The 144,179-nt window shown below is 34.8% G+C and overlaps 2 protein-coding genes across 5 annotated transcripts; both read right to left on the minus strand.

Annotated features, from left to right (window-relative positions):
• Positions 1-9,017: 9,017 nt before the first annotated feature.
• LOC128867732 (syndecan) lies at positions 9,018-61,731 on the minus strand. Of its 4 annotated transcripts, none has more exons than XM_054109191.1 (4): positions 61,451-61,731; positions 60,362-60,937; positions 10,251-10,424; positions 9,018-9,973 (listed from the first exon to the last, which is right to left on the minus strand). In XM_054109191.1, exons 3-4 carry the CDS (start codon positions 10,309-10,311, stop codon positions 9,801-9,803), a joined length of 234 nt encoding a protein of 77 aa, XP_053965166.1. In that variant the 5' UTR covers positions 10,312-10,424; positions 60,362-60,937; positions 61,451-61,731; the 3' UTR covers positions 9,018-9,800. The 4 variants fall into 4 exon arrangements, with proteins under 4 accessions (XP_053965166.1, XP_053965164.1, XP_053965165.1 ...); XM_054109189.1 differs by having other exon boundaries at positions 60,362-61,099; XM_054109190.1 differs by lacking the exon at positions 61,451-61,731 and having other exon boundaries at positions 10,251-10,328; positions 10,407-10,424; positions 60,362-61,124.
• Positions 60,128-96,106, minus strand: LOC128867073 (syndecan-like). The gene is made up of 4 exons (XM_054108167.1): positions 95,990-96,106; positions 61,451-61,736; positions 60,362-61,147; positions 60,128-60,153 (listed from the first exon to the last, which is right to left on the minus strand). Exons 1-4 carry the CDS (start codon positions 96,104-96,106, stop codon positions 60,128-60,130), a joined length of 1,215 nt encoding a protein of 404 aa, XP_053964142.1.
• Positions 96,107-144,179: the final 48,073 nt, after the last annotated feature.

The raw sequence follows: 144,179 nt of genomic DNA on the forward strand, positions 1-144,179 counted from the left end.
CGCTTGCTTAACACAAACAATTTACGCATATATAAGTTTTTTTTACAGTGTATGCAGTGGTTATAAATGTTGGGTTTGTTGGCGTATTTGTGTTGTGGTTATAGTTCAGTTTCGAGTGCGCAGTCGAGTTGTTTGCTTGCTATGGCATTTCGATTTCAATTTCGAGTCTTTCTTTTGCTGTGTAGAAAAAATGTAGATGTTGCTTAATCTTGCTTTTGCTTTTTAATTATATTTTTTTATTTTTGCTTCAGTACAGAAATTATTGCTTGCTTTATATGTATGCGTTAGTGTATGCTTGTATATGTTCAATGTGGCGTACCGATATGTATTTATGTATGTATGTATATATGTATGCATGCATGCATTTTTTTGAACAGTTATTTATGTATAACGCTTTAATAGGACCTTTGCAGTGTTTTGTTCGCGTAAATGATTGATCTTGCTTTTGAAAATGCAGTTTCCTTATATAATAATTAATTTTTTTTTCGGCGTTCATAGTTGCGCAAAAGTATACAATTTAGCGGCAGTCATTTTTAAGTTCAGTTTTAGATTTTTTTCTATTCAATCTACTTTCAATTACTGTGTTTTTATGCTTTAAGTGAATTAAGGAGAGCAGCGACTTAATATTAATTAGCTAATTTTTCATGAATAAGACAATATTTTGATTTTTTGCTAGTTAAACTAAGAAAACTAGGCGGATGTGTGTATTGCAAAGCAAAGGCAACTTTTATGTAGAAAAAAATTAAATAAAAATTAACACGTTAAAGCTGTATGCAATATTTGGAAACTCGCAATGGATCTTTTGGAAGAAGTTAGAAAAATTTGGAAGTAAAAAGAGAAGTAAATTTTTTTGGTCGTCAGTTTTGTTAGAAAAAACGCGAAAGGGTATGCCTTTTGATAAAAAAAAACCGTATTGCAATTAATAGGCAATTTTTCAAGAAAGTACTGCCCTGCACAATTAAGCGCATGATGACAGTGGCATACTGTCATGGCAACACGACAACTTAAAGCATATGGTACTCGTATATCTGCCATAAAAACTTGTAACTGCCATGATGCCAGCTCATTCGCTTTTAATTGTGAACTGCCCCTATCTATTTTTATTTTTGTAGATGCAGTTTTTTTGAAAAGATGAATATGCAAAAAGTGTATTACTTTAATATTTTATATGTAAAAGTCACGTTAACAATTAAAAAAATAAAATTTAAAAGGGAAAAAGTTAAAGAAAGTGTACTAATGGCTTAACATATAATTAGAAAACATACATTTTTTTTAAATATATGTAACAGTTAAAAATATTCAACATTTTTATGTCCATTTGTATGTGTATTAAAGAAAAATATTTTAAGCACATGTTAATTTCCGTTTCCCGGTTTCCGTTGCATATTTAATGTTGAAAAAATATTAAATAGTTTTAGTTATAAAAAAACTAGTTTTAAACAGTTCTAATTTTCCATTTCCTATTGCATTTCTGATATAAAGAATGCAGGTAAGCCATTTAAAACTATTTTCAAATTAAAAAAAATCAAAGACAAAAAAATTGGTGTAACATTTTAAGATTTTAGGTATATAAGTATATTTATTTAAGGGGTTACATGGGTTTCGTGGGTTCAAAAAATCTATTTTTTTGGGTTGTTAATTTCTACAACATCTCAGGAATATTATCCTAAATTTTCAGGTCGATTCGAATAATAGTTTCGGAGTTACAGCCTTTGAAAAGTGTGCGCGCTCCAAGCCACTTTTATTGTTACTCAAAACTTTAAACGAGTTTTACTCGGAACCGTGTTTTCAAAGTCGGTTGTCAAATGTTCTCGAAAACTATTCAATTGATCTTGATGAAATTTTACACAGGTGTTTGAGATACAATTTACTCGTGCTTGGATCAAGGATTTTTTTTCAATTACAACTATTTAAAAAAAAACAAAATGTCAAGGAAATTTGACCGACATTTTAATTTTTTTGGAAAAATGTCTGCCAAAATTCGAATTTTTACTTTTTTTTCTTCCCTTCATTCAAGCACGAGTTTATGGTCTTCACTAAAACACTTATTTTTCTTTTTTCATTTTTGATGATCCTGTCAGGAGTTATGCTGACAACGCGGACGCACCTTTTTTTCGAGGGGTCACCGGAAATGACGTCACAATGGAGGAGTTTTATTTTTTTTTTTTAATTTCAGAAATTATTCTTTAAATATGAATCAATAAGACAGAAAAAAGTTTGAATTAAATAAATAATTTTCTACATAGAAAAAAATATTGAAAATAGGCCTTTTTTACCCGATGAAACCCATGTAACCCCTTAAATCAAATAAGGCGAAATATGTATAAAATTTTAGTCAGGTTTTTATTGCATTAAAATTGCATTTTTGATTGTAATAAAAACAGAAAAATATATCAGGAAACATAAAAAATAAAACAAACAAAATAAAAACGAAAAAAAAATTACAAAGCAAACAATTCTAAACAGTTTGTAATCTAATTAAAGCAATAGTTATTGCATTTTGGTTAAATTTTTTTAGCATAAAAGCATCTATTGTATTGCAATTTTAATTGTAACCAAAATCCACTTCAAGGTTACTTTTGTTTACAAAACAAAAACACAAAAAAAAAAAAAATATATATTTAAGAAAAAAAAAAGATTTTTTTTGTGTAAACAGTTTGTAAATTAATTAAAAACGAAATATGTATTGAATTTTAGTATTAAATTTTAAGTTCAATTTAAAAAAAAACGATTGAATGGCAATTTTATTTGTAATAAAACCGAAAACAACTTCAAGACTTTCTTTGTTGCAAAAAACAAAACAAAAAAAAACATAAAAATAAACAAAAAATAAAAGAAAGATACATAAAATAAAAAGAAAAAAAATACAATAATAATTTTAAATTGTTTGTAATCTAATTAAAGGAATATGTATTTTGATTTCCAATTACATTTTCCTGGCATTTAGAAAAAATCGATTGAATTGAAATTTTAATTGTAATAAAAAGCGAAAGCTTGAGTTTACTTAAAAAAAAAAATAAAAATAAAAATGACAAAATGAGAAAATGATCACGCATTGTGCAAACACACATTACTACCGTTATCATTACATCTCATCAAACAAGAACAAACCGAGCGTTGCTGGCAAGTTTATTAACATGTAAACGTTGGGGCCGAATGGGTTAAGCGTGTCAGAAAACATCGCGAGGGCAAGAGTAGTACTCAAATATCAATAGTAAATGTTCAAGAAATATACGAGTATTACTGTTGATTTCAATAATAGTCGGAGAATTTCTAAAGCCGTAGATTTAATATTCTTATACACTTTTTTTTTTACTTTTGTAGGTAGTAAAGCAACTGATAATGCAAACAATTCCAGGCAAATATTCCCATTTCGCGTTCTGAAAGTATAAAAGTAGTTTTAGGAAACTAGAAAAAAAAATTACTGACAAATAGAGCATTCAGGAAACCCCCAGCGCTCAAGTAACTAGAAGTTTTTATGATCTGTAATTTTTATTATATACATACTTATTTCGAAAAACAATTCAATAAGTACACACTCTCTATACCTTTCTGAGGCGTAACAACAAATGGGCAGTTGCGTGAAGAGGAACAGCTTTAAAAATATGTGCTGTTGAATATTGAATACTACACTTTATGTGAGTTTAGACTCACACATTAATTTCATCAACTCAAACGTGTACCACAAATCGTTATTGAGCATTCTGCAGTGGGATTTCGCAATTTGCTTTTTGCTCTTCCAAAAATTGTGTAAGCCTGGAAATATGAAACATCTAAAACGTGCCATGTGCCTATTGTGCTTATTTGAAAAATACTGAGTTTCAACTGGCAGTTCGTAGGCGCACGTTTTAATAATTTCAAAAATTTTTGAAGTTGGAATTTTATTGCAAAGAATTTCGAGATCTAGCTGCCAGCGTCGGAAATAGAAAAAATAGAAAGAAGAAGAAAAATATAAGAAAAATAGAAGAATAGACAATTACAAAAAACAAAAAAAAAAAACGCAGAGAAATATAAAAAAGTGATAAAGAAAAAGAAATACTATTTGCAATATTCGGGCACTATGGTTTAATTAAATAGTTATAAACGAATAAAAATATGTGTGTAGGTATGTATTTATTGCATTTTTTGTTAATTTGATTTGGAGACAGTCATAAGTTTATTTACTTAAAAAGGCATTGGTGTACATGACTGTGAAGCACTTGCAAAAAACTATTTTTAAATACCAAATACAAATATTTGATTTACAATCGACATCTTATATATTAACAAACTATTTGTTTTTTAACTGATAGAAGCATTTTATAAAAATTCAATATTTTGTTTACCGTTAGCAAACAGCACTTGTTATGATTTCTGCGGTAGCCATACGGACAAAAACAAATTCAATTCAAATAAAATGCTATTATTTTCTAATTAAATGCGATAGTGAAAGCTCTATCCCATAACTCAACTCTACACAAACAAACAAATTTATTTAATGGAATAATGTTAAATATAAAATTTTGTTATTTAAAATGCACAAAAACATTAAGTTTAATTACAAAATCCAGTTTTAATGACAAAGTGCTGTTTGCTCTAAAAATATAAATTGGTACTTTTAACTAAAGTTTTCTATGGTGCATGTTTTTCTCTAATATAAAAAAGTAGTGAATTCAACGCTCATGGCCACACTGTGCGAAAATGTAAATGCTCTTAGGGCGTTTGTATTTTTTCAAGCATGGCTACTTTGTCTTGATATTCTTCATTTTTTTTGTTTTTGGCAAACGAAATTCTCGCTTAACTTCCTTTCAAGCTGTACTATTTTCTAAATTCTTTCAGACATTTCTCTGCTTTATCCTAGCCGCTTTTTCTGATCTCTGCTCTACTTTTGCTTTCATTTAACCTGCACTTAATTTAAATTTATTTCGTTAAAAAAAATATATAATATAAAGCGATAAAAATAAAATGAAATAGAGCACAGATGTTTATAAAAATTATAAAGTCGTATAAAAGTCAATAGAAAAAAACTTACACATCGAAATATTTTGTTTGATAATCATAACTATTGTTAAAATACATAATAATCATGAAAATAAGAGTAAATAGTAATAGAAAAGTGTTCGTTCATTATTCATTTATTACAATAATAATTTCACTTATGTATGCACGTTATAATTATTTGTTATTAGTATCAATTCTAGTATATAATAGTAGACGACATCAGTGTTATTAATAGTACATTTTAAATGTTATTTTTTTGATTTTTGTTAATATTAGCTTTTGCATAACTTTTTTAATGACTATTTAAAATTTTTATTATTTAATATTTTTCAGTATTATTTTTTCATTTACTTTGAATTATTTATACCCTAACACTTACTTTTCATTTGTTTATTTTTCTAATTTTTTTATTTTTCATTTGAAAATAAAAAATAATAATTTGTTTTGAATTTGCATTGTTGTCAATCCATTTAAATGATTTGCTTTAGTTTATTAAAAATTAGTTTTTATTTTTTCTCTGCGTCATATCCAGTTTTTATTGACTACGAGGCACTGTGCGATAAGTCAACAAGTTTCGTGACCCAAAAGAGATGAGCCAGCAGGTATAATCTCAAAATAAGATCTGCCAGATAATCCGCCTTACCGTTTATACAGCTTTAAAGCTTTTGAAACTTTTTTCTCCGTGAGCATAATAAAACATTTCATATATTGCTCATTTTTCAATGGCAAGTACAGAAATTAAGCATCGGGTATTTTTTTGAAATATTTTAGGAAACTGTTGTCAGTCTTGTCTTACTCTTATTTCGTGAAAATTTATATTTTTAACCCACTAATGATGTTTGCAAAATTTTATTATCGTTTATCGAACATCAAAAAATGTAAACTATCGCAAAATGTATTGTGAAAACATTCTGTGTTTTTTTTTGAACAACTGAAAGGAGAACCCTTTCAAATTAGAGTGAAATCTTTCAAATTTAAAGCAAGATGGACTGTGTATATCAAGCTTGTTAGAAAGGAATTTCTGGAAAGGTATTTATTTGTGCTTTCTCATCAAGGGGAACTATTTAAGCTTCAAATTTACTATTGGTGAAAGAAGTTTGCACAAATTTGCTAGACATTTTTTTAAATTTTATAACGCATTCTTATTCATAACTTGCACGACCAACACTGTTTTTTTTTTAATAAATCACAAATCACAAAACTTTGGATATATATATCATCGCGTGACAGCTAAGAAAGAGTTAGAAGTATAATTTTCAAGGCCGGAATTGCAAGTATTTCACTAAATATAGGAAAATGAAGTTAGAAATTCTTTCTCCTCCATAAATACGCTTTTTATTCCAAACTGCTGGCTTTAGTTATTATTTTAAATTTTTTGCTGCTAAGTATTAAAAAACTTCAAAGATTACTTCAGAAGTGAACAAAGCTTTGAATTTGTGCTCAAAGTGCATCTCATCATATTGCATTTCATAAGTTTTTGTATTGAACTGCATCCTATGAACTTGAGACCTTTTTGTTAATGTCGCACAGTGTCATATATTTTATTAGTCAATTATTAATTTGATATCCTGTAAGCTATTCTAGTAGTTTTAACAATTTTGTATTTATTATATATTACATATTATTTATTATTTATTTGTTATTTATTTATTATTTTATTTTATTTATTTATTTTTATTTTTATTTTTATTTTTTATTATTTATTAATTATTACTTATTATTTATTATTCATTATTTATTATTTATTATTTATTATTTATTATTTATTATTTATTATTTATTAATTATTACTTATTATTTATTATTTATTATATATTTGTTGTTTATTTTTTATTTTATTTTTTTATTATTTATTATTTATTAATTATTACTTATAACTTATTATTTATTATTTATTATTTATTATTTATTATTTATTATTTATTATTTATTATTTATTATTTATTATTTATTATTTATTATTTATTATTTATTATTTATTATTTATTATTTATTATTTATTATTTATTATTTATTATTTATTATTTATTATTTATTATTTATTATTTATTATTTATTATTTATTATTTATTATTTATTATTTATTATTTATTATTTATTATTTACTTATTTACTATTTATTATTTATGATTTATGATATATTATTTATTTTTTATTATTTATTATTTATTATTTATTATTTATTATTTATTATTTATTATTTATTATTTATTATTTATTATTTACTTATTTACTATTTATTATTTATGATTTATTATTTATTTTTTATTATTTATTTTTTATTTTTTATTATTTATTGCTTATTTTTTTTTTAATTATAATTTATATTTTTGTTATTTTTATTTATTTTTGTTAGTTATTTATTATCTATTTTTATTTATTGTTGCTTATCAATTTTTTATTTGTTATTTATTATTTATTATTTCTCATTTATTTTTATTTTTATTATTATTATTATTTATTATTATTATTATTTTTATTTTTACTTTTAATTGTCACAAATCGCAACATTTATTTTTTCATATTTTTTATTTTGTGAGTTTGTGGTGATTTTAGTTTTTACAGTTACAAATGCAGTGATGTAAAATTTTAAGTAAATTTTTATTATCTTTTTTATTATATTTATATGCTTTGACCAAAAAAGTTTTTACTAATAATTTTTCATTTCAATTGAGAAAATATTTGCAACATTTTTATATTTCTGGTTATTACATTTTCCTGTTCATTTAACAACATTAGTATTTTTTTATTGAATGGAAACAAATTATATCATTAGTTTTTATAAATTCTATTTATTCATTTGTATTAAGATTTTTATTAATATAATTTTAATTTATTTTATTTCATATTCATATAATTATTTTTTGTAATTATCTTTAATTATTTTTTTATTAATTTTTAATATTTACATTTATATTTTTTAACTTTCCTTATTTGCAATTATTTTTTGATTTAGTTTTATTATAATATTTAGTTAATATTAATACTTTTTTTATATCTCTCACATTTTTAATATTTTTTCGGAATTATAATATTAAGTTTTTTAGTTTTTATTTTGAATTAATACAATTTTTGTTAATTATGGCGTGTATTAGTATTTTTTAGTTTTTATTTTGATAGATTTTATTACTTCCTTTTTGTGTTTCAATTATAAAAGTTGTTATTAACGATTTTTTTTAATTTTTAAATTTTTTTTCGGTAAATTATTTGCATAACATAACACATTTTTATTTACTTAATTATAAATATTACTTCTTCAATGTTTTTTTCTTAACATTTTATTCGATTAGCAAAATTTTATTTTATTGATTTTACGATTACTCTTCTATCGCCTTTTCAACTAATTTATTTGCTTTGTCATTACCGTAATACTTGTTAGTATCAATTCAGTTATTATTATTTGTTGCATTTTTTTTAATAATAAATTTTTTGTGTTAATATTACATTTTTATTTTTATAATTTTTTTTTCAAAATTGTCGGTACTAAAATTTTACATACATTCTTGTTTTTGTTGTTTCCTATTATTTCGAGAGTTTAGTTTTACACACACATTCACATATACATATATATTTACTTAAATAATTAAATAGGTGTGTGTGTATGTATGCGTGTGTGATTAGCACGACGTGTGTTTGATCGTGTGAGTGTTGCTGCTTTCATTCTTGTTTGTATGTGTTAATGTGTTTTGTTTTTCTTGTTTCTCTCATTTTATTCAAATTTTGCTACATTTATGAAAAGTGTCCCGCTTTAAAGTATTTGTTTGTTTTCATTTACCATTTACGCATATTTTTTAAATTTATATTTTTTCACACATTTTTTCTCAATATATTTCATGTGTTCATGTGTTTAACTCTTGTATTTGTTTCTGTTTCTGTTTTTTTGTATTATGTTCGCTAAGTCTATAATCATTTTGCTTTCCATTTGTATACTTTCGTAATTTCGCAATGTTTTTCAAATAAAAAATTGCAATTAAAATAAATTTGATATTTTTGCACGCGCCTTCCAACATCAGTTTTTTACATACAATCAATTTTCGTTTTTGTTTTTTTTTTGCTAAATACTTCTATTTTCAGTACTCTCATTTGCTTTGAAATTTGTTTTGTTGTTGTTCTTGTGGTAGCTGTTGTCTTGTGCAACTAATTGGTTATTGTTTACGTTACTTAAATTTAAATAACTTAATTGTTACGAATGAAAACAAAAAACATTTTCTTGTTTACTTCATTTCTGCTACTGTTTCTCTTTTCACATTCACTTCCATCCACAAAACTTCAACTTCAACGCCAACTTTCAACTTAATTTATAAGTTCACAAAAAACTTTACACGTAATTGTGTTATGCATTTATGTTCATTAATGTTTTTGTTGTTGTTTTTGTTTTGCCTTTCAAAAAACAATTATTATCCTTTGCATATGTTTTGCTGCATTTGCCGTCTCCCATATTTATACCTACACTTTAAATACAGCAACGTTGTGTTAGTGTCCACGTGTAACTCAATTCATCTCGAAATTCTGCTGCAATTCATACAATTAAAAATCTTCAAAAATCTACAAAAACAAAAGGGTTACATTTTTGTTATCCCTTAGTTTCATACATTTTTATAATTTATTTTGCTGCTGCTTTCTTTGTTTTTTTTTTATTTGTTTGTTTGTTTCACTATTCACTATTTACTTATTCGCTTATTTTTTATTTATATCCTCTTTCTTCTCCCATTGCTGCTTTTCTCTTTCGGCGCTTTCCATCTGCCTCTTCCTGACTCCAGCTCAACGCCCTTCTACTCGACCATCACCTTTTCTACTCTCTAGTAACGTTGGGAATTATCTCAGGCATAAAATTCTCGATTATTCGCGTTTTTCGCATAGGAATTGACCGCCGGCGAGCGTTTTGGTTCATCGAGTGCGTAGGAGCCTTCGTCCTTTTTCCGCATGCGATAAACGATGAACATGACGACGAGAATGGCGCAAAGCAGGCCGACAACAGCGCCACCGATGACAGCTGCAAGAGGAAGAGGAGAGACAATTTTTAATTTGTAGCTATACTTGCACATACATACATACATATGTATGTAATCTATCATCAAAAATTAATCACCCAATTCTAGTTTTGCATAACTTTTTTACTAAATAAAAAAAACATGAATTTGAGGGATTTAGTTAACAAGTGTCAAATATGATTGACGCATGACGTTATTTGCAACAATTATAAATCTTCTGGGAGGGTGATTCATTTTGCGCTACTTATTAAATATTTGTATCTTCGGTGGCCCACTCACCTGCCAAGATGCCCGGCTGTGCGAAGAAACTCGCCGTTCGATCGTCGTCGCTGGTATTCATGATGAGTACTTCGTTGCCTGTGGTATGTTCGATCACTTTAGTATCTGTCGGCTGGCTATTAATGTTATTTGTATCCAATTCGTGTATGGTGTTACCTTGATTAGTGTTGCCACCTGTGTTTGGTGTGAGCAAGCGAGCGATTAATTGGGGAGAGAGAGAAAGAAATATAAAGAAAGAGCAAATTGGTTAGAGTTCTCGATTTAAGTTTTCATTGGCTATAAAAATTCTTTGTCCTGTTGTTAGTCTGCTTTAAAAAAATAATAACAAGGAGTTCTTAAAATTGTATATTTCTTTCTTCATTTATATGCCTAGCAAACAAATATTTACGATTTTTATATAAAATGTAATAATTCCTATTTTGCGAGCTAAAAGTAAGATTAAAAATAAAGCAACAAATTCAATTATTGCCTTTACTCACTTGTTTTATTATTGCTAGTTTGTTGTTTTATTGTTAATCAGACTTTGAACTAGCAAAATAAAAATATGACAACTGAAGTTTAAAAATAATAATTCATGGAATTTTTTGCTTCAACAATTTTTAATTAGTTGGCTAGGCATAGTAAAAAAGTTTGTTTGTGTTAGTAGTAATTTTGCTTTGATGAGAGGATGTGGAATGAGTGCTGGTTAGTTTTATTTTCTGAAAATCCTTTTTTTTTGTGCAACATTCAAAGCGCAAAATCTACGGCGCAGCAACAACTACTGGATGATTTAATTTAACAGATACTTTTTTATACGTTTATATGTATATGTATTAGAATGCCCAAAAACAATTTTTTAATGTTATGCCTCAAATTTATCCTACGGCCATGAGATCCTATTTTTTATTTCTTTGATGCCACATTTACCCGTGCCGCAAACGCTATGAAAATTATCAATCAATTCAAATGAACAAAATGCACTTGTCCTTAAATTTGGTACACAATTTTTACACATCTGATATGATTGTATCACCGTATGTACTTTCTTTTCAAAAAAGCCAAAATATTATATTGTACCAAAATTAAAAATCAAAAATCATGAGATAAATATTTTGTTCTTTTGTTGTTTATTTTTAACTTTTTTTATTTTTTATAATCTTTTCTTGAGGGAAATTAAAAGGGTAGATAAAACTTTATCGATCTGTAAACATTTTATAGAAAAATTACAGGAAAGTGTATTTTCGAATAAGAATTCAATGGTAATTTTCGTGGAAATATTAAAACAAATAATTGTTATAAAATTTGGTGATTCAGTTTTTTGGGCATAGGATAAATTTAGCGTGCTGGCATCAAGAAAACAACTTATTTGTAGGCTATTATAATATGTTGATATATTTTTAAATATGGTGATAGAGTTCCACGACTACTTACAATGCAAAAAGGGCAATATTACAAGTACGCCAAATTTCCAGCAAATAAATACTAAACTATTTCAATATTTACATAAATTGAGTTACATATATGAAATAAGCTTTTCATATTTAACGTTTTTTATTTAACTAATTAATTCTGTAGTAAATTAATAACAAAAAGATGTATATCTTTTTAATCAATCTATTTGCTTATATTTAGAAATTACTTACCTGCTACATTGAAATATTCTGCTTAAATCTAAACCAAACTTTAACTACATTCACCGAAATTATGATGAAGACACCACCTATTCCTCAGTTTTGACTATTTACTTATATATTTTTGCAAGCCCTAAGGCTTTTCATTCTATTTCATCTTAAGAATGCCATCTTACAGGACATGTAGGGATTATGGATTTAATCTCGAACTCACCGAGCCTGACAGTCTATGTCAAGATGGAAAAAAAATAAATAATAATGTAAAATAAATAATAAAGAAATATTTTTAAAACAGCGCGCACAGATGTGATTTACTGACGGGTCCAAAATGGGAAACCGCAGCGGCGGGGCTGGAGTTGTCGGACCACATTTCAAGAAGGCAATTGGATTAGGAAAAGCGACTTCCATTTTTTGGGTGGAGGTCCAGAACTAAGTCCCAGAGAATATCGTAGTAGAGGCATGCGTGGTGCCAATATCAACATTCTCTCTGACAGTCAAGCAGCTCTAAAATCGCTAGATAGCTTTTCATTCTAATGAAGGTTGGTCTGGGAATTTTTCAAAATTCTCGAAACTTTAACATCAAGAAGCTTTGTTATTCTGTTGAGCGACCGGGATATGAAGGACCCGAAGGGAATGAAATTGTAGACACTTTAGCGAAAAAGAATGCAATCACACCCTCATAGGCCCTGAATCATTCTGCGGGGCAAATAGTACTTCAAAAGTGCCTTGCTAAGTGAGTTGAAACAACGAGGCCTAATCGAGTACTGGAGAGCCCAAACGGGCACGCGGCAATCAAAAATACTATTGATGTATAACGTAGTTGCAGAGATAATCCCTAAGCTCAGCAAATTGACATACAACTTTGAACTGAACTATTAACAGGACATTGTAAACTTAACTACCACACGAAAAAAATTGGTGTGGTAGAAAATGATTCATGTAGACTCACAACGTAGACTAAATTAGCTGGGAAGCCTATAGCAGTTTTAGGATTTATTAATTGCATGAGTAGACTACAAGGAGGGAACACTTTGCGAACCAGTTAAATAGTGATAGCTGCGCATGTCACAGAGAATGTGAAGATCCCGTTACCCCAATCGTTGACGACGGAATTGTCGTTCCGCTACCCGACCATGACAAGGTGAGAATAGCGATAAAGCGGCTAAAGAACAACAAAGCAGGCGCCGACAGACTGCCGATTGAGCTTTTCAAACATGGCGGCGAAGAGAAGGTAAGGTGCATGCATCAGCTTCTATGCAAAATATGGCCGGATGAAAGCATACCTGCCGATTGGAATTTAAGTGTGCTCTGCCCAATCCATAAGAAGGGCGATCCTGCAATCTGTGCTAACTACCGCGTGATTAGTCTTCTTAATATCGCCTATAAGGTTCTAGCGAGCATATTGTGTGAAAGGCAAAAGCCCACCATCAACCAACTGATTGGACCTTATCAGTGTGGCTTTAGACCTGTAAAGTCTACCATCGACCAAATATTCACAATACGCCAAATCTGGGAAAAGACCCATGAAAGGAGAATCGGCACACAACATCTTTTCGTCGACTTCAAAGCTGCATTCGACAGTACGAAAATGAGTTTCCTGTATGTCGTGATGTCTGAATTTGGTATCCCCACAAAACTATTACGGCTATGCAACATGACGTTGCTCAACACCAGCAGCGCCGTCAGAATTGGGAAGGACCTCTCCGAGCCCTTTGATACCAAACGAGGTTTCAGACAGGATGACTCGCTATCGTATGACTTCTTTAACCTGATGTTGGAGAGCATCGTACGAGTCGCAGAACTTAATCGCTCAGGCACAATTTTTTATAAGAGCGTACAATTGTTGGCGTATGCCGATGATATTGACACCATCGGCCTTCACAACCACGCTGTTAGTTCTGTCTTCTCCAAACAGGATAAAGAGGTGAAGCGAATGGGTCTGGTGGTGAACGAGGACAACACGAAGTACCTCCTGTCTTCAAACAAACAGTCGGCGCACTCGCGTATCGGCACCCACGTTACTCTTGACAGTTATAATTTCGAGGTTGTAAAAGACTTCGTTTATTTAGGAACCAGCATTAACAACGATAACAATGTCAGCCTTGAAATCCAACGTAGAATATTTCTTGCCAACAAGAGCTACTTTGGACTAAGTAGGCAACTGAGCAATAAAGTCCTCTCTCGACGAACAAAACTAACACTCAGCAAGGCATCCTAACGTATGGCGCAGAAGCGTGGACGATGACAACATCCGATGAAGCGACTCTGAAAGTATTCGATGCGGTACCAGCTGGTGGTAGTAGAGGAAGAGGAAGGCCTCCTCTGCGTTGCAAAGATCAGATGGAGAAGGACTTGGCTTCATTTGGTGTGTCCAATTGGCGCCGGTTAGCACGAGAAAGAAATGACTGGCGCGCCAATTAAGAAGAAGAGAAGACTACATAGCTGCAAAGTATATATTTTCAGGCCGTAGTGCATAAATAGCCATTTGAATAAAAATAATAATGTTTATTTTTTAATTTCAATTACTTTGATTATAAAAATATGCTTCATTCTATAATAAATACCATAATAATCAAAATTTCAAATTTCTAAACAAAATTGCAAAATTTTTAACTAGAATTTAGAAAAAATTATCTGTGCGGAGTTTAATAGGATAGTGGAATAATGAACGAATTCATTTCAAAAGAATACGCACAAATATAATATATGCTAATACATACATATATACTTGCACACTAGTGTCTGTACAATAACTATTTTTGGCCAATTTGCAAATAATGTCATCTGCAAAAATGCTTACGACACGTGTAAATTTTGTCTAGACTTGCCACGTGGAAATTATCACTGCCTGCACACCTTCACTCACTGGCTCTCATGCATTTGGCAAACACTACAAAGTATTCACGCATGTGTGTCTATGTATCCGTGTCAAACTGTTTGATATAAAATTGCTGAAAGGTATACGTGCCTAGAGTCGATGGCGGGGTCGAGTTACACACATTTACATATGCATTAGCGCCGTCGTCAGAAAGTTTAAATAAAATACATGAACGGCATACAGGTGTACCTTTGTAGCAAGTCAACGTATATAAAGCAAGAATAGAGAATTTGTAGAGCGAATATCAGACATGATGGAGTTTATACTAAAATTATAGTATATCCAGTGAATGAATAAGAATGTCCAATGCCTTTTTTTACTCAAAGAAATGGAAGAAATTATGAGAAATGGAATAAAAATGGGTATGAGCTTGGACAAAAATGCGCGAGAAAGTTTAATGAGTTGACAAAATTTGAATAATAAAGCTGAAGAGACTCCAAGAAAAGTTTTGCTTCCATCTTATTTTGAAAAAATTTCCATTGCGAATAATAGAAAGAATGTGAAAAGGAAATTAAATACCAAAAATTATCTAGCGCGAAAAGTGACGTAGCACAACTTTTGTTAGCGGAAATTAGTTACAAAACAAATGCGGAATATTTTTTTGGATTTTTTTTCTGTACAAAAAAATGCAATGGATTTCTATTCTAAATATGCATACATATATATAATAACATATATAAACTCTTAAATCCTTTATACAGTGCCTTATTTTAGCCCATTAGGCATTCCAAAACTTTTTATCAAGATCAAAAGCAATGTAAAGCCTAGCATAGTAACGCACAGATAAGGAAGCGCCGAAGAAATAAGCAAAAAAGAAAAAAACAAAAATAATAACAATAATGAGCGCCACAAACTTTCGCTGGTGCTGTTGAAAAACCATAATCAGTGTCTTCATCAACATCATTAGCACTGTAAGATATTGACTGACTTGAATTGTGGTTGAAGTGAAGAGATTAAATTATTTCGCTAACGTAGTATGAGTAATGGATGCATGTACCGGAAGACAAACAAACAGACAAGCAAATCAGTAGATGAATTGATGGATTGCTGAGTATTATGGGCTTGTTAGCGCGCGCACACACACATACGGAATTGCATGAAAGTAAGTAAAGTAAGCAAGAGAGGCCAAAAATATACTCCTTATGATAAATATTAAATGGAAAGCTTGGCGGGTTTCACCGGTGTTGGCTGTTCGATGTGAAATATTTCAATTTATTCAATCTGGGGGTAAAAGTTAAGTTTTTCGTGAAATGGTTAAACTTCAAAGGGCTATTAAAAGGCTTATCAAAAGAGCGCTCGCCTTTCGCAAAAGTCCAAAAATATACTTTTCACTCAACAAAACAAAGGTCAGGTGAAGTACAAAAATTTATAAAGGATGTTGTTAGTACGTCTTTGAGTTACATAAAGAGATTGAGAGTAGCAGATAGTGTACGTAAAGCAAGAAGGTTAATTTCGAAAATATGGAGAATGAAACCCAGAATAACACATTGATTCTACACAGCAGCAGTTAGGTCAATTTTCTACTATGGTATTGTAGTATGGTGGAGTGACCTTGAGAAAGGTGTGAAAGGATTAACAAAGTTCAAAGACTCGCATCTGCTCTCATAACCGATGCAATATCAATCACGAAATCGAAAGTATTAACTTCCTTCCAGTAGACTTGTAGGTAAAATACATCGCTAGCAATGCGGAAATAAGATTGAAAAACTTACGTAAGTGGTCAAACATGGCCTACTACGGCCACGGTAAGACGCTAATTGGTCTTTTGGCAGTTCCCCGATAGGTGCACTATGACCTCTTGTCCACAACCGCTATTGTAATGTTCACAACCCTCAAGGGAAGAGTAGAAACGGAGAAATTATATATACACTGATGGCTCTCTGCTTGAGGGTAGGCTGAGTGGAGGTGTATATTACGAATAGCGGGAGATTTCCTTCAGCTTTCAACTTCCCGACTACTGAAGTGTTTTTTAGGCTGAACTAATGGCAATAATAAAAATCATGTTACTGGTTCAGTGCTATATGACATCTGGAGATGATATACAGCCAGGCGGCAGTGAAGTCCCTCATAAAGCAGTCGACAACCTCTAAGGATGCCATGAACACCGCGGTATCATCTCTTGACGAGGTGGCTGAGCCATTTCACTTCAAGGTAACGCGAGTTTCGAGTCATTGCGGCATCGAGGAGAGGGCCTAGTGAGATTTGGCATCAAACTGACTTATGAGTACACAGACAATGACATAGGCATACTCATACAGACTTGTAAGCTACCTATTTTTGAGTAAATTTTACGAATAACTAATGAGAGATAGCTGAATGAATTGGTGGCGATTTCTGACTCTTTTTCACGAACGGCTTGCTCGATATTCGTCTTAAGAGCTTAAATTGTTAATATATTGCCTGCAAATCATTTGACTTTCACGGAACCTCCCACAAAAGAAAAAAAAAAAAACAACGGAAACAAAAGTCTTACGGCGTCAAAGCACAGCTATAGGGTGGTCAATTGCCATCGCCGAGACGGTTGACAACACGATTACCAAACTCAAAACATCGAAAACATATGATCGACTGTGGCATGGCGCGCTATACTGCTGAGACCAAAGATTTTCCTAGTACATTTTTTTCAATTGTATGTCTTTGTATCACTCAATATTGATCGAAATGGCGTTCGCAGCAGCATTAAATTGCCAAGGAAAATGGGCTCATTATACCACCACTCAAAAATCTGCACTAAACTGTCACTCCTGGAGACTGCACAGAATTCTCGACGACCACATGTGGGTTTTCCGTTACACAGATGTGGCAGTTTTGCTATAAAACTGTGCATGAAACTATACAGCTTTCTATTTGCCGGACAACATTGAAACACTCACCAAAAATTTAATGCTTGAATTTTGTTCTAATTTAATTTGGTTTTAGTTCTGCAAAAATATTTATTTAAAAATGTTGAATATTGCATTTTAAACTTTCAGTGATTTTATTTGCTGAATATTTCACAAATCGGTACACAAAGGCCATTCAATTAGATTGGTTTTATTAGCTTAGTTATTTATTTCCATCAACTATTAAATTCAAATATTTTACTATGGAAAATAAGTAAAAACACAAGTGGTTCTTCAACTGGCATTTCCAAACAATATATAAAATATAAGAGTTCTTTTGCAGTATTCTGCATTCAATTTTTGCTTCCATGCTCCATTTTTTTCTAAATGTTTTTTGTTTACTTGTAATAGTCTTCTCTCTAAGTATTTGTTTCTTCACAAGCTGCCAGTATGAGTATTTTTTTGTTTTTTATTATATAAAACATACATACATACAAACATGCATCAAGGACACATAAATTATATTAACTTCAAGTGCACAAAAACAACAAAAGTGGGTAAAAGAAATAGAATATAGCTTAAAAAGTGAGCAACAAAGACGAGACAAAAGTTGCTTGGCAATAAAAGTGTAATGAAAATATGTGAATAAATTTAATTGCGAAAACAAATCAAGTGGAATGGAGAAACTGTGGAAATAAAAGGTCAAAATGTTGCAGAAAGGAACGCAGTTTGGAGTGGGTGTGGGACCATATAAATTGAAACAGATTTTTGGTAAAGTTTAAGATTGAAATTTGCCATCATTAAAAATTAAATGTTGTTGAGTTATGTTTTTCCTGTCATACCAGATGCATTCAAGTACGAAATGTTTCCCATAGGGTTGGCGCCACTCTGTCAATCTTTCCACTAAATCACTTCCTAATAAAGGCACTGGGAAGATATTTTGAGAAGGATGGCTACTTCCAATAAATGTTATAAAACTTTTAATAGTCATCAAACAGATCATCATTCCAGTGGTTGTCAGCGTCAAGCAAGTGCTGCGCAATAGAATATCGCTCTTCTTATCCTAGAAACATGAATGTGTAGAAATAAAAATGCTAGGAAATTTGGTTTGACAGTTTATTGCGCCATGAAAGTTAGAAATTGTGGTTTCTTATTATTCCTATTTTTGGTTTCCTTGCATGCATGGTATTGTGGGTTTGGGCATATAATACAGTGAAGTCAACCCATTAACTAATAATTGAAAAATTTGCACATTCAAGCTTCTGGCATATTCTGAATTTGTGCCAAAAGGAACCATACATTTTAGTGTAATAAAATATTTAAGTGATTGTAAAGAGTATTTCGAGGGACGCGTCTAGATATTATAAAACATGAAAACATTTAGTTTCTTAAAGGCTTCACTATTTTTATTCAAAATACGGCCCTTAATAATTAAACATCATTTAAATGTAACCCAAGAGCACGTCTACAAGCTGTCATGCGATAATTAAAATTTTGAAGGACTTTTGGCTTATTCCCACAGACTTTACTTTTCAAAACACCCAAAAAAAAAACATCTAAATAAGACCAAAAAAGAATAAAAAGAGAAATAGCGGGTACATTGTTTTTTGGAAAACTATTATTTTTTCACTTACGATTATATTTTTGGAATATGAGCCAAATTGGATCAGTAAAGGCGTTTCAAGATATAATTTGATGTCAGCGTTATGTGGATAGTAGTATAGTATTTTCTGTACTTATGTAAAGCAAACTGCTCAGAAAATGTTTATACCTATTAATCCTCTCCAACTCACTTCTTTCCACAACAAGGAAGTTAATTCCTGTAAGCCAAGAATATGGTTTGAACCCGGAAAAAATACATAAAAATGAGTTCAAGGATGATACAGATCTTTCACAAAAATTATTTCCGATACGTAAATATTTTTTTTCAGACGATCGGTACTACAGGCTTTGGCAAACTTAACCATGGAACATCGCGGGAAAGTAATCCAAAGGATTTGTGAAAATGGTCGTTCGGTCGTGAGTGTTGATGCATATTTTAACCTGTTGAACGAATACTTTAACAAACAACAATGCCGCATATGGGTTACAGAAAATCCACATGCCATTCATGAGAAAATTATGCACCCGCAAGGAGTTGGTGGGAAAAGTGTAGCCTTTGGGTTGGCGTAGTCATTGGACACACTTCTTCGAAAATGATGCTGCAACGCTATTCCGGTACTGGATGATAACATACTTGTTATGGTTTGAACTCAATGACATGGACTTGGACAATATGTGGTTTGAACACGATGTGAACGAGTTTCGCAAGACGCATTATTTTATGAAGCAACGGAGTTAAAAATCGCAAATATCTTGCGATTTGACACCGTTAAACTTCTTTCTCTGAAGCTAAATATTGTGGCCTATGCCAATAAGCTCGAGAAGATTTGGCGTACTGATACGAAAACCTTAAAATGGGTCGTTGCCAAAGGTTCAAATATTTAGAGAGTTATGGGAAAATAAGTGCCAAATAACTTTTTTGTAAAAGATATACGACTTGCAACAGAAATCGAAATAAGTTTGAAAAGCTTGCAAGGTACCTAAAGGTGATTAGATTTGAAGGACTATTTCCAATAGAGTTGTTTTTGACAGATCACGCGTGACTATTGTGAAACTAAATACATATTTTTTTCAGTATTCATTGACATTTCATTATGGAAAGACTTACACCTCAACAACGTATACAAATCGTACAATTGTATTACGAAAATCGACGCTCTGTGAAAAGTTTTTATCGCGCGTTCAGGCCAACTTATAGTGTTCAGAATGAGGCCCATTTTTGGCTTAATGGCTACGTTAATAAGTCAATTGGCGTATTTGGGCTGAAGATCAACCCGAAGCTATTCAGGAACAGCCATTGGAGGAATCATCGGCCCATATTTCCGCAAACACGGGACTGACGCCAATGTAACAGTGAATGGCGAACGTTATTGCGCCACGACAAACAACTTTTTGATGCCGCAAATTGAAGCCCGTGATCTCCACAAACTTTTGTTCCAACAATACGGCGGTACTTGCCATATAGCCTGTTGAGCAACGGACTTACTGCATCGTCGTTTCGGTGAGCAATTTATCTCTCGTCTCGGACCAGTGGATTGGTGGATTGGCCACCTAGATCGTGTGATATCACACTTTGGACTTTTATTAGTAGGGGTATGTAAAATTTAAATGCTTTATGGATAAACCAGGTTCTATTGATGCTTTGGAAGCCAACATTACTAAAGTTATTCACGAGATACAGACCGAAGTCCTCCAGCCGGTCATTAAAAGTTGGTATTTACGGATGACTGAATTACAGTGCAGTTGCGGTCAACCCTCGAAAGGGATTATCTTTGAAACATAAATGTCATGAAGGCTTCTACATAAAAATAATAAATATTGCCCAATCAATCTGAATTTAGGTTGTTTAATTTTAATTTTAAATCCGATACCTATAAATTTATCACCTTTTGTATTACTAATAATGCAGATCACTTCGATAGCTTCTGGATTTGTATTTATATGAGTCTATGAATTAGGTCATATGAGCCCTTAAGCTCTACGTTTTCCCAAAAGCTTACTTCCTAATATTTCACACAAACGTAACTGATTCAACTGGCCTCAAAAGCAATAAGTAAATTGAATGCCTGATATTTGCTTTATGACAGCTTCCAAACCAAAATTACCGCAGTGCACCACAATATAGATAGTAAGTATGCTTCGAAAGCGCGCATATCCGAACGGCCATCCGCTTAGATAAAGATCAAAGCAAACACGCACACACATCAGCCCCACATACGAGGAATTTGTTTTATTTGACTGCAAATGGAAATGGTGGCTGTGCAGTAGCCGCACAAGCCATTTGCGTTATTTGCCTTATTTGCATTTGAGCAGCGCATATGTGGGGGGAACAAGTGGAATATCGGCGTCATTTTCAGCGAAATTGCAAAGTCGGTCACTGTCCGTTGATAGTTGCCAGTCACAAATGGTGCATATTGTAGCCGTGGCTAAGACATGCCTTTGAACCGAGATGACTGAGCGAGTTAGGGCAAAGTGATATGCGTAATTAAATGAGAAGTTGGTATGCCATAGGATGGGTAGAGAGATGAGAGGTGGCTTGATTTCCAATTTCGACAAAATTCTGGTTAACAGTTCGTATAGATCTACTAATGAATGGTTATTGGAAATGTGAAGAAGCTGAAAATGCAAGGAAAACTGGTAATGTGGCCGGCTTTTAGAAGCGAATTTTATTTCATTGCTTGAATGCCGGTGAAGATTCATATGAAGGTGAAATTTTTCTTTTTTTTTGCTTTTCATGGCGCGAAGTATTTCAAAAAGGTATTGGACTGAACAAAGCAATTTTTTGAACTCAATTTGATTTAATTTACTTATATATGACTCTCTAAAAATTGACTCTCTTAATAATATATGTATATAAGTAGCTCAAAATTAAATCGTTTTTGAGATAGAATACTTAATACGGCAAAAATGCTGAGGGGCCATTTATACTCGTTTTTATACATACATGACACCAAACTGATACTAAAAAGTGAGGAAGTTCTGCTTTCTCTCGGATCCGTTCAACACAAAAGGACTGCGTTTTAAAATTAAAGTGCATCAGTACGAGCTCCTCCTCCAATTTGTGGTGTGAGTTTCGATATTTGTGTACAAATGGAGGGACCTACAGTTTTACGCCGCCTTCAACTGGCAGATGGGTGCTTTTTATCAGGAGCTTTTTCTCGATAGAAACAAATTCGGAGGTTTGATATTGTCTGATGACCATTATGACCAAGTATTTCCTAAAAAGGCTTAATAGCATGGTAACAAAACTGCTTCTCAGAAGATGAATAAGCCACGAGCCCTGATAGCCTTGACTAATTACGGGCATAGACATCACCGACCAACCACAGCGTACGTTTTATTTGGAGGATATGAAAAGTAAAGGGTATTTTCTCTGTCGCTGTTCGAATTAGGTGATACATTTTAGAATAGAATATAGTGAGAATAGACGAGCTACATTCTCTTTCGCTCCAAAAAATGCGAACCGAGATTCTTAAAAAAATCTGAAAAGTTTGCGAAGATGTAATTAATATCCACCCGACCAGTCTGTTCCTACCCATTAAATCCTCTGCCCCGATGTTAAGTGCAATGGGCACTATTGCTTTAGAGCTTAAAGAATTTCCGCCCATCAACAATTCCCTTCCATTTCATTTCAACACTATAACTCAAGTGAAAGGGCGAAGCAGGCGGTCAAAAAAGTTCGTACTCTACAACGACTCAGCGGAAATGTCGATACAAATCATGAAAATCATAAAGTCGGACGCGTTGATTATTTAATTAATTATCCAGCAACTTAAAATTATCCAGGTAATCATTTGAAAGCATTTTGCATAAGGGCGCTGCGGATGACTGACAAATTCTATGCTTTCACCTAGAAAGCTGTGTCAAAATTGAAGGCAAAACAGGTCATCAGCGTAGAACGCACATTGTTGTCAACATTCTCTTAGGCTTTCTAAAATGAATGTAGTAGAACTGACGGTAATACTATCAGGGTGCAAAGCCATTGGTCTTCTCGTCGCCAGCACGATTTTCTGAGGAGCTGTAGGGATGAGAAGTAGGCAGAATTTATTCAAAATTTCAGATTTGTGCAGGATTACATTCGAGAATGCTTGAGAAGTTTAGACACAGTTTCCTCGTAAGGGTTGAATGATTCGTCAAAATATCGGCCTGGTGTGCCGATTTGGCAATCGGAAAGCGTTTAGGTGGCCCTCGAGTGAACATGTTTTCATATTCCGTGACATACACCCTAACGACAAAGAAGAAGTCCTTCCGAAAGTAGTAACCATTGATCGTCGAGAGAGTTTGCTCTAAAGCATTCACAAGAAATTACCCGATTTGTGGACAGTGATTTGTGTATTTCGATGACCTTAATGTAATGACAGGGTTTGATTGAAAAGTAATGAGTCGTATTTTTTTTAAGCAGGTTTATTAAACCTTTTGGCTTATACAACCAATATTCTTCAAAATAGGACCCTTGAGCGTCAATAAACCGCTGGTAGCGGTCCTTCCACTGCAGGAATCGTGTTCAATTCGGCTGTTAAAGTTTTTTGGATCGCCTCGATGGAATCGAAACGCCTCCCCTTCAGCTTTCTTTACAGACGCGGGAACAAGAAGAAGTCCGGAGGGGAGGCCTTCCAGATCGCTGTTCGTCTTCGACGTCCTCTCGGCCTTCCTTGAACGACTTGTGCCACCGTTTTACCTGGGCACTGGACAGATATTGGTCTCCGTAAGCCTCCTTGAGTAGCTCAATGGTTTCGGTACTTGTTTTGTTTAACTTTGCACAAAATTTGATCGAGTAACGTTGCTCCAACGATCGCTGCATTTTCGCCACTGCAAATTCCTAACACACTTTTAAAACAGCTTTCACGCGCGGAGCGATGTTGACTGCACCGCTGTTGCCAGCAAACTGGGACCGGTTTTTAGTGGAAGGGGAAGGTCCAACGATCATTTTCCCCCACCAGCCGATTCGGTTGATCGCTTGGCAGACGCTCCGCGCGGAAAGGCTCATTACTTTTCAATCAAACCCTGTACTTATTCGGAGTACCAGTCATTATACAAAATTTGCTTTTAGCGTTAACGGATACCAAACAACAACAAAAAATTAAAACAAATTTTGTTTTAAATACTAAAAATATTTGCAAAAGTAAATCTGGCGCGGTTAGCGTTCAGTACTTTTGAGCCGAAAAAATAAAATTTAGTAAGTAAATGAAAAGTGTGCGTTTTATGAAATGACTTCCAGTAAAAATTTGACTAAATATACGGTACCCATACACATATACTCGTACTTCTGTAGCTGACATATAAACTTTCTATCACGGCTGAGTGAACGGTGTTCTAATTTTCCCATTCAATTCTGTATTAGATATACAAATTTCTTTGCGTCAGAAGGAAAAAATATATTTATATATTTATACATTGCATTAAGTTTTGATATTGGAGGCAGTGCATGCATGTGGGAATGCACAAGTATATATTTGCGGGAGTCCTCCACATCTAGCTCGAGGCGGTGAGCAAGGACATTCCAGCTGTTGATTCTCAATTCGATTCAATACGCTTCGTTTCATTTCACTGCGATTCCCTTTACTTAACTTATAAATAATCTGAGTTTTCGAGTTTGAAAAGCAGAATTAAAAAGAAACTGCGAGAATCACGGAGGAAAGGAAACAAGCAAACATGCATTTCTTGCAGATTTAACTAAGTAGAAAATCCTAGGAAAGTTGCCAAGCTTAATAGAAATCGTTGCAGAGAATCTTGAGAGTAAAAGGAGAAAAATATTGTTGTTGTAATGCTGCCGAGGGGCACAAGGAAATGAAGAGAGCGTGTAGCGTACATTTTCTGAATATATTATTATATTAAGTATACATATATTTCCTGAAAATAATGAAATAATATGAAGTAATAATGAAAAGTAATGACGCATTTAAGTAGTGATGCATTGAACTAATCCTTGGACCCTATTTAAAAAAAAAAATAGTGTGTTTACAGGGATTTACAATTACTTACCCAAATGGAAAACCGAGGTAAATATATTTAATTTCTTAAACTCGAGCCATAGCACAATATATTTCAAGTAAAAAATGGAAATCTGCTCTGTCATCCATCGCTTTATAGAAAGATTGGCGCTTATGGTATTTACTGCAGCTTCTAACTTCTAAAACATGAAACGAAAGGTATCGAAATTGTGACGTCAGTGCAACGATATCTTTTTACAGAAGTTGCGCGTAAATAGAAAATTCTCATAAAAAGAGTAAAACAGAACCAGCTGCCACACGAGGTAACCTCCTAGAATCAAACTTATGAGAAACGCTTACAAAAAAATGTCTTAATCAAAAGAGAACTGGCTCACAAATTTAAGAAATGAGCGCCTTGTTTATTTTTACCCTTCTTCTTTATTGCCGCAGTAATCGCCTAAGCGATTTTGGCCGAGCTCAACTAAGCGCGTCAGTTTTTTCTTTCATGCCCAAACCGATGCTAAGTCCTTACCGACTTCCAACGCAGGCTTTCAACTTCTACTGCTACTACTCTCGCCCTTTGTATCGAATATCTTCAGAATCTGTGTGTTTAAGTTCATTGCCAGTCCAGACTTAGCCAGCGGAGTCGCCGAGTCTTATTCCGCAGACTACATGCCGGCGTGCAGCTCGTCATTCTGTCGTTATGATATTCACCTTTGTCAACACGCAAAGGCTCATAAATCATATTTCTCGCGAATATTCCTAAGGCCGTCGCTTCAGATGTTGTTATCGTCTAAGCTTCTGTGCCATAAAAAAGATGGGCAGTTACCAACTCAGTCGCTTGCAGGTAAGGAAAATTCTTCATTGAATTTCGAAGCTGATTTTGTTATTGTTTTTGATGTCGGTTCCTAGGTAGACAAATCCCTCTAATTTTCAAAATTTATAACTGTCAATAGAGACGAGGTTTGCTCAGGCAAGAATGCGCTAACTTTTTTCGTTTTGCACTCGTTCACCCATTCGTTTCGCTTCTCTATCCAGATTGGAGAAAGCAGAACTAATGGTGGCGCTGGTAAATGCGATGATGTCGATAAAATCGGCATGTGCCAGTAATTGCACGATCTTGTAAAAGATTGTCACAGCTCGGTTCAGTTTTGCAAGTCACCTTATCCTTTCCAAAATCAGGTTACAGAAATCGCACTATTGGGAGTAGCGTTGTCTGAAACCTCGTTTGATAACAAAAGACGCGAAGAGGTGCCCCCCATTCTGCTGGAACTGATGGAATTTGCATTGATAGAAAATTCAGATATCGCGGTGTATAGAGGACATTTTTTCGTACTATTGAAGACGGCTTTGAAATTGAAGACGGCTTTGATGTATATCGAGTCTCTTCGCGCGGGTCTTTCCAAGATTTGGCGTACTGTGAACATCAGGGCGATGGTTGTTTAACCAGGTCTAAAACCACATTGATAAGGTCATATCTATTTAGTCTTGCAAACAGTAGGCTACGAAACTTAGAAGGGGAGCCCAAAGCGGAAGCAAAGCGAATGCGACCGAATATAGAATACCCAATAGATGCTCAGAAGCGTCGCCCAAAGAAGCCATTTTGAAACAGATCTCTTGTAGGGATGACTGTATTCACGAATAGACGACAATCACGAACGCGTGAGGTAAAGCCTCAAGACGAACCCAAATAGACGACAAGTCGATATCGAGTAACGATATTGCAATTTTCCGATGCCCCATTGTTGACAAACCAATGGATGCTATCGATAGTGTATAACCCCAATACGTAATGAAGAGAGGAGCCTGAACTGGTGTGTCTAAAAGGCATAAATACGGCTCCACCTTGATGAAATGCTTTTAGCAGTCCCAGGATACAACCAGTCGAGAGGGGAGGAACGTTATAGGTTTAGTGGGAGCATGCCCCACATACCACTGGTGTGACGGCACTTTTGATGATGTTTCTGACATTTTCGATTTTAACCTCCTTTGAGAAAAAAAAGGACGCTAGATAGGATCTCATGACTGATTCTTCGGTAATTGGCACATATTAAAAGAGCACCCATTTCATTTTATTTCAGCATTGGGCTGAGTACACTAGAGTTGGAGTTGGCTGGTAAGGGGCCATCCCAGCAAATTCTGCAAATGAGCCATGATTGGGCAATTTAGTTGGTAGCCCGTCGGCTCTTTTGCGTCTTTTTATATTTTCCTAACCTCATACGCCATCTTGGCTTCAATCCTTTAGACTAACTGAAGAAAAACTCAAAAGAATTGAATTTATTCGAATATTTATGGCTTTTATTGGATGGAAGGTGTGTAACTAACTTAGATAAGGATATGGAGGGCACCCACCTAGGCCTAGAGGTTTACTGACTTGTTAGTCCTTCTTAAATTCCCAACGAAAGAAGCTCTTTAGTTAATTTCTCTGGTGTCTGATAGGAACGAAAATTGGAAAACGTGCTCATAGTAAGAGACGAGAGTTTCATTGACATCCTTACGCTTTTCTGTCTAATATTGGAAGAACGAAACCGAAAGAAAAATACCTCTTCTTATCTATCTATTTATTACATTTTCGTATAAAAATGCACGTATACATAAATAAAATATGAAGACTCCGCCTTATCTCTGTCCTCAGATAAACAAGTTTTGGTTGCGCTACATATGTGAAATATTTTTACTCTTATTAAATGAATAAATATTTATATAAACATATGTATAGGTATTTATTAAATTACTTGCATTCACTTTTCTTTTATTTCCACATAATTTACTTAATCGAATTGCCATGAGAGTCAGCACTTTCTATACGTATTCGCATAAAAACTCAACGCTGGCAAAGTGGGTGAATGTGGCATCTGAGTCTTGTATGCGAAGATGTTAAGGGGGGAAATTTTGTAAGCTATGTGCATACACTATATATATCTATGGGGTTTACGAGTGGAAAGCTCAATAGCTGATAAATAAGCGCACACTGTCCCTGCTTTCATCTGCCGTTGCTGCAACATTTTGCAGATTTTGAAAGTGATTGCAATTGAATCGCTATTTTTTTACTCTCCTCTCTCTTCAGTGGCTGCAGAACTTAATGGCATCACATTCATACAAATACATATTTACATTTATTGGATGTGGCTAGCAAACTGTTAACCAACCGTGCGGAAAACTATTTTAATGAAATTGCCAATCGTCATCGATTTTATGCAATATTTGCGCCCACTTTGCCTTTATCGACAATTTAGTGTATGTGTGAGAGGGAATAGCTGAAGCGTGGCACTCTATGCGCGTTGGTATGTTAATGAAGGTCGTGGTGTTGCATTTGCATTGATTGCGAACCAATCTAGAAATAAAGCACTAAATGCTATGAGACGTAGAGATATTAATATAGGCGATTAAAAGAATTTCTTAATTTATATTCAAGCCAAAAACAATGGCGCACATTCTTGTAAATATACCGATGCATATACATATAAGAAGAATATTCATATTTAAGGTATTTTTTTTTCAAATATTTTAACAAAAGTTTTCAGCATTTTCCCCAAGAGAAGAAACTGCACAAAAATCCAATTAATTTTCATTGACTTTCACAAACTCGTCTCAGCAGTATCCTGTGCCAATTTTCCCACAATGCTCTTATTTTCCTTTTTCATAATAAACAAAACAAAAACAGCAAATAAACGGGAAAAAAATTATGAAGAAAACCGAACATTTCATTTCAAGTGGACTACAAACACGTAGGGTGAGTTCCGGTTTCCGGTGCTGTATTCAATTAGACAGCAACAGAACAAAAAATAAACCGATGATGTAAAGGAGGTCAGCAGTTGGACAAGATATAAAAGAAGGATATAAAAAAAAGTTAACTAATAAACTAATAAATTCCATGACAGCAGAGGATTTTATGTTTCTTAGAATTGTCAAGCAGACAAAAACAATAAAAATAGAAAATTGTATGTGTAAAAATGTGGAAACCACCAGAGGAAGGGCTATTTTCTTTAAGTCTTATTATAAGCGGAAGTAGCGTGGACGGCTGATGACCACATACTATGGCTTCCGTTTCGGGTTTAAGTGCCACTACCTACACAAAAAATTCATATTGCAGTACTTTCCGTTGATCGCTGAGTGCCGTTGGTCGCAGAGACATTAATAATTTTTGACAGCCATCATAGGAATCCGCAATAGGGTCTTTTAAAGAAAGATAACTATTATGAGCATTGCTTGAATTCGTCGGGGCGTAAAAGTGATGTGGATTATTTGTACGTAATTAAGTATAGGTTTGTATGTATCCATGCAATATATGAATCAATGCCAACGCAGCAAAACAAGTTACGAAGCTTGAATAAAGCATGCAGAGCATAAAAAAGCGAAAGCACAAAAATCTTTAAACTTGGTTTTCTTGGCTAGGAGAGAAATTGGTGGGACTCCTGGGCGTATGAGTGATCCAGGTTGTTCATATAACTTTTCATTTTATCAATTTGTTTGTATGTGTATATGCAAATATTGAATAACAATGATGAAGTAAAAAGTTATGCATAGGTAAACAAGTCTGAAGAAAAAGTTTTTTTCTAATATCAGTCGCCCCTCGGCGGGCAATGGCAAATCTCCGAGTGTTTTTCTGCCATGAAAAAGATCCTCATAAACAATATCTGCCGTTCGGAGTCGACTTGAAACTGTAGATCCTTCCACTTATGGAACAACATCAAGACACACACCACAAATAGGAGAAAGAGTTCGGCCAATCACCCAAAAAGTATGAGTTTGAATTCTCAGAAACTCGAGCAGAACATGAGTAAATTTCAGCCTCTTGTCTTCCTTGAAATCTTAGGAAATATATGAACGTATTCCACTATACTAGTTTGTGACACGGAATTTTTATATCAATATTTTCGTAAATTATGTTAGTTGGGGAGAAGCTTACAGAGTTAATCGGTATGCGCCAGAGCTTTTTATCACGCACAATTTTCAAGAAAATCAAACTTTAGCATCTCTTCATGCGGTCATTAACACTTTTTTAAAATATTATCAATATTTTTCGAGTTAATTTTTTTTTATTTGTAAAACCTTACAAATCAAAGTATTAAGCTGTATACAAAATTTACAAAATTTTAAGAATTTCCATCCAAATGATGAACTTCTTAATCTTAGCTTTTGAAAATGTTTGGGTATGAATTAACATGGCCTATGAAATTTTAATTAAACAACCGCAAATTTTAAACGGCTAAGAACTTGCATTGATTTAAAAAAAAACTTATTTGCTGATACTATATTTCACATAACAAGCGCAGTTTATTGTCATGTATTTTCTTCCACAAGAAATTTAATTTAGTGAGGAACGTTAAAAATTGATTTTCGATTAATTCGAAAGCCTTAGATTTATTAGAACGTTGATACATTTTTCAATTAAAATGTTAGATGCTTATTTATGCAACAATGCAATGAGAGAAGTGTCAAATCAGATTATAAAATAAATCGAATGTAGTCTTGTCTTGCATCAAAAACTGGTAGCATATCAAAAGTAGCAACACAAAATATACTATAGGGTAGGTCATGTAAAATTTGATTTTTGAATCGGCTATAAAAGATAAAACTAATCAATATTTTTTCAAACTTTTTTTTTTTTATTTTGAAGATTGAACATTGTCATTTATGAATGAAAAATAATATCGTTCAAATGACTGCCAACAGGCTTAAATCACAGCTCCGAGGCGGCCAATTGAAATTGGAATTCAAAAACGGTAGCCAAACGTTCGAATGAAACTTTGGTAGTGTGACAAGTTGCACCGTCCTGTTGAAACCAATGTCGTCCATGTCATCCTCTTCGATTTTTGGAAACAAGTCGTTGAGCATGTCACGGTAACGCTCGCCATTTACTGTAACCGCGGCTCCTCGCTCATTTTCGAAAAAAAATGGCCCGATGATGCCGCCAGACCAAAAATCGCACCAAACAGTGACTCCTTGCGGATGCATTTGCTTCTCTACAGTAACGTGAGGATTTTCTGAACCCCAAATCCGACAATTTGTGCATCAGAGAAATGCTAGATGCACTTAGCTGTGAACTACTCTCATATGTGATTTATCTCCCACGCTTAGCTCCATGTGTTTATCATTAGGCCTCTTCTCTTCGCCGTTTCCCCGCTCGCTATTTCTATGCTCGACTAACTTGTCGTAAAATTTGCATGCGAAAGCAACAACAAAGTTATCGAGCAAGACTCGCCGCTAGCGAGTATTGCTATATATAACTCATTAGACTGGTATAACTCACTGCCGTACAAACACATGTAATTTAATGCAGATCTATTCCCCCGTTGCCAATATATGTCTATTTATACCAGTTGCTTCAGCTATTCGCCACTTCCTAACTCTTGGCGAAAAGAAGAGGCCTGCTGTTTCATTTCGGCGCAGGACGATAATCTAAATTCTTCGATTCCAAGTGATTTATTTATTGTACAGTCAATGAGCAATAATTCTTACAAACATTAAAAATTGAATTCAGAAGTTTTGGCAAAACTATTTATTTGTAGTGGAAAGTTAAGCTCGATAAAAATTGAAAACTGGTCAAGTTCATGTATAGCAAGGGGAAGAAGTGCATTACGAGCATAATTAGCTCATATTTGTTGCCATAAAATGGATAGTAGCTACGCAATTCCCTTTTTGAAACATTAACATTTACTTTGTCTAAGAAGAATCAAACAAAAAAATTCCTTGGATAAAACCAGGTACAAAAGTACAAAGGGTAGAGCTCCTACCTTTCGAGAATTTTAAATTTAAAAGCAATAAAAGAGATAAATACGACGGGTTGGCATCAGTGAAATGTAAAGATCGAAAAGCATATTTAAAAAAAAACTTTTCGAAAGCATTCAGTTCTGCTAATGCCAAATAATTATATCCTACTCAAGTTGCAATGAGACCAAGGGATGTAGATTGATTTCCTCGTATATAGATCAGAAAATCAGGATAAGTCTACCAAACGAACCTTAGCAATGCTTAAGATTTTGAAATATTAAAATCTATTTTATTATTAAAGGTATATGCAGTGTTGAAGATAACCCAAATATCCTTAATTATGTGAACTCTCCGTAGAACACATTAAGAAATTCTGTATGAACTTTCAAATCGCGGGCGTAATTTCGAAAAGCTAATATGAAAACTTGCTTTAATATTTGAAAAAAAAGAAGGTGGTCCTAATTACTAATGTATGGTATTCACGAAAAGGCTAAGATATATGAAAAATGTAAATTTAGTAACGCTCATAACGTTCAGCAAATTCCGGTTTCGGCGGCTTGAAATCGTAATTTTAGTTACGATTCAAATTTGTTTTTTTCGTTGTATATGCTTTGAAAATTTGCGTTGTTCTTGATAGTCTCAAATTTTAATTTTGTTAAGATTATAATACTTTATTTGTTGCTTAATACTTTTACTCTTGCCACTCCTTACAACATACTTATGCTTTATTTATTAAGTTCTTTTATTATTGTATTGTTTTTCGAAGTTTGCAATGTTTCTCTATTTTGCTTTCCCCCCTGCACAAAATTCAGCATACGCAGTTGAGCCAAATTTTCTGCCAACTACTCATAACTATGCACAAAGTTTCTGTTTTTATGTTTTTATTTTAGTTTCATTCTCAAGTTTCGATTGTTGCTTGAGGGAGTTTCAAGTCAACAGGGATGTGCAATAAATTATATTTTACTATCAACATGGTTGTAAAAATAAAGAACGCAGAAGAGAAGTGGAAAATAACAGAAAGCGTATCCCATAGCAGAAAAATGAAAAGAAAATGAAAATGTGCTAGAAGACAAAAAAAACGAAAATTGGGAAAATGAAGATGGCGAACAGAGAACAAGCGAAAAACGAGTGCTATAAATAATGCATTGAATAAGTGCCATAAACCAGTTATAAGGTAATAACTAGGACTTTTTGGTGCTATATAAGAGTTTGACGATATTTAATTTTGAAGTTCTTTTTATCAGATTTGAAATACATCTATAAAAACCGATATTAGATATGTGAAAAGGGGGTGATAACTACTTCGAACTGAAACCCGCTGTTGAAAGACATTTGTCAGAAGTTTGTTTTAATTTTATTATCAAGAGAATTTAAAGGAATAATCTTCTTCGAACTGTTGACAAATGGGTCACCAAAGAGATCTAACGAAAAGTGCTCGACATATTAGGAATGAAGACACTCTCTAATACAAAATTGAAGCTTATAGTTTTTATATAAGTATTTGTGTTGCTGGTTCTTGTACTATTTATTAGATGGTTGCTAGACTTTTTCATCTAATTTGTGATGTCCACAATGAAGATGCTTACAGTTTTGTGCCGTTTCTTGGCGGCAGATGGTTTTCTATTAAGTCGTTTCATGTTGGAACTACAATAGTTTGTTTGCAATTGCCAGCCTAGGGATGCCCGCTTTTACTCGCATAAAGGCTTCCTACCAATTGGTGTTTCTTGTACACAGTGGTCTTCGAACCCGAGCTCAATAGTCTGGTAGTCTACTCTAGTACTACTAGTCTACTATGATACAAGCCTCAATTGCTGTGCATGTGTGAGAATGCGAAATTACTTAAACTTTTTATCAGAAGTTTTTTGTTTTAATTTTCATTTAAGTCAAAGTGAAAGCAGAAATTGGTCAAAAGTATACAAAGAAATTTCATTCGAAGTGCATAACTGCAGAGAATGGTAATCATAAGAGCACTTGCGCGCAAGTACCAGCAAAAATTTTCGACTTACGAAACGTTGCGTTTATCAAAAAAATGCGAAAGCTGTGCATAAGCTTCGTTATCTATTTACGTAAATACGAGTTACGCATACGCCGTGTTGGACTTAGGAAGACTGTTAGAAAAATTAGTATAATTGAAATAATTGATTTTAGGCGGAAAGATAAGTTCTAGAGATTCTATGATTTGATTTATTCTCTTAAAGCTTTTATTTAATTTTAAAATAAGTTTATGCTTATTTTATTATTAGACAAGAGCTTGATAACATGTCAAATGATCCAAATATTTTCGACCATGTGGTGAATTCTTGTAAAAATGGTTTATTTGTAAGCTTGAGTATAATAAAAACTTAAGCGAAACCATTTTGAAAAAAATTTAATAATTTTCAGATTCAATCAATATTGAAAATTTTGGTAAGGTTTGTTAAAGTGAAATATCTTCATTTTGTTTTGACATTTAAAACATTGTTTTTAACGTTTTAAAATAAATTACGCTTACAAAAATTCTTTGAAAATTAAAATTTTAAAATTTTCGGGAAAACTGTTGTTGTTCATTTTTGATAGCCACTGTTTTTATAACTTTTTTTTTAATTTCTGGATAACATATACATTAAAATGAATTTTTCGGGGAAACAATTATAGTTTTGTGAGCCTATGCTCAGATCTCCAGCTAGTTTCAAAATGGGAATCCAATAACTTGTAAAGTTATATTCAAATGTCTGTCAGTGAAAATACCTTGTATCAGCTTATTATTGTACGTGGCGGCGGATCGATCGGCTTGCAAATGAGCGTATGCACGACTACGAATGCTATCACTTTGGGAGAGCAGCTTTTGCACTGCTTTTTCACTCATTTGTTGTTCGTATTTGAATATAACTCCAAAAGTTATGAGAGTCTCATCATGAACTTGCAGGGATTACTGATAGTCTTGGCAACCAATAAAAAAAATAAGTAAATAAATCTGACAAGAGCTGATTTTCAAAAATGACAAAAAAATGGTCCCACAAGTTGTTAACAAAAATAAATAATTTAATGCTAAACATTTTCGTTTTAAAGTATATATAGGGTGGGCCATGTAAAATTTGCTTTTTGAATCGGCTATAAAAAAAAAACTAATTCATATTTTTCAAACTTTTTTTTTATTTTGAAGATTGAACATTGTCATTAATGAATGAAAAATAATATCGTTCAAATGACTGCCAACAGGCTTAAATCACAGCTCCGAGGCGCCCAATTGATATCGAATTTCAAAAACGGTAGCCAAAAGTTCGAGTGTAAATTTGGCAGTGTGACAAGTTGCACCGTCCTGTTGTCTATGTCATCCTCTTCAATTTTTGGAAACAAAAACTCGTTGACTATGTCACAGTAACGCTCGCCATTTACTGTAACCCCGGAAGGAGAAGAAGACTCACCACTTCGGAAATAGGTTTTCAATATTTCCCAATTCGTAAATAATATGACTGTGTTTGTTGTTATTGCAAATTTTATGTCTAATCCATAACTGACAAAAAAAAAGTTTATTTGAATTTGATGTAATTTAAGTCCTTGCTATCCGGTAGCTCCATTAATGCATGCATCTGTACTATGATGCAGATTTTCAAGAACAGTGTTCTGCTAACAATAACAACAATAGGGATTCATAAAACCCATTGACGCTCCTTACATTTCGTCATAAAGCCTTTTTGCCATAAATGGCAGCTGCCGAACTAACATCAATCAAGCGATGGTTATTGAATGCGTACAAATGCGTTGCCGTCAAAGGTTGCTATTGGTTACTGAAGTTCTGCTGCGGTAGCGTATGCGAATTGAAATGGGAAAATGTCTCGTAATTTCGAAATGTATTTTGCGACAACACCAACAGCAACAGCGACAAGGCCAACGAATTGTAACTTAAGCAGCGCTTGCCAAGAGGTTGAAGATGTTAGCGGTGACGTTGACTATTGACTATTGACAGTGATGTAATTCGTGCTGTGCAGTGCAGTGCAGGCTATGCGGTTAAGCGGCGGCAACTGAAATGCTAAGTTGGCGCGCTACAGTTCACTAGGAGAACAAAAAAGGAAATAAAAACGACTACAGTCACTAATAGTTGTCACAGTGAAATGGTTGGGGATCCAGTGATTTGATTTTCATGTATCCAATGTTGCTGACGCAGAGCTGGCTTCAAGGTGGTGCATATGTATGCTAATATGTAAATGCATGGAGTCATATGTAAAAGTAAAGTTTGAATGTATATTCTATGTATTCTAATAAGAATGAGCAGGTTTCATACATATGAAATACATAGTCTTATTTACAGCAACATTTACGGTGGCGACGGAGATTGCAATGATGTTGCTGTTGAAAGTAAAATCTGCATATATTTCATCGTGAAAAATTAAACCTGAGTTGATGTATATACTGGTTTTTGTTTTTTTTTTGCACTACACAATTCTCATTGGTGGTATTAGCTGAGTTGATGTCAATACGTTTACATGACACTCGAATAGTCTGAAAGTTGTGACTATGAATACACTTGTTTGTTATCCAGTAAAAATTCCTTACGCGCGTGAAACTAACGATTCTATGCAGTAATGCTGCATATAGTTTTTTTTAATTTTCCAATAATTTAACTTTTTAAAGAACTCTATTATTTATAGGGAACAAAGTTGAAAAAAATGTTTTTAAAAACTTATGATTATTTTATTATTAAATGAAAGAGAATATATCCAGATATATTAATAAAAAAAAAACTTTTTTAATTTTCACCAGGATAACCCGAACGAAAACCTCTACATTTCAGACTTCCCAGATTAAATAACCGCGTCCTCCCGCTTTCATCGGAAGGTAGCTGATATTTGACTCAAAAACTCCATTGGAAGGTACACATTTAAAATCGAGTAAAGAAGGCCAGACTAGTTTAAAATGGGGACTCAAGCCACAGGTCGTTATTTGAATGCACAACGTAGTGGTTTTGCCAATATTAACTTATGGATGCTTGGTTTGGTTCTAGTGCTGTCCTGAATGCCATTATGCACTTACTTCAAATCGTCTTTTATGTTATTTCCATCGGAGCACAAATTGCAATCAGGTCAAAAGAGGTTGGCTTCTGGAGGTAATCTCTTAAGGGACATGGTAGTATTTTTGGACAGTTAACACCATATTTCTCTGAACTTCAGACGGATCTCTCTATAGTGTGAGGGTCGTGTCAGGCTAATATTTCCAAGTAGGCACGATTGAAAGAAAGGGGAAATATGCATTGTATCTCTGTCTTCAATGACGGTTCCAAGATGGAATCGAGAGTCGGAGCAGGGGTTTTCTTTATACAGCCAATTTATCTATTTCTTTTAATTTGCCGACTACTGCTAGTGTTTTTCGGACAGAAGCCTCTGCGATTCTGCAGGCATCCAAAATGCTTAGATTACGTGGAGATATTAACATTTTGTTCGCTAGTATTTCTGTGATCAGAGCTCTGACGATGGTGCAGATCCAAACTGATCAACTCCTGTAAGGAGTAGATTAAAAATGTTGGGTGTGCAGGAAACATTTCTCTGATCTTATTTCCAGGACATAGGAACATAAAGGGAAATGAAATTGCTCCAACCTAAGTCCCATCAATCTTCTCCAATACCATCAACAGCTCCAAATCAAAGCCCAACTACTTGTTTTTACATTTTTATAAAACATTAAGAAGAGAGAAGTTGGGGTAAGTTTACTACAAATAAATGTATTATGTATTCCTGAAAATAGCGGTTGCCGTAGCCGAATGGGTTTGTGCGTGACTACCATTCGGAATTCACAGAGAGAACGTTGGTTCGAATCTCGGTGAAAAACACCAAAATTAAGAAAACGATTTTTCTAATAGCGGTCGCCCCTCGGCAGGCAATGGCAAACCTCCGAGTATATTTCTGCCGTGAAAGCTCCTCATAAAAATATCTGCCGCTCGGAGTCGGCTTGAAACTGTAGGTCCCTCCATTTGTGGAACAACATCAAGACGCACTCCACAAATACGAGGAGGAGCTCGGCCAAACACCCAAAAACGGTGTACGCGCCAATTATATATATATATATATATATAAGAGGGCGGGTCGATTTAAAAATCGCTCATTGCTCTGTGAAAATCGTATTCTAGGGATCAAAATAAGAAACTTTGCCGAAGGAACCATACCTCTAAAACGAATTATGATGCCCCCCAATTTGGGTCGAACGAAAAATCCCACTTTGACCCATTTAGAGTGCTCCAATCGAGTCCAAATGTATGACCGATCCCCACTAACTTTGAACGGCCGATCCACCCGTGCCAGTGGCACACTCCCTGGAACTCCCCTGGGGGGTTCCCCATACAATCATTTCAAAATATCACCATTTTTGGCCTTTACATGAGCAAAGAAACTAAAAAGTTCGACCCAAATTGGGGGACATCAGAATTCGTTTTAGAGGTACGGTTCCTTCGGCAAAATTTTTTATTTTGATCCCTAGTATCCATTATAGTCGTTCTGGCAATAAGTAACCAAAATATTTAATTTTTTAGTAGCTGAATGTATCCTCTTTCATTTGATAGCCCCATTAATAGCATAGATTCAGTTTACTTGAAACTATTTTTTGAAAATTTTGTACTTTGAACTTTTGTAGCCCTTTAAAAATCAAGCTGATGAGAAATTGAGTACTCAGCATTATTAATTACTACTGGAATTATTTCTTTTTATTTAATTGTTATTTCTGTTGAGTAGCTTGGAATATACCGCACAATAATTGCTTGACTTTATTTTTTTATTTTTACAAATAAAATTAAAGACGAGTTTATTGAGTCCAACATTTTCCAAATATTTTTTTATTAAATTATTATTGATAGAAAAGACATTTTAATAAACTTGAAAATCAAAAAAAATTATATTTTGAAAAAATAAAAAATAAAACTTCAACTAATTACTATCCAATGAAAGCGCTTAATCAGATAATTTTCTGTTTTGGATTTCCGAATATTTTTCATTAGCTTATTTTAATATCACTACGAAGTGAAAACAGCAAAGAAATTATCATTAAATTCGTAAATATGAAAGTTCAGCATAAATTCGCGCTTGTGTGAATGTATGTGTTATGTCTATGTGGATGCTTTTACCACGCTTGTTTCCAAAGCTTTGTTGAAATTGAAATTGCGAAATAAAAAAATTGAAAACAGAGTTTGCAGGTGAAACTTTACTACAACAACAAGAATATTCATTTTCGTTCATAAATCACTACCAAATCGCAGATAGATTTTTTTCATTCTGTTCTTTCGAATTTACGCAATAACCACACCTTTATCAGCACACATTTGTGCATTGCATAAATTCAGGCGCTTTGTAGCGGGTTGGTGGCACGGGACACTGCTGCAATTTTATGCAAACAAATGCAATTCGAAGCAAAGGATAACGGCAAATGCTCGCAATAAAGCACACAGCCACATGGGTGACATATACGAGTATGCAACCAGACGAGGCAATGCAAATACACACACGTGTACGTGTGTATAGGGTGACGGATGCGGCGCGCTACCAAAAAACAAAAAGTGTAAGAAATGTTATTTTTCTGAGTAAGTAACCAAGCTTTATTTCTAATTTTCTGATTGCTCTTTAATAAAAATGAACTTGTGATGATGCCCTGCTAGATGCATATGTGCTGATCTGATTGCTAGAGTATCCTTTGAACGATGGAAGAGGGCGAAAGCATGTGAAATTCCCTTTTTATGCCAGCCGAAGCACATTTTAAACCAAACAGGTAGTGTAAATGAAGAAGATTGTGAACAATGAACTACGAATTTAGTCATGAAACGGAATTGCATCCAGCTTTTGTTGAAATGTAGTGCTAAATTCTATAAAGCTACGTTGTAGGCCCGTAACTTTTTGAAGAAAATAGTTAGTGAATCTTTTTCGTCTTCCTGTTTGGCGCGATAACCGCCATTCCGATTTTAACCGAATTTAATAAAGCGCTCAAGTCGTTTCACCAGTTTGACACACCAAATAGGCACACACCTACTACCGCCAGCAGGTACCAGATACCAAATACTCTCAAATAAGTTTCTTAAATATTTTAAAATAAGTGTTCTCTTCAGAATTACGTGGAACTCTGTGAGCTAACAGAATTGCAGCGGCAGTTCCCCGAAATAAAAGGAAATTCGGTCCCTAGACCTGCCTGCGCCTGGATTTTGTTTTTCGTTTTTTTTTTAAACTGGATGTTTGAGTAATGAAACCAGCAAAGCTGCATGATTTAACAATCGATTCGATTGATAATTGAGGCGATTTCTACTTCAACACAGCAGGAAGTGATAAGATCCAGCACATACGTGAACCAGGACTTAAAGTGCCTTGGCTTTCAAAAGTTGCATGTAGGTAAATCAAAAATGGGGTAGAATAAAGTAAAATCAAGAAGTTTATGAGGCAATTATAGAAATTTCAAAAATCGACGTTTAGTATTTGTTGCTACTTAAAAGATGCTTTAGTTCCTTACAAATGTCAAACTTCAGAGATTAAGGAAAAAAATGCCTAAATATTTACATCTTAAAGTTTGGAACAGCCCTTTTCAATATAAATTTGAGTACCTTAACGAAAACGCGTTCGTACAAATTTTGACAGTTGCTTTTTGACATTTTAATTGTACAAGGTTTGATCAATGACTTTTAGCTTTTGACACGAGTACTTTTATTATTTTGTTTTTTTATTATTCGAGTATGGATTTTTTCCCTTGAAAGTAGTCCACCTTCTGATATAATACACTTGTGCCAACAAAACTTTTTCCGATCCTCGCGCCATCTATGACCGAAAAGCGTTTTGGTTTGCGCTGAGCCCATCCAAAGATGCGGAAGGTTCTTAATTATGGAAGATTATTTTTTTCATTGACATTTTCTATTTTGGGAACACGAAAAATTTGCTAAAGGCCAAGACCGATGAGTCTGAGGATTGAGCCAAGACTACGGTGATATTTTTAGATAAAACATTCATTTAAATTCAATTCAAAAATTATTTTTTTTTTGATAGCGGAAAATCGGCGAGCATACCAAAACACGTCTAACTTTGGATTTGTCAAAAACAAACTAAATATTTCATACAGATAAAACGGTAAACATATGTATAATATGTTCAGCACATGGGACTAACACAACAAAACAAAAAAAAAAAACGATAGAAATTTTTAAAAGTCACCTTATTTTTTGTACACAGCTCGTATATTCAGAATTATATTCTGCAGAAATATAAGATTTTGCTTTCAAAAATTCAAAAAATTTAGTCCCTTTCGATTCTATAGCTTAAAAAAAAATATTGGAAGAAAACGAAATAAAATTCAATTAATTTTGAAACGAGATAAAAATTAATTTAAATTACCCCAAAATTTATTAGCAAACTTTATCGTCACCCTGTCACATACATACACATACACACGTGTGTACCTGTGTATTTAGAGTGCGTTCTAGTGCTATGGATCAGGTGAAGTGCAGAGTTTCGCATCAGCTTCCATATTTGCGCATACATGCACACATCCGTAAGTGTTTGTATGTATGTGTGCTTGCTGAAAGCGTTGAAATAATAGTTGTTGCCTGCTTTTTGGCGCTGCTCGAAATTAATGATCGCCAGGTTGAGTGCCACATTCACCGAACGCTGCACATACTCTTGCCATTGTCAAATGTGGTTTCTCTTTTATTTTCTACTATTTCTGGTTAAAAGCTGAAATATTCCGCAAAATTCATTCCCTTTTGCGAGTAGAAGCTTCAGTTTGAAAGTGCATATGCATTGAATAAAAAAAAAAAAAATATTGCATACGTTTAGGTGCATCAACGCATTAGTGCATTTAAAAAGTCAAGGTTCGTAAGCTAAAAGGAAAGATACTTAAACCATGCAAGTATTCTAAAAAAAAAAAAATAAAAATATAAATAAAAGACCAGAGCAAGTAAAATGCTTCAAATAGTGCTTTCAAATTGCGGATAAAAACGCTGGGGTTGAAGGTTTAAGTTTGTTGAATCAGCAACGGTGGAGAGTACGGCTGAAGGTGCGTGGTGGGAGTGCACTTTACAGCTTTTGCGATGGTGATTGCCTGACAGCAACGACCTTGGCAGCGCACCACAGTCAAGCAAAAGTGGATGCAAGTAGTAGGCACAGAACGAAGGGAGGCAAGGCTGTTGGGTAATGCTGGGCGTAACAACGAAAACTGAATGCACTAAAAAGTGCTGGCTGGCACTAAAGCGAGCAGATAGGCAAGAAGGTAGGCAGTTCAGGTCAAATTCAAACTGACGCAAGCGAGAAATATTGGTTAACCCAAAGGCACTAAGCCCGCTACTGTTGCTTGAGCTAAGCAGGCAAGAAAACGAGGGCGGCGGTCATGTAGATTGTATGTACTTGCAGCTAGAAGGTGAAGGCAAGGCTGGTACTCGCGTTAGTTTCGAATAAACGGCATACCGAGGGTCAAACGAAAGCGAGAAAGTGAAGTGGAATTTGAAAGGCTGTTGAACCGAACTACTCAGCCAATGTGCGGCGAGCGGCAGCGGTCTCACAATGGGTTGGCTCATTATGCTTGCGGGGCATAAAAATGCTCGATTGCGGCTAATGACGTTTTGCGCTATAAAGAAAATATGTATGAGAACTAGAGCGTTAGTGCGCAGCCAAGAAATGCAGAGGAACTTAACAAGGAATCGTAATTAAAAAAAAAAAAAAAAATATGTAGGCAAAAGAAACAAAAAAAAACACAAAACAAAAAGGTTACAAATTTTCAGTGCTCGACAAACGCTTGCAGGGCTCTCCGACAATTGTGTCTGCCAGTCTATCCATCTATGCGTCTCCTGTCTGGTGTCAAATGTCGGTGATTAACTTTTGCGGCGAAGACAAATATCTGTGTGGGCAGAAAATTGAGTAACCACTTTAAATTTGTTTTTTTTTGCTCGATATGCATGCAAACAAATGCTAGAGCTCTGCTATTGATATGTATGTACATATATGCACTCTTTGCTTTGTGTGTATGTCATTGTCAGTGCACACCATACGGCTTTCTTGTTTGGCTCTGAATGTTCGTTCCCCAGCTATTTGCGTAGGAAAGAATAAAATACAAATTTATCAACTTGCAGTTGATCAAATTTATCACTTGCCTGCTGTTGGATTGACTGGATGGATTGATTTGGAAAGTTCGATTTGATGAAGCAGCTTGGCACTCCCCACCGCGTGCTTGTGTGAGAGCGTGTTGGCTTCACAGAAACGTGAAAAAAGGTTCAATATTTAATTTTGCTTTCATTTTTCATTGACCTCATTGCTATTTTTCTTTTTCTCTGCTTCTATTTATCACTTTATTGTGATTTTTTTAGCAACTTTTCTAAATCTCTTTGTCCAGTAATTTGGTGTAGAATACAAAATCCAAAAAGTACCTTTTTATTTGATCTTGGGAAAGTGCTAAAATGATTCTACCTTTTTTTATTTCAAGTTGGATTGTGGCAACAAAGAAGTGATGATTTATATTGAAGCTGTCGTCAAAGGGTTAAATGAGTGCCTACACTACATTACTATTAATTTAATTTAAGTTTGTTCTCATTTCAATTTCTCTGTCTAGCTGGAGATTATTGTGTGTATGACATTCACTTTGATGGATTTCTCTATGTAACATCACTCGAAAATATTTGAAAAAAATAAAAAAAAAATATTATGTCTAGGATATTCATCAGAGCCTGAGTAAATTTGGTGGGAAGTAGGTTAGGTGAAGATTATAATTTTTGCCATTTTTTATATCTCTTATAGATAACAAAAGTTTTGTATTGTACTTTGATTTCCATGTATGCGTTAGAAACTTAATGACTGCACAGACATACATATAAAGCGTTTTTCAAAATACGCTTTGATAGTATATTGTGGTGATATCGTAGACCTACAGCTATCGGAAGAATACTTATTTGGTTTTAACATTTGATCATGAACTCCTATAAGTGCATTACTCTACTGGAACAGAATCTGATTTCGGGGAGAAAATCATCTTCCGTGAAGAGGCTTAGTGAAGGAGCAAAATTATTGGATTTGGATTGACGAAAATTCACGGGAGATTCAACAGGTGTCGCTACATCTTGAAAACGTCACTGTTGGGTGTAGATTTACCAGTCCTCATTTTTTCGAAGATACGGGAAGAGCTATATTCATTATCAACAGCAATCGATATCAGACCAAGTTAACGAACCACTTGCAGTTCACAAAAGGAGGTTTAACTTTCAAAAGCCCGCTCGACTATTTGCTCTGAGACTAATTGAAATTTCAGGTTCACAATAATAGAAGCGCGATTTATTGAAGAACTTTCACTATTTATTTATCTTTCTTTCTTTTTGTATATTATATATGAATTTTAAAATAACAACTTATACTATGTAATTTGAGGTCTCAAACCTTGTATAAAATTCTAAAAAACTCAACCTGTCTTCATCAAAACTTGAAATTTTGTGACCTGAAATTCTAGAAAAACTTGTATATAAAATTAAGTAAGCTTTTCTACATATTAGCCTATTGAATTTTGGCATAGTAAAGTCTAAGTTTCAAGTGACTCAAAAATCACATAGATTTCGGACAATTTTTTGCGCTAGCAGTCTTGAGCATTTTCTCCATGTGAAAAAAAATTTTAAGCATTCGTTGTATAGAAAAAAATGCATAGCACCATCAAGGAAAAAAAAATTATCAAAGCCCAATGTTATTTTACTACTACCAATACTCCTATTACTAATACTTTAAACTAGCACAATATTACATATGTCGAAATTAAGACTGGTAAAAAACTGCGTATATACAATAGAATTATTTTAAAATTTCGTTCTAAGAGTTCGAAGTTTAGATACAAATTTGTTAAATTTTTCCAAAGTCTGAAACTTTTAATTACTTGCTCTTTGTTGTGACATGAACTATGTTTTCGCAAAAAAAAAAAAAAAGAAATAAAAAAAACATATCAATATCAAATCATAAATAATGAATATTCGCAAAAAATTGTCAAGGCTGGTCAAAATTTGGTATCATTTTGTGGGTTGTATGTACTTATGGAAAGTGGCACGAAATTAATCATCCAATTTTGTTTTAAATAATTTTTTTACGAAATCTGTTTGTATACTGCAGCTGTCTAGTTCCTAAGGGTCCAATATGATTGACATACTACGCCATTTGTAAAAATTTTAAATCTTCCGGTAAGATAATTGTGAACTCCTTTTTCATTTTTCAAATTAAAGACATGTAAATACAGTTGTAGAAGTAATAAGACTAAAAAATTTCTATGAAAGTGAACAAAACATCGTAGAATTAATTTTGAATGCTTCCTCAGCCGACCGGACACACTGCCAACCGACACCTGTTGAAAAAGTGCTTTCCATACATAATTTTTGCGCATGAAGAGAAGAACGTGAATCGCGTTGGTCTCATTGCTTTGCAGCAAACGAATATTTTTCTTCATGCAAATAATTTCGAATAGAATATTCAGTATGAGGCTAAAACACAATCCTAAGGCTAGGCTATTGAGAAGTCAATAATATTTTTGAAAGTGTTACTAATTTTTCCCAAACAATTTCTTTTGCAAAATAAAAATATTAATGCGAAGTAAATACTGCTTACAAATTGAAAAAATCGCAAAAAAATACTGTAAATGAAATCGAACCAATTTTGAAAAAGGTCAATGGCTGTAATTTCCAAAAAAAATCGAATATCGAGTTATTACCGAATTTGTATTTCGTAGCAATGTAAGCAGTTCACAAATTTTTACTCAATTTACTATCCCATTCGGAATTTTATGCACTTTTTTCTATTGCTTAACAGTAAAGTCGTTTCCTTCCTTTATTATCCTTTTTGGCAAAAAATATGAAAACTTGTAAACCTTCTTCAGAACTAGCTTGATAAGTAGTTAGGTGAAATAGTTGAAGTACCACTCTAGCACTCCCCAAGTTGCACTAAAGCGCCGTTTTTGTACCATTATGAGACATCCAACAGGCAGATATCTACAACCAGCAATAGCTGTTGATGTAATGGAGAATATTGATGGGGCTTAGGTAGGAGTACTGTCCCACTCTGTCCAAGAAAGGAGCACCCACTGACCTTAATCGTCTAGCCGAGGAACCCGGACATTTGCAGAGAAAATGCCTTACAGTCTTATTCTCCGAAAGATCCCCAGAACTTTTTTTTTTTTATTTCCATTATAAATTACTGTTAATATTAACAATAAGTAATTGGTGTTAGGGCTTGGAATTAAAATGTCCCTTCCCTTTGAAAGATTATTATTGTTTGGTAGTATTTAGTTACAATTTTACTAATACATAGTTTTCTATAATTTTATATTATTATATTTTATTTTATATTGCAGTACGGGCAAGATCTGTGGGTGTTTTGCGCTTTAGTCTTCTTGGTTTAAGTTCCATTTCCGGTATCAGTCTCATCTCATGGTTTTTGTGCTCTAATAGTCGCAAGATGTGCTTACTGCTGCTTCTTTTTACTGATTCAGTGACAGTGTCTATGCCGAGGTCGCGGTGAATATCGTAATTTTTTATGTACCAATTTGCGTTTGTGATTGTTCTTAGCACCTTAGATTGACTTCTCAGAATGATTTGTAGGTTTGATTTACTGGCAGTCCCCCAAATTTCTAGTCCGTAGGTCCATGTCGGTCTGATTATTGATTTGTACATATATTATTCGTTTATTAAGTAAGCTTAGGGTTGATTGTTTTCCTAGTAGCCACTTTTGAAAAGTGAATTAAATGCTTATCTTTGTTTCTCTGCGTGCATGCCGATCGTGCAATGACCGGCAAATACAGCTAAGAGTTTGGAAATTGAATGGCGTGGGATCCTGAGACCTTTCTGAGACCTGGGTCTATTCTACTGGAGCTAAAGGGGTTTTCAAGTAGCGCATGAAGAAATGGTGCATGAAAATTTGTGCAATCCGTCTCTAACAACAGTCAGGCGGATGCCGATGACTGAGCTGGAGATCCCAGAGTCCAATTGAGTCGACCTCTTCCAGGCAAACTCATCAGCAATTTCATTTCCCTCTATGTTTCTATGCCCTGGAGCCCAGATTAGAGAAATGTTACCTGCACAGCCTATAGATTTGACCTCCTCCTTACAGGAATTGACCAGTTTGGATCTGCACCATGGCGTCGTCGGAGCCTTGATCGCGGCTTTACTATCGGAAGAAATGTTTATATCTTCCTCAGACTATATCAAATTCTTCTGCCTGAAAAACACTAGCAGTATTCGGCGGTGCAGTTTTAAGGAAAACGATGAATAGGCTCATTTAGAGAAAACTCCGGCTCTGACTCTTGGCTCTATCTTGGAACTGTCAGTGAAGACACAAATAATAGCATCCACCTCTTCTTCTTCTTAATTGGCGCGATAACCGCTTACGCGATTTTGGCCGAGCTTAACAAAGCGCGCCAGTCGTTTCTTTCTCGTGCTAACCGGCGCCAATTGGACACACTAAGTGAAGCCAAGTCCTTCTCCCCCTGATCTTTCCAACGCAGAGGAGGCCTTCCTCTTCCTCTGCTACCACCAGCTGGTACCGCATCGAATACTTTCAAAGCCGGAGCGTTTGTATCCATTCGGACGACATGACCCAGCCAACGAAGCCGCTGGATCTTTATTCGCTGCGCTATGTCTATGTCGTCGTAAAGCTCATACAGCTCATCGTTCCATCGTCTGCGATATTCGCCGTTGCCAACGTACAAAGGTCCAAAAATCTTACGCAGAATTTTTCTCTCGAACACTCCAAGCGTCGCTTCATCGGATGTTGTCATCGCCCAAGCTTCTGCGCCATACGTTAGGACGGGCATTATGAGAGTCTTGTAGAGTGTTAGTTTTGTTCGTCGAGAGAGGACTTTACTGCTCAGTTGCCTACTTAGTCCAAAGTAGCACTTGTTAGCAAGAGAGATTCTACGTTGGATTTCAAGGCTGACATTGTTATCGGTGTTAATGCTGGTTCCTAAACAGACGAAGTCTTTTACAACCTCAAAATTATAATATAACTGTCTACAGTGACGTGGGTGCCGATACGCGAGTGCGCCGACTGTTTGTTTGAAGACAGGAGGTACTTCGTTTTGTCCTCGTTCACCAGCAGACCCATTCGCTTTGCCTCTTTATCCAGTTTGGAGAAGGCAGAACTAACGATATCATCGGCATACGCCAACAATTGTACGCTCTTATAAAATATCGTACGATGCTCTCCAACATCAGGTTAAAGAAGTCACACGACAGTGAGTCACCCTGTCTGAAACCTCGTTTGGTATCAAACGGCTCGGAGAGGTCCTTCCCAATTCTGACGGCGCTGCTGGTGTTGAGCAACGTCATCTTACATAGCCGTATTAGTTTTGCGGGGATACCAAATTCAGGCATAGCGGCATACAGGTAACTCCTTTCCGTACTGTCGAATGCAGCTTTGAAGTCGACGAAAAGATGGTGTGTGTCGATTCTCCTTTCATGGGTCTTTTCCAAGATTTGGCGTATTGTGAATATTTGGTCGATGGTAGACTTTCCAGGTCTGAAGCCACACTGATAAGGTCCAATCAGTTGGTTGACGGTGGGCTTCAGCCTTTCACACAATACGCTCGCTAAAACCTTATAGGCGATATTTAGAAGACTAATCCCGCGGTAATTGGCACAAATTGCAGGATCGCCCTTCTTATGGATTGGGCAGAGCACACTTAAATTCCAATCGGCAGGCATGCTTTCATCCGACCATATTTTGCATAGAAGCTGATGCATGCACCTTACCATCTCCTCGCCGCCATGTTTGAATAGCGCCGTCGGCGCCCGCGGCTTTGTTGTTCTTTAGCCGTGATATTGCTATTCTCACCTCGTCATGGTCGGGTAACGGAACTACAATTCCGTCGTCAACGATTGGGGTATCGGGATCTTCACATTCTCTATGACATGCGCAGCTGTCACTGTTTAACAGGTTCGAGAAGTGTTCCCTTCATAATTTAAGATTGCTCTGTACGTCAGTCACCAGATCGCCGTCTTTGTTCTTGCAGGAAAACGCCCCGGTCTTAAAACCTTCTGTAGCATCCACCTACCTTGGTTTAATAAAATAAACTTTTATGATTTTTCTCCTGTCTTTCTTTTTGTGCATATTTTTCTTGTATACAAGGTGGCGCAAAATTAATCAGCCTCTCGGAGGATTTACAATTTTTACACGTGTGAACTGGTCAGTAGGAGTTTACAAAAAGACAAAATAAAGATTTCCATCACTAAAAATCAATTTGTTTATTTAGTGAAAAATTTATTCCAAAGATGTATGACTAATATTGCGTCACCTTGACTAGGTGCAAGCTCACATTCAGTTGATATTTGCTTCAGCATTTCTATTGACTTAAGGTATTAAGAAAAAAAAGGAAAATAAATACGTATTTGTTGATTTTGTCCGAAACGAGTGCTATGACATCTGTCTTTCTACGCCAATATACGCTGTCTCTATTTACCAAGTAGATTTACTAAAGCAAACAAAACACATGCAATATAAATAAATATGTACATATACATATACGCATATATACTTGCCTATATGAAATGAAATGCTGCTTTCGGTGCTCTAGCAATTACTTTTGCTAACTCAAAATAAAGGCATGTTCTACACAATTATTCTACATACCCCTTTCCTGCCGCCAGTAAAAATTTTGCATTATGAATTGCGTGTTTTAGTTGATGTCTGTATGTACATAAGTAAATGTTAGTTCAAACAGTCATCACTGAATGGCGTCAAAGGCTCACAACAATGAAGCCTAATGTCTGTGTTGCCTTCGTGCATAGCGCTGAGTACATGTGTGTGTGTATATGTATAGCTGAGCACCAACTTTGCGTATGTATGCACATGTACGGAAAATTGTTCCTAGCATGACCTTAAATTGTCGCCTGCAGCATCACTCATTTCTCTGATCAACCTTCTTCGAATTCAACTCATCACTTTGTAAGCCATCTATGTATGTATGTGTGTATGCGTTCTTTTATATTTATTCCTTTATTCCTTTTTTCATACCCGCTCTACGTACGCACATCCAATGTCTATGTTTGTTTATTTACTTACATACATGAATCGGCATGATGAGATGTGTAGGTCTGTTGTGTGTGTGAGCGCTTCTTTTCAGTTAGTTACTCTCATTTCCTCTTTTATCGATTGGTTGCCATGACTTTTGCTTCCATCTGCCATCAGCTGCTGCTAAAAGTTACCGATAAAGCGTAGGTGTTGTTGCTGTTGCTGTTTTTAACTCATTTCATTGCTGCTTGATGATGTGTTTGATGGCATTGTTATTGTCGCCAATTGTTTGCGCATGGCTTAGAGCGAAATTTGTGTAATCAATACACTCCTACACACATATACACTCACTTGAAATTTGTGTTTGCGCATCAGAAATATAGGAGATTACTAATGATGTGCACTTTCGCCTGACAGGCTTATACTCGCTACACATGCCTAACAGTAAATACAACAATACTTTTGTATACACAAAAGTATTATACTACACAGAAAGCGACAGTCCTGTTTTATTATGATTTGTTAGTGTGATTGTTTCTTTTTTGTTATGCCTACTTTTGTTGCTCATTTTTTACTGAACTCCCTCCCCGCACATTACCTAGTACGCGACTTGTACATTGTATATTTTCTCGTCTGATAATGAGCACCATAGGCTCGACGATAGAACTTTCATACATATCTAATACAGAAAGAAACGAACGAAATACAAACAACTTTCGCATTTACCATTCTGTTTCTGCTTGTGCGCCTTTAAGTATGCTTTTGATTTGCACACAATCATATTTAATCTTGTGTCAAAAATTGAATTATTTGCTTTGAAGCGTCAACGGCTAAACATGCTTTGAGAGGTGATCGGTGAAGGTGCAAGGGTGCAAGAAATAGTGGGTCAAATCATGAAATTGTAAAATAGAGGAAGAGGGTGTTTAAGAAAAATATGTACTATATAGCATCGAATAAGTGAGCTAGACGAGTGTTAAGTGGTTAGAAGGGAAATCAGTGAATATGGCAAATGGTGTTTAAAAGAATAATTCGCCCAAAAAAAGACCTCAGAAAGTAAGAGTAATACGCAAGCAAAAGTAACAAGGCTGATGGTGACCCATTTAAATGGCTTCCACAAGCCACTAAACCGGCGAACTTAATTTAGCTCTCGGCCCCGTTCTAGAAAGCGCGCGAAAGGTTGGAAATCTGGACACTCAAAAACCAGAACAATTTATATAGCGTTTTTGTACACTTGAAATCTATGTCGAAATTAATTTTAAGAATTGATATATGTGTATGTATGTGTACATATGCCTGAACTGCATAAATATAAAATTATAAAAACATACAAAACGTTTGGTGGGAATTGTAATTAATTTATTGTATTAAAAGAGTTTTTAAATTTTTTAATAACTTTAAAATTGGAAATTTTTACATGAATACTTTTGCCGCCAGGAGATTTAAATCAGTTGAAGGAAAAATTAAAACCTTACTAAATTTAACGCTTTTCGCGAAGGGTATAGTTTTCGCAAAGTAAATTTAAAATTTGTCTTTCATCACACTCACGTAATTTTTTTATGGTTCAGATCTTTTCCACAACTCACTAATTGCACATTAAAATAAGTACAGAGTATCTGATCTAAATGGCCAAAGAAAAAAAAAAAAAAGTCCACTAGTCACAGTTCAACTGTAGTAGACCGCCCACACACTAGTTTTCGTATTTCCGTGTCAAACGCTCCTATGCGTTGGTATTGAGGAAGTAAATTAGTGAAATCGCAGGCACACATTGTGAGGTGTCGATTGGCACTGCCAACAAGGTCTTGGTTATGAAAAAAGTACGTCGTCATTTAAAAATCCACATCTAGCTTCCTTCAGAAAACCAAGCGTGGATACAAATATTTTCCAGTATATCAACACCCGCTAGTTGCACACAGATCAGGCTTCAGAAGTTCAAGTTTCACATCAACAAGTTTTAATACCTCGGTTTGCAGATTCAAGTCTGTTAGTACTGAATAATCCGTATTCAGTATAGTCAGTAGATCAGAAGCAATGTTTTAGTAACCAGTATTCAGTGTTCAGTACTCAGTTTCAGTATTCGATATTAAGCATTTATTTTCACTGTTCAATACTGAATACTCAGTATTCAGTGTTCAATATTCAGAATTTAGTATTCAGTATTTATAGTAGTACTCAGCATTCCATTTGTGGAACAAGTTCAAGACGCACACCACAAATAGGAGGAGGAGCTCGGCCAAACACCCAAAAAGGGTGTACGCGCCAATTATATGTATATATATATATTAAGTATTAACAACACGGTAGTCAGTAATCGGTAGGTTGTTGCGTGACTACCATTCGGAAGGGGGTTGGTTCAAAGCCTCCGAGTGTATTTCTGGCATGAAAAAACTCCATATAAAGAAAAAAACATATCTGCCATTCGGATTCCGCTTAAAACTGTAGGTCTCTCCATTTGTGAAACAACATCAAGATGCACACTACAAATAGGAAAAGGAGCTCAGCCAAACATCTAACTCCATATGACTCTAGTAGTTTGGATTCGAGGCCGCCACAGAAACATCAAGAATAACGAGAAGGCGGATGAAATTGCTAGACCAGGATACTTCTAGACGAAGCGCAACCAGCAGAAATTTTCTTCAGCCGAATTAAGGTGGAACTAGAGTTACACTATTACAGCATTGCAAGGAGACAATTGCTACCAACATGTGCAATGCCTAGGAAGACATGTTCTGACTAGTATAAAGTATCAAGTACCAAATAATTGCATGGGAACGAACGCCCCAACATCTCAACACTAACCGCTGCTCGCACAGCGAAGTGGCTATAGGAAAGAGCGCTCTTGGAAAAATTTAACTACCGAAACAACAAAGGATACGAAAATGGAGTTATACTCTAATGAAGGGTCTTCCAATTCACTGCCACTCAAAAAATAACAACATTTATACATTTACTTGGAAACCGTTTAAGCCCTAACTGTGGCGCGTGATTTTAGCTTTTCTCATAACTGCGATATTGCTTGAGTACTTTTTCAGAAAATTTAATGACTAGAAGCTTTTTATCTTCTTAAAAAAGCTGGAATGGTACTGACTCTGAGATGAGGCTATTCAAATAAGGTGGTTTTTGAGGATTATAAAGCAAAGGTTATTAATAATGAAGAGATTTTCAGGTTTAGAATGTTTAAGGCAAAACGTAATATTTCACAGCGGTATTTGGCTTTCAAATTCAGACAAGAAATGGATTGCGTGTTTTTTGTTGCTTCAATTTTGAAAAGCTATTTAAGTTTTCAATAAACAAAGTGACTTAAGTTTATTACATATATTATGGTTTCAAACAATTTTAAAATTTCGAAATTTTCAACGATTTTTGAAAAATTCCAAATCCAAAAAAAATCCAAAAATTTCAAAATTCATATTTGGTATATAAAATATTTTGTAAATATGCTAAATAGTTTTAAATTAGTGCATATACATATCGCACCCTAAATACAAAAGGGGCACAACTCAAAATTTTCCACACTCGAGCTTGACTTGTTTACAGTAGCACAGAAAACAAACTATGTGACATATCACGCTGAAATTTGCCATGTAAGCTTATAACAGTCCTACCAAAAAACAAAAAATTTATTTTTGCCATATGTCATCCGCGGACCGTTTTATTGATAACGTCTCGTTCATATTTGAGCAGAAGTACATTTTGAGTTGTGACCCTTTTGTATTTAGGGTGCGATATGTTGATGTACTATGTTGGTACTTACCTTCTGTTGATAATTTTTGTGCTTGAAACTTAAGGTTAAACATGAACACTTAACAACTAGTTATGTTAACCGTTATTCTATTGCATAATTTTGTGGTAGATTTGCATACATGTTAAAAATCCTTATTCTAAATTAATTTTGTATGTGAGTATTTTATTATATTCGTGTATGTATCTATGTTAGTACCGTTTTGTTTTTGAAATTATTTTATAGGCTAGTGAATATTTGCAAAATAGTGCTAATTGAATCACAAATTATATAACTACATACATATGTCTCATGAAGTGAGTTAAGTAAAATTTGTTTTTAGAAATTTCAAATTCAAAAATATGGTAATGGCTTTAATCCAAATATTTGGGCGTTAATAATATAAAGCTGGATAAGTTTGACATGCAAAAATAATAATTAAAAATACACGAAATTAAAATATTGTTGATACTAGTGGGTTTCACCATTCCAAATTACTAAAACGACATACTACTTTTACAAAAATGTTGTATTTAGACTACAGTAAATACGTGTTACAGGTACAGTGACTACAGCGATTTTAAATGAAACTGCAAATAATTTTGGCTGCACCGCGAAAGGCGCTAATGAAATGAAAACACGAACGACAACGCACACAAACACACATACAGACACATAAATGGACAAATGAATACGTGAATGAAGGATGGAATAGTGATGATTGCCTGCTGAGTGACTGAACAATTGGATAATTTAGTAATATAATTTCCAGCTCAATATGTATTTTTATTGGTGAAATTCACTCCATTGTTTAAAAAAGGTTTAGTGTTTACTGATTTATTTTGTTGACTGTAAATGCAGTTTTTGGCATGAATTTGGTTGAAATGAGTAAATAAACGAAATGTGTGAATGGATGCGTAAATGTGTAAACAAATTGGTATGTAACACTGAGTGAGAAGTGAACTATCTTTTGCAAAATTTATGCTAAATGAGCATGAATTTTTTCTTTCTTATTTTTATATTTTTTTGTATATTTTGTATGTAGTTCTCAAAATATGCCTGCTTGGGGGTACTTTATTTGTTGCAAGTAACTGTATGCAGTGTAAGTGAAAAGCTGATGGAAGCTTTTTACTACTTTTGGTAGTTGCTAGTCATGACATTACATGGACACAAAGCCAGGACAACACAAATATAGTGCGTTTATAATATTTATGCATTGCGCAGGCAGCTGAGGTGATTTGGGACCTTTGTTAAATACATTTTGCTGAATTGTATTTTTCTCTTTCGAATGTTGAGTTAAAAAATAGGCATATTGTTGGCTTGCTTGCTCTTTTCTTATTGTTGTTATTATTATAATTTTTCGCTTCAATTTGTGCATTTTCATCACTGCCTCGTTGTTTTATCGAACGCCAGTTTGTCAGTTTCAAAATTATTTGTTAAACTAAATAAAAATATCATTTGCCAAAGTGAGGTGCAAAATAAGTCGCGAATTTAAAGTTTATATATATTTACAAAAATAACCAAAAAAGGGAGGAGAAAATTAAATAATTCAAATCAAAAAAATTATAACAGTACTACGAAAATACATAATTTAGAAAATTTCTAATTTTGTGTTTTTTTTTTTGAAAAACTTGTATCATTTTTCTTATTTTCGAAGCTAACTACGGCCTACAAATTCAATAAAAAACATGTTTCATTTATTTATTACTCCATTTCATTCAAATTGCAGCGCCTATAAAATTCAATATATCTCCTTTTCGTTCATATATAAATCGCAGAGATTTAAGGCATTACAAATTTTCCCTATTTTTAGGTCAATAATTATTAAATTTCCTACTCTTGAAAGTAACAAACATTTCTTTTATCTATTTTATTTAATTTCCTCCTATTGATTTACTCCTATGGCTTTACTCTGCAAACCACCCAAAGTCTGTAATTATTTGTTGTTTACATTTAAGCGCAATGTTTGTTAGTCATCTTTGTACTCACGTACAGACATAAATGATAGTAAACTATTTTGCTGTGCATTGTTTGCTGAGACGCATTGTAAACAAGGTAGGCAGTGAGGCAGTTAAGTGAAGCGTACTTTTCTGAGCTGAGTGAGTGTTTGTCGAGAGTAAGTCAGTTTACCAGCAAAACTAAGATTAAAGGAAAATTTTGAAAATAGGAGGTAAGGCACTCGTGCCCAGGTGTTTTCAATTCTTATAGAATTTTAGACTAATATGAATTTTGGTGGAACTGATTATTTCCTTATTTTTGCCATTTTGAACTAGATCAATAACTATTTAGTATAACTGGTATAATAACTGACACTAAATTAATACCAGTTGCTAGCTTTGAGAAATAGAACACAAACTTCTTCGGCTGCAAAGTGAACTGGCCGTAATGTTGCTATGCAAAAAAGGACAACTAAACATTATTTTCGGCCTTCTGCCTCTCGTTCTATGTATAAGTAATATTAGCTAACTTAAACCCAAATATTCTTACAATGAAGCGCGTTGCAGTTCACAATAAACTCAGGCCAACTAACCATTTTAGAGGGTTTAGATTTTGTGTCTCCATGCAACGAATTTCGCCCTCAAATATAATAAATTTCTATGAAAAATGCTGAAACACATATTTCGATTGGTGATTATATCTTCTATAGTATCATCTCTAAGTTCTATGGAAAATCGGTGAGCTTAGATATCTTACGGGCGGATATTTGAAATTTCAACGAGGCGAGCAAACTAGCTAGCCTATAAGCTCTCATTATTTGAAAAAATCATAGTTTCCATTGCCAATCAGACAGTTTATTAAAGAGATACGCGCTCATATAATCTCAATTTAAAGATAGTAGTAGTAGTAGTCAAACTTCTCCAGAGTTAGTGGAGTGGAGCTGCGTGTATTTCAACTGATTTTTTCTTTCAATAGTGTTTAGGCGCTATGCAGATTGCAAAAATGCGACTAGGTTATGTTTATCTTTCAAAGGCAATCGGGAGCTATTAAAAAACAAGATCTGAAACAAGCTTTTTTCCGCCTAAGTTTCACATCTCAGACAAGTCTCTCCTTGCATTGCTGTTCAGAAACTTAAAAAAATGTGTCAGCATGCAACCAAAGTCATAATTTTTGATGTGCGCAGATGGCTCCTAAAGTTCGTACATATCTGAGTAATTGGAAAGAAAGGGATACAGATGTCGGCTCTATGTCGGCCATTTTAACTCACTTGAATGAAAAACTATTTGTCTGGATATTCTACGATGGCATTCATCACCTGAATAAGGAGGCATGGCAGGGAGTTGTAGCTTTAACGGAATGTTAATAGATGCTTTCCATTTCAATTCAACCGGGCTATTCGGGTCATGTTCTTCGATTTCGATGTAACTTAAATATGTTGCTCTCTGGTCAAAATAATGAGACACGTATTTTTTTGTTCGCCCGAAAAAAATTTTTTTCAAGAGTTATCGGCAATTTTGTTTTTTGCCTCAAACTCGATTTTTTTTAATTATATAAGAAAAAATTTTTTTTAAATGCCCATAACTTAGTCAAAAATGAACCGATTTTAATAATTCTGGGTTCAAAATGATCGTAATTACTTGCACAAGCGACTTCATGTAGAAACAATTGCAAAAAAGTAGTTGAAAATTTTTTATTTAGCAAAAAAGAAAAAAAAATTAAATTTTTTCAAAATTCAATATTTCAAAAAGTGTATGTTTTTTTTTTTTATAACTTTTTCCAAATCAAAAAAACATCTCAAACTTTAATTGAGCTGCATGCCTAGTAGCTAAAATGAGTTGTTTTTGAGTAATGAATTTTTGAGTAAACACCCTGTTTCGCACTTTTTGTTTTTTGCAAAATAAAAAATTTTCAACTACTTTTTTGCAACTATTTCTACATCAAATCACTCGTGTAAGTAATGACGATCATTTTGAACCCAAAATTATTAAAATCGGTTAATTTTTGACTAAGTTATGGGCATTTAAAAAAATTTTTTTCTTATATAATTAAAAAAAATCGAGTTTGAGGCGAAAAACAAAATTGCCGATAACTCTTGAAAAATTTTTTTTTCGGGCGAACAAAAAAATACGTGTCTCATTATTTTGACCAGAGAGCAACATATTTGAGTTACATCGAAATCGAAGAACATGTCCCGAATAGCCCTTTTGAATTGAAATGGAAAGAATCTATATAAGAAAATTTTTTTTAATTGCTCATAACTTAGTCAAAAATAAGCCGATTTGAATGATTCTGGGTTCAAAATAATCGTAATTACTTACACGAGCGACTTCATTTAGAAATAGTTGCAAAAAAGTAGTTGACAATTTTTTATTTTGCAAAAAACAAAAAGTGCGAAACAGGGTGTTTACTCAAAAATTCATTACTCAAAAACAACTCATTTTAGCTACTAGGCATGCAGCTCAATTAAAGTTTGAGATGTTTTTTTGATTTGGAAAAAGTTATAAAAAAAAAAAAATACACTTTTTGAAATATTGAATTTTGAAAAAATTTAATTTTTTTTTCTTTTTTGCTAAATAAAAAATTTTCAACTACTTTTTTGCAATTGTTTCTACATGAAGTCGCTTGTGCAAGTAATTACGATCATTTTGAACCCAGAATTATTAAAATCGGTTCATTTTTGACTAAGTTATGGGCATTTAAAAAAAATTTTTTCTTATATAATTAAAAAAAATCGAGTTTGAGGCAAAAAACAAAATTGCCGATAACTCTTGAAAAAAATTTTTTTCGGGCGAACAAAAAAATACGTGTCTCATTATTTTGACCAGAGAGCAACATATTTAAGTTACATCGAAATCGAAGAACATGACCCGAATAGCCCGGTTGAATTGAAATGGAAAGCATCAATAGATATACAGATACGTATTTTCTGATTTATTGACAGAATATTTTTCGTAGTTTATTGGTTTGTTTGCTCATCTGGGGTTCGGTTAAGGCAGTATAATAGAGTTAATGCTAGGAGCGCTAAAATATGAGCGAGATCTCTTAAAATTTATTAGATTACTCACAAAATCAGTGTTAATACAATTGCGTATAATCATAGTTAAGTTAAAGCTGCCTCTGAATACGTACTTTAAGCGTTATTTGTAGTTGTATTTGTATTTAAAATTATACATTGGCTTAGTCATAGGTGAAGTATAACCGGCTTTTTAATTTAGAGGCAGTACTTAAACGCCCACTTAACCTGGCAAATTAAACGAAATTTAAATCTCTGCGTTCGGAGAGTTTAAGTCTTGATTTTGATTGAAAAGAGATTGAATATGTACTATTGTGACGAAGTCGATAGGTATTTCAATATTATAAATGATTCACGTTTATTAAGAACTCCAAAAATATCTAAGCAATGATTCAATTCACGCGATTTATAGGAAAAAGGCTTCAATAGCCACCATAGGCTAGACAAAGCCACTGAAGAAATATTTTTGCTTTCAAATTCTAAATTTGTTTATGTATGTATATACTTACGTGTACATATATGTATATATGTATATACGCACGTAGGTATATAATTTTACTCTTTTGTTTTTTTAGAATTTGCAACAAACAAACTTTCCCTTTCAAAGCGTGCAATTTCTGGTTTTGCTTTTCGACAAGCTCTTGCATTCGGGTCTTATGGGAAGTTCGTGCATTTAGCTGCAAATTTGCCTCATTTGCTCACCACCAACAAGTAAAGAATTGTATGTAAACAATAAGCCGGATGAATGCCAAAACGCTTGTTTGACAGTATTAAGCAAAATATTGTTTTTTTTAATTATTACAAGCAGAACTTCGCGCAAAAGGCAAGGCACTAAACTGACTATGATGTAAAATCAAATTTATTCTTTTAGTATTACTCCAACTAAAGCATGCTATGACTATGCGCAAATATTTTTTTTCAAATCTGGCCGTTCTTTAGGCAACAGTGTACACGACTGAGGGAATGCAGAAGATTGCACATAAAACATATTGCAACACGGCTTCTCATTTGGCAGAATCAGTGATAAATATTCGTTTATGTATGTTTTTTTGGTCACAAACAATTTTTTCTTTTTATTCTATTCTCTATTATCTTCTTCATTTTTACTAACCCAATCTAACTTTTCGTTTGCTATCGCTGACTGTTTTGACACTCTCTTCATAGTTCCCTCACAGATCTAATATGCAGATATGTCAGGTCAAAGTTACGCCCATTTTTCCACTTTAATCTGAGTAATAAATTTTGAGAAATAATATGAATAAAACATTTCGGCGTCTATTATTCGAGCATGGCTTCCTAACTGATAGCAATTTTTAGTACAATCTTGATTACAAAAAATATTTCCTTCTTGGTTTCTATTCCTTCTTTCATATTTATGTGGTTTACTACTATACCTTCAACAAAGATTATTTTAAGATAAGTAAGATTAATTTAATATCCCTGGGATACTCGAACTTTTCATCATTTCTACTTCTAAAGCAGGTGAAACTTTTTCAGAAAGAAAACAAAAAACGAATTACAAGAAACTGAAATTTGAAACTTAATTAACACAAACTACAAAAACAAGTGTCATACATAAATAATGATTTTTACTAAATGACAAATTAAAATTTCAACATGCGCCATCATAGCCAAAATGCTTAAATGTGCATACTGGTGATTTATAAAAAAACGGTAAAAGAATTTCTCAATAAAAACCGATAACTATGAATGTGAAGCATAACGCAGCGCTGCGCAAGCGTGAGTGACAAAAACACAAATACAAGATAGAAAAAAATACATAAAAATAATATATAACCAACACAAAATGGGTTGTATGCAAATTAGCCAAGAACAAAAGCAAAATTTTAAAACATTGTCCAAATTAAATTGATTCCAAACTAAGCAGAATAATAAAGTAAAAGCTAAAATATGGAAAAACAAAGTAAAGGCACTGACGTTCGTTATCCTGGCTGACGCTGCCGCCCTTGGCATTCGGCTCCGTGCCATCAATGTATATTTCGGTATTCTCATCCTCGTCATGTCCATGGCCGACATCATCGTCGTCACCGTCGTCATCGCCCTTGGTGTCCTCATCGTAAGTTTCATCGAATTCATCCTCGTCTTCGTCCTCTTCATGCTCGCCAAAATGATCATCATCTTCATCGCCCGTAGCTCCCAAAATTTTCTTGCGCTCATTGCTGTCGCTGCTGCTACTACTAGTAGTAGTCGAGAATGAGGTGGAAGATGTGGTACTGCTAGTGGTGTTGTTGTCGTCGGTCGATGTGGACTTGTTGCCGCCAGCTGCTGCGCCCAATTCGTGTTGACGTTGATGCGGACGTTCAATCAGATCTTGATCGTCCTCATCCACATCACCGGTATGATCATCATCGTCATCAGTGTGATCGATGAAGCCGCCATCACCGCTGCCGGCAAACAAGCCACCACCGCCGCCGCCAATTTGCTGTTTCGCGTCGTCATCATCACCACCCTCACCCAGGTCGAAGTCTTCGTCGTCTGTGTGCGCGACGCCGCCTGCAGGGTAATGGGGAGCTGCGGGTAAGTGGGTTTGTTGGACTTGGTTGGGGTATAAGGATGAGCCGCGATTTTTGCTCGCCGTTGCAGAGCTTGTGGAAGTGGTGATGGGGGTGTTTTGATTTATGATTGTGGATGAAGACGTTTGTTTGGTCGTTGTGGCTGTTGATATGAACGATGGCAATGATATTGATTTGATTGTATTAATGTCTTTAGAAAGTGAAGGTATGAGAGAGGGAGGTGAGTGTGGATGGTTCAAAAATTTTCCCAAAATTATCGTTCATTAAGCGAACGTTCGTTTAATATGGTAGATTCGAAATCAAAAGTGGGTGAGTTAGAAGTGAAGGCGAGTTTTGTAATTGATTGTGAGGAGAGTGAGAGTGTGAGTATGAAAGATATGCGTGAGCGCGAAAAAATATATATACCATAGAATAGATTGGTAAAATGTATGAGTGTGATTGATATTCATGAATGTATGTATACGAGAATGTGAGAATGTGCTATGATTTTTACCAATTGTATTGAGGCCAGTGTTGCTACCACTATTGCCACCGATGATGCCTGAATTGCTGCCGCTATTGCTGCCAATGATTGTGCCACTATTCGTTTGATGATGAGTTCTACTGGTGATGAGATCGTCGTTGTCGTCGTTATTATTGGCGTTCGTATTATGTTTACCCGATTGTGTTTGTGAATTAATTCCACGATGCGATTGGTGTAGATCGGTGGATGAGTCCTCGTCATCAGGTCCAAACCCGGAACCGGAGTAATCGGGATCCTTCTCTAAATCATCGTGCAGCTGAAAGATATTCGAATGACAAATTAGTTAGATATTTTGAAATACATAGTTAATAATTTTAATATAATTTATAATAATTAATCAAATGTAATTTTCACAAATTTAGCATAGAAATGATATATCAATAACTGCTTCGTAAAATCATTTAATATTTGTTTTTGAAAACTAATCAATAACCTTTTCAACAAATAAAACTCATTCTTGTATTTTTTTATAAAGAATAAAAGGTGTATAATAATTGATATTATATCTCGATAGCTACTTCATAAAATCGAGTAATTTTTTACAAAAATAATTAATAATCGCTTCTGCGACTGAGTTTAATTCCTGTTGTTATTTTCCGAAAATCCTTGGAATATAATAAATGAAGTGACACTGTGATATGATGATGCTTCAAAAAATCCATGCTTTTTTCAGATATTATCAAAGATTGTATGATTTTTCGATAGCTACTTCATAAGATCGACTAATTTTTCGAATAACTAATTAATAATCGTTCCAGCGGTTAACTCTAATTAGTAATATATATATATACAATATAATTGGCCCGTACATCCTGCTTGGGTGTTTGGCCGAGCTCCTCCTCCTATGTATATATGGGTAATAACATATGGTACGAGATTTCGATAACTGCTTAAAAAATCGATATTTTTTCAGAAATAATCAACATTCTGCTTAACCAATAATTTTAATTTTTGTTATTTTCTATAAGAAATATTATTTTTCGATAACTTCTTATAATATCGATATTTTTTTCCAGATAAAATATTTGTTTTATTTAGTATATGATATATCGATAACTGCCTCACAAAATCGATATAATTAGTTTACCGAAAGAACCAATAATCTCCTAATTTTCCACAAAAATAATTTTAAAATAACCAAAAAATCGATTTCTCACAATCGATAACTGCATTCGATATTAATAATTTAGTTGTATCGGCTGCAAATGGGGCTTTATGGAATAATGACATAATCGACTTTATTAAAATCGATATCGGCAGTCGATGAGTACCCCAAGCCACAAACTTTGATACTTGGAAATTCATAGTATGTCTTTTGCGGTACCTTGCGGACAACTTAAATATATTTTTTAAAGCCGATTCATTCATGGCTAACCTGCGAGTGCTATGTAATAAGCAAATTATAAAAAAAAACTTTTTCTGATAGCAATTACTCCTCGCAATGGCTAACCTGTGAGTGTATTTCCGCTATGCGTCTCATAAAAACCACCAGTCATTCGGATGCGACATATAATTCATATTTAAGGAAAAACTTCAAGAGGCACATCACAAATTGGAGTAGAACGCAACTCGTAAACTCGTTACATAGAAAGTACGCGCCAATTATTACAAAGTATTTGCAAAAAGTGTGGCATATTCTCCCTATCACTTAGATGTTTATAACTTTGCTTATATCGAAGCTTTTATAATATATTTTGTCACATATTTGGCAAACACGCAACATGTTAAGAAGTATGAAAGGCAATTACATGCTTTTAGGCGCTGCCACAGATATGTGCCTCATAAAATATTGGCATTTGCTGGCCATAAAATAGGATCACTAATAAAAAATAGCATATGCCATTAAGGAGGGTAGAGCAGAGTTAAATTTTTAATGAAAACAGAAAACAATAAAATGGTAAACAAAAATTATAAGAAATCAAAATACAGAAACGTAAACTTGTGAACGCTAAATAGCTGAAGTGAAATTCAGCGCTGCATGATATAAAGGGTCTTTCAAAAATGACGCTTAGATGTCAGTATGTAATCTTTGGCTTTGGTCAAGTAGACAGACGTACAATTTTAACCATGGATACTTGCACGATAGGTGCGGCACTAGTTCTACCACCAGCGGGAATACCTCTTCTGCGTTGAAAATATTAGGTGGAGAAGGACTTGGCCTCACTTGATGTTTCCAACTTCCGCCGGTTAGCACGAGAAAGAAAGACTGGCGCGCTCGGATAAACTCGACCAAAATCGCGTAAGCGGTTATCGCGCCAATCAAGAAGAAGAAGATTTACAAATAGAAAAACGCATTATCAATGCAGAAAATTTGTGAATTGGTTCTTTTCAAGAAAAACAAAGCTCTCGCGTAATTTCCGAAAAATTATAACATACAAATGTTTTGACTGGTGTGGTTTTTGAACTGGTATAATTGCCCATTTTTCTTCGATGATGAAAATAAAAAGTTGATATTGGCAATGGGTATCACTACAAGGTATTCAATATTTTTTATTACCTGAGCTTGAAGGAAATAGGAAATACATAGACGATTTTTATTTCGAACAAGATGGAACCACATGTCACATAAAAGAGGAAAGCTTTGCATTATTGCGATATAAGTTTCCGGTCGATTAATTTCACGTGATGCCGGCGTGAACTGGCCACCTAGGTCCTGGGATCTAATTCCACAAGACTACTCTTTGTGCGGGTTTTTTGAAAAGTAAAATCCACGCGAATAAGTCGACATTGATTCAACAACTGAAGGAAAACATTTTGATCGAGATTGCTGAACTCAATGCGATAATGGGTGAGCGAGGCCTTGTGAATTTTAATTCTCATATCACAGCCTGTTGATATGGATGGACATTTAAATGATGGATATTTAAATGATGTAATGTTTCAAACCTGTTAGAATATACATTTTTACATGTTTTATTTTAATACAACATCTGAGCGCCTCTTTTGAAAAATCCTTTAGAACGTTTATATTTAAAACATGCCTTTTGACATTGCCTGCTTGCAGCGCGCAAGTAGTCTATTTAAATGCTGTGAATCGGAGAAAAAACCAGCTTCTGAATCATAGCGACAATCAATATAATAGTTTTGTTGCATTCAATTTGTTTTTTTTTCTCTTTTTTCCCTTCATCTCTCTCTCTCTCTATTTGAATTTCTATTTTTCTTTCTATTCCGTTTCTAACTCTCCATAATTTAAATTACAGCTTTCGATTGATTCAAGAAAAAGTCTTACCAACTATGAAATTTTCGCGCTATTGCCTAACTCCTCGTATCCTTTATCTATCTTAGCCCTGGAAGAGTTCACTCCATCTACAACTTTTATAAATATATGTAGTGTCGCATTCTCTACAAATGCCTTAAGGCAACATGTGGGGGAAAATAGTAGCATCTATGACACGTAGCTCGCTAACCGCAATTTATGTGGCCTCAAAGTGTCAGTGTGCCAGTGGGCAAAGTGGCTATGTGATAATAATGCATGCGCAACATTCTCATTTACGCACGAAGCTTTTAGCTTGCTTTTATAATAATATCCTTGCTAATATATATTTATGTATCTGGTTCATATCCTGCCTAACAAATGGTTCTTGGGCGCTAGCGCATTAAAATATGTATACGTTAATCGTTACTTATGTAGATATATATACGAGTATATACCTATATATGCATGTATATATAGATGTTCGTGTGCATATCAGTGCATATATATATTCCTGTGTGTACTGGAATGCCTTTGTCCCATAAAAAACTTTTACTCTTATAGCAGAAAATTGCAAAAGTTTTCCCTTTCTTCAGTAACTTTTCACAACACCGCATATTCCAGATGATTCCCACACACGAAGGAAATGTAATGGAATTTAATTACAACATATTACGGAACATCTAATGCACTTTTATTGCATTATTTGTTCGCGTGTCTTAAGATGGTAGAAATAAAAGAGAGAGAGACAGACTGTACAGGCTTCTGCAAATGACAAGTGAAATATGCTGAATTAACGTTAAATGAGTAGTTAAATACAGGTTGCTTGAAAAGTATTGAGGAATAAACTAGTAGAGGAATAACAAATTTACACGCCACTTAAATATGTCATGCTTTATTTGAACACACACAAATTTTATGTAAGTCTGTCAACTCATTCTTTGTTTAAATGCCGTATGAAGTTTACTTGTTACTGCTTTTAAAGTTGAAAGAATCGAGAATTTTGCAACGATAACATTTTTTATTTTTGAAGGTTTACAATGTAGCAACTCATAAAAAAATGCTGAAAGTGTTAAAGAAATCTAAATATGAACTACGTAGTGAACGTCCAAAAAGTGTATTAACTCCAGAAATCATTGACCAAGTGTACGATCATCTGTGACTGCTCGACTACCATTCGGGGGTCAAAAAGAGTGGTCAAGTACCTAGGAGTGCAATTAGACACAAGGCTAACCTACTGGGCGCATATAAACCATGCTGCCACAAGAGCTGCCAAAGTAAGTGGCATGTTAAGTAAGCTCATGGCAAACCTTGGAGGTCCAACGCAGAACAAGCGAAAACTTTTAATGGACACGACGAGCTCGATTCTCTTATACGGATGCGAAATATGGGCAGATTGGCTAAGGGTGCAATGCCGGCGGAAAACTTTGCAATCTGCGCAAAGCACCTGCGCTCTCAGAGTGGCTTCGTCATATAGAACAGTATCTGAAGCAGCGGTGTTAGTTATCAGCGGAACAATCCCTATAGATATTCTAGCACAAGAGCGCAAACGGAGATGGGAGGCAAAAAACACAGGAACCCCAGTATTACGTTTCTCCGATATTAGAGTCCAAACGCTCACACTTTGGCAGGCAAGATGGAACTCTGAACGGTATGGTAGATGGACAGCGAGACTAATACCCGACCTAAAAAAGTGGGTAGAAAGAAAGCACGGTGAGGTTAACTATTACCTCACACGGTTTTTGTCCGGACATGGGTCCTTTCGCAAGTATTTGTGGCGAATGGGTAAAGTGAGCCAACCAAACTGCATATATGGAGATACTGAGTATGATGATGCGGAGCACACCTTCTTTAAATGCGAGAGGTGGAACGTAGAGAGAACAGGTCTGCAACGAGCTATTGGTGTATTTACACCTGAAGAAATTATCGACAAAATGATGATAGACGAAGAAAAATGGAATGCCGTCACAAATTTTGTAGAGGATATTATCCGAAAAAAGAAGCGCGAAATGGAAAGTTATGCTGAAGAGCATTGAGCATAGGTTTCTCAAAACAGGCGACCCTGGACGCAGGGTGAGTAAGTAAGTGTCCTTCTTAGGACGCCGCCTTGGCCCTCTACCTCGAAGCAATGCGGAAGCAGTCCCGGGTGGAGGGAAAACTCCAAAAAAAAAAAAAAAAACTACCATTCGGGAGTGCACTGGTTCGAAACCACGGGCACGAAACACCAATTGATAGAAAACGTATTTGTCTAGTAGCAGTCGTTCCTAGGCAGGCAGTGGCAAACGTCCGAGTGTATTTCTGCCATGAAAAAGCTCCTCTTAAAAAATCATCTGCCAGTAGCAGGCGGCATAAAAGCCATTTGTGGAATATCAACAAGATGCACACTACAAATTGGAGCAGGAGCTCTGCCAAACACCGCATAAAGGGTGTACGCGAATGTTAAGTATATATTTTATTTATTTATTTAATATATCGAAAATAAAAATCAATTATTATTCACAATACAAGTAGTACTAGCTGCCAGGGCTTACGGCTCATATATATAAGTAGTAAGTAAATTATATTATATATTGTAAGGTGATCTAAGCATTTTGGCCATTTCCGTCGATTTTTCTAGAAATGTGTGTATTGATAAGCCTGGGTATAACAAGAAGGAAACTGAAGAAACTTTGAAAAAAGTTGAATATTTTTGAGATTTATTTAATATTGAACATAGTTTTTGCTTTTCTTAACTTTTTTTTTTATTTTTTAGCATAAGGTATCCTTTATAGATTTTTTGTTAATTTTTTGCTCAAAATTTAGAAAACTATTTTTTGTGTTATTTTGACTTTTGCGTGCTCCACTGTTTGTCTGTTTGTATATTGCAACTGCCCAGTTCGCAAATATCAAATATGATTGACATACGACGCGATTTGCAAAAATAGAAATCTTCCGATGGGTTGATTAATTTTTTGGCTACTTACCCGAATGTTTGCATTGAAATTATTTTTAACGATTAAAAACAAAACAAAACGCCAAAATCAATAAGTTTTTTCGATGATAATATTTGCATAATAATTTTTAATATACTACAATTTAAAAGTTTTTCTATAAAACATTTTTAAATAAGCAACTTGTACTCAAATTCGGGAACCGATTTGTCAAGAAGGAAGCTTTCTATTCTTACTTACAGAAAGTTCTACAATTGAATCATGGGTACAGCCGATAAGAAGTAGATGTTGCAGTGCCCACTCTGTGTAGGGATATACAGCATTGGGTACTGCTTAAGCAACCTCCAATCTTAAATTCATTCCCGCCTCTAAGTAGCAAGTTGTGTTTTTGATTATCACTTCATTTGCCAAGCAGATCGCTGCATTTCTTAAAGGGCTTACGAAAAAATAAACTTAAAGCGTACATTGCATTCATACTACGACCATGAAAACTGCGACGGCACATCGTATCAGAAAGCTCTTCTCACAAAAGCGACTCCATGACTCATCTAGTCACAATGCTCAATAGTTTTATCGAAATATGTTTAACCGTACCTCACAGATATACGCTAACAAATTTTATTAGCTAAAAGCCCAATATATAAATCTGTAAACGAGCTCAATCAGAAGCTCAAGTAACACTCACTCTGACTAAAACGTTGAAATCTCCTCAGAGTTATTTGGCTACAAATCTATACAGCAACTTTCGTAGACAAATAACTTTAAATTAACTAAATAGCACTAAAAACACGATTCAACTCAAAATAATTATATAATAATATTAATACTTTCTTCATTAAAATCGTAAACTTTACTCCTTCATCGTTAAAAAACTTAATTTCGTGCCGTTACAGGTAGCAACTTCATCGCATTGCATGCAATAATAAAATTATAGCACCCACTTAGCAAATTTAGCGTTATTTCCGGTTACGCTAAGTTAAATAAGAGTTTTATTTTATTCTCAAAACATTTGTTATTTGCAACAAATGTTGCTTACTGTAGCGTGTTGTAAGTAGCTACTTTGAAAAGCAGTAGCGAGCGGGCACCGCCAGTGGCACTTCAAAAAATTCCTAGATTTTTTTTGGGGTTTTCAGAAAAAAAAACGAAATAAAACTAATATCATACTTGGTAGGGATATGTATACATGTCTGTATTGATATATGTATGTATGTGTGTGCCGCAAATGCACGATACAAATAAATAAAAGTATTAGCTGCAATGAGGCTGGCGGGAGTGCTAAACGCGAGTAGTGAAATTGTGGGTGCTGTGAAAAAGCTGTTGCATATTTGCTCCTTGAGAATCGCATGGCTAACCTAATTTGCCATGCATTATAGTTTCCTATTTTTACAAAAAAATATTTTTACTCATTTGTTTGTTTTCGTTTTAAATTATTGCCAGGACTTCCATAATTTTTTTTCACCGCAAGCACCACGCGAGTTTTCAATTGCTCGCATTGTATTTGTAAATGCCATAATTGTATTTGTGTATGGCTAAAGTGGAGTGCAATTGCTTGGTGCTCATTAGTAGTTGTTCGGTTTAGTTTTATTTGAAGAAGTTTTGCACAAGTACTTAAAGTCATACTCATATGTTAAAATAATTGTGTGTACGAAAAAAAGCTTATAAAATAAAAGCGAAAAGTTCAAATATGTGCGCTGAACCTCAAACAAGCAGTTGGCAAGCTTAATTAGCTAAGTACTGGGTATTTTTCAATTATTTTTTTTTGTTGCGGAGCGGCAAAGTTGTGCAACAAATATGCAACAGCTTGGAAATAATGTGGAAAAAAGTTATGAAGTTTCACTTTTGCTCGGAAAGTGTAAAAAGTAATAAATTTGTTATTAGAAGAGGGATGGAAACACAAACTGGAGCACGAGAGAGATCTTGTGATTGTATGAGTTGCACTTTGAGACGGAGTTGGAGCTTGGATTTGAAATTGAGTTTGAGATTGAGTTATAGTTTGAGTTGGAGTTGGGCTTGCAGTTGGAGCTGAAGATAGAGTTAGAATTGAAGTTGGAGATAGAGTTTGATTTTCAGTTCGACTTTAATTTTGAGTTTGAGATTTAGTTTAAGGTTGAGTTTTTCGACTATGAGTGTAGGTTTGAAATCAAGTGTGAACTTGAGGTCAAGTTTGTGCTTCAATTTGAACTCACACTTGAAGCTTATGTATCAGTAAAGTTAGAGTAAATGTTTGATATTGCTATTGAAGTTGATGTTAGAATACAAAATTAGAGTTAGAGTTATTGTTAGAGTAAGAGTTAGATTGCGAGATTCAGTTTCAATTTAAGTTAGAGTCGGAATTGCAATTTGAATGCTAGTTAGTGTTTGAGTTAGGATAGGAAATTTAGTTTTAGTTCGACTTTAATTTTGAGTTTGCGTGTTTGTTCGAGTTTTAGTTTGATTTTGGCTTTTACTTCGAGTTTGCGCTTAAGTTTGAGCTTAAGTGCGAACTTGGGTTTAAGTTCGCATTTAAGCCTAGACTCACACTTCAGGTTTAACTTTCAGTATGGTTTGAAATAAAGCTTGATCTTGTTCTTGACACTTAGTTTGAATTTGAGTTTAGTTGAAATTTGAGTTAGGGTCAGAGTTGGTGTTGGTATGGTCTTAGTTACAGTTGGAGTTAGAAAATGAGCTTCAGTATAAGCCGGAGTTGAATTTTGAATGAGAGTTGGAGTTGAAGTTGCAGTTAGAGTGTGAGATAGGTATTCAGTTCGACTTTAAGTTAAAATCCGGGCATGAATTCGAGTTTGAAAATGAGTTTGAGTTTCGGATTAGCTCCTAGTTTACTTGTGAACTTGAGTTGAGGATTGCGTTTGAGTTTGAACTTACACTTGAAGCTTATGTTTCGGTATAGTTTGAGTTAGAACTTGGACTTATCCTCCACGTTCATTAGAAGTGAGAGTCAGATTCAGAGCTTTAATTAGAGTTATACTAACAGTTCGTGTTAGAGTTAAAGACGAAGTTAGAGTATGAGATTGAGTTTCAATTCGACCTTAATTTGAAATTTGAGGTTGTGTTTGAACTTACACTTGAAGATCAAGTTTTAGTATTGGTCGTATTAGAATAAGATCCTGTTTTTGAGGTTTAGATTGAATTAGAGTTATAGTTTGAGTTATAATTAGAGTTACATGAATAGTTACTGTTAAGGTTAGGGTGTGAGATAGAAACTCAGTTCCACTTTGGGCTTGAATTTGATTGTAAGAGTAAGTTTAACACTAAGTTTAAGTTTGGATTTTGAAAAATTCAACAAAATTTTCTTTAATATTTCAAACTTTTTGAATTTTTTTATAAAAATGTGCTTTTATGTGCCTAAAAAATGCTTTTGCTAGTTCCTTTAGTTGATGGCAATGTATATACTAAATATTCTTTTTTACGAAACACATTTGTGTAAAAAAAAAATACAATTCGAAATTTACGCGATTTCTGAGAGACTTAAAATCTCTTTGTTAACATTAAAATTGCATGGGCTTCATTTGATGAATTTCCCTGAATTTGTACAAAGTTAGGAACATAGAATTATTAGGTGTTTGTTAAAGAATGAACCCTATTTTTATTGAAAATTAATTAATATTAAAAAGTTTGAAAAATAATATGTAAAAATTTATAATCACAACGGGCGCGGAGTTTTCTTTGTCGACGGGTGCACTTATTTTGCTAAAATAGCAAATTTAACTAACTTCTTAAAATTGAATAGATCCTCTACTTTAACTACAACTTGAAATTTTTAAATATTCTGCTCTGTTTGGCTCACAATCCTGACACAAAACCTATCTCTGAAAATCTCACCAGTAGTCTGCTTGTCAGGCGATTGAATTTTTAATTTTTGGTGTTAAGTGACAAACAGTTCAGCAACGTTTGGTTTAATTAAAGAAAGGTGGAAAATAACAGCAGCAATAACATTGGCGCTAAAAGCTAACCAGCAAACGCTAATTGCACTATAAATCATTGAGTGGCCACCCTAAACTCCAAATGGTTGCAATAATGAGGCCAAGCAATAAAAAATTCTGACCAATTTAATTGTATGAAAACAAAAACAATAATAAAAATAGAAGAAACAATAATATATACTGCAATACGAATTTTACAAGGATGCTAAATTGTAAATCTATACATTAAGTTAAATAAAATGAGGTTTTATTTTGTTTTTTAATAGCTGTTTTTGCACCTTTGTTGCAACGATTTATTTTAGACCATTTGGAACTAAACGTTTTTTCGATTTCTCTTTATGGTTTTTCATAGTGAGCTTTGGTTTGGTTTTTCTCATTTATTACTTTTGGCTTTTTTTTTTTGGTCATTTAATTTTCCACCACTTTGATGATTCATTTTTTTTTTGCAGTCGAAGCAGTTAGTGGACACATTTAGAACTGCCAACACATAAAAATTTATAGTCCAGCGTGCAATTTCGTGTTGTTCTTAATTTCTACGAAAAAGCGTAGGAAGGAAAAAATAGAAAAAAAGCAAAATAATAAAAAATATTGCATTGGATTTGTTAGTTATGCACAAACAATATTCGTTTTTTCGCTTTTGCGTTCCATTACCGTTTATTTTTAATTTTTCAATCCACTTTTTCGCTTTTGCCTGCCATTGCGTAACTGGCAGTTATTGTGGGGAATTTCGTTTTTCTTTTTTACCTTGTTTTTCACTAATTAGAGTTTCGTAAAAATTGTTTAGTGAAACTTTTCGCTAGCCATTAAATATTGTTTAAATTTCAAATATATATAAATTTCTTTTTTGATGCATTGAGTTTTCAGTTTAAGCGAAAAGTGATCATTTGTTTTAAATATTTTGCATAAAAGTTGTATGACATCATGATTGCATAACCAGTTGGACTGGAGTTATGTTAAATGAATACTCATTTTTAGCTTTATTTTATTATATATTTTAGATGCAAATTTACACATGACTGCTTGCGAACGATTTATTAAAACAAATTTTCTTTCATACTTTTGTTTTAATAATTTAAAATAGTAGTGGTCATAAATTTATTGCAATAGTGAATGTCAACATAATTTTTAACGCAGCACTTAACTTATATTTTTTCATATATATAACTTAATTTCTAACCTATTACCTGACTTATACTTTAAAGTATATTTTAATGCATACTTTTGCATTTACTTCTACCAGTTCTCTAACGGCTATTATAACGTACACTCATATACAGGAAGTCAAAATTATAATTACAACAAACGAAATTCAGGCGAAATGAAAATTAAAAGAAGAGAAAAAAGGAAACAAATATGCCAATATGCCATAAAAAAAGGCGCTACTCGGCTAGTCAAGCTGGAAAATACTCCAATTTTTGTTGGATGCGAATTTTATTTTTCAGCAAAAATTCGAAAATTCGCATGTCAGATACATAAACTTGCCGCAATTCTATGGTTGAAAGGGAATGCAAGAGGAGGAAAAAAATTAGAATTAAAGAAGCTATAAACAATATAAAAATATTTTAAAGCAGCTTTAAAGCAAAGAAAAGGTATTAGTATGCGAATCACAAAACGCAGCGGGGTAAAATTTTCACCTTTCATTGGCAACCCAGTACCCCGTAAAATGGAACCCTTTTTGGCAGCACTTACATACGCGGCTGATACACGCTGGCCGGCCAGCTTAAAATTTGAAAACAAGTTGGGTAATATGCTTTTAATTTTTACACTAAAATACAATTTCCAGTGCAAATTTAATTGGAGAGCAAGAACACACAATTATGGTATGCGGCGGATAAGATTGAAAACCGTGTAAGAGCGGAGGCTAAAAATTTGAAATGAATTTTGGATGAAAGTGTAGTAGTATAAAGCTTTGCTAATATTTTACAGTCGCCTGAAAGTCGGCCAAGCGAAAAAATGAAAAAGAGGTGTACATTTTTTATAAACTCGTTGCAGCAACAATCTATGGCAGGAGTAACTGTCACGAGCTGATTTGGGTTGACATTGCGGAAAACTTGCGTTGTATTACTTTTTCTATATATATGCTTGTATGTGTGTATGCATTTTGTTTTGGAGGCAGCCCAAATGGATTGTTGTGTAGTCACAAAAAAAGAATTTGAGGCAAGAGGAAAAAATTAACAAACGCAACCGCACAAGCTTTGATAGTCAACAGCTACGTATTATAGCCAAAATAAGCGTAAATAGTTTCATACATTTTCGCATTGTCAGCATCAGCATGTACGGCCGTAGTTTGGAATGAATTCCAACTTTTTTTTTTTAATTTTACCAAAGAATGTGATTGGCTTCTGAAAATTCTAAAATATTCGAGGTTTGGATTGTGTTGAATTTTGTGTTTTAAAGCTTATTATTGTACATATTTTCAATAATTGTTTCCAAAACTAAAATTTAATATCAGCTCCTAATCCTATACATACATATGTACGAGTATGTAGCTATTAAAATAATAAAAAAATAATACGTATTGCACTTATTTTTTGATTAATCAGAATATCAGAAAAAAAGAATAAAAAATTAAGATGAGGTAGAAGTATTGTTATCGTCTGAATTACGAGCTTTCAATTCAGATGAAATTTAACAAAATGTTAAATATATTTGAATAATTTGGTTTTTTGTCTCTTGTTTAGTTTTCCGCCCTATTCAGGGTGTTTTTTTTATCGAGAAGAACGACTTTTAGGTTACATTCTGCGGTTAATTTTATGACGAAAAAGAATGCAAATTTGGCGTTTAATTCTAATGAACATTCGTGCTGCGACATGTGACCGTTTTTATTTTTTTTATCTTGTGTTACGATGAAAGTGTGATTAAAAGAGAATATATATTTTAATATTGAAATCTTATGCTTACGAAAATAGGTTCATTTGAAAGTTAAAAAATTTCTTTTAGATAACTTTTAAAATTGTTTTTTCTTGTTTTATTCAGACATTTAAAACGAGCGAGTAAAGTAAAACAAAGAATAATACAAAAATTATGAAACAGTTTTACATTTTTTTTCTCTATATAACGTGTTTCTATAGAATTCATTGATTCAAAACAAAAAAAGCAAAAATATAAAGACACAGTGAAAGAAATAGCTAACATAAAAACTGAAGTTATTCTGCACCAATAACCGAAAAGTGTTCACGCAGCGTTTTCTGTAGGCTCAGAACGCACTTTTCTATATCAAACATATTGCGAATGCATCAGCTTCCGCTGTATCTCTCAATACATTTCTCAGGCTCGAGAAGGAGTCAGGAAAATTTGGAGAGAGTTAACCTTGTACTGTCCTCCTCTCTCCTCGTTATCCCAACCATACTTTTTGACTTAGATCTGAAGTAAAATTGATGTCTATGCCTGATCTTACGGCCTGCTCAGATCTAAAAAAAATGTATGCCAATCTCGTTTGTTGCATGCGATTTTAAGCATAAGCTTTTTGTGGAAGCTTTATCGTATTACTTGAAATAAGCTTAAGATTTTATGTACCCCAAACCGTGACGCAAATTTATCAGAATTTATTTTCATATATGTATGTATATACTGTCTCTTAAGGGAAATATATGTATGTCCGTTATAGGAGGATCAACGTGCTATGGGATAATTGTCCGCACAAGATGTTCGCTCAAGAGAAAAAAAGTTAAAATAATTCTTACGGATTTGTGATATGTACTGAAAAAAGTATCCGCTTAAGAGAGGTGTCCGTTAGGAGAGAGTACCCTGTACACCCAAGAGCGAATACGCAACATCGCGAGGGAGAAATATGTATAAAATCAACGGAAATCTTGAGCCACTTGAAACTTGCTCTTTATTGAACTAAAATTTAATGGACTATAGAACTACATAAGTAGATTTTCTGGATTAGATCTGAAAATTCTAAATAAAAGCGTAGACATTTTGGTGAACATTTCTGGCATTTTTATAATTTTTTTTCAAAGTCTGAAATGCAAATTTATTTGGTATTTCATGTAGAGTTAACTGCGTTTTTATAGGAAATCGATGAAAATTAAAAAAGGAAAGACAGTTAAAACTGGTCAAAATATCGCAATCAGCTGTGAAACTAAGACATTTTTGTAATTGTTAGCATAATCTTAAGGGGGGAAGCTGGTCTAGAATTTTGAAAAAATCGAAAAATTTTTTTTTGTCTTAAAAGGTGCTTTAGGGTCTTAGAAATAATATACCAAATGAGGGATGCCAGCAAAAATGTCTAAATGCCTAAATTTTTCATTCGACGGCAGTGCCTCGCAGGTATGCCCCGAACGCTACTTACAACTTTAAACGCGTTTTTCTCGAAATCACTTTTTTTAAACTGGCCGAAGACATAACTCGAACAAATCTTTACCGATTCTTACGAAATTTTGACAATACATTCGAAATACCTTTCTCCGGAGACGTACGTAGGATTTTTTATTTATATTACATAGTTTTTTTTTAATCAACAATTTTATGTCGTTCTTTATAGAGAAAATTGTAACTTTTTGTTCAAACGTGCACCATTTCGCGAAAAAACAAAATATCGAAAAAATCCTACGTACGTCTCTTTCTGTTGTTATATAGAAACTAAAAAAATTTTATTTTTTGATCCAGGACAAAAATTAAGGAGTTTACGTCTTCGGCAATGGACCCACTAGAAAAAAAGGCGCCTTAGGAGAACTGCTGGACAGCGGCCATTTTGAAATTAATTCAGACGAAAAATTTTGTATTTGTACCATGAAAGCTATATTATTAAACCTATTTCACAGATTTTCGATTGATTCCTTTGTTGAGTCAAAATAAATTCATAAAATATGCCCATTTTTTGCGCTCTAGACCAGCCTCCCCCCTTAATGTCTTCAATTCACTTTAAATGCTTATAACTTAACAAAAAAAAAAAAACATATCGAAAATCAGCAAACACCTTTGCTAACCCAAATTATACCCTTCAGCATTGTTATCCATTCCAAAATTTCTGGTTGATTTTAAAAACGTAGAAACTGAAAAAAATTGGTAAAAAAAAATTAGACAGCCTTCATACATATAATTAGCCTCTTGCCAGGTCAGCAACAACAAAATATTCAGCTTTTTCCAAAAACACACATCATGCAGCAATTTTGAAACTGCCAACAGCCAAAATTTGGTTTACTGAACTTTTGCTCACTTAAATATTTTGCCTTTGGCTTGGCAAATCATTTACCAGATTTGCTGCTTTGCCAAAAATTCTATCATAAACTATGTCACTAGACTTGCTCAGGCATTCCCTCTACTCTGCTTGTCACAAATGCGTTCTCCACTACGCAGCTCTATTTTGAGCCCAGAACTCTGAATGCATGACGTCATTAAAATTCATAGATGACCTATTTGAGTGAAAGCAAGCAAATAAACTTTTCTTTGCCTCTGGAAAATTTTCAGGCAACTGCAATAACAAATCCTCAAGCAAATGGCGCAGTAAACGCCCAAAGGCAAACGTGTAGCAAAAATACTGCTGGGTATTGGTGGGAGTTAAATGGAAACAGTTGGCAATGGCTAGAATATTTGTACAATTCACAGATTTGGACGCTCACTGCGCTTCATGCATACAAACATATGCATTCGTATTAAATTAATTTGAAGGATTTCCGGTAATATACGGAAAAATACTGGGAATCACATTTTCTCGTACTTTCTGTGGCATCCACTTTTGTGCTGAATTGAATTTTTATTATTCAATTCCACTTTTTTCGTAAATGTCAGCTGTCAGTATAAGTCTTAATTACATTGGCTCACTTCACTTTGAAGTCGGCGTATGTTTTAAATATTTTTTAATTAATTTTAAATCAACCACACCAGGGATGGGTTCGAATTTTATTTCCTGATAGTATGGCAGGCTGTATACTTAAATACAGTTGGCGCAAAATTAACCATCATTGATTTCAATAACTGTTTTACTCTAATAAAAAAAAATGATTTTAAGTAATGGAAATCTTCATTTTGATCTTGACACACTTCATTGCTTGTACAAGTGCGGATATTACCATATTTGTTTGTTACCGATAGGGACGTCTGGTATATTAAAATATTAATATAAATATTAATTCAATTACTCCGTGCGAGTCAATTTGACAAAAACAAAAAAAAAAAGTACAATAATATTCTAAGGGCCTTTGACATCAGAATTCTTTTTGAAGTCTTTGAATATTCAAGCATATGATTAATTTAAAGAATTATGTAAAAAATTCAGTACAATGTAAATATAGAATATAAATATGAATATCAAATAATTAAAATAGAAAATCATCTAGAATTAAAAAAAATTAGTTTCTGGTGCACAAAGACGAGCAGGTATTCAAAAGGCTCTTTTACAATTTTTACCTTTGAATATTCTGGAAATCTTCTGGTAGTTATTTTTGAAAAAAAAAAAATATGGGCTAAGGAATACATATTTCCCCCCTGCCACATCCTCGAATTTCCGCCTTTTAATATTTATAATTTCGGATAAAAGAATTGGAATACTTGTGCTTAGTTCCGCGACTGATTTTTTTGTTTAGAATTTGTATTTCTGTCAGGCGGTGTTGTCAATAAATTTCCAATAAACTTTATAAAAAAACGCTCAGCCCCATTTGTGATATATCTTTTTGCAGTTGTCTTTACCGGGTTGTCGTGTCTTTCAGCTATGGTAGGGAATGACATATCGAAAATATTGAATGAAGCGCTGAACTGAGACAGAAAATCGTGAGATAAGGTCGACCAGCTTGAATTGTTTGTGATTGGCTGTACAAGTATACTATCAGAAAAAAGTTAGTATTCATTAATAGCTCTTCAGAAGCAAAGTTATTTGTGGACATTATGTGATTTTAATTTATTGAAACTTTTTTCTCTCCAGGGTTGATGAAGGAAATAAGTAAGGAAGGTGAAATTTGAGAATGAATGAAAAGAATTTAGATTAGCTGACCCAATATAATGAGTCACTTATTTGGAAAATTGAAACAAATTTTTCAAACACTGAAGTTCAAATAATACAAAAATACGTGGAGTGAAAGTTATAACAGTGATGATGAGCTCCACGATCTGGAATACAAATGGAATTGTTAACAATGGAAAGAGTGACAAAATAAAAGATAATTGAAAAAATCAATGTTCTTGAACCAATGTTTCAAAACTGGCAGCATAAAAACAACATAACTAAAAAAATATGCTGTGGTTGTCTGCAAAAGCAATCACTTTTTTTACCACAATTTTGACAGTGCTGCACAAGTTTCAATTGCCGAGACTACTGCACAGCATAAATAAGTTTTCTTTTATTTGCGTTTTGCTCACATAAGCACCTCACTTGATAATGTGGTTGATACGTCCATGTAGTCAAACCCAACAGCAGCAAGTAGTGCGAGACTCGTATGATAAGCAACAACATTGAAACTATGCACAGTACCAGCAGGATATTTCTTCTCTTCTCATTTCCTCATAAACCACGATTACATAAAAAAATTAAGTACTTGTAGCGTGAATGTCAACAAGACCTTCCTTTGTTTATGTAGGTACATATATTGGGTAGTCGTATTTCTAATAAAACTTCAACTAATTTTTGCCTTTTGCCATTTTTCTTCTAGAGACATTATTCCATCAGTGTTAAAATTGTGTGGTTTCTCGACGAAAAACTGCGACAAGTAATTTTCACAGGCTTCTCTTGAAGCCAACTTTATTCCATTAAGGGAGTTCTGCATTGACCGAAACAAATGGTAGTCCGATGGTTCAAGGTCAAGGCTATATGGTGGATGCATCAAAACTTCCCAGCCAAGCTCTCCCAGTTTTTGCCGAGTCATCAAAGATGTATGTGGCCTAGCGTTGTCCTGATGGAAGACGACGCCCTTTCTGCTGATCAGTTCTGGCCGTTTTTTTCGATTGCTTGCTTCAATCTCATCAGTTGTTGACAGTAAAGTGTAGAATCAATCGTTCGAGCAGGCTGGAGCAGCTCATAGTGTATGATTCCTTTCCAATCCCACCCAACACACAGCATAACCTTTCACCACCCTTGCACCATGATCTTTTTCGCACATTATTGTCGTATTTGATCCACCTTTCGTCTCCTGTTACCATTCGCTTCAGAAATGGTTCGATTTCATTTCGTTTCAGCAAAGAATCACAGATGTTAATTCGGTCCATTAAATTTTTCACAGACAATTCATGTGGTACCCAAACATCGAGCTTCTTTTTGTAACCATCCTTTTTTAAATGGTTCAAAACCGTTTGATGATGAATGTTTAGTGCCTTGGCGATGTCATGGCAGCTTATGTGACGGTCCTGGTCAATCTTTTCTATAATTTCATCGACTTTTTCAACGATAGGTCGACCGGAGCGAGGTGCATCTTTCACATCGAAATTTCCAGAACGGAAGCGAGCGAACCATTGTTGTGCTACACGAACTGATACAGCATCGTCTCCGTAAACTTCACAAATTTCATTGGTGGTTTGTGAGGCATTCTTCCCTTTTTTATACAAAAATTTCAAAATATAGCGAATATCTTCATTATTTTCGCTCCTTTTTGAACAGCTATAACTTTTTTTCGACTTCTTCGAATTTAATTTTTTTTGGTTAAATAAAGCTTAAAATGTCACCTTTCTAACACCATATGATATGACACAATGTGATTGGTAGCACTGGAGATAGATGATTCCAACCACATCTATTGACAAAATACGAAAAGACTTTTGCGAATACCCAATGTAAATAAAATCCTCTTCGGATCCAAATTAGATAGGTCAATATTGTAAATTAACTTGAATTTTATAACTTCTTTAAAACTACATCCATGGTCATAAAATTCCAGTGAATACAAAAGGAATACCTACAAAAAGAGCTGGCCTTTTCCAAATCATAGTCACTATACTGTAAGAATCTTCGTATCAAATCGATAGTATAGCGCGGTATTATTTTGTGCTAGCTGCAAATTTCGTAGCCCAAGTAAAACCTCTATTACTCGTAAACCTTGAATCTCTTGAAATTTGTGGGTTTATCCTAAGCCTTTCTTTTACTTATAAAACTATCAATAGTGATTTTGATTGTCCGTATTTGTCCCTCTTCGTAACTTACGTCCGTTCTATGGGAATAATGTGAGAATTAACTATTCTTCTAATGCTCATATTATTCGATCTATTCGTGAATTTATGCTACTAGCCAAACTGCCTTCCTTTACGTTTTCCTGTTTCAAGGTCACCTTTTTTAATTTTTTGAATCGCGCTTTTTGCTTTTGAATTTATTATTAGTATTAAGTTCCTCTTGTTATTCGTAGTCTGTGAGATTGTAAATTCTTAGACTAAAAAATGTAAATAATAAATATGTGCCAATAAATGCATGAAATATTTCATATTTTTTTCGCTATATAATTCACTAAAATTGTTCCAAGGCAAAATATCACATTTAGGGAGAAAAGTGTGCCCGCTTATGGGCAAGTAAAGTGTCGCTTAGTTGATAGCATTCTCAGATTTTCGGGATTCTGATTAAACTTTGAAAATTTAGTCTTTTGATATTGTGTTATTATAAAGTTAATTTTTTATTTTCAGTTACCAAATATTAAATTTTATTTCGTTTACACGAAACAATGTTTCTATTTCCATTTCGAATTCATGAATTTAATCAAAAATATATTTAACTTTACTAAAGCCATTATCATCTTACAAAGTATTAAATTCACCCCTTTCATAAAATTTTCCAGCGCCACTCGCAACGGACCAATTCTCATATAAATTGAATGAAACTGCCGAAAATACAAAAATAAACCACAGCATAAAACTCAATTCCACTAAATAAATAAATTTTCAATTTTTCCGCTTTTTCGTAGTTGTTTTTATTTGTTTGCAAGTATTGCAAATAACGCAATTTCGGCACTGCTGTTGGAAACTATGCCAGCGGTTGGTTGGCTGGCTGGTTGATTTTCACAACTTTGTGGTTGCAAGTGACCTGTATCGAGATCTGGCCAGCTTTAGCCCATACTGGCCACATTCAATCGAGTAAGTTGGCTAGCGGCACATTTCGAAATTAAATCGTAATCGAAGTGAAATATGTCGTTGCATAAAAGATTCGCATTTTATTGAATTTCCGTAAATTCAGCTGAACCCGCTTCTCATTCTATTGATGGGAATAATGGAGGAGAGAAAAGTGAAGGGAGAGAAATAGTTTCAATTTTACGTTAAAAGGAAAGAAGTAAAGTTGTTGAAATGCCTATATTTGTTGGGATTTGGCTTATCACTTTGTATTCCTCGCTCTTAGCATTACAAACTGTTCCGGAATTTATTGCGTTTTGTCCATCTCTTTTCTGTTTCTGTTTTTGTTATTTTTTGTTTATTTGCAAAAACCCGTTAACTCTGCTCCAGCATCAACGCGAGCTTTCAGCAACCAAACCGAATTGAAAACTTTTCCCATTTCCTGCAGAAGCAGTCAAAGGCACCAAACAACTGCCATTGCCGCCAATGTAACTGTGTAATGGCAGGAAATGCTATGCACCATTTGTGGCTGCAGCAAGCGGCCAGCAACGACCACGTTAACAACGATGACGACCACGTCGACGATATCACTCGACTCACTGAATGCCAAAGTTAAATTAGGAAAATTGTTCCCAGCAAGCTTTTTACCGCACTCCCTGGATGCAGCATTTTGAGACAGCATTTCAGGCGCAGCATACGAGACCATTTTGTTTGTTATTGTCGGTAACTGTGTGTGCAGAACAAACCAACAACTTGCAAGTTGTACCACCAAACCGCCAACTGTTCGCTCATCCCAGCTCGTCTAAGTGCTAGGCGCTGAATTTGAGTTGTAGCGGGAAGTGGACAAGCACTTGGGTGGCAATCGAAGATGGGAAGGAGAACTACTCATACAAATGAATTCGCCAATGGCCATTTGAAATCGACAAAGTAATCAGATGCTCGCACAAGGGATTACTCTCAAATCGATTGAGTATTGGATAGTGGATTCACTGTGAATTGTTGTTGGTTTGCTGGCTGGTCGATTACTAGGTACTAGTTTGCTTCTCATCTAAGCAAACAGTTTAAAATGCCACTAAAAACAGACTTAGAAAGCCCAGGAGCTACAAAGCTAAGCTGGCAAAGCGCCGCTTTTAAATTGCCCAATTACCCGACATTTGTCCTATGCAACTTGTGTCCAGTGTGGTGCATTTAAAGGGACCACAGTAGGTACATCTAGAGAGAGCCATCTGTTGTGCACTTTTTCATTCTATTCTTTACCTCCTGTTGACCGTTTAAATATTGTAGTTGCGGTGAGTATTTGTTCGTTGATTGTTATAAAACTTGTCAAAGGCACACACAAAATTTATTGATGTCATCGTTGAGAAAAGTTTATGTCGCAACGGTGCGAGCAGAAAGAAAGGACACACGCGTTGATTGGCCATTCGAATAAGTGGCATTGAGTTATTGAAAGCAATTCGGGCGATAGAAATGCGAACATGAAAAATTTTGTTGGTGTAAAATAAGTAGCTGGAATTAAAAGGAAAATGTGTCAAGGGACATGACGATGCAGGATGGATGATTCACACAGCAGGAAAGTGAGAAAAGCAGAAGTTATTGTATTTTGGATGTTAGGCAAATTTTTTTGTGGCGCCCGACAATTTTTAATTACGAAAAGTTGCTTTGACATGTATCAGTGTTTTTCATAGAAGTGTGGTAAATTTAATTGGCATATCAGACATTTTTATTGTACTAATAAAGCGAATTCTGTTTTTTTAGAAAGGTTTGATGAATCATCATGGCCAGCATGAGTTCACAGTGCTTTTAAAGCGTGCAAGTTTATGAAGAAAATAAAAAATAAATCTGTTTAGTTTGAAAGAGCTTCAATAATATTCATTATTTGGTACGGTTAACAGCCACTTTGGAGTCTAAATAATTCCAACTTAGGGTCAGAATGAAAGTACTTGGCCCATGCTCTCTAAATGTACGATTTGAAATCAGTGCAATATTTAAAACTTATTTGAAGATTTCTTAGCAAAAAGCCAAAAATTCGGCACAAAGTCACTGGATATAGCATGAATAATATCCTTTCATGAGGTTTTATTACAAAAATGTATTATTTTCATTACAAATATCAAAAATACTTGGCAAATCGCAATGACTTCAAGTCATGCAATTTATAGAAAATGCCTCTATACAACTGAGAGTAGAAAAATGAAAAATAGGTATAAATAAGTATTTCAGTGAAATAATACTCCATTTGTGAAATAACATCCAGAAAACATTCCTGTTCTAGTAATTTTTTTTTAATTGAAACTGCATTATAAAAAAAAAAACGATCGCATAATAGATTATAACAATAAATCGAGAAAATTACATAAATGAAAGCTCAAAAACCGTTCTCTATGTAGAACGTAAAACGGAACACAATATTGTCTATTTGTTAACCGTCTGACGAAGAAACAATTTTTTTGAACACAAACAATTAAATTTAATTTTTATATATTATTATTTCTTTAAATGAATACCTCTTTTTAATTTCCAAGAATGAATACTTAATGAAATTACTTTTTATCTGTAGTGTACTTTATTTCCGTTTGAGCTAACTTAGAAATTACGAAAGTCCTTAATTCTTTAATCGATTACAAGTTTGCCAGTTCATACTATTATCTGCACGTCTTAGTTGCCTTTAATTCCTATTTCGCTTTTCTCATCTTATTTCGACTTATTTCGCTTAATAGCTTAATACTCCAACCAGCGCTAAAGCGGGGTGGGTGGCCACTCTCCAAGTACATAAGACCATAAGGCCAGAGCAATGATAACCATTTTCCGAAAATTTTAAGCATGGGTGTCAGTGCGCCTGTTGGTATGAGTATACTATTTCCGTTTAATGTTTTATTCCTTGTTTGCCACTCATTCCTCAAGGCAATAAAGAAACATTAGAATTAGAGTTTGAAGGCCAACGGCAAGAACGAAGCACGCTGAGCCGGAATGAAACAACCGATCAGCATCAATAAATAAATGCTTTATGTACAAGCTTCCAGCTACATACAGCTACAAGTAGCTTTAGAATCCAAAGGACAATGAAAACAGCGCATATAAGTGTTTTAGTGTAATTCCGTTAAAAGAAGATTAAGCAAAACAACAGTAATAGAAAAAACATTGTCATGTACTTTGCTGAGAACGCCCTCAATAAACGACTGCCATGAGCGACAATCAATTGATAAAATTGTGGAAGAGAAGCAAACGAGAACAAAAATTGGCTACTCAGCATTATTAGCTGGTATTGCCAATTTATTTCGCTTCACTCTTCGTTTACAAAATATTTATTTTTTTATCACTTTCTCCTCTCCCCTTATTTGATTGCAGTCCTTATATGCTCCTACTCTATCAATTCGTTTATTTATGCCGCACTTTCTCCATTGCTTTTGCTAGATACACGTAACCGCGAATCATTTAGAGATTTTCACGCAAAACAAGCATCTCATGGGATTAAATTAAGTGCCTTGTAATTTTAATTCCCTTGCTTAGAACTGAAGCGCCAATTGGCAGCAAACACTTGGGGCGCTCTGTGGTAGCTATAATCAGCGAACAAAATTGTGTTGACGTTATGAGAATAATAAGAGGAGTGAGTGTTGATTTTCAGTATTTGAAAGAAATTTCTTTTATTTATTGAGAAATTAGCAGAGGGCATTGTTAAGAGATTTTCTTTATGTGTTATTTATTTGAGAGGGGAAAAATAGGATAAAAATCGATACAATAAAGGTATCTGCCGGGAATTATTATCCATGCTTTAAAAATATTTAACAAACGATTTTTTAATAGCAATAATAACAAGCAAGTCCAAAAACCGGACATTGTGAAAATTTTGAGTTCTATTAAAAAAGTTGATATTTAATCATTATTTGGGGATTTTTATGTTTGCGCGCAATAATAAATAATATCCGAGTTTTATTTAATTGTTCGGAAAATACAATCAAATATCGAGTTATATTTTTTATATCAAATTTAAACCACATTTTTCTATTGCTTTTTTTCACTCTGAATTAAAAATTATTTTTAGAGTTCATATTTTTTTAATCAGCTATAATCATTACTTTTTGAGTTTTAAATTTTTTGTCAAAAATTAATATTATATTAATAACAAAACAAAATAAAATAATACAACGCATTATTTTTTCTCTTAGAAATAAAAAATAGCTTTTCAGCTTTTTTTTGCTTTTTTGGCAGATCGAAAAATTTAAACGCCACATCTCACCTAAACTGCTTTTTACGTGCTGTCTATTGTCGCGTGTGTCTTGATGCTGTTCTACAAATGGAGGGACTTACAGTTTTCAGCCGAGTCCGAACAGCAGATATTTTTTGGGAGAACCCTTTTCATGAGAGAAATACACTCAGAGGCTTGCCGTTGCCTGCCGAGGGGCGACCGCTTTTTGAAAAGACTTGTTCTTCTTTTTGGTGTTTCACGGCGATTCGAACCTATGTACCCCGAATGGTAATAGGTCTATTTATAAGTTCGTGCGGTTTTACAACAGATGGCGTAACTTGATTATTATTCCATCGATCCACATTTCCAAACATTCATTGGAGAGCTACTGTCGTAAGGCACAAACGTCAGTATAAGTTTTTTATTTGAAGCGTAAACAACAATATTTTTACCACACTTGAAAATGTCGAATTTCGTGCCAAATAATGTGTTTTTGCGGGGAATTCTTCTTCATTATTTTAATATGAAGAAAAAAGCAGCCGAAAGTCATCGTATCTTGGTGGAAGTTTATGGTGAGCATGCTCTATCTGAGCGAACGTGCCAGAAGTGGTTTGCACGCTTTAAAAGTGGTGATTTTGGCTTGGAAGACGAAGAACGCGAGGGTGCGCCGCCAAAGTTCATGGATACCGAATTGGAGGAATTGCTCGATCAAGATCCGGCTCAAACGCAAGAAGAGGTTGCAAAAACTTTGGGAGTTGATCAATCAACCATTTCCAAACGTTTAAAAGCCATGGGAATGATCCGAAAGGTAGGCCATTGGGTGCCGTATGAATTGAAGCCAAGAGACGTTGAACGCCGTTTTATGGAATGCGAACAACTGCTTCAACGGCACAAAAGAAAGGGTTTTTTGCATCGAATTGTGACTGGCGATGAAAAGTGGGTCCATTACGACAATCCAAAACGTCGGGCAACGTATGGATACCCTGGCCATGCTTCAACATCGACGTCGGCGCAGAATATTCATGGCCTGAAGGTTATGCTGTGTATCTGGTGGGACCAGCTGGGTGTTGTGTATTATGAGCTACTGAAACCGAATGAAACGATTACGGGGGATGTCTACCGACGACAATTGATGCGTTTGAGCCGAGCACTGCGAGAAAAACGGCCGCAATACGCCGATAGACACGACAAAGTTATTTTGCAACATGACAATGCTCGGCCACATGTTGCACAAGTGGTCAAAACATACTTAGAAACGTTCAAATGGGATGTCCTACCCCACCCGCCGTATAGTCCAGACCTTGCGCCATCCGATTACTATCTCTTCCGATCGATGCAACATGGCCTGGCTGACCAGCACTTCCGTAATTACGATGAAGTAAAAAAATGGATCGATTCGTGGATTGCGGCAAAACCGACCGAATTTTTCACAAAGGGAATCCGTGAATTGCCAGAAAGATGGGAAAAAGTAGTAGTAAGCGATGGACAATATTTTGAATATTAAATTTGTAACCATTTTACGTCAATAAAGTTTCAAATTTCGAAAAAAAACCGCACGAACTTATTCATAGTCCTATTAGTTGCGCACTAACTCATTCGGCTACGCCGGCTACTATACAATTAACTAATTAAATTAATAAGATTTTATTTTATTTTAATTAGTTTTTTTATTTTCTTAAATTTTAGTTAAATTAGGTTATTTTAATATTTTATATAGTTTTTAATTTAACTTAACTTAATTTGATTTTATTAATATATTTAGTTTGATTTAATTTAATTTTAATTTATTTTGCTTTTAATGGTGGTTTAATTTTCAATTCAATTTTGTTTTTTTGTTATATTTTATATTATTTTATTTAATATTTTTAATTTTTTGTCTAATTTTATTTTAGTTTTTGTCTAATTTTATACTAGTTTTTCCTTTTCATAATTCATTTTGTTGAGTTTTGTTTTATTTTGTAGTTTATTCTTTTTATATTTTTTTTGTTTTTGTAAACTTAATTTAACTTAGTTTTCTTCTTCTTCTTAATTGGCGCTATAACCGCTTACGCGATTTTGGCCGAGTTTAACAAAGCGCGCCAGTCGTTTCTTTCTCGTGCTAACCGGCGCCAGTTGGACACACCAAGTGAAGCCAAGTCCTTCTTCATCTGATCTTTCCAACGCAGAGGAGGCCGCCCTCTTCCTCTGCTACCACCAGCTGGTACCGCATCGAATACTTTCAAAGCCGGAGCGTTTGTATCCATTCGGACGACATGACCCAGCCAACGTAGCCGCTGGATCTTTATTCGCTGCGCTATGTCTATGTCGTCGTAAAGCTCATACAGCTCATCGTTCCATCGTCTGCGATATTCGCCGTTGCCAACGTACAAAGGTCCAAAAATCTTACGCAGAATCTTTCTCTCGAACACTCCAAGCGTCGCTTCATCGGATGTTGTCATCGTCCAAGCTTCTGCGCCATACGTTAGGACGGGCATGATGAGAGTCTTGTAGAGTGTTAGTTTTGTTTGTCGAGAGAGGACTTTACTACTCAATTGCCTACTTAGTCCAAAGTAGCACTTGTTGGCAAGAGAGATTCTACGTTGGATTTCAAGGCTGACATTGTTATCGGTGTTAATGCTGGTTCCTAAACAGACAAAGTCTTTTACAACCTCGAAATTATAACTGTCAAGAGTGACGTGGGTGCCGATACGCGAGTGCGCCGACTGTTTGTTTGAAGACAGGAGGTACTTCGTTTTGTCCTCGTTCACCACCAAACCCATTCGCTTTGCCTCTTTATCCAGTTTGGAGAAGGCAGAACTAACAGCGCGGTTGTTAAGGCGGATGATGTCAATATCATCGGTATACGCCAGCAATTGTACGCTCTTATAAAAAATTGTGACTGAGCGAATAAGTTCTGCGGCTCGTACGATGCTCTCCAACATCAGGTTAAAGAAGTCACACGACAGCGAGTCACCCTGTTTGAAACCTCGTTTGGTATCAAACGGCTCGGAGAGGTCCTTCCCAATTCTGACGGCGCTGCTGGTGTTGAGCAACGTCATCTTACATAGCCGTATTAGTTTTGCGGGGATACCAAATTCAGACATCGCGGCATACAGGTAACTCCTTTTCGTACTGTCGAATGCAGCTTTGAAGTCGACGAAAAGATGGTGTGTGTCGATTCTCCTTTCATGGGTCTTTTCCAAGATTTGGCGTATTGAGAATATTTGGTCGATGGTGGACTTTCCAGGTCTGAAGCCACACTGATAAGGTCCAATCAGTTGTTTGACGGTGGGCTTCAGCCTTTCACACAATGCGCTCGCTAGAACCTTATAGGCGATATTTAGAAGACTAATCCCGCGGTAATTGGCACAAATTGCAGGATCGCCCTTCTTATGGATTGGGCAGAGCACACTTAAATTCCAATCGGCAGGCATGCTTTCATCCGACCATATTTTGCATAGGAGCTGATGCATGCACCTTACCATCTCCTCGCCGCCATGTTTGAATAGCTCAGCCGGCGGTCCGTCGGCGCCCGCGGCTTTGTTAGTTTAGTTGATTAAAATTAGCTTAACTTAATGTAATAAACTTATTTTGATTTATATGTTTGTTTGGTCTAACTTGCAATAGTTTAAATTAGTTTTATTGTATAGAATTCACCGATTAAATTTGTTGATATTATATTTTTTAAATTTTATTTGAATTTAATTAAATTTATTTTATTCTATTTGGCTTTCATTTTATAGCTCAAATTTCTTGCTTTTTTATAATCATCTCACCAGCTTAGTACGTCTACTTGTACGCGTGTACAAAAATTCACCATCACTCGAGAATACTACTTTTTTTCACAATGAAAGGGAAAACCAATAGCATAGTTCTCTGCTTTAAAATCCAAACACACACACAACGCATTGCGGTGAAAAGAAATTAAGAAAATTCCTGGCTAAATGAACAAAAGAGCGCTAGTGAAGGGACACATAATAGAAATTAGAGTGGACAAAAACAAAAAAAAAAAAAAAAAAAAAAACTACGCCAAACCACACAATGGGTATTTATCAACTTGAGTCTGAAAGCGTGCTGCGCGTATTGAAAGAGCGATGTCGCCAGGAGCGTTTTGTCATCCTTACAATGCTTAACGAATATTTACCTTAACCTCAATTGTGTTTTGCTTGTGTGTGTGTCTGTAAAACTGCTTCCAAAAACAACGGTGGCACGGGAGTGAGTAAGAACAACAATAGCGAAACCAAAACCTACTCCACCAACAATTAACGTTGCGTAACGGTTGTACTATTATTTTCTGCACCGCAATTACGCTGCTGAGTAGAGACATAAATACTCACATATAGAAGAGGTTATAAGAGCGCTTAGAGCAAAAAGTAGTAAGAAGCGGTTAAACTGAAGAAAAGTCGAAAGAAGTACATACATATACCCACTACACTATACACAACGTCAAAAAAAAAAAAAATATAATATAAAATAAAATAAACAAAAAGAAAGACAAGAAGAGTAGCAGCGCATGGAGGAAAATTAAACCATGACAAACTGCTGCCGCATCGCATCTTCATCATAAGATTTCCATTGTTCGCACCAGATGAGTACCAAAGGCGCCATTAAAGTACTAAAGTACAGTGAAGTGGCAGAAGTCAATGGGAATTGTTTGGTTTGGGGAAAACATGAGCTGCTGAATGCAGTATTTTAAATGGCAGCAAATGTGCTTAGCCGTGTAATCCGCAGAGTGAAGAGCGTTGGAGCGAATAGGTTTTGATTGAAGGAAAATTGCCGTATTCATAATATGGAATTTCTTATTTTCTTTCAATTGCCTCGAGGGTCATTAAAATTCTTTCCTTCAGTACAATATTATATAACGTCTTATTAAGTTTTTCTTACACAGTTATGAGAATTTAATTACATTTTCTGAAATTTTAAATCGGCGCTCTTAGTCTAAAAGCTTTGAGTTTTATCTTCATTGTATGGATGCTGTAGAAAGAACTGTATCGACCCTCAACTGCTAGTGCAGAAGCTATGTGTTGACTTATGTTACGAAAAGCTTATCATAAAAATTATCAGCAGTTCTTAGGCGTCAGAAAGTGTATATTATTTACTAAAAAAAAATCAATTGTGGGAAATAATCAATTTGCACCCCAAGAAATAATTAAAGAACTCGAACTATATATTACTTGTAACTTGGCTTATGAAATTATGAAGAAGGTTTTTATTTTTGACTCTACTCGTACAGTCTTTTCAAGTTTTAGCCATTATGTAGCCATTGCGGTTTCCACAAAAACCGGTTTCCACATTAAAATTAAAACTTATTGTACCTGTATGAAATTTATGAAAGATTTCTTCTGCCAACGATTGGTAAATTAAAATAAGAATGTATCAGATTAGATTGAATAGGAGTGCCCTTTGATTCATAGCGAATATACTCGTATAAAAGTAGCAAAGAAATGAGAAATTGCCTAGGCGGGCTAGGGAAAAGGTTTAGCACGCTTCTTCGGTAATTTTTTTTTTCATATTTTTTAAACTGTTTTTCGATACGCCACTTCTCTGCTCGCTATGCTTGGGCTCTGCTCGCTTGATGAAAAATTTGCATATGAAAACAACAACAAAGTTATCGAGCAAGATGCGCTGCTTGCGAGTATTGTTATACTTAATAATAGTGTAATGAGTTAAACACATTTCTAATGCTGCCAAATCGCTATTTGTCGGATATTAGGCAAGTTTAATTCGACCGCGTTTCAACAATATAACTTTTATTGCTTCAGCTTCGTGCATTTTCTTTCGCTGTTTCCGTCGTGTTTACCCAGCAACTGCGTTGAGTGGAACAAGAACACAAAAAGTGTTGACAGAGTACGAGCATTACATGTAACGAGTTGAAGCAATAAAAGCTGCCCTGTATGAACGTGGTCTTACTAATAGTCGTTAAACGCTTCCAAATAAACGTAATTTTTGGCAGCTACTTTCCATTACTGCCTACAAATGTTTATGTATGTTAGTTGTTTCATCTAGTGCCACTTTCTAAGGCTTGGTGAAAAGAAGGTGAGTGATTACTTTCTGAGCATTTAAATCATTCCAAAAAACAATGAAGTTCTGGTAATCGATTTGAGGCATTTACCTTCTGTTCTTAGATTTAAAGTGATTCCCTTCAGCTAAAACACCAAATTGACAAGTTCACTTAAATGAATTAATTAAAATGTTTTGCTTCAGAAAATTTTCAAAATTGAACAACGATTGAAGACAGTGGGCCTGTATTTATTAGTTTGACCATTTGTGTGTAAATGCTTGTAATGAGTTATGTGAAATCAATGCTTTTGTGCTGCGGTTTTCAATTCGTTTCAGTTGTTTTGCGCTTCTCGTTTAGTTTGCTTTGAAAATCGTCATTTTTAGCGCTCGACCTGCTTCATTGCCATTTCAACCACAATCTAAAAAAATGTTGATCTTTGCATATTTTCCCAGCCAATCGAAATGAAGTGAATAAAAAATAATAACCATTTGGCTGTGGTTTTGAGTACATATTTGCAAAATTTAATGAAAACTTCATTTGAAAAAATCAAATGAAAATCTGATAGTTTGGCTTCAATTTGCTGCATAATGAATATTTGTCATTGAAATGAAACGAATACTAACAAGCAAATGCACTGAAACAAGCCAAGCCATTCAATATTCACATTGAATTCATGACTGAATTGCAAATGGCATTAATCATTTTTGAATACAATTCATTTCCTTATAAACAGTTTCACGATATAACTTTTCATTTTTCGGCTAGTTATTGGCAAACGATTAAGTTAATTTGCTGTAGGAAAATATTTGTCCCAAATCGAACTATGCTAAGGGTGTGATTACACTGTCCAATTCTCGTGATTCAACGCGAAGAAATGCTAATAATTATGTGAGAGGATGTGGCTTGAATCAACAAAAAAAAAAAAAAAAAAATTAAACAAACGAGACTAAAGTGCATTTAAGGCCATACTTTGGTCGGAAAAATGACTGCAAATTCACTTTTATTTCATCGTATGCGGTACAGTAAAGTTGTCTTTTGCGCGAGTTTTCCGTCTCCAGTAACTCCTATTAAAATGGTCTGTTTAAAATTTCTGTGTATAATTTAACAGTCTAGATGAGTTTTTTAATAAACTTTCATTAGACCTGATTCGATAGGAAGTATAGTGTCTATGTATACTACGAAAAAATTCTTCTTGAAATTCTATTATAAAATACTAAGTACACATATTACATATATCCGAATTTGTTTCATACATAACATTTTCGAGGAACTATTCGCGCCTTCGGCCAAAATTTTAAAACTTCAACCTTCCTTAAAACAAATAAAAAATACTTAGGCCCTGTAGACTAATACTGCCTTCGGCAAAGTTAATGCAGGTTATATCACCTCTCTTAATTTTTAAAGTTTATTCGTAATACTTTTGTAAAATGCTTAAACCATGATTTTATTGCTGCGGTTAGAGTATTGCGCACAGTACCACTAGGAAATTCTCTGAAAGGAAAATCAAATTTTAATTTTAATTTCTATTTTTCCATTATATTGTTCCATTCCATTATAATGTTGGATCTATTTCTACTTCCCAGTTTCTATTTTATTTTACTCTCAGCACATCTCTCACACCATCACACGTCATTAGTCTGATGATGAACTGTTGCATTGATTTTCCTGGCTTTCATTTCTTTTACTTACCACACACACAACTATTTAATTTCACGGTAAGTGGTTAACCATTTTTGAAAATCTCTTTATGCAAATTCAATGGGCCATAAAATGCTTCGCTTAGGCGGTAACGAAAAGCAAATGAAAGTAAATATAGCTTTTTAGGTATACAATGTAGGAATATGTTTGTATATGTATTATCGCCTCAGGGTATGCTATGCTACTTTAAAAATTCTTACATAAAAGCAAACAATTATTGCTATGCAAAAGCAAAATTTAATGGTGTTCGATTGCGTTGCTTCCAAGGTGCTGGGAAACAAAGTCGCAAGAGCAATAAAAGTAGCAAAAAAAAAATATATAATAAGCGATTGAGGAAAAAACTCAAAGCAATACAAATATGCAATAAATATTATGAAAGCGAAAGTTATGAAAAATTTTATTGCTTGAGTTTTATGGCACTAAAATATTAGGGTATGGCTGTGGTAACTGGCACATTAAATTGGGTATATTTTTACAATGTGCACAAAAAGACGATAATATTCAACATTACTTTAGAAACAGCTGTGCTTGGTACGTGCAAATCTATGTGTATTCATGTAAGATGAAGCACAAAATGCTTATTGATATCATTTGTTACTACTAAGAAATTCACATACCAATTGACTCATAAAAAGCGAAATTAAATTGAGTTAAATTGTAAGATTTAATTCTTCTTCGACTGGGGCCAACTCGTTGTCCACTTCCACCAAGCAAGAAATAAAAATATTGATGATTTTGAATAGTGAAGCATCTGCAGTTAATATCGCGACAAACACATTTGTACATATTTAGGTGCAACGGAAGTAATTCAGGGCAATGCCGATAAGACTATAATCAAAAAATAGCTTTATTATTAAAATATTTTTTTTATATTCTTTTTTTTTATTTTAATTTATATTTTAAAGCTTGACTTGCAGTTAAGACGGCTATTGCTTGCAACAACCGATAGAAATTCATTGAATTGTTTTTTTATTGCATCTACTTGATTGGTTAATCAGAAGTACATATACAGGGTGGCTGATGAATTTTGCTACATTAAGAAACTCAAATAACTTTTTTTTAGTGTATGGAATTCATTTATTTTTTTTTCAAGTTGAAGGTCATTAAATTTTATTAAATGTAGCTTAACTAATATAGTTTTAAAAATAATTGAATTTAAATGCCCCCCATGCTCGTTGACACAAGTGCGGCATCTTAGTAAAAAGTTGTTCATTGCTGCTTTGAGAGTTGCGACAGGAATAGCCGCAATTGTTGCCCGAATGGATTGTTTTAGTTCATCCAAATTTGTTGGCTTTGTTTTATAAACTTCTTGTTTACATAAACCCCACAAGAAAAGGTCAGGTGCAGTAAGGTCAGGCGACCTGGGGGGCCAACGAAATTCGGAGTTTCTTGAAATCAGTTTATTGGGAAATTTTCGTCGCAACTCTGTCATAACAGTCTGGGCTATGTGAGACGTTGCCCCATCTTGTTGAAACCACACAGAGTTGAAAGGAATTCTCTTTCGGCGTAGTTCTGGATAGAAAAATTCTTTCAGCATTTTCAAATAACGGTCTCCAGTAACCGTAACGGTGTGACCATTTTCTTCAAAAAAATAAGGCCCGACAATACAGCGTGAAGAAACCGCACACCACACTGTCACGCGAAGAGGATGCAATTCCGTCTCGTGGAGTATCTGTGGGTTAGAAGTACTCCATATTCGACAATTTTGTTTGTTCACATTGCCGTTTAAATCGAAATGGGCCTCATCAGACATGAAAAGGCAGTTTAACATGTTTTGGTCTTCTTCCACCATTTGCAGGATCTTCTGGCAAAATTCCAAGCGAATCGGCAAGTCTGCTGCATTCAGTTTGTTAACCATTTGAATTTTGTAGGGAAATAAGTCTCAATCTTTCTGCATTATTGTTTGCAAAGACTGTCGGCTGACACCAAGTTGAGCAGATAAGCTTCTTGTTGAAACCCTTGGATTGCTTTGTATAGCTGCAGCTACAGCAGCGATCGTTTCCTCCGACCGAACTGGTGGGTTTCGATGATAAGGCCTTCTTGCGACTGTTCCTTGCTCAGCAAAATTATTCACCAGTCTCATTATGGTCCATCTGCTCGGGGGATCGCCGCCAAACATCCGCCTGTTCTCTCTTTGTACCAAAACTACGGACTCCAGTGCGTGATAGCGGCGGACTATCCAAATTCTTGTTTGCGTGTCCCAGTTATCCATTTTAATAAATTTTAAAGATCAATCTGCAAATTAAAACAAAAATGGAACAGATAACTTAAAAAGAAAAAAAGTTATTCAATTTTTTTTGGTAGCGGCTTTCATCAGCCACCCTGTATATTAAAGCTGATATAAAGGGTGTCCATTCACCCTTACTTTTTGACTTCTACATTTCAAAGCTTCCCCAATCACCAGAACAGTTTGTGTTCTAAAGCGAACGATTATCCCGCCAGTCTATCTCGCTTTAACACTGCGAGTAATCTCCAGCTTTCCACACATAAATTGTCTCTCCTTTTTGGCGCATACAACCGCAAATGCCTCCAAGATCCAACACCGCAATAAGATTCTAAAATCGCTTTCCGGCAGCACTTGGGGAAAATAAGAAGAAATGTTGCTGGCAACATTTAAGGCAATTTGCCGGTTGGTTCTGAATTACGCTGCGCTCGTTTGGTCGAACGGCACTAGTGATTTGCAATGCACTAAGCTTCAGACCTATCAGAATACTGCCATCACGACAGCCATGGGATGCCTCGCGATGTCTTCCCTGCAACATATTGTCAATGAGACTAATATGCTCCCGGTTAAGGAGCATAGTAAGATGCTCAGCCATCAATTTCAGCTGAGTTGCTACCGCAAGAAGCGCCCCTGCAGCCACTTGTTGGTGGCTGAGCCCGCTGTTTCTACAACTACAAAGGCAGCTACAAGGACCAGAATGTATGTAGACACTCATTGAACGATATCCATCGAAAATCTCTTACCCTTTTTCTAAACACCCGCCTCTTGAATGCCGTCTTCCGAGACCAACCATCATCTTAGTCGAGAGAGATTTGCTTTATCTTGGCACAATTGTGTTCTGGATATTGCAGTAGGTTAAACTCCTAATTATACCCTGACATATTCAATAAATGTTCGGCATATGAAAGTACCTTACACGATACAACCACCTATTCACTTGACCCCTTAAAGCCACTCACCGCCTCTACTCCACCCGTCTCCCTTTCGACCCTCTTGTCGATACAGCATGTTTCCTGTGCTTACCGTTGGATGAGATATACGATGACGATCGGCGCCTACTTAATACTGGCAGAGCTTGATAAACTGCTAAAATAACAACAACAACAACGAGAGCAAAAGATTTCAGTAGCCAACAAGCTAGAATTATTTAATTTACTCTCACGATTCGTTTCATATTTATATTCCTAGCAGACTTGAGGCCACCTCTATCGCATCCTTTTCTCACTACTCCATCTAAGCCGCTTAATAGCTGATTACTTTTATATTCCGTTGTGCTTTTGCCATTTTAAATTGCTCCCGTAAGATATATTTTTTCCAGCATCAGCTGCTGTTTACTAATTAGTTGTAGATTTTCAAGCAGCCAGGCAACTTATAAAAAATAAGGACATTCCAAAGCGCAGTGTGGCGAACATAATCAGCAGAGCAGCATCAGTTGAGTGGTGGTAGCGAAGATATTGCTATTAGCAATCGTAGCGTACTCAAGTGTTGTTGGAGGTAGCAAAGAACCACTAAGCAATACTATGTAGTAGATATGAGCGGCAGTTGTATGCTATGTGGAAAGTCTCCTTGAGAGATAGCGACGCCTTAGCTAACTTGAATATAGTGGTTGACACTTTTTCATTCCCATTTATTTAATCTTCAAATGTTGTTCAAATATGGTAAATTCTTAAACTCATATTTTTGAAGGATTTGAATTAATTTAAATTTTAATGATTCTATTTTTGCATTTACTTTGCGATGCTTTTTCGATTGATGCTTGGAAGGGTTTTAATGAAATAAATTAATTTAATAATAATATGAATGAATAATGAGGCATTGTTATTTTTACGCTCTTAAGAGGATTTAGTTCATATTTTTTATGCCAAATGCATCCTCAGCTTTGGAAAATTTTGCAATTTTATCGTGCCGGGCGAATCGCTAGGAATAACTGAAACAGAGAAAATATTACAATATATTATCAGTTTTGTGTGTTAATTAATTAATTTAGAGCAGCTTGACGTTTGTATTTCAGCTTGGCCATTAATAAGCCGAAAGTCTTTTGAAAGAGTATCTAGCTTTTGTATTTTGATAAGGCAGTAGTGTAATGCGCTTTTAGGTGCTTATATGTGTCCTCGTTTCCTTTCAAAGTATAGAAAGAAAATATAGTGACTCTGTTATTAAAACCACATTTTGTGGGCTGCCCTGCGAATACTCCTCAAATTAAGTTACTCAAATAAAATTGAGGAAGTAAATTATTGATTTCAACATGTGACAGTAAAAGTTATTCAGGACAAATTTTATGAACATATATATATATAAAACTCTAGATGTTATACGACAATGCTGCGTACTCAGATTTTGCTTTGCTCATATATTTAATATTTTAAAGTTTTTAAAGCTTTAAATGACTAATTTTGAAAAAAATTTAAATGCTGATCTCTAGGATATTGGTATGGATAACAAAGGATACACATATGATATATCCAGTTAATAAAATCTTTTTTTTCACTTTTTGTCAAGGCAAAGATAATGAAATAACGTATTTTGAAAAATGTATCCTTAAACATCCTTGATATTTTCGAATGAATTTGTTTAAAATATATATATATATATATATACCATATATATACATATTTACATGTGCTTAAAGTATTTGCATACCTCTACTTCGTTCCTCTTGCTTTGTTATAAAAACATAAAAGAATTGTTAAACTTTCCACCTATGAAATAAAGTATACGCACTGGATACCTCTATTTACGTTTGCTGTTGAAACTTTAAAGTTCTTTAAAAAATGAAATTGATAAGAAAAGAAACTGGGTATGCAGCATTATTATGTAATAAAATCTATAGGTACACACGAGTATGCAATTTTTGCATTAAAACTAAAAAGGTAACTTTTGTTGAACAGTGTTATCATTTCTGATAATCTCTGGTTTAATTACCATGAAAAGTAAACAACTTGTCAATAGTAGTAGCAAGTATCTCACTATATTTTTCGGTTGTAGAGTAAAATAGATTATAAACCTATGTACGAGTATATCGATCGATTGCGGAGCGAACTACATAATCGCAAAAAATCGCAAATTTTCTTTGTTTTTTGGATGTACAAAAATTTTAACGTCCGAGTGCCAAGTTGGGTGGGAAGCTCTTCGGAAGAGCTATAATATCATTTTGTGGAGGGTGCAAAGAGTTGCTTATAATGGCACTATCAGAACATATCGAACTTGTCACAGTGTTGCGCTGAATATCGTTCTGCACTTACTTCCTATCGACTTTCATGTTATTTCCGCGAGGGTAGGTACCTTGCCGTGGTGCGGAGGCTTAGCCGAATCATTAATCAGGCCTTATCATTGGATGGCAGTGAGTTCGTTTACGAAGATTCCAGTAATAAACGAGTTCACTCCACTCCTATGGTTCGGACTGTCTTTTTGAACGATGACCAAGTTCTGCCAACTGGGTTGGAATAAGGTGTAACACGACCCGTGCCGAGGTTCACTCTGGCTGGGGACCCAGATCAAAAATAGCCCAGTCGTGAACGGAGTGCTCCGGATACCTGGCGACCTCCGGTTCTATCTAGCCTTACCTGTGCACACGGACCTCTGTGCCGGCGGACCTCCCATGTCCGACACTCGTGGGACCAAAAGTGGAGAAAAATTTAAAGAAATATAATTCTAAACGGAGGACGGTCCTCCAAAAAAACCGACGGAAGTGAACCCGACTGCTGCCACTGCTGCGAGCAAGGTGATCAGACCGCCAGTAATAGGAAACAGAGGCGGCTTGAGCGATAGGGCTGGTCCCATTACGAGTACTGCAGGAGGCAACGGGGGACGAGGAGGCTTGGGAAAACCGGTCTCCAAGCGACTAACACCAGGAGTTACGGGATCAACTCCGCTTAGGGCAAGCAATCTCCATTTCACCTCAACCTCTTTCAGGGGGCGGAGGTCGGGACCTGCTTCCAGGTTTAACCGGCAGGTTGCCATAGAAGGGCCTAGTACCTCTAAGCGAAGTACTACTGTAGGGCAGGGGGGACAGACTTAATATGTCCGTCCCTCTAAGCAAAGCTATTACGAGAAAAAGGCGGCCAGTAAGGTCATTTAAACTAGAAGAAGTAGCAATAGAACAGCTAACAGAAGAACAGGCCAAATCGCTGGAATGGGCAAAGGGAGTAATATCCGACTGGGGTAGACCGGCGGGTGCTACTCCTAAAAGGCAACGTTCTGCAGAGAACGTAGAAGAAAAGGTCGCCAAGAAGCTAAACACAGATGGCCATAAATACCCAACATTCAGTGAGGTTGTAAAAGGTGGCGGTGAGATACTGGCCGTCATTGACAAGGGAGAGGAGGAAGGGAACATTCCTAAGGAAAAATGGAGGTGGATTGAGGAGGCTATCGCTGAAGTTTACCTCCAGATGCTAGAGGAGCACCCTGGACCCCTCCCCTTTGCCATGACGCAGGCTGGTATCAAGGTAGAGTAAAGCTCATCGCCTGCGAGGACGTTAGGTCAGCCACGCTCTACAGGTTGGCCGTAGCCAGGATAGGAGAGGTTTGGCCGTGAGCCAAACTCGAAGCGGTCAGCAAGGAAGAAATTCCAAGCAGACCTCGAGCTCGGGTTTGGATTCCGGCCAAGCCGGCAGAGCTAGTCAAAATCGAGCAAATGATCAAAACATGCAACAGCGACCTGCCAACTCACAACTGGAAGGTGGGGAAAGTAGAAGGGCCAGTAGAGGGAAGAAGACAGGTGGTGCTCATCCTCAATGGAGAATCGCTCGCCCCACTGGCGCAAAAAAATAATGTTGTAAGGTTCGAGTTCGTTGACGCAACCATTCGGATCTATCGCAGCGACGAACCGGCTTTGGATTCAGTTGAGGAGGGTGACAAAGCCGGCTTGCGTTGCGATACGGAAGAAGGGTTGGTCTGCAGCCAGAGCTCAACCGATTCTGAGAGGCTGACCGGTGAGGGGCGGAAGAGGATCTCCTCGCTGACACTGAGGGTGAGGAGATCTCGGAGGAGGAAACTGGTCAACTCCTGTACGGAGAATATCAAGTGTCTTGGTTTTGTAGGTATCATTTCTCAGAACGGGGTTCTGGACATAGGAGCATAGAGTTAAATGAAATTGCTGATGAGCTTGCCAGGAAGGGAACCACTGAATTGGTCTTAGAAGTCTCCTACAGGGTCATCGGTATCGTCCTGACTGTTGTCAAAAGGGAATTGCACAACTTATTTCTGAGGAAAGGGTGGAAGAAATGAAGCTTCATTTCGTCATGTGCTATATGGAAACCTTATGGCCCACTTGGGGAGTGCCAAACTAGTACTTCAACCAGTTCACCTATCTACATACATAATTTTAGAATGGATGAAGAAAGGTGGAAAAAGCTATGAATAATAGAAGTAAATATGGAAATATGGAGACAATTTTAAAAATGTAAAAACTGTGCGGCTACTACAATTCAAAGTAATTGACGGCATTTTTGTTTTTTGCTCAACACTTCTATTAGGCATTTAAAGCTGCCACCAAAAACAGTGCTAGCCCGGGTGGTGGTTGATCGAAGTTCATTAGAAACCTTATATTTCTTTGTATACAGGACTGGTGGGGAAAATAATAAAATTCGATCTCCATTTATGCATTAGAAATACATACTTTAACACCTGAAATAATCTATGATGCAAAAAATGTCCTTTTCAGCTTTGAGAAACAAATGGTAGTAATTTAATTGACCAAAACTTTAATAGAAAAAAGTTTCCAAAGCAGCAGTTCAAAGCTAAGCTCTTTTCATTATCTTAAAAAAAAACACCAAAGCGATAGCAGAGTGGCAAGTGATAACGTCACACCTAGACATTCTGTAAGCAACTGATAAAAGAAAAATGTTGAAAAAGAAGGCCGAAAAAAACGAGAGTAAATTACAGGAGAACAGCTTTAGCTCTCCAATAAACTTAGTCAAAAGCTTAGAACATAATTGGATGTTCACAGAAAAATAGAAACTAATCAAAGACTTTGTGGGAATATGCGATGGCATGCTATGCCCAATGGCATACTAAGAGGACAAAAATGGAGTAATAAAAGGGAAATAGAAAACGAGAAAGCAACGAGGGAAATTGATGTGACTGCACACTTATTCTAAAAAGCTATGATTGGCAGAATGTACTGCAAGAAAGGCGAGCTACTTGTAAGTAATTAAACAAAAGGTGGTTAAGAGAGGGAGACGTAGAGTGCGCGACAATGAAAACTGTAAGTAGAGAAGATGGAAGAATTAGAAAAAAAATGCAATCGGACAGGTATTGCAATTCACATCTGAGTAAATTTCTATGCAGTCGCCAGAATATTATAAACAACTTCACTTGGAAGTTAATAACAGAAACTGCACGATTACAACTTATTCTCATGTTCTTCTCAGTCTATTATAGTCGATATATTATCTTATTCATTGTCATATTCATATTCATATCCGAGGCTAATATGCGCCTCAAGCCTTTTATAATATGTTTTTATAACAAACAATAAAAATAAACTTATTTTTTTGGGTCTGGGAGTGAACAGAAGCAGTCGACTTCAGTCGACTTTCTTTCCTTCCTTTCCCCCTTTTTTCCGACATTTTTTTTTAAATTTGAAAAAAGTAGTCTAGAGTACCCAGGTCTGAATCACCACACCATAAAGAAATATTAAGTCCAGGCTTTTAAAATTGGCAGGAATAGTTGGATTCGCTTCATTATCACCAATAACTGTTTTCTTAGAAAGTCCTTGTGGAGTCCTTGAAATAGATATTAATCTGAATTTGAATAAATCTGGCCTATAGTTAACACCACTTAGTAATCCGAATTCACATTTGTGCGAAACAAGCGTTTAGAGTTTTTCAACAACTTCTGAGCACTTCTCCTTAATTGGAGGGGCAGAGCCCTAATCATCTTCAATTGGATCTCTACTTTGCTTTAAGTAATAGACTGGGAAATTCAATTACTACACAGAACTCTAATTTTTCCATGGTATATAATCTTTTTCCAATTGACGCCTCTATGCAGCTTTAACTTCAGGGCCAGTATGCCGATTTCACTGATACTCAATATTTGCACTTCTATTGAATGGCAAAGAAAATTTCGCATCCTTCACCCTTCACCAACTGTACTTCTTGGCTTCCCTTCGGACATGTAGCTGTTGCTGTTTACGGACATCTATACCAAAGTAATATAAAATTAAATGAACTAAACAATGCTTGGAAAAAAGTTTAAGTAAGAAATGCTCATGTATTAGATTTGTATATTTTTTTCCTATTTTTACCATCTTAGTCTTTTCGGAATTTCGTTATTATAATTCAGAAAATTTCCGGACTTGAAAAATACTGAAATCTCGGAAGGGACCTCCCTAGTAAGTATGTGCTCACACATTGTTGCCTTGATGCATTATTGCTGCCCTTCGCTTTCCCTCCTTCCTTAAGCGATATTGCTTCAGACAATTTTAAAATTCCAACTCAATTTATTTACTCTTTGACACTTTAATTAGAGTATTTGGTGAATTTCTGCAACGAATGCGAAACGAGCATTTAGCTGCCCTGCCAGCTGTTAAAAGGCAGCGAGCGGACGGCCAATGCCGATGCACAAATAAGTTTAGAAATAAGTCTGGTAAATAAGCAGTCAGCTAATAAACGAAGAAACGCAACAGACTAGTCAAAGGGTTAATAACGAAGAAATTTGTAATCTAATCAACGTACGAATGATGCTCTAGTGCACATTGAATGCTGCTCAACGTAATAGAGATTTCTACGAAAAGCAAATAGAAGTCATTGCCGTATAATCGAGCTAAGTATGATACTATCAGTAGCACTACAGCCAACGAGCTTTGATGTGAAGTGTTAATTTCATAATTAAAAGAAGCTCATTAAGTTGTCATGAGGATGGTAAAACACGACAAACGCATTGAGCTGGAAACGTGCAATGAAGGGAGATAGTAAATGGAGGTGAAGTAGTAGCTAATCTGTAATTTAAAACTATTTACTAAAGTGCTTAGTTTTTGTAAAAAAAATTTAAGTTTGCGTTAAAACTTTTTTAATCCGGGGTTTGTCGCTAGGCAAATACATACGTTCGCAACCGGTAAAAATTACCACATAATATAAAGGTGTATAATTAATTAAATTTTTTTTTATGTAGGGAGCGCGTCTTTTGTTTCTATGCAGAAAGGTACGTCAAGCGGCAGGTCACGATATTTTGTAGAAAAAAAGTTAGAAGTGGTTTTATTACACTGTGGTATTTTTTACACAGTAGGGATGAACGCCGGGCTAAAATTAGTTCAAGTTGTTTGTAGCGACCTTTCTGAAGATTTAGAATTAGTTTAAATTATAATAATTCCTATTTTTGCATTTACTTTCGAAAGATTTTTCCGATTAGTGCTTGCCATGGTGCACCTAAATTAATTTAGTGATAACTTGAATGAATAAATTCTTAAAAGGATGTATTTTATAATCCTTGCTAAGACTTGCTTGCTTTAAATAAATGCCCTTTTTTATTTTTTTTTAACATTTTCTTTAAAATTAAAAAAAAAACCTTTTTAATTATTTCGATTCTCGTTTAGCCCTTTTTTACCACAATTTTTGCTAATGGATTTGCTAATGAAGTGTATTGAGTTTGCATTGCACTACACGATAGAGTCCAATTATTATAAAATAAAGAGATTTCTATTAAAGGAATATTGTAAAGGTGGATGTATAAGTACTTTAGTATATTTTTTTCTTTTACAATTGTAACTATTCTTTTTATGACACGTCATATCAAATGAAATCTTTACTTTTACAGTAGAAAAGAAATTCAGCAGTTTATGTGGAATACTGCAATAATAATTTCTTTAAAATAAATTAACCCATAAGTTCCGCGCGTATGAGCATTTGCTGTTCAAACCGTGATATTCTTAAAAAAATTCTGACATTAGCTTTAAAAATGCACTAAAATTATTTCTCGGTGCTATGTAACCTTTTCTTTTAAAAAACATTGGATTTCGTTAAAAAGTGTAGTGCAAGCTGAATTAGATGCAGCCAAGGAACAAAGAGAAAATATTAAAGATTCTTAACAGCTTACTGAGAATAGTGGAAGAGAATAAAACAAGAAGCGTTAAGTTAAAAAATAGCAGTGTAGAGAAAAAAACACTAATAGCAGCTAAAGCAAAAATTCATGCCCGCCAAATGCGATTTCCAGCAAAGGAGGAGTAGCAGCTGTAGCGAGAGTGCGTGGAAAATAAGTAGCAAAAGCACTTTGCAAAAATTAATATAGCGGAAAAAGTGCATAGCTGGCAGCTGTAGCAGCAGCTGAGGCAACTGCAAAAAGGCAACAATTTAGTTGTAGTTATTGTAATAGTTTTTACAGCATTCCAGCTAGGCGGTTGAGTGCTTGAGAAGCGGAAGTAAAATGCAAAGAATGCAGCTGCTACCAGTGACACTGCTACAAACTCAAATGCTGCTGCTGTTGATGATAATGATGCAACTGATAAAAAGCTAAGCTAGAGCATGGATCCCATAGTACAGCGATGGCAAGCGTCTTGGGAGTGCTGTTGTGGGTGAAGAGTATGGAAACTCGAGAGTCGGTGATGCATGAACACACAGTTACTGCCACTGGCAAATTTAATTTGCTGCCAGGTGCAACATTTTATGCTTTGAGCAAAATTTTAATAAATACACCGCCGTACATATTAAAATGTTACTCATACGACATGTAGCACAGATCCGAATACGCAAGTAGGTATGTAGTAGGTATTACAATAAGTATATAAAGTGATTAATGAGGTGCAGAACCTCATAAGTTTGAAACTATGAGACTACAAGTGTACGCTCAGATGGTTCCTCAGTGGCCCGCTAGTTTTAGTGAAAAAAATAAACAAATATTTCTGGGCTACTTTTTGAACGCTAAATATGAGAATGATTTTGAGGACCTTCGTTTCTTCGAAGAAGTTGCTTAAAAGTTTATTAAAAAAATGTGTGCTTTAAATCTTAATGCATTATAAAAGATATATATATACATATACGTGAATATTATAAATTTTTATTATTCGACAAAAAAATCTAAAAATGCTAAAAAACCAACCAACCAAAAAAAATTTATACAAAATCAATGAAATATTTCACGAGATCGACTGCTCATTATATACAGAAGCTATTCTAAAGCAATTTATATGAAAATCAGGCCATTCTAATTTATTATTTCCCAAGCTGCAGCTAAGTAAAAAAGAACCCAATAGTTGAAACGCTGTTGGCATAACAAACATATGCAATAAGTCCCTTCACGCGGACAAAAAAATTGAATTTCAAGAATGAACAGCCTTGAAACTAATTACTAAGTTCATTTATTTAAAAAAAATATTACCAAGCAGCAATCAAAAGAAGTTAAAAAAAACACTTAGAAAAGAAACACAATTCAAATTTTTTTAAAATTTTTTGAATTTTTCAAGATAAACTTAATGAGAATAAAAGAGTGACAACCGCCGTATCTGGACTGACCAAGGCATGCTTGTGTCGCTAGCCTTCATATATTATAAGCTGCGAATGCCACGCATACTAACTATTTCTCATAGGACCCTTGCAACCTTCGACAACACTTGTCTAAGCTGCGAGTGCATTTTGTTATTAGCACTGTATTCAGAACTGTTGAACGGACCAGTGCTTGCTGGGTTGTTGTTCACGCTTTTGTAAAGCGAGTTCCCAGCCACTGTAGAATAGTAGGCTTTTGCATGATTACCATCGGTCAACGGTTCGCTGCCTATGCAAGGTTGTGTGATAGAAGATCACTGAATTATGAGTGGTGAGCTCTTTAAAGTTGTAGTAGTAGTAGTCATGATACGGGTTTTAGTATTACCGTAACATGAAAGTTGGCAAAAATATGACTGAGGTAAGTACCTATTCATAAAGAAGCTTTTAGTGAATTAGATTAAAGAAGTGAAGCCTCTAAAAACATTTAACTTTAAGCTATACGAAGAGAGGTTTTATGAACTTCAATGAATTAAAATTGACAACATTGAAGGGAATTAAAGAAATAAATAGTAATCTTCTTCTGGACGCGTATGCATTGAGACTCTAAAGGGAGGTTATATGGTTGCATGAGGATGCTGTAGCTATAAATCATGATAGTAATTTTGGTAGGGTGTTTTTAAAGTCAAATATATTCGGTTAATTTTAACATTTTTATTGCCTTATTGTTTTATGTTTTAGGAAATATATCAAAAACAAAGTTTTGGATCAAATTTTTATTTTTTTGCTCAAAAGTTTTGGGGAAAACTTTTTTGTTTTTGCTACAGAGATGGCTTTGTTTCATAAACGACAAAAAAAAGAGAAAAATTTGGAAAAATTTTGAACAAAAAAGTCTTGTTAAAAATTTCAAAAAAAGAATTTTAAAAATATTTGTTTAAAGATATATTTTGACGTAAAAAATAAAACAAAAAAAAAAAATGTATAACAATGTTCCAAAAATTTTCAAAAACAAACTTTTTTTTAAAAAGTATATTTTATATAAAAACTCAAAAAAAAATTTTTTGAAGGGTAAGTTCAATACTAGATTAGGTTGAAATTGTTGCCCATAGAGATATGTAATACTAAGAAAATTTTAAATGAAAAAAAGAAATTTTAATTTATAAAAATTTTAAAAGGAACCGAAGATATTTTTCTTTAAGAAACCTCTACAAAAATTTTCAAAATAATTAAAAAAAAAAATCATGTATCAAAATTAAAAAAAAGCCGAAAAAAAACTTTATACAAAAATTTTCAAGACCAAGCAAAGCTGAAAATTATTACACTCAAATCTATAAACAAACTAATACTTGTATCTCTTGACGTGTAATCGCTTACCTGTAAGCGCAAAATGGCTCAGCACTAGACACCTCAGTGGTTTAGAAGATTTGCCGCATAAACTTATCATCTTTCAATCAACATATTCCTAGCTTAGACAACCTAGCATGAGAAAACTTACAATCCTCTAGAATCCGCAACAGTTTGTGATCTTTTTAAAGTATAAATCAACCTTAAGCCATAATCATATATATGTAGGAAATGTACAGATAATCAGACTTACAACTAATTTACAGGATCTTGGCCATTTGCTATGTACACTAGATCTTTAATGCAATTTTTTTTACTCAAGCTGTAACTTAACAGCAGCGTATTAAAAAGCTAAGAATATCCTCAGCAGCAGCTGTTGATTGCGCATGATGATAGTAAAGAAGGTTATAAGTACAAAACCAGAAAATTCCTCGGTTGCATATATTTTTAAACACGCGCACACATGAAAAGCTCACTAGTCAAACATGTTAAGTAATACAAAGATGACCAAAGATACATATCGCTATTGTATGTTCGCATTTCAAGCATATGACCATATTGTGGCAAGTTGAAAGTTATATGAAACCAATAACGCTGCCACAGTATTCACCAACTTATGTTAAAGGAAAACAATAGTTATTGGTGAATGTCAGATATGTATGTGCGCATGTGTGCGCATATGTCGGAGCATACGTTAACACATTTGTATGCAAATGATATGGCATATGCTAACAGCCACATGTCACACACCAGGTTGCCAACTTCAATTAAAAACATTTAATGAGCTCATTCAATGCCGCAATTTACATATCAAAATACTTGTGCAACATATGCAACATGTAATGGCATATTGATAACTGAATATTATAATGCTAGCTCAGTTGCAATATGAGGCTGCAGCTGCTGGTAATTGGTCTTCTTTAGGTATGACAATAATGAACTTCAAATGTGTGCAAGTATTTGGGTGGAGCTCGGAGGTGTGAGAGGCAGGCTGGTGGATGCATTGGCTGTGTTTAAAAGTGCAGCTCAGGCTGCAAGCAAGAGATGGTCTAACATGATGTGGGATTCCGTTACATATTTACTTGCTTTATTTTTTAAGATTGAGCTGCTTTACACATCGCATACATTCCTCTTAATTGCTTTGTTGCGTGTGATATGTCTGCGTGTGTTTGAAGGAGTGGCAAACTGGCTGGGCTGGCTTACCATGGCCATGTCATGTCAAATACGTTTTTGCGGCGGCAATGTCTGCTCAATATGTGGCCTATGTTGCCATAACTTACTTGCCTCTGCTCATCTTCATGAAATTCAGCGTGTATCGCATAATAAATCAACATCCCGTGCTACACGTACTTGTAGTGTCAAACTGCCATTGCAACTTGGGCGTTTCATTAAAAATTTAATGAGCACTTTTTTCTCGTGTCTTCACTGTGTTTTCAGATGCATTAAGAGGTGCTGGGGGTTGACAAAAGTTATGCTGCAGTGTTGTTATGAAGCCTGCAAAAATTTGTCGCCGGTATGTACTTGTATGTAAATAACTGTATTGCCTTGACTGCGGTTGCAGTTGAACTGGTGTAATGATAAAGTTGAGGTGGCGACACACACACACGCACGCAAAAGCAAGTGATGGCTGCTTGTGGCTGGCTCAGTATGCATTTTATGATTTCTCTGCTCGACAGCGATGGCACTGGCAGCAGGTGGTGTGCGTAATTATTTCCAGGGGGAAGTTGTTGGCTGCGTGAACGTTTGCAAACGTACCGCAATATACTAAAACATACATGTATACATTTTTATGCTTGTATTTCGCTATGCCTGCACGCTTCCCCAGTGAATATTTGCACAAAAGCTCAACATGTTACTTATACGACATGTGACACCTAAAAGGCGCAGTAGCGCGAAATGGGGTCAGTCAGCAGTTGGATGGAAGAATGCTGCGTTTTTATGCTGATAGCGAAAAATGAAAATTTGCAGTGGTTTACATAAACAAATATATACATTTGTACAAAGTATTTATATATATTGTGAATGTGTATGTATGTATGTATGTAGGTACAGTTTATTTATTATCAACTTTTGCGTTTTATAAACGCTATCGGGATTATATTGAGACACCATTTAATTCCCGTATTTTCATTTGTACTCCAAATCTGTGAAAATGTTGGTGGGTTGGTGGACGAAGGGAACTTAACAAATATTGAACTTTTTGGCACAGTAGAAATAATATTTATAAAAGATACACGAATATTGTGCTGAGAGGGTCGCCACCTTTTTTAACATACATTTTTGTGCCAAATATTAAGTGTATGAGACAATACAGAATTTGGCCCAACACAATATTATTAAATGAAAAACTGAAATAGGAATTTTTAAATTAACAGGGTTGCCAACTACTTTAAATATAAGTTTAAATAATAATCGACGCTCTTAGTAAAAACTCTAAATTTATATCTAAAAAAATTAAAAAATTAAAATTTCCTTCCTCTAAAGTATTTCTGGGTTGTGTTGCCACCCATTTTTTATTTGAGCTTTTAATCAAGTACTACGAAATACATTTGCAACAAAAGTAATTCTAGGGAAGTCTGCTACTATATTTAGTATTTCTAGCCAATATTATCGATATTCACTTCTTATTTTTATTTTCAAAAATTTTGCGCCTGTTAAAGCTGAGAACCGATACACATTTTTGTGTAATTCTTAAAAAGTTGTTTGTTAATGGCGATTGTAAACCACCGGAGTTCGTATTTTAATTTATATATGTATATGTACGTGTTTTGTAGCACTCATTCACGTGCGATCACATTCACCATGCCATTCCACGTTTTAATTTGGGAAAATAATTTTAATGAGTTTCTCCTTCCACCATTTGTGGTTTCCAAAGAAACTTCGACGGATTGCATTTTTCAGTAAAGCGAAAGATGAAAAAAACAAGTTAAATTATTGCCTTGCCTGTGTGTATCTTTGAGCGCAATGGCAGGATATGTTCGAACGAACGGCATTTTTTGGTTTTATATTTTCCATTGCCATGATGAAGAAGAAAAAAGTATATCCAAAAAGTAAAACTGTTTACATGAGTATTGCAAGTCAAAGAGAATTTCTCCGTTTGGTTGCTCTTCATTACAGGCCATCGCTTGACATCGTCCGGTGTTTGCAAGTTGGAAATGCTGAATGTTATGAAGAGGTTGAAATTTTAAGGTATGCACTAATTTTACAGATAAGTTAAGAGGTGGAATTTTGAAGCTTTTGAATATTGAATAAATAAGTCCTGCTGCCATGTATTTCCTTTAGGATGACTGTATTTGTTGTTTATCTATAATATATTTTTGAAATTTAGCGAATCGTATCAGTGACTTATTTTTTCAGTGATCAGAAATCAAAATGAAACGCCGAAGCAAGGACATTTACTTAAGAAGTAGAGCATATTCTAAATAAGCGTTGGCATCCTTAAAGTATCGGATAATTTTCGTTTCTTGTACATATATTAGTTAAGGGCCTTCAAAATAATCTTGTTCAGTTTTTTTCCTTGCCGTCTTTACATATTACTTACGTAGCCACAAGCAAGCTTCACTTGCAGTAGTCAAAAAACAAGATAAGTTAAATATGTTCATCAGATGGTGTCTTCAACCTTAGAGTACTATTTAAACGATTTCTGACAAGCCTTTGGCAACCTTAAATGATAAGCGAACTAAGTAAAAGAAATGTGGTTCCGAAACTCGTATCAGCCCCATGTGAATATGAATTTTACGTTCCTCGATTCCACCTGAAAGAGAGCAATCTGTACCTATAAATTTTGCATCACCCTATTTTGAAAAAAAGTTTCTAATAATAGTCACCCTTTACTAGGCTATGAAATAGTTTTGGTGCCATGAAAAAGTAGTTCACAGGCAATACATCATGCAAAATAAAAACTATCAAAACAAAAAAACAACACACACAATTTCAGTCTGAAAACTTAATACCTTTTCGATATATAGTTCGGTTTCAAAACTAACTATCAGGTCAGTCCATAAGTTCGTGCGTTTTTTAAAGGTGGTTTTAAAATTAATAAAAAAGATATTTAAAGTATATATTAATCAATAATATATTTTCCTTCGTTATTTAGAATGTCTTCCCAACGTTTAGGCAAATTTTTAATTCCCTGCTCAAAAAATTGTTTGTCCTTGTAGCCAAAATACGCTTCGATATCCCTTTTTATAGCTTCTCTTGAGGAGTAGTTCTTGTTACTCATATGGGATTGAGGTGATAATCACAAGGTGCAATATCCGGAAAATATGGTGGATGCGGCATTAGCTCCCATCCGAGCCCGTACAGCTTGAATAATGTTTGCCTTTCAGAATGAGGTCTTGCGTTGTCGTGGTGAAACAAAACTTTGGGCTATTCACTAAGGACGCTCGATTTTTTTAAGTGCCTCATTCAGGTTTGATAGCTAATGGGAATAGTAATCAGCAGTTATCGTCTGGTTTGGTTCCAGAAGTTCATAATAAACAATACCGGCCATATCCCACCAAATAGACAGGAGAATCTTCTTGGGGTGGAGGCCATCTCCAGGGATCGGTTCTGGTGTTTCATCTTTATCTAACCATTGGTGGTTGTGAAGAGGATTATTGTAAAGGACGCAATTTTATCACCAGTAACGATACGGTTCAAAAAGCTTTCATTTTCAACCCGTTGCAGCAGCTGAGAACACACATTCACTCTCTGCTGAAGGTTGGCGACGGAAAGTCTATGCGGAACCCATTTTCCCAGCTTTGAAACCTTTCCCATCTGAACCAGGTGCCTGTGAACTGTTCCATGCGATAAATTTAACCTCTGAGTTATCATATCGACTGGCTCAGCTTCCACGAGTTCGAGCAAGGCGTCGGAGTTAAAGACTTCAAGACGACCAGCGCGCGGGCAGTCCTCCAAGTCGCAGTCACCACTTCGGAATTTTGAAAACCACTTTTGCGCAGTCCTTACACTCACGGTATCCTCCCCGTGAACAGTGTTTGTTTCTGCAGCAGCAGTTGTTGCATTTTTACCACTTTCATAAAAAAATACAAAATATGCCTCTTATACGCGTTCGAAGATTCCATTTTAGTTTTTAACAACACGTGCTTCTATCCGCGATTAAAATCACTTGTTGAATGCACAATATATCAAAGAAAATATAAATAGTTCCGTTATATTCCGCGAATAATTTTTTGTATGCAAAAATCGTACAAAAGTGAAATTATGGGGAAAATACGCACGAACTTATGGACTGACCTGATAAATACAACAAAATATTTTGACTGTACATTTTTTTCTTTCGAAGAAAAATAATGATTTAGAACTTTGCAACCCTTAAGAAAATTAAATTTGTGAAGTTTTCGACCAAAGCAAATGCAAAAGCAAGAGGATAATAGTTGCAACAGCAATACGAACTAAGCAAGTATGAACGCAATCCGACAGCAGTAAACAGAAAAGCTTTGCATTTTGCTACAACGTTTGTGCTATGCCGTCGCAGCAAAGTGATAACAAGGCTCGGTCAATGTTCGTACTGCGTTGCTTTCGTTGCGGTAGCTTCAATTTTCGTAGTCCAAACGAAATGAAAAACTGAATACATTTTCACACGCTGGTCAATAGCGTTGAACTCTTGCCTTAAATATGGTTTCTTACTTACTAAACTTATTTCTAAAAAAAAAAAAAAAAAAAAAAAATTGTAAATCCGAAATAAGCCAAAAATGCACATACACATTTACATATTTTTTATATAGCTTAGAAATGTATGTGAGTCGAAATTTTCATTCAACAAAATTCACCCACATACAATGAAATTACTAAGAATCCGGTGAATCTACCCAATTTGTATCATTTCGTTGTTATTTCCGTTGAAAAATTTGTTTGTAAATCTTGTTATTAAAGGGAGAATTTCAATTAAAACCAAAGCAAAAAAAAAATTTTATTAAAAAGGATATAAAAAATCCAACTCAGTATGCACATATGTTGCTATTGATACACAAATGCTTGGTATTAAGAAGTGGAGTGGCAAAATCGGATATAAACATTCCGCCTTCAATGTAATCACAATCAAAAAAAGAAGTATAATTCGATGCATATCTTGAAAAAGCGGAGATTTTACTACTTACTTTGAACTAAATTTAAAAGAAAGGTTTAAGTCACATTATAGTGTTAAAGCAATGTAATAATTGTACTCTATATAGTAAAATAATGCATATCGTCATATAGATCATATATGTTAAACTTTTATTTAATATCACTCAAAATCACTAATTTCCTCACATGGTTGCATAAAAATATAAAATTCTACGACCAAATGCCATAAAGTGTTTCCGTATGCTTTCAACAGCTTTGCATTTTTATGCAATAAAAAAAATTAAGAGAGAAAATATGAAACAAAATATAATTAAAAAGTTATAACAAATAGTAAAAGGTCATTTTTCATTAAGTTGTAAAATAATTTCTTTTAAACACATCACTCATCCGCCATGTAGCACGCAAGCAATAGACTTCCCCCATAAATACAACAGCTTAGGGCGTTTTTCTTTATTTATTCGCACAACTGCGAATATTTTTTAATTAAGCAGGGCAAAAAAAAAAAAAAATTTAAATAAAAATAACTACATTGTGAAGTGCACTGGCGCAAACAAATTGTTTCTACATTAAAGAAATATCAGTACGAGGTTAAAAGTGCTGAAAAATAATGAATGAATATATGCGAGGAAATATCGAATATACATAATTATGAGCAAAAGCAAGAGAGAGAAAAGAACTTCATTTATGTGCGCGCACCGTAACGAACTGCAACGAACGAAAAAATATTGCTGAGCTAAATGTATTTTTTAAATGTTAATTTGATATTTGTGAAAGTTAAATCTTGTTTACACTACGATTTTATATCTCTGCAGGAAGATCAGTGCAAAAATAATAAATGAATTCGCGCGAATTTCGGATATATCAACCATTAATTTTTACGTGTTGTAAAAAAAATGTTAAACTGAACTGAAATGGTATCAAACTGCAAGGAGGAATATTGTTGCATACATATTTTAAATAAATCCAGCTTTTGAAAACTTGTGTCAGAGATGGATCCATTCAATGGTAAATGAGTAGCTGAAAAGGGCTTATATCAGTCTAATATCTCCTAAGTCACTGTGTTCCTTGCCAAATGTATAACATTTTTTAAGCTTATTTTGGGAGAAGCTTAAGACCATACCAATTTTCGTCTACGAAGAGTACTAAACTGGGTTTATCTTCACAACGACTTCATTTATTACTCGCTTTCATGGTGTGATATGAAGTTGAAAATATGCAAAAATTCTGAGTGTTGAACATGAAATGCAACTTTTCATATATATATAATATAGCGAACCCTTGATTGGGTATTTTGTGATATGCGTCTTGATGTTTTTCACAAGTGGAAGGTCCTAAAGTTTTATGCCGCGTCTGAATGGAAGATATTTTTTTATAGGTATTTGCCTTCGAGATATTTCCATTTGTCTAGGTGCTAATAGTATTTGATATAGAAGAGGGAATTATTGAAAGAAAAACGGTAGAGAGGGGAGATATTTATTACAAAGTTTTTTTTTCTTCGAACCTATTTGATACCAGAAAGAATTTTAGAGATCTGTCGAAGGAACCAGAATGTGGCTGTAGATATTCTTAATATTTGTTATTGGTATTACCCAAAAATCATGCTCTTAAGTATGGCGAATGCCGGACAGAAGTAGAGAAAATGGTAATTCGGCTGTCAGGAGTGCGTTCCTGATGTCTATAGTGTGAGCTTCAGGGCAAATTTTGTACGCAATTACCTTAAACTACATAAATTCTTTCAGTTAGCCTTGCCAACGATTTGTACAATTTTCAATGGTTAGGCTAAAATTTTATATGCATTTTTAAAACGGAATTTTTTAGGATATCACGTAGTATTTTTTGTTTTATTTAGCGAAGTTCATTTCTCACTAACAATTTCTTTACGATATTTTGGTAAAATTTTGAAAATTTATATTTACAAGTGCAAATATACAGAGTTGCTGGGAAAATCGCCCTCGATATTTAAGGACGTCGTTATTTATATCAGTTCTGATTAATTTAACATGGCGCCCATAACTTTTCGAAATATTTGATTTTAAAAATTATTGAAAAATAAATATATATTATTTTAAAAATTTATTTAAATATATAATTATAATTTTAGATATATATATGTTTTCAAAATACATACTACTTATATCATAGTATAATATATAATAAGGACTTTTATTTCTGTTTTTAGTTATAGAGTATAAGAAGTGAATAAGCAGCCTTGACAGATATATGGCTGCTTGATAAAGTTTATAATTTACGATGTTTCACTAAGTTATTTCTAATTCACATAGTTAAAGAAAAATGTAGGTAGAAACTATTCTGTAAATTATTTTAAAAACTTGTATGAAAACTTGTAAAGAAGCAACCCGTCGGCGGATTGGTGGCTCATTGTTAGTTAGTATTACCATCTTTATCGAGCGTAAATAAATAAACAGTAATGACCTTGAGCGTAGAGGACGACTTTCATATTAACCCTGTATATATTTCAAAATTTTCTTCTTGCTTAATGCTCACAAAGGAGTCGTCGGACAACCGTGCCGAGCTTGCACCATTTTTAAATAAATTAAATAAAATTTTTGCACTACACAAAATGTAAGACAAACTCCTTATACAATAATTTTAATTGATTTCACATTTTTCATTAATAAAAAGTTCACCCAAAAACCAATTTTTTTTAGCATCTAGCGTACCATAACCCTTAGGCATTCTTATTTTCGTACATACTTTTAAATATTATTATCCGCATGAAAAGGTTTGACGTTACGTATACGCAACCGTAGACTGCAATGACTTTATAGCGGCCTATGGCATGTGGCTGAGTACATCACTTGCTATCATCTTCAGGGTTTATATTTGAGTCCATAAACCAGAAATCAATGGTAAGCGGTCACAGCTATCTTTTGGTCAACTACTTTAATGAAAAAATTCTAGACGCTCCCAAGAAAAATTGGGAGGAGCTCAGCTAAAATACATACATTGAGATATTGTGAGCGACACTGCAGCTTTTTTATTATTTCTTGCATTTCGGGAAGCACTTAACGACTGATCAAAATATGAATAGGAGCTCTTATACCGGGGTCTCGACCTCTTCATTGCCTTCATATTCACTTTGCTGGTTATGTAAATGACCTTTTTTGACTCACAAATTGTTTACTTATTCTATCTTGTCTACCGTTAACTAAATCAACTACAATTCCTACGCAAAATGTCTCACAATTTTGCACTTCAAAGCTGTTGCATTCTAACCAACTGCTTATTTTACTGATTCAAATGCAATTTTATGTGCCACAGAGTGGGTTCAAAATACAAGGACATGCAAATAAATATTTATGAACCAACGCTTCTACTAAAGTTTTACTCTTAGCTATGGAAGTTGACGCTACCCAATTGCCATACCTGGATTGCTTGCAATACTGCAGCACCGCCACACGTCAGCAAGGTGCTTAACCATGAACACAGTTAGCTGCGCTTGGCAATGCGGCAAACCGAAAACTGTGTGATGTTGTTGTGTATTTGAAGTGATGTTGCTGTTGTTGTTGTTTGGGTAATTGCTGTTGCTCAAAGATAACCAAAACGCAAATAAACTTGAGCTTCATGCTGTAATTACTGCGGCGAAGGATTTACTGCTAGCGAGGGAGCGTGTGTGAGGTAGAGAAAGAAAGGGTTAGTGGAAAACGGAGAGTGAGAGACAAAAGTATAGAATAAGCTGCTTTGTGTGAAAGCATTTGAACGCTGGTGCATAAGCGTGCAGTATTTTTTTTAATCATAGGCGCCACCCTCAAATGGTACTGTGAAACCAGAACAAGCTTGGTGTTGTGCTGAATTCCCACTGCCCGCCAAGCATTACATCGTGGGAGGAAGCGGCAAACTAGTCGCCACTCTTTCGCCATAGTCTGTTGAGGAACGTTAGTTTCTTTATGGCTGCTAATATTTAGTCGTATGCTGCCGTCCATTTGTTGCTGCTTGTAGCACAAATTGCACGAACGATACGGACTTTTAATTTCCGCCAAATATGTTGCGAAGCCTATATTCGAGTCGCCTGGATTCGAAAAATACGTGGTGAATATCTTCTATCGCGTTTTGCACACCGTAGTCATAGCTGGACTCCGGTTTGTGTTTGAACCGGTGGAGGTATGCTTTAAAGCATCTTCCATCCGATTGGCTGACCTTCCCAGTACGGTTTGCTCAGTATGGCAACCTCAACCTTTAATTCCATTGCTGTTGGCGGAAAGAGATCTTGTGCGGCTTCTCATTGATTGATATTGAGCTGGAGTAATCTCATAACGGTCTTACCTTTCGAAGCACTTCTTGAAATACCGGGCATTTATTGCCGCCGGTAACATATGGTCAGTGGAGTAGGGGTTTCTTCTTTCATACTTTAGAGTACTTGTTCATATGTTCTCTACATTAAAGCATACCTCCTTAAAATCGGTTTCGTTGGTTCAATTTCTGGATTTATGCACAAAGTGCAGGCATTTAAAGCAGCATCTAGACCAGCATTAAATGCAGCATATTACCCAGCCAATACGATTTCTACCCATGTCTATGAGCTTTTTGGCTGTCTCTGAAGGTATAGAAATAGTAGCAGCAATTTGCGTAACGCTGTAAACCTTTTGTATCGATCTAATCTTCGAAAGTTCTACAATGAAGTTGAGTAGCGGGGAGTTTAGTGCTAAGGGAGCTGCTCAAGCGTAGTTACTTCATCTATGTCATGGATATCAGGGAGTGATTCTTCTGTTAACGAGCCTTATTTTTTTACCGGCTTCAAACCATCCGCGTAAGAGTATTCGCTCGTGTTTCTGATAATAATGGCATCGGAACGGGAAGACTTACTCTTTGAGCGCTGCTGTTTATTTATTGTTATCCTCGCTCCCTCTGCTGCTTTTTGTACGACACTGACAATAGTTTTCGGAAATTGCTTATTCTTTTTAGACGGTCCTTGTTTGGATAAATATGCAGTGTATGTATATGTGTGCATGTGTGTATGTGTTTGTGTATGCGGTCGTCAAGCTACTTGCCACGTTAAGCTAAAGTAAAACCGTCCTGCTTTTGCTTTCCTCCTGTCACTCTAGAAAGACTTGTTAATTAACATGCAGTTGTTTCGTCGCAAACTGCAGTGAAGACAGGAAGTGAGCTGACTGAGTAGAGGAACGCTGAAGTACCACAATACCCGATATATGTATCTATAAAAGCACTTGTTTTCTTCCTCCGGTTATTTGAGTGGATTTAATTAAATTTTATTTATTAATGTGTTGAAATGAAATTTCATTAATATTGACTTGTCACGCTCGCAACGGTCGCTTCCAACTGCTCTAAATTATATCATCAATAATTCAGAGGTGAAAAACGGTAAGGCTACACTAAAAGGATTTAATTATTAAGGAGAGAGGAGGAATTGGTGAGTTGAAAATATTGGTCATTTAGTAAATTAGGTTTTTTTGCAATTGCGGAAAAATATATAGCCTACTTCAAGGCTGTGGAAAGTAGCTTTTCATGTTTATTACGATGTACAAATTAAAATCTTAAATTCTGCGCTCTCTATATTTCTGTTGTCTGCTTACCTTTTACGCCACTCCAATTACGGTTACTTTTCCCACACCTGGAGGGAGGGAGAGTGAGACATAGATGTGCTGTATGAATCGTCTGCCCGTTAGAGCCACCACCATTGATGTTTGGTATTATCAACCCCGCACCACTACCTCATTACCTCTTCCATTGTCATTTCCGCTGCCAATTGTGTGCTCATCTTTTTCAGACAATTTTGGCTTGTCATCTGTCGCTCGCTCTTCACTCAGCCTACACTTGCACCTTTTCACAGCACTTCAGCTTTCATGTAATATTTTCACTTGTAGTTTCCAAATTCACTTTTCTTGTTTTCCACTTCCCTGCCATTGCGAACAACCTGACACCATTACTAGCTGTTTATATATTGCCTGCGGCACAAGTATCTATTTTATATGCGCATTACAGATTTTATTACCAACACTTTGATGATAGCAACACTTGAATTAATAGTGCACAAACGCTTCATCCTCTTTCCCATCAATTTTGCGTTCTTCTAGGATTCTACATCGTTGGCGCTCAAGGATTAAAGTAGCAATTTTGTTACGAATCGGCTGCTTTGACATTCAAGTAGATTTACTTTGTTGAAATGTTCAGAGCTTATGTAATTCGCCATGACATTTCCTTAATCACAGCATAGAAAAAAAGGCAAAAACACAACAACAGAAATTAAAAGGGACCAACAAATTCCAGGAAACTAAGCACAAAGGATGAATTAGGGTTATAATGGTAGACGAGTAATAGAAGTTAATAACGAATGTCTGCACCAAATAAAACTACATTTTATCCAGCTAGCTGACAAAAAGTCATAATGACAATTAGTTGAGAGGAAAAACACAAATTAGTAACAGAGTTCATACATAACAGCGGAAGTTTTTGATTAGCGGCATGAAAACTATCGATTTCAATACATGAATCATTTAACACCAGAACAGAACTTCCAAATTGTGCAAATTTTCTTTGCAAAAGCAAAGGCAAAAAAAAAAAAAAAACTATGTTAGCGAAGTTTATAGTGCGAAGTGTTGAAGAATACCGCGAAATGTCTATCTATTTGTGGTCGTTCTCAATTTGTTGGCCCTTGTCCTTCGTCTAAGTAGAAAATTTTAATCAAATTATATAAGTCGTGCAAGAATTTAAGCCAAATGACCCTCGTTTTGGCCGTATATTTCCTGATTGGGCTCATTTAGATTTCTTATTCAGTTTTACTGCAAAAAGTAGACGAAAATTGGACTGATCGGAGGCACCATGTAACACATATCCGCGGTGAACATTTGCGGGATATTATATTAAAAAATTAATGCCTTGAAATTATAGATTAATTATAGATTATTATAGATTAAATTCTATAAAAAAAATAAAAAATCATTCCAATAATATTTCTGTTATGCATTATTAGTTGATGACTTAGCTCTTAAAAAAAGTCCCAAAACTTTCTTTCATAAAATATTACTTTGTTTAAGTTATTTTCAGCTGCTTCCCAATTAGCTCCCAGAAGTTCTCACAAATCGTGAGAGCGCGTTTATGTAGACTATGGCACGTCTGAATGGACACCTGCAGCAATAGTCCGCAGCAGTATCCCAGTTCACTCGTAATGTAACCAGAAGCGACCGCAACATTGTTTGGGTACCTTCGGTTAGTTGCAGCTTGTAAGTTTTAGTTTTTGGACTCTACTAATAAAGTTTAATGTGAGTCATCTACATAAACAACTTCCATAAGTACTAATTTTTACAAAATTTCGATGCATTTTATCACTAACAAAGTTTTCACACTAACATAGATTTTGCATATTCACTGATAAATTAAGTTAAGTTTTGTACCCAAGGTAAAAAAAAAAACTTAAAAATAATAATTTATAAGACGGTATCTTAATCTATGGGCTAATACTTAGATGCTCGCTCAGTTTGGATGACTCAAAGCAAATGCGATTAGCATAGTGATTGATAGTTAAAACCCGCTTACCTGCAAAGAGAAAAGAAAAGAAATTTATTACTACATGTATTACGAATTTTTTTTTTGTTTTTAATAAACTTGTTAGTTATTGAATAATACTTCAACATACACTGGCGAGCATAGGTGAGAGTAATGTTTATAATGCTTTTTGAGTTAAAATGTTTTTGAGATTTGTTTAGAAAACATTGGTTTATGGTTTGACCAAACCCACATATAGATATCGAGCCTTAGACCTAATGCAAATGTGGAAAATTTCAAAAAAATGTTCATCTAAGTTTTCAACTTTTTAATTTAAATTTTTCAAAAATTTCGGAATACGCAGTAATATGCCTCACGAAATTTTAGTAAGATGAAAATGCAAATTTGAAGCGGTTAAAAATTCGGGTTGATTTCAATCTACTCAATGGATTTTTCTTTTTCCAATTTTTTCATTCATGAATAAAAATTTGTAAAAACAGCGCAGGGATTAAATTTATGTTTTATTTTGTTTTTATTTTTATTTTTTTGCAAACAGTTTTGGGCATTTTCTTACACAAGAAACTCATTTTAATATTGAATAAAAGTCCAAAGGAACCAAAAAATTCAAAATAAACAAAAAAAAAACCCAAAATAAAAAACTAGTTGTCAAAAATCAACACTATTTTTGCACCGCTTCAAACTTAGATTTTTTCAACTGTAATGAAATAAGCCAGATTTATGCAATTAAAAGACTCATAACTTTTTAAAGATTCTGATTAAAAAGTTTTGTAATTTTGACGGAAGTTACTTGAATTTTTTTACTGTGTAGCAAAATACCAGATTTCAAGTCCTTGTCTTTCGCATAGAAAACAATTTTAGTGTTTATAAAAGTAAATAAGTACCCCACTTAGTCATGTTGTGTTTTTAGTGGGGCCGAAAGGCAGTCATACTATACTACGAGTTATACTGGCTACCGTAGCCGAATGAATTGGTGCGTATGCTCGAATCTCCGTGCAGGAAACATTAAAGTGATAGAAAAAGGTTTTTCTAATAGCGTATTTGTGATCTTTTGTATTTCTTTCCTGAAAAAAATAACTCCTAAAAAATATCTGCCGTTCGGAGTCGACTTGAAACTGTAGGTCCCTCTGTTCGTGGAACAACATCAAAACAAATAGGAGCGGTTAAAAATTCGGGTTGAAGAGTGCAGGGCAGTCTTGCAGCCCATTTTTACCAGTGTACCAAAACATAGCTTTGCTAAGGCCGTGCGATTCAAACTTCCAGATGCGCAGCCTCACTATGCGCCGTTCGTACTAGCGCCCCTGCTGGTAGTGTTATACATATAAATGCAGTTAAGTAGATCAAATTCACTAAGGTAAGGTATTTTGAAGAGCACTGAAGGGATGTACAAATATACAACAACTATATAACAACCTCTCTGCCACTAATGAGTGCTGTTTTGGAATTTAATAGCTTGAATTTTACTGAGTTCAGAAATCTGAAGAGCTTCGTCCTTACTAAAGATTCATTAATAGGAGGTTGTACAAAGTTCAGTTATGCCGAAATTAGACATTCGTTTAACCTCACCGCCTCTCAGATCTCTATCCCATCCCTTTCATATCTCAGGTGATTCACACACTTCATTACACTCTGCTCACAATACTTTTTATGATAACTCACAGTGGCGAAGGTTAATTGCAATTGAGGTAATAGCCCTTAACAGAAGCACAATAGCAAAACAAGAAATACAGGGTTACACGGCTGGGAATGTCGAAGCAAGTGAAAAATACGTTTGAAATTGGAATTGGGATGACTATTTAAAGGACTTTTTAAAAAAAAATATGTATATATATATTTGGACTGTTTTATTAAGAGTGGAATATAACATCATTTAAATGATCCTCTACTCCCCTTAGTACCTCTTTTATGAATTTCTATTCTCTTTTACGAATTTATATTACTAATATCCGTGAAATTCTGCCAGCAACGTACATTTGGCTTGCCGTGAAATACTGCTAGCAAACGTTGTTTGTCAATGAGAAGAAACGTGAAATTGCCGGAAGCAATGGGCAAATTAGAAAAGTGTTTTTAAAAAAAATCTTCTTTTTCGTCTTAAGGGGTTATACGCAGTTATGAAGCAAATAAAAGAGGGGTTGTCAAGGATTTATCCTGAAGAAACTTCAGAATATTTTAAGTTGAAAATTTTTGGCGGTTATAAAAGCATCCTTCAAGAACGCAACAAAATTTTTTATTTATGAAAATGTTGATTATAGAGCGCGCTGCAGGCGATTTCTGGAACCTCCTTTAAAAAAAAGACGATTTACGGTGTACATCGTAACTCAGGATTGGATTATCTGAAATCAAAAAACCAAACAAATTTTGTTATTTAATATATTAGATTATCTAGTAATTAATCGTTCGGCTAATCAAAATAGTGAATTTTCACAAAATGGCAGCTTTTAAAAGAAATAATTTCGATTTTTACGTTAAAATTTGGCCGTAAATTGATTATAAAATCGAAAATAAGTATCAGATTTACAAAAGGAACGACTAATTACTAGAAAATGTATTTTTAAAGATTGAGTTAAAACGGTTGACCGATCAAACAAGCCGTTTTCGAGATATCGTGTACACCGACTTGAAAAATGCCGTTTTGAAAAAAACACGTTTAAGGTTTCAATACCTACCTTAAAAAGTGCCGAGGCATCTCTACATATTTAGGTATAACTCCGAAAGTATTGCTTAGATCTACTTCAAATTTCGTGCGTATACTTTTGAATATATGTACATTACAAAAATGTAATAAAAAAATCGATTTTTTTGAAAGTCATAACTGCGTATAACCCCTTAATTGGAGCGATACCCGTTTGTGCGGTTTTTGCCAAGTTTAAGAAAGTACATCAGTCGTTTCTTTCTTGTGCTAACCAGCGATAGTTGAATACACCAAGTTAATTCAATTACTTCCCCACCTGATCTTTCCAACGCAGAGGCCTAATTATAAAAATGCATATATTGATGCAAACAAATAACGAATAAGCACTTACACTCTGTTCAAAAATCTTGCTAGCATGTTGTGCGTTGTTTTCACAGCAGTGAAATACATTGGAAATTTCATGCATGCTTCACGGCTTTCTAACTTGTATGGATTTTGATAGTCATATCATGCGAAACGGGACTATGCTTCGAAGTACTTTCACTCCATGGATGTCCAAGTTACACAAGGTGGCGCAAAGTTCGATAGATTTATAATTTTTGGAAATGACGTCGTATAATTTTTGCAAATAGCGCCGATTCACCATATTTGAGATTTGTGAACTAGACTGCGACAGTTTACCAACAGACAAATATTGGAGCGCGTAAATGGGAAGATACAGATTTTCGTAACTCAAAATATTATTTTAATTTAGTAAAAAAGTTATTCAAAAACAAAATTGAATGATTATTCTTGCGCCATGTTGTACTTTCAAATCCGCAAAAGTTGTCTTATATTTAGCACAGGTACATTAATTTTCATAATCAAAAGGAAAGGGGTTTACACTGGTTTTACCCTTAACGCTTTGAAATTACTTCCAGTTTACTTTTGACCCAGTTCAAGATATTTTTCTTGGCGAGAACTGTGTACTACTATATATGTTTTTATAAAAGTATAGGAAAGGAAATGATTGTATTTTAGTGAAATTTTCATTAATACCTACTCAATAGCTTGCTCTTCTTTTTAATTGGCGCGATAACTGTTCACGCTTTTTTGGCCGAGTTTAGCAAAGCGCGCCAATCGTTTCTTTCTCGTGCTAATTGGCGCCAATTGGACACACCAAGTGAAGCCAAGTCCTTCTCCACCTGATCTTTCCAACGCAGATAACAAGATGCTTGAAATTGCATATTCTGTTAAAGTGTGACACTCTTCGAAAACAATTTTCAATGAAGTAAAAATTCACGGAGAGTTTTGATAATTTTTCTTGTTGGAGCATTTTTTATGTATGACCGTCAGCAAAAACAAAAATTGTGAATCAATCTACGCATTGTCCTCGTTAATGTGTTTAAGTCACAGTTCTCACTTATAGTTCTGAATGATGCCAGTAAACTAGGAGATATAGCTTCTATCAAATCAATGTACATTAGATCACCTCCGAGATATATAAAAATTGTGAACATAGGTATGAATTTTTCCACTTTGGCACTTTTTCGGAATGCTCGAGTAAAGTAAGGGGTATCTCTGTTGGAAAAATCGCAGGTTCTATGGTCTTAAAGCCAAAAACTGGACTAATTTCAAAGGCATGTAACATATGTATGTACATATATTTTACAATAAATTTGCAAAGATTATCAAACTACTTTCGGTAGCCTATTAGATGATATACAGCTCATATAATTCAAAGTAGCTTTTTTAATGAGTTTCCATATTTTGGGTCTTAGGTGTCTGGAAATTTTAAACTAAAGTAATGATTTTTTGGTTTTTTTGAATACCTAAGTTTTTATACTCAACCCATCCAAGAAAGCTCCGAGAGTGCAAAAAGGGAAACATTTGCAAACAGAGCTGGTCTTGGAAAACGCAAGACAACTGTTAATAAAGTGTGGGCTAGTGGTTTTGCTTTGCAGCCACTCACTTGCAATGGGCGCGTAAGTTTTTATTGGGCATTTGGCAGAGTCGCCCCTTCTATTTGTGGTGTACGTCTTGGTGTTTTTCCATAAACTAAGGAATTCACAGTTTTATGGGGTCCTTGCATGGTAGATAGTTTATTTTTTTAGGATGTTTTAGTGGTAGAAATACAATCCGAAGTTTGCTATAGCCTGCCGTGGTTGCTATTAGAGAAATCCCTTTTGATCATTTAATATTTCATACGACAGTGGGTTTTCAGGTGTGTCCAGTCAACTCTCCTCCCCTAGTACACAGTCCTTTGTAGATAACCGATTTCACTAAGATATTGCAGGCAAATGAAAAGACGGTTCGGTTTTAGTAGCCGCTTTGTAGAGTTTCTCAGTAACCACATATGGATTTTTTGAGCCTCACTTCGACAGTTGTCTATTAAGCTCCTTGGTTAACAAATTCCATGGGTTATACGTTTGAAATACCGAAACGTATAACCCTGTATATTAGCTCAAATGCCATTACTGAAACTTGAACAATAAACAGCCAACAAAAATGAGAAAACTCCCAACAAAATAAAACAAATACAAAAAAAAAACGAAAAAGTAATTTACTAGTTGCCACTCAGTAGAGTAAACCATTCGCATGAATTGCAGCGCAGTTAAAAACTGCAAGGAAAAAAGCTATAATAATATTAGGCGAAGAGCGGTTAACAGTCAGGCAACTGCAGTTACTGCCAGATTGACGCACGCCGCTCAAATTACCGTTTTAGATACGCCAGCTTGAAAAGCGGCAACGAAGCGTAACTGAAACTATGTAACCGAGTCGATGGTGATGGTGGAGTTGCAGAAAAGTAAGGCATGAATTGAGATTGTGGTTGCTACCGGTGCTGTTGATACTGCTATTGCACTGATTGCCACCACCACAGCCCAGATCTGGTGAACTCAGATGAAGTCAACTGTATAGCTACAGCGACACAGCGACACAGCGACACAGCGACACAACGACACCAACAGTGGCTAAAGGTGCAATGAACGCTGCCAAAGTGGGGATTACTGTGGTTGTCTGCCAGTGTGGTGCGCTGGCGGTGCTGTGCTGCTAGGGAGCGGCAACTTGCCACAAGTTATAATTTGAATAATGCAGAACATGATGCTGACGATGGCAATGGCGTTGCGACTGGCATCAACTACACACTACATACAATACACTACACACACACACAGTCACATCACGGGACGCATGCCGGAATGGAACCGACGACCGGTAACTAGCAATTTGTGTGCGGTTGTAAGGACGTAGGGAATTTATGTAACGAATGACCACTTTAGTGACGTACTGTGGGGACAGCAGTTTGAAAATATGGTGAATGTGGACGAAATGATGCCGAAGATTGTTAGCAATGGAGGACCGGTGGAAAGAAGTTTTTACAAGTTGGAGTAAAAAGCCTAAAAATAATAGGAAAAATGTTTAAATGAGGAAATGAAACCAAGCTCACTTGCTTGAGAAGCGGTGAGTTATTGTGCATTTGAGAGCAGAAGTGGGGAAAAAAAAACTTCAGAATGTTAAGAAAGCCAGAAAATTTTGGAAGGTTAGAATTTTTGTTTGCATAAAAGGAATGCAAAAATGTAAAGTTGCCAAGCCAATGTGAGAGGAGAAAAAGATGTGGAGCATAGAAGAGTGTGGCAGCAAACAAAGAAAAAGATATAAAAAATTGTATGTAGCATTAGAAGGCGAAGGGTTTGAAACGTCAAGGAAAACTTCGCTGGTATGCCGGAAGAGAGTCAGAAGAGAAGAGCAACAATGCAAAAATATTCAGTGCACCAAACAGGCTACTTGAGTAACAGAAGCATAGCTATAGTAAGATTGCTAGCAAGACTGTAAAAAAATATTCACAAAATTGCAGCAACAAACAGAAAACAAGTGGCAGGCTAAGTAAAATGTACAATACGTAATTCGAAAAGCAAGAATTCATCAGAGAAAAAATAGAAATAAGGTAGAAAAATTGATACGTATACACCTTAAACAGATACTGGACAGCGGCAGTAAGTTACATAGCAGCAATTGTAAGCGAATGTCAGCCTAATAGTGATAAACTTGAAAATGGGTAGAGCTCCACAAATTTTCAATGAACTCAAGTAAGTGATGAAGCTGCCAGGTAGCAACAAAGGTACAGGCAGTAATAAAGTGAAGAAGCTACATGAAGCAAACTTAGCATACGAGGTGTAGCAATAAAGCTTCGAAACCTTATCGTTATATATATATAATTAGCGCATACACCCTTTTTTGGTTGTTTGGCCGAGCTCCTCCTCGTATTTGTGGTGTGCGTCTTGATGTTGTTCCACAAATGGAGGAACCTACAGTTTCAAACCGACTCCGAACAGCAGATATTTTTATGAAAAGCTTTTTCACGGCAAAAGTACACTCGGAGGTTTTGCCATTGCCTGCCGAGGGGTGACCGCTATTAGAAAAATGGTTTTTCCTAATTTTGGTGTTTCACCGAGATTTGAAAGTACGTACTCTCTGTGAATTCCGAATGGTAGTCACGCACCAATGCATTCGACTACGACGGCCGCCGTAGGCGTTATTGAAGGAAATTAACACAACAAATTTTGTTATCTCGCCTTTCACCAAAGAAAACTCACAATTGCAATTCTACACAACGATTCCAACATTCGTGTAATGATTTTTTAGAAGCACCCGCTTTATATATTCCGTGACCTCTTCTATGCCACCATGATGCATATATGTGAAGTGTATTTTCGTTTTGGGTTATTAGAAAAATCATTCGGGATGAAGTAGGAGTTATGTAGTGTAGGTGGCTTGATTAGAATGCATTCTTTCACAAAAACTTTTGACCAATAAAGGAGAAATAGACCCATTTTCTCAGTGACACCAAGTGAAGTACAATAAACAAACTAACTAACTAACAATAACATAACTAAACTACTTACTCCCATTACTTCTCACCACTTGCCGGCATTGTGGACAACTGCACTCCACGGGGCGTATACGTAACATTGCTAGTACAAAATTGTTTGGTAAATAAGTTATAAGCTTCGTTTTATGAAACTATTCCTTTTTTTTGTTTATATCTTCTTTCAGTTCTTTATTCGTTTGCTTTATACGCAGTAATCCAGTTTGCATATTGATGTACACTTTGCTTAACAAGGTTTCCTGCTGCCTTTAGTGCCTTTGAGAATGGTAACAGCCAGAAGAGCGAGTAGTAGTGCAAATCCTAAGATTCATGTAATAGCGGTAAGTGAATAAACAAATACTGGCAGCAATTTGGTGAGCATCCTGTTTCAAGGATGGATTTTGTAGTGAAAATACAACAGCGACAATCATTTGCATATAACCCTCTTGTGACTTGAAGTGTTTCATTTGAGTGAATATAATTTCATTCATATTGTCTGTAATGGATATTTTGTTGAGACTCAGCTCTGTTTTGTATTCACCAGGAATAATTTATTTTTTAGCGAAACTTGGCCAATTTAGTCTTAAATGTTTCAATATTAGTTGATTTCTGTATAGTTGGAAGTCCTACGATACTAAGTCAGAAAAATGAGCGCAGTGTGAGCTGCTAAAGTAACATATTCTCAGTAGCTGCGTTTCTTTTTCGTGCTGAATATGAATCTGGCCTTTGAAATGATCCACCACCCCTGGATCTTAAGTAATTCGTAATAAAATGCTAAAAATGGCTTTCTTAAAAGCATCGTAAACGAGTTTTTCTAGGGTTTGAAGTTGAGAAAGCGTGCGATGCGGCACCACATTAAAAAAAATAGAATCGATTTTCTAAAAAAATTCACAAATTCCATTTTTGGAAGACTTTACCAAGAAAAGCTCAAAATGCTGTCGCGATGAACCATTTTCACAGGCCTGTGCTATCATTACTGTGACGCATAAATCAATGTTGGTTGTCCATAGATCAGAATATTTTCTGACAAGCAATGTATATCCGATAAAATAATATTCCCTTTTAACAATTTGGTCTAGCGGAAGAAACTCATAATGCACCACACAAGAATAAAAGAAAAGCTGACTTTTGGGCGACTTTGTGCTCACTCAGATCACTCGCTTGAGTATTTCCAAATCATGCTCATAGTTCCGAGTCCTCTCCTCGCCTCACACTTTAGAATCACCACGTTGCCAGGAAGTATTGTTTCACATACATCAACGCAAAAAGCATTTTTTGGACTATAAATGAGATTAGCTTTTCGTTATCAAATCATCATTCTAATTGGTAGAGCAGTAATGAAATGAAATGCTAATACCACCAGCGAGGTCTCTAATTGTCAATCGATTGGGGTACCAAATCTGTGATTTTCTTCGCTTGAGGTTACGATGGTTTAGTCATCTACCTTACTTAGAATTGACGAAAACAGAATTACTAAGAAAACGTTCAATTCTTATACAAGAGGCAGCAGAAAACGTGAATGACCCCCAAGATGATGTATTGATAATATCTAGCAAAACCTACGCTGCCAAAATGGAGCGATGCAAAGAATGGAGACCCATGGAGAGATATCCCTAAAAGCCCTAGCTTACCTCGAGCTGCAACTGATTTGACGATGATGATGAAAATGAATGATGCATACTTAGTTCTTAATTTTTTCATCAACTTAATTTTCTTAAGACTTTAAAGGGAAAACGTCAGGGACATCCGTTGCGTGTACTTTATTTCATAGCAAGAAAGTTAAATTATTTTTACATTTTTATAACATAGCAAGAGGAACACTGAGGTATGCAAATACAGATAATAACGCCAGCACTGAAATCCAGTTTCTCTTGCCAACAAGTACTACTTCAGACTAAGTCGGAAATTGAGTAGTAAAGACCAATGGAACATTTAACAATTATAATACCCTGCCAGACGACATGGCGTATGAGCGACAGCTGCAATCGTTCATATCTCATTGACAAACATGTCAAAAATAAAAATTAATTGACGCATAAACTGCACAACATTTACACACGCATACATATACACAGATATGTGCTATCATGTGGTAATGTGTATGTATGTATGTTTATACAATATATTCCACTAACATACAACTATAATTGGGCCAACAGACAGCCATCATTTGCAAATTGAGGGGCACGCCCATTAATTGTGCGAACCATATGCCACGCGTTTCCATACATTCTTATACACAAAAACACGGGGCGCCGAGTTGACAATCTAATTAATTAAGCGCTTATGTAGTGCAAAAGCCTGTGTTGGTGTGTGTGTGTGTGTGTGCACTTTAATCCTTGTCATTAAAACGCGCCACATTTATGTGCTGCTAATAAATTTACGATTGCTCATAACCTGCCAATGAGGGGGTGTGCGTGCGTTGTAAGGGTTAAAATGAAAAAAGCAAACAAGAAAAGGATAGCAGAGAAAATACATAATAAATGGAAGATGACGGAAAAAGAGGTGAAATTCCAAAAAAAAAATTGTTCATATATTATTGTATAGGAAGGTTTATGTATTATATACAAAATAAAATTTAACAAGAAACGATGGAGTTAGTTTCTGGTATATTTTGAAGGGGGTGGGTGAAAGGTATTACATGGAACTACTTTTTCATCAGTCAGCTTGCTTACTCGGATGAAATGTACAAGCTGACTCGCAAACATATTAGCGGTTTTAAGCCTTTTTTATATATCTCATGCTTTTATGAACATTTTTAGAGGCACTGAAGAACAAATATTTCAAAGCACGTGATTCATAAGTTTCAAAAAGGATAGGTGTAAGTAATAATGGAAGTAAATTTCATACACATAATCTTCTTCCACTTGATATGCATATACCCATATAAAATTATTGGGTATGGGAATGAGTTTCCGCCCTCGTAAAAGAGGTGTCGTTGCTGGTACTATTTTTGTATTCGCTCTAGTAATATATGTACTGGTGTTTTGAAGGGGTATATGTGAGATCTCGATCGCAGTAAATCACGATCGTTTGAAGCGTAAAGATTCTTTTTATCTTACAAAAAAATAGCATTTGCGGGAGGTCATACTTCATTATTGCCTTTTAAAGAAATGTGCAGCTGAAACGTGTCGTATATTCATCAATATTTACGGTAATCACGCTCCATCAAATGCTACTTAGCGCTTCCAAAGTGGCAATTTCGTCGTGAGTGATAATGATCGCGAAGGGGCACGGAAACATTTAAGTTGTGCATCTGGTGATATCAGAAGGGTGTCGTACATATTATGAACTCCTTAAACCATCTGAAACCATCATTGGCGATCATTACCGACTGCAGGTAAATCGTTTGAATCGAGCTCTCAAAGAAAAGCAGTCGGAATTAGACGATAGACACGACAAACTGATTTTGTTGCATGACAACGCCAATGCTAATTCGGTCTAGATATATTTAGAGGGACTGGATTGGGAAATCTCGCCCCACTCGCCGAATTCCCCAGACATTGCACCTTCGGATTATTATCTGTTCCGATCAATGTAGGCAGCCCTTATTGGAGAGCGGTTTGCTTCTTACGAGAGCATCGCAAACTGGCTCAATGAATGGATTAAGTCAAAACAACTCGAGTTTTTCGTTAGAGGAACACGTATGCTGCCTGAAAGATGGAAAGATGGAGTAAAGTTGTAGCTTCCAATGGCACATACTTCACATAATATCATATATTATTCAATTGTTTAAATAATTCGTAACTGTGGCTAAGAAAGGTTATTCCTATACCCAATATTTAGTAAGTTTGTAATGATTCTTCAAATTTCGGGTCCGAAATTTAATTTTGAACTATAAACGGCGATCTTCTCATCGGTGAGTCGCATTGTGGCACGGCGTTATTGAAAATAAACTTTTAATATTTTTTCTACTTTTTTGACCAACAGTAAAAAAAATGGAATTATTTTCAAAGGTTATAAGGAGAGTTACACTACATACACCATAAGCTTTTTCTGTTTGGTTTTTTTTAATTAGCTTTGATAATTGGCTTATAAAAATATATTCATTCTATAATAAAAAGCATTTTTCAAAGATTGTGCAAAGCTAAACATTCATTAAAATTTCTAACTTTTTTTCAGAATTTTTAGAAAATTTCTAAGTATGCAGTTTTCTAGCAGATATAATTCAAACATAAAAAAGTGGGTAGCTCTGAGTTCATGTTGATTTTAGACAATTTTCTCCATATTTTCTGCCGGAAAAGTTCTAAAAAATCCGTTCAAGGGTCGAGAGTTTTGATGAAATCTTGATAAAGTAAGAAAATTTGTTTACAAAGTTAGAAACTTTTCATTATATGATTTTTGTTGTAGTATTAGCTACATAAAGGGCTAAACAAATGACGCATTTATAATTTAAAAATGGGTTACAAATGAAAAGAAATCGGAGAGATACGAGTTAATAGTGCTTAAGAAACCTTCAGTGGAACTTTTTTTCAATACACCAAAAAAAAAAAAAAACAAGTCAAGTATATGTTTTTCCCGCTTAAGTGGAACTACCCCTTAAAAACAAATGCAATATAGACACAGTTATAAGACGATAGTAGCAAAATTTTGCTTGTAAAATTCTTTGTTACGAGCGCATTAGCTAATCGTGTGGCGGAAAGTCAAACAGGCGTTTGCTCGTGCCTGGCAAACAAGCAAGACAGGCTGTAAGCAATTGCGCTAGTCAGCCAGGCAAGCCAAAATTTTAGCAAACAACGCCGTATACCACCGATTGCCACACGGCTCACCGAAAGTTTTCCTATCCTATACATTTATGTCAACATGTTTATGATTTTATGCGCGCCACTGCCTGTGCTCTGTGTGCACGTCCTTGTTGACTTTGCACAGCCATTACCTACCCACTACAGCACTCTACCATTTCAATTTGTCGTAAAGTTAAGCGAATTTATTGTCATAAATTAAAGGCTCGACAGCAACAACTACGAGCAACATTACATCGAATACCAGCAGAGAATAGAGAGCGAAGAGGCACACCAATTCAAGCAAGTCGAAGTGGCGTTGAGTGGTTGCTAGGATGCCCGCACACGAAGCAAAATTGTTTGGAGCTGTTTCTTTTTATATATTTTTGGTGTTTTATATTGAGTGCTGGCGTATGTTTGTTTCTTCTTTTGCTTTTCAAATTGGTAAATATGTTAAGAGCTTGATGTTGGTGCATTTTATTTGGTATTTTGCTTTCTTCTTATAGCTATTTTTGGTTGTGTTTGCTAACAAGCGTTTTTTCCACTGGTAAATTTGCGTATTTTGTTACGTTAGATTTACATCCATACATGTATATATATATATATATATATAGTACATAGCGGCTTATTGACAATTATTTTGAAAATTATTTGTTTTTCCTTAAATTTTCAAAATTGAAACATTTTTCACTCCGTTGCTGAATCTATATCAACCCATGGTTAAGGAAATTAAAAAAAAAGGTTTTGAGATTTTATTAAAACTTTAAATATGAAGTTAGAATTTTTTAAAATATTTCGAGTGCGAAGTTTTGTAGCCCATTAAATTTTATGGATGCTCGACATTGCTATGATACTCGTTCAGTTAATCATCATATATAAAACCCAAGTTAATGAGCGTAAATATAGATTGCAAGTTACGTCAGGATAGGTAAACATAAAAGAGTCACAAGTCGCAGTCGCATTATAACTAAATATCGTGCCAATGGGAAGTGTCAAACCAAATTGCCAAGCACAGCTTTATTTTCACTATTACTAAACCGCAAAAAACGTTTATTGTACTTAAGTAGGTCTTAGCGATATTATTGGCGGGTTCACCGCGACTCTAGCATGATTTTTTTCGGTCACTGTTGCTAGACTTATTTTTTAATTTCTGGGAGTGACGTGAATGTTCACACAATGATCAGACGACACAATTTCCATGAGTTCCGTTGAAAATGAAATTTGAAAGGTCGAGCCAAGAAGCACCGAGAGATTTGGTAACACCTGAAACATTCAGGCTCAAAAGGATATTGTGGTAATTTAAAGCTCTGAATAGTGAAGGGTAGATAGTCAAGGAGGAAAGTAGAGAAGTAACAGAAGGAAAATTATGGGATAGAATAGAGGAATAGAGGTAGTTAGACCTGTGAGAATTATCCAGATTCTTTGATGAATGTAAAAATATCCTCCAGTTTGAGAGAACGAATTTTACATGCTCTCATGGCATCGGAATCCAAATTTTTTAACCTTGCTCTAGCAAATGCGGGAAATGTTCATTGTCATCTACCTCCTCGAAGCAAGACAGGCAAATTGGGTCCTCAATAATTCCAACGATGGTCATATTATATGTTGACCCCATGGGTTGTGCCCTATAATAATACCGACCATCAATCAAACATCTTTTCTTTCAAGTTTTAGAAGAAGGGCTGACAGTTTTCCGTTCGGGCTTATCACTAAACACTTTGCAGTTCTGCAGCGTTCAAGACCCGACCAACGCTCTTTATGTACATTGCATACATAATCGCTGATCCCCTTCTTAATTCCTGCGAAACTGATTCCGATTACGGGTTCTGGTCCTTGTGGGAAAACCGCTGATCCACAGTTAACCAATTCATCGGCAATCTCATTTCATTGATCACCAGAGTGTCCTGGAAACCATTTAAGTACGAGCTTATTTTATCTTGCAACAGAATTAAGCTTCTTTTTACATTTATGACAAATTTTGGGTTGCTTTGCGTTATCCAGCACTAATGACTCCAATTTGTTTCCCGCTCCATCCCCTCTCAATTACTTTCAGAATGGCAAAAATTTCCATTTGAAAAACAGTCTCCATTCCTCTTATAGCGTAATGATACCTATTACTCTCGTTTAAGTACCATCCGGCTCCAGAACCTATTTCATTCCTGGACCTATCGGTAAAGAAAATATCCGTCAAACCTTTTGTAATCCACCCTGGATTACTCCATTGCTCATGCAATGCATATACATATGACTTCAAATTTCCTTTACTAAGTTGCATAAAATTGAATTTTAGCCGAATTACCTACCGGTACACTGCCACCTTTTCGACGGCCATATTATCAGAACAGAATCGTTGGATCTCCGTTTTGCTATTGCATTTGGTTCTATATTAGATCCATGCTTTTTGATCACCTTCTACGACTTGCTAGCATAGTCGTGGTGCTACTGAAAAGTGTTCGAATTTCTCTGCTATACTTTTCTTTTGCAAAGCTCCAATACACAACTAGTTCCATCAAATACAAACTTGCCATGTACTTTTTTAAGTGCGTAATGTCTCCTTTAAATTGCTATATAGTAAATACAACCCGATGGAAGGCACTTACATTTATATATAATGAAATAGGGCTCTATAAAGACAAGCAGCGGAAAACGCTCAGAACGTTTTATTTAACTTAACATGAATATGTCTTCGTTGTAATGGTGTATAGTTGAATTCTCATGCTTTCAGTAAAACATAAACAAGCTACAAAAGCACCAACATACATATATTAGCTAAGATATAAAACCCTCTTGTCTTAATATCTTTTGTCCCAATGCCTTTTTGTTAGGATTTTCTTGCTCCAGTTTGCTTTGTTTCCTTGTCTGCCTTTGCTTAGCGTTTAGTGTTTTGCTTAAATGAAAATATATGTCTTCTGCATGGCACATAGTAACCAACAAGGGAATTTGGATGAACATTATACGCACATTAAAAATGATATAAAACGTATAAGTAATGTAGCGAGAAATCACCTCTCAGGCTGGAGGCAAACAAAGTCACTTGCTTTTGTTTTTGATTGTATTGGTGAAACAAAAATGAAGAATTATACAAATGTCACACTTAAAATTTGGAAGTATCTTTAGAAAGAAGGATATACATAAAGGGAAAGAAACGTGTTGCTTGAAGATGTATTTTAAAATATTTATTGAGCTCTTCCTTGTCAAGTGATACAATTATTTTGGGTATTGCTGTCGATTTATCTGAAAATTGTTTTATTTGTAAGCTTGTGTGTAAGAAGTCAACTGAAGAAATTTAGAGAGAATAGTAATTTTGAGATTTAGATAGACAGATAAATTCATTTCTTTCATTTCTTTTTCACCCAAAATCTTACAAAACTATTTAGAATATTTTTCACTCCATTTAAAGAGCATACAGCAATGACTTTAAATGTTGTCGCCCGGAAAAAATAGCTAGATATTTATTTACAAAACTATTCGTCATTAAGAAATTCTCTATTTTTAAAACCATCAGTAATAAAATTGATTACTTTTTTCCATTGAAAGTCATTTACACCATTTAGAACACGAAGTATTTCAGTATTACCAAGGACGGGTTTTCCAAAGAAAGTACAACGGCACTGGGCATCGTCCAAGAATATGCTGAATTACTTTCTTCTCATTTCAGTTGCATTAAGTTTTCATTATAAATGCCATTGAACATAGTGCAATTACTTTTGCATTAAAAAATTTGATAACTCATCCGTAAAATGACTTTGACCTGTTCTATGGTACAGTTCTTAAAATAATTTGTGCGTACTGTTTAGTGCTCTATTCCATATTTATTGCCTGTTAGTAGTGTTAATGAAATTTAAAAATACTTCGCTTGCTTTTTTCCCCAACACCATTTCTTCCTATTTCAAATTATAAGCCAATCCTATTTGATTTAGATCCTTAGCCCAGAAAATATTTATTTTTAAACAATTTTTGTTAAGAGGTTTGATATGCAAATATTGTGTCTTGGATATAATCGCAGGCTGATTTAAACATTTTTCATTTCATGCCTAGTTTTATTTCGTTATTTTTAAAAAAGTTATTCCATGCGAAATTTAAGTTTGAAATTGGGGCGTTATTCCTTTTTTCTAGATGTTTCTGGGAAACCATTTGGAAACACTTTTATTTTGTGGAAAAGCTTATTATATATTGTTTATTTATTTTTGTTGACAGAGATTTTAAAGGGCAATATTTGCAGTTATTTTTAACATTTTACAAATTTGTTCCTTGATAACTTTTAACAAAACTTTTTATTTTTGTGAAACATTTTTTTTGTCATTTTTGAAAAATTTGGAAAAACATTTCAGGAGAATTTTTGAAAAATTACCAAAAATGTTTGTTCTATAATTTTTTAAGTTAGTTATTGAATCTACCAGGAAAGTCACCTTTTCTATCAGGTGAAGTGTAGTGTAAAAGTGTGAAGTATCTATTTGCTGAAGTGTCGAAATCTTTCAGATTGATCTCTGAAACCTCCTAAAAAGATTTTCGCCTTCAAAGATGTATTAAAATGACAATAAAATCCCATGAAATATATATATACAGACATATATATATACATATACAGTGGGGTGCACAAATGAGTACATGTTTGTACTCCGTACACTTCCAAGTGCATAACAGTAACAACAATAAAGCAATTCGCAAAATTTTTTTTGCAATTTACAATAATTTTTTATTCAATTCTTAGTAAAATAAATAATAACACAAAACAAAAAGGAGCAAATTCTAGGAAATGAGCGAATAAAACAAAAACAACTTCTATGTACTCAATTTTGCACCTGCAAGATCTGAGTTTTCTCTCAATAATATCAGCGAAAAAATCTATTTACCGTTGGTTTTTTTCTCGAAAATTTTAAGATTACTTAGTTTAAAGCAAACTGTGAACGCGGCACATTTAAATTTAATAAAATAGAGGATAGAGAATAGTTATGAAGAAATTATCGCGACAAATTGAGGACAGTGTTATATCCATGACAAATGCTGGTTCCGCGACGCGAATAATAGCCAAGCAGCTGAACATAAGCCAATCAGTGGTTATAAGAGTCCAGAAAAGGAGAGGGGTGGTCACTAAAGCACAAGTTAGAGGTCGCCGAAAACTTTTAGCGGATTCGGATGCACGTGTCATGATGTCACAATTGAAAAAGGACAAATGTTTAACCCCAAAGGACGCGGCTATAGCTATAAACAAACCCGTTAGCCGATGGACTGCAGCAAGAGCCCTTCATAACATTGGCTATATCTCAGCGGTAAAAAAACCAAAACCTGCACTGTCGGAACGAAATGTTAAGGCGCGGTTGAAGTTCGCCAGGGAACACCAAAATTGGACTGAAGATGACTGAAAGCGGGTAATCTGGTCAGTTGAATCAAAATTTAATCGGTTTCAGTCCGATGGTAAGCAGTATTGCTGGCGCCGTCCCGGAGAAATCATACAAAGACACCATATTAAAGAAACGGTGAAACACGGTGGCGGAAACGTCATGGTATGGGGCTGTTTCACGTGGTGGCAAGTTGGGCCATTGCAAAAAACTGACGGAATAATGGGGAAGGAGGAATATTTGCATATTCTAAAGACTCATCTTCCCCATTTTGTTGACATAGCCGCTTATCCTGAAGAAGAAATAATATTTTAACAGGATGGCGACCCCAAACATACGTCCAAAATTGTGAAAGAATGGCTAGCTGGGCAAAATTTCGAGGTAATGCAGTGGCCCGCTCAAAGTCCTGACCTCAATCCGATTGAGAATTTGTGGTCAATCGTGAAAAGACGGTTAGGACAATATCAAAGAGCCCCAGCCAATACAGACGAATTGTGGCGGCGTGTACAGCACGAATGGCAAACTATTCCGGCTGAAATTACACAAAATTTAGTAGGAAGTATGCCAAACCGTATGAAAAATGTCATACGTAATAAAGGTTTATGGACAAAATACTAAAAACATACTCCATCCGTACAATTGGTGAACGGTGCAGAATTGAGTACATAGAAGTTGTTTTTGTTTTATTAGCTCATTTCCGAGAATTTGCTCCTTTTGTTTTGTGTTATTATTTATTTTACTAAGAATTGAATAACAAATTAAATTGAAAAAAAAATTTTGCGAATTGCTTTATTGTTGTTCCTGTTATGCACTTGGAAGTGTACGGAGTACAAACATGTACTCATTTGTGCACCCCACTGTATATATCTATTTTTTTTTGTTTTGTTTTTGACTTCATATCGATCAGAATCAATCCGAAGTCTATAATTTTTTACGGACTTCACTCAACAGGAAAGCAGAAGTTGCTTTATATGCCTGTAAACGTATGCTTGGAAGAAGATGGGGTCTTCAACCTAAGCATATATTATGGCTGTATAAGGCGGTTATACGACCTATTCTATCGTATGGCTCGGTAGTTTGGTGGAAAGGTCTAGGGAGAGAGTACAATACCAAATTACTCGGCAGAATACAAAGATCAGCCTGTGCAATAATGGTCGGTGCAATAAGATCTTGTCCTGGAGAGGCTATCAATGCACTGACACACTTTATTCCAATATACCTACATATAAAGAAGACGGCAACCATTAGTGCATTTAGGTTAAATGAAGCGGGTCGCTGGAAAGAAAAAACGTATGGTCCCGTAAGTCTATTGTTGCGACAAGCTCAGTTAATCCCGGTGAGGACTGACTACATCGTCCCGACGGTAACTTTCAATAGGAAGTTTGCCACTCTCTTTCCATCTAAGAATGAATTGAATAAGGGACTCTCTCTAAATAACTTCGACACTACAGTCTATACGGATGGCAGTAAAATGGATTGTGGTGATGGAGCTGGTATATATTCTCACATACTTGGAATTGAAAAATCTGTGCGTCTCCCTAATACCAGCAGTGTCTTCCAGGCGTAAGTACTGGTAATTGGGGAAGCTTGTAGGCTACTAAACACGGATTTCTCTTTTAAGGGCAATATCGCTATTCTTTTGGATAGCCAAGCCGCAATCCAGGCACTAAAATCGGCTACAACAACCTCTAAAGTGATGGAGCAAAGTAGGAATAGTCTCACCACCTTGTGTGAAAACCATAAAGGAACCTTAATTTGGGTCCCGGGATACCGGAACATGGAAGGTAACGAAAAAGCCGATGAACTGGCAAGAGGGGGATCTGTTATGAATAACGTTCTTGCAGAATAGGTACTCACACCTTTAGGTGCAGTCAAAAATGCAATTTCCCTAAAATATCTTCGAATCGCAGATTGTAGATGGAGAGCCCAGACGAAATGCAAAATCAGCAGGACGTTATGGCCCTCCTACAATCTCAAGCAATCGTCGACATTGATAAAAATGAAACGGCGGGACACCTGTAGACTAACGACAGTCATAACTGGCTTCTGGTCTATCGGAGAACAAGCCGCCAAAATGGGCGTCCCTCACAACACATACTGTCATAGTTGTAAACAACCGCAGAAAAAGGAAACAATCTTCCATTTCCTCTGTGAATGCCCTACCCTATGGAAGGACAGAATGTTAACCTTGGGCAAACCGCTGTTCGAGAGTCTCGAGCAATTGTCTGTCATAGACGTCAACAGCGTAATAAGGTTCCTAAAACGCACAGATTGGATATAATCTTGCTGTAAGTAACTGTTAAACAAGTTGGTAACGAGGATGTGGCAACAAAATGGTGCGGAAACGCTAGTTGGATTCTGGATGAATCACCACTCTAACCAACCAACTAATCACTCAACAGAAGAATACCTATTAGACAAAGTAAAGGAACATAAGAGTTCGTATCACGAGAAAAAATTGCATTTAATATAACGATTTTCATATTTAAGCCAATGTAGAGAAATGTATACAACCGATGGTGTAGCATATCTTAAATGACTTGGAGATCTCTACGCCACAATTTGCAGAATAACATTTCAGTTTTTAAGCATATACTATACAGTGCTATACAGTGGCGGGTAAAATCGTTCTCGTGATCGTTTTTTTATTTTAATATTTACAAGGTTTGTCGAGCTAAAATTTGTTTGTTATTTTTTTTTTTTAGTTTATTCTGTACCCAAATTCATGTAAATCAAAATGTTTAACCTTACAAATAATCTAAATTTTCATCAAAATTATGAACTTTTTAATATGAAATTCTGGAAATATTTTGGGGTTTACCATACAGTTTTTTGGCCCATAACTTTTTGTAATAATTAAGTGCAGGTTTTGAGCGGTAAAGAAGAGCGTGGATTTAGAATTTTTTTACGGCTTTTCGCTTTTAATTCCTTATAAAAATTAATTTCTGGTGGGAAAAATCCGCATGACCGTTGCAAAAAATATTAAAAGAATTAACTCCGGGTGTTATACAAAGCACTTGTTGTACGGAAAGGAAATATTTAATCAAACTGCGTGCAAAGAGAAAGGGGGAAAATATTAGAGAATAAGTAAAGCAAAAAATAATTAAATAATTTTGAAAAATTTGACTAATTTTCTATGATATGCGTGGCAAGTAATATCAACTAGAAGCTGAACACAAAACGAGAAAGGGAAAAGCAAACAGTTTTCGTTTTTCACTAAATATCAGTCACGATATAGCAAATACCTCCTTGCATTCATTTTTTTATTATGCCCAGACTCGACTGTTTATGAAAATGTTAAAAAGTACCGAATATAGCGCATTTCAAAAAAACTATACTAAAATTTTCCACATTGAATATATCTCAAAAGTATAACTTTTTCCAAATATCTTCAGTTTATTTTTCCCTATACTCAGACCTAGGAACAAATTGATTATTAGAAAAAATTTACTATAGTAATAAAAATACTTGGAAAATATTTGCATAAAATAAAAATTCCAAATCAAACTTTTTAGAAGGTTTATTTTATCTTAAGTAATAAAAACAAAAATATTATTTATTATAAAAATGTTAAAAAAATCCGAAGATACTTTACTTAAAATACTACATACCCAAATTTACAACTTTGAATAAATATCCAAATTCTCAAATTTTTTGAAAATGTTTTCAGTTTACTTATTATTGTACAAAAGCGTACAAATAAACCAATTTTCAAAAAAATTTACGACCTTGTCCAAATTACCTGGATCACTTGGAATGGAATAGCTCAAATTGATTCCCAAATTTTTTATCAAAATATAAAATTCTTTTGGCCAAATTTTTTTTCATTAAGTACATGCAATATGTATCGGCAGGCTAATCACCTATCCTGTCAGAAGTCAAAACAGATTAACGAAACCAACACAAAACTGAGTCATGTCGAGGCCCTATGCTCCAGAGAGGAGTGAACAAGGAAAAAACTGCAATTCTCAAAAAACTTTAAGAAAATAATTATAATTTATGATAATAAAACTGAAAATATTTCACTATAAAAAACTCTGCACCAAAATTTTCAACATATTTGCCGACAACAACGTCCAAAACACTTGCATCACTTGACAAGAATTCGCTTAACAGCGAAGCAGATTTTTGCGTCCTTTCCAGTAGTCATTTTTTCATATTGTTAGTTGATGCCAACATACTATAAGTTTCTCCGTTTTTCTTGCGTATGTGGTGCGTAATTTAATTATTTAATTATTTTTTATTCTTTATGACAATAAGAAAAGTATATAAAAATATAATGGACTACGCTGGTACAGAAAATCAGGAAAACAATATTAAAAATATGGAAAACATTAATTTCTCACAACAGCTCTGTTCATAGTTTATACCTCCACGGCCGTATGTTGCTTATTGTCAAGGTGTCGCTCTGTCGCAGCATTTTTTTAAACATATAAACATATATATATGAAGTGTATATATTTATGTAGTTGTAGTGCAACCGTTCTTTATTGCAACCGGCATTTTTATTATCTCAGGTAGTCAAAATACAGTTCATATTTCACACATACAAACATGCGAGCTCTCGCATTAAATTCCATGCATTTTATTTGTGTACTTACAGACAATTTGGAGTTCAGAATGTGCAGTTCAGTATTTGGGTGTTGCTATAATAGCAGTGCTTGCTTAAATTGATTGAACTGATGTGCATTTGATGTAACTGAGGTAATTTTTATTGTTATGGACTTATGCGATTGTGAAAACAAAATTATATACAAAAGATAATGGGCCAGTTCGCAATTAAGTGCAAATATCCTGGAGTTGCAACAAAAAAATGTTTATAATGCCCATCATAATAAGTTAATGGGGGATGATAGCCAGTTAACTGTAAACAAAAGTGCCAAAAATTATTAAAATTTGCATTATTCTGTAAGCAATTTACTTTTCGCTTTTGATTATAAATCAAAATTTCTTGTTGCATATGTCATTTGAATTGATATAATACGAAGTGAAATGAAATAGGGTTGTGGAAGGCTGCAAATTTTAGTAGTTTGTCAAAGGAAATAGAAGGTGGATCGTCCCTTCTCCAAAGAGAAAAGGTTCTATGTAGTCCTAAGAAAAAGGTCCTATCAGGATGCTTAGCTAACTCCTTATCAGTTTGAGAAGAAATGTTACTACCCACCCATTACATATTTTCAGTAAAGACTTCGTTGTTTTGCAGATAATTGAACCAACCCTAAAATTTATTATTGAGCGCATCGATGCACCCAGCTGTTTCCACTAAGCTTGGTCTTAAAATTAGCTCCGCTCTAATTGAACACTCTAAAAAACCGCAGTTCGTTGCCTTGAATAATACAGTGTCCCTTCACCCACGTAAGTTAATGCTCATTTCTTATACCTTGCAACAGAGCTTAACGTCAACTTATATTCTTGAACAATTTTTGAAGAGGAGCGAGTGGTTTCGAAGGCCTTTAGAGTGGTTTGGCTCTCCCTATAGGCCCTTGTTTTAGCAACTATCCATTACTGTAAGCCCGTTACTTTAAGTATTGCTACGACTTCCGATTGAAAGGCCGTAACATCATACCTAAAACAGTGAAGCATCTGAAGTTACTACCATCTCGCACCTGTACTCGAAATTTTCTAAAGAAATTCCTTCGTTTTAATTATTTAGCGCACTAATTCGTTATCAACAAGTACTTTTGCACCAAACTTTAAACGCCTTGGGCATAAAAAGTTCTGATTTTGCTACACTCCAATTATTCTATCATTCCTTGTTGTCCCTCCTTA

The sequence above is a fragment of the Anastrepha ludens genome, chromosome 6 (genome assembly GCF_028408465.1).
Source record: "Anastrepha ludens isolate Willacy chromosome 6, idAnaLude1.1, whole genome shotgun sequence".
NCBI classification, from domain to species: Eukaryota; Metazoa; Arthropoda; class Insecta; order Diptera; family Tephritidae; genus Anastrepha; species Anastrepha ludens.

Bases quoted from the DNA above. Each gene is read 5' to 3' on its own strand.
- LOC128867732 (XM_054109192.1), bottom strand. From the start codon at position 10,311: ATGAATACCAGCGACGACGATCGAACGGCGAGTTTCTTCGCACAGCCG. The intron at 9,974-10,250 runs GTGAGTGGGCCA...TTCCTCTTGCAG, and splicing joins ACAGCCGGGCATCTTGGCAG to CTGTCATCGGTGGCGCTGTT.
- LOC128867073 (XM_054108167.1), bottom strand. From the start codon at position 96,106: ATGTTGCAGGGAAGACATCGCGAGGCATCCCATGGCTGTCGTGATGGC. The intron at 61,148-61,450 runs GTAAAAATCATA...CACTTTCTAAAG, and splicing joins CACTGGCCTCAATACAATTG to ACATTAATACAATCAAATCA. The intron at 60,154-60,361 runs GTCAGTGCCTTT...ACGCTTGCGCAG, and splicing joins CGTCAGCCAGGATAACGAAC to CGCTGCGTTATGCTTCACAT.